The sequence below is a fragment of the Nicotiana tabacum genome, chromosome 15 (assembly GCF_000715075.1).
Source record: "Nicotiana tabacum cultivar K326 chromosome 15, ASM71507v2, whole genome shotgun sequence".
Lineage (NCBI taxonomy): Eukaryota > Viridiplantae > Streptophyta > Magnoliopsida > Solanales > Solanaceae > Nicotiana > Nicotiana tabacum.
The window spans coordinates 20,101,945-20,246,123 of record NC_134094.1 but is presented as its reverse complement, the minus strand read 5'-3'; the positions used below and the strand labels follow the sequence as shown (position 1 = coordinate 20,246,123).

General features: G+C 35.9%; 5 protein-coding genes across 5 annotated transcripts; all 5 read left to right on the top strand.

Moving 5' to 3' along the window:
- The first annotated feature begins 16,961 nt into the window (after positions 1-16,961).
- On the top strand, positions 16,962-40,837 carry LOC107817563 (protein arginine N-methyltransferase 1.5). Its single transcript, XM_016643417.2, has 23 exons — positions 16,962-17,335; positions 23,998-24,115; positions 24,707-24,816; positions 26,458-26,547; positions 26,672-26,737; positions 27,217-27,308; positions 27,449-27,524; positions 27,620-27,706; positions 33,599-33,689; positions 34,309-34,400; positions 34,493-34,528; positions 34,610-34,678; positions 35,628-35,696; positions 35,838-35,891; positions 36,003-36,077; positions 36,779-36,871; positions 36,997-37,100; positions 37,557-37,605; positions 37,718-37,804; positions 38,268-38,373; positions 39,669-39,756; positions 40,023-40,116; positions 40,394-40,837. The coding sequence occupies exons 1-23, from the start codon at positions 17,198-17,200 to the stop codon at positions 40,475-40,477; spliced, it is 1,968 nt and encodes a 655-aa protein (XP_016498903.1). The 5' UTR covers positions 16,962-17,197; the 3' UTR covers positions 40,478-40,837.
- Positions 40,838-77,353: 36,516 nt separating this feature from the next.
- LOC107817575 (putative lipid-binding protein AIR1B) lies at positions 77,354-78,187 on the top strand. Its single transcript, XM_016643427.2, has one exon. It carries the CDS (start codon positions 77,422-77,424, stop codon positions 77,836-77,838), a length of 417 nt encoding a protein of 138 aa, XP_016498913.1. The 5' UTR covers positions 77,354-77,421; the 3' UTR covers positions 77,839-78,187.
- Positions 78,188-96,763: 18,576 nt separating this feature from the next.
- Positions 96,764-113,751, top strand: LOC107761193 (guanine nucleotide-binding protein subunit gamma 2). The gene is made up of 5 exons (XM_016579385.2): positions 96,764-97,092; positions 97,544-97,596; positions 98,386-98,430; positions 113,178-113,293; positions 113,378-113,751. Exons 1-4 carry the CDS (start codon positions 96,979-96,981, stop codon positions 113,257-113,259), a joined length of 294 nt encoding a protein of 97 aa, XP_016434871.1. The 5' UTR covers positions 96,764-96,978; the 3' UTR covers positions 113,260-113,293; positions 113,378-113,751.
- A 1,037-nt stretch (positions 113,752-114,788) lies between these two features.
- On the top strand, positions 114,789-118,979 carry LOC142161675 (uncharacterized protein At4g15970-like). Its single transcript, XM_075230623.1, has 3 exons — positions 114,789-116,541; positions 116,995-117,360; positions 118,382-118,979. The coding sequence occupies exons 1-3, from the start codon at positions 116,044-116,046 to the stop codon at positions 118,952-118,954; spliced, it is 1,437 nt and encodes a 478-aa protein (XP_075086724.1). The 5' UTR covers positions 114,789-116,043; the 3' UTR covers positions 118,955-118,979.
- Positions 118,980-126,196: 7,217 nt separating this feature from the next.
- Positions 126,197-126,598, top strand: LOC142169543 (secreted RxLR effector protein 161-like). Its single transcript, XM_075231414.1, has one exon. The coding sequence runs from the start codon at positions 126,197-126,199 to the stop codon at positions 126,596-126,598; it is 402 nt and encodes a 133-aa protein (XP_075087515.1).
- Positions 126,599-144,179: the final 17,581 nt, after the last annotated feature.

Below are 144,179 nucleotides of genomic sequence, written 5' to 3'. Positions count from 1 at the left end.
TTCATTGCCGCCGTTTTTCGAGTGTCATCGTGTCCCCTTCAGAACCGATGTGGCGTATGTCACGTCTATTTAATGCCTATGACACGTGGCTTCTAACGACTGGCTCTGCAGTTTTTCAGCGCTTTTTAGGGTTTTTCTGCAGCTGCGTCAATCACGAAGTGACGGTTCTATTATGACGCTTCATAATGACCTACTTTTAATGATGGTCATGTATTCTTATAAATACTTTATTCTTTTTTTATCTCTTAAAGTCTTCCTTCTTTAGTGTCCACCATATTACTCTTTCTTTGTATATCTGCATCCATTTTTTCATTATCCCTTTGGAGAATCATGTCTTCTTCTACACCAGACCCTCGTAAGGTTGTGATTGTTGATGGACTTGCTCTTTCTACTGTCCCTACTAGAAGTAGGAGAGGCAGTAGACTTCGTAGTCTTGGCTCGCTATCTAATCGTGGTTCTTTTTCTTAGGGCAGTGCTGCTAACCTTCCTCTTCTAAACCTAGGGCTCCTTTAACCCCTAGATCTTCTTCTAGGAATAAATATTTAAATGAAACAGTGCACGAACCCACAGTTGCAGAGATTGTTCCTCATGATTTTTTTTTTTGTAACTAATCGTGAAACCATAAGGAATCAAGTCTCTTCTATGGCCTCCCTTAATCTTGCTGACCTTTATCCAAGTTTAATCACTATTGGCCTTCTCTCCCTGGTTCGAAGAGAATGTTACTGGAAACCAGATTTTCTAGTTTTAGTTCCTGGTGCCAACCAGAGAATTACTTCATACCAAGCCGGTTTTTTCTTTGTTTACACCTACCATTTTACTTTAGGGTTCAAACCACCTATCGACCTAGTGATCATTGAATTCTATCGCTATTTCAACGTGTGTCTTGGCCAAATTGGTCCCATAGTATGGAGGGCTATTGCATGCCTTTGTTATTTATCAGATTTGGTTTCCATTCCTTTCACTTTTCGGCACTTGCTCCATCTCTACTCCCCTAAACTATTTCGTGAAGGAGTTTTTTCTCTCGTGGCTAGAAGTAAGAGAGTGCTGGTTAGCCCTAAAGACGACTAGGACCGTGGCTGGTATGCTCGTTTTGTTGCCGCTCCCACTAGTGCACTAAGGGGTGAAGAAAACATGCCTTTCCCGGAGAAATGGAACTTTGCACGTAAGCTTTCTTCTTTTCTCTTTTTTTTTTGTCTGCAATAAAAAACTTCATGTGATCATATACCTACTTTTTCAGGAACTATGGAAGTTTTTGATGAAATTTCCAATTTCCGTGCTTGGGTAGATAAGATATTAACTGTTGTGCCTATGGAAAAAAGATCTTGGAAATATCTTTCTCAAAGATTTGGTTGGAAAGTGAAGACGCACAATACTTTTTCCCTTCATTGTTTTTCCTTTTCTCTTCCTTGTTGGTTCAAGGATTTCTTATTCTTCCCCTTTTTTTACTAGGGTTTCCTATTCATGGCATTAGTCCCGCGTATGTTCCATCAACTAGGCTTTCCATGACTCTCGCTCAGGAAAGGATTTTAAGTGCTTCTTCTTCAAAAAGGAAAAACGACGGAGCTCGTGGCTCTGATGGCGAAGAAGAAATAGAGGAGGGTTCTTTGGTTTGAAGGCCACATGTCAGGAGACGTGTGGTTTCTGATGATGAAACTATTCCTTCTCATGACCCTTCACGAAGTTCAATCCCTTTTAGACTCACGGATGAGCTAGAGAGTGCCCCTTTAGTGATTTATGATGAAGATGCTGTTGATCCTCCCCCGGGTTCTATTGATAGATTGTTTGCTCATGGCTTCGAAGTTGATGAAGATTTTGGGCCTATTTCTTAAGAATTACCCATTGCCTCCCTTCCAATCTCAGTTTCCATTAACCCTCATGTGTCCTTACCTGATGTTGCTCCTGCTATTATTCCTGTGGCTGCTTCTCATGCAGAAGTCGAACCTTCTAGCAGCAGGAGGGCAATGAAAAGAGTTATTTTTGAGGTTCTTGAATGTGGGAACTTATTAAGAAAGTCGGTTCAAGCCGATGTGTGGTTGAAACCCTTGCTAGGTCCCGTAGAGAAGTCGAAGTTAGAAAGTCACAGCTCACTGACCTTAATGAATGACATAGTTCACTCTTCCTTGAAGGTACAAGCTTAATTATATTTCCTTTCTCTTCTCTTTCTTATTCATAACTCTTTCTCCTTTTTTGCAGATCAACTTGATTGGCACAAAGCTTATGAAAAGCGTTTATCAGGCGTACCAGCAAGTAATAGATTTCCGCACTGAAGCTAATAACCGGAAAGAACAATTCGAAGGTCTTTAATTGGAAAAGGAAGTTTTGGCGGAAGAGAAGAATACTTTGGAATAACAGATGAGAGTGATCGCCGTTGAATTAGCGGTTGAAAAAGCTTCATCTAGCCAGGTCGGAAAGGATACAGATATACTTGAATCCTCCTTTGCTGAACAACTTTCCAAGGCAACTGAAGAAATAAGGACTTTGAAGGAACTCCTTAATCAAAGAGAGGTTTATGAAGGAGAGTTGGTTCAAACACTTACTCAAGTTCATGAAGATCTTCGCGCCTCTACTGATAAGAGTCGGTTCTTGGAAAGTTCTCTCGCTCCTTTGAAGACAGCTTATGATGCCTCTGAAGTAGAAAAAGAAGAGCTCGGAGCCGAGGCTGACCAGTGGGAAAAGGATTATGAGATTCTAGAGGATAAGCTTTCGTTAGATGTGAGCTGGGCATTCTTAAACACTCGCCTCGAGACTATAGTTAAAGCCAACCATGAGGGTTTTGACCTTAATGTTGAGATTGCTAAGGCTAAATAAGCGATTGAGAAAACTCAACAATGTTAAAGCTTTTCCTCACATGAAGACGAAGGTCCCGAAGGTGTTGGAAATAGACTTGTTCCTGGTAGGGCTGATGTTCAAGCCTCTTCTTCTCAAGTTAATCCTTCTTCTTCCGTTAATGATGCTCCCATTGATGATGCTCCTTATATTTTTCCTGTTTTTTTTGTTAACTTTTATTTTGTTGCTTTACTCTTAACTTAACAACTTTTTGGAAGGTTATTTTTTGGCTACCCCTGTCTTCTTTTGGGGTTTAATGACAAACTAACACCTCTGTTTTCCCAAGGTTATATATATATATATATCGGCTACTTTTATCGTTTATTCTGCTCTTTGATATTTGAGCTTGTTCCTTGGATTTAAAAATGCTTTAACAGTCCGTGACTTTAATAAATACGGATTTTCGTAAAAGATGGCCCTTTTATGTTAATGACACTGGCGAAGATGACGTCTCATCTTCATATCGGTGTAAATATATAAAAGACGAAGTAGACATGAAAAAAGAAATACTTTGAGAAAGTTTTATGCTTTGAACTTTCAAATGAATTTCGTACATTATGTTCATCAAAGCTTTTCCTCACGTGAAGACGAAGGTCCCAAAGGTGATGGAAATGGACTTATTCCTGGTGGTGCTGATGTTCAAGCCTCTTCTACTCAAGTTAATCCTTCTTCTCCCATTAATGATGCTCTCATGGATGATGCTCCTTGGATTTTTCCTCCTTTTTTGTTAACTTTTATTTTGTTGCTTTGCTCTTAACTTAACAACTTTTTGGAAGGTTGTTTTTTGGTTACCCCTGTCTTCTTTTGGGGTTTAATGACAAACTAATACCTCTGTTTTTCCCAAGGCTTAATATATAAATATGTTTCGGTTACTATATCAACCACTTTTACTATTTATTCTGCTCTTTAATATTTGAGCTTATTCCTTGTATTTAAAAATGCTTTAACAATCCGTGACTTTAATAAACACGAATTTTCATAAAAAATGGCCCTTTTATGTTAACGACACTGATGAAGATGACGTCTTATCTTCATATCGGTGTAAATATATGAAAGACGAAGTAGGCATGAAAAAATAAATACTTTGAGGAAGTTTTATGCTTTAGACTTTCAATTGTATTTCGTACATCATTTTCATAAGTATTCATACAACACTTTCATAACTGCTTTCTTTGTAGCAAATTTTGAGATACAAAACCGGGTCTATTATCTCGTGACTAATTTTTGGCCTTAACCTAAAACTCGTAGGAACATGGAACATATCTCGTATCCTTTTCGCGAGTTTACACCTTTCAAAGGTTTTTTCAAGGTTTTTAATTTAAGCTTTTTGCTCCTTTCTATATGCATAGTCCCCCAGTGTTAGAGCTTTGAAGTATGAAATCTCGAACTCTGGATTACTCCTTCTTTTTGGTCCATTCTCTGAAAAGGAAAATACAAACGAGACTCGGAGATATATGTTTAGATGATGACTGCATAACCCTTTTTTTCATCAGAAAGGTTGCAACCTAGACCTGGAATAATTTAGTATTCCGCGTGTCTTTCGGGTCTAATATCATCATTTGGTACGAGTTAGCTTTTTGACTATCATCTAAAATTGTTAGTAAAATTCAAAAGAACAAAATAAAATCTTAGCTGAGTGATACCTGCACATAGGTACTTTCTTCGTCTAAAAGTAAAATACTTCTTCATATGAACATCATTCCAATTTGATGGTAGTACCTTGCCATCCATGGTTTCCAACTCATATTCTCCTTTTTCCAGCGATGCCTCGAACCCTATAAGGGACTTCCCTATTCGGACTTAATTTTCCCGCATTAGTCGCTTTTGTTGATTGAAACACCTTTTTGAGGACGAAGTCCCCAATCTTGAAATATCTCAGATTAGCTTTCCTGTTGTAATATCGCTCAATCATCTACTTCTGAGCTGCCATCCTTATCAATGCTGCTTCTCTCCTTTCCTTACGTTGGAACAACAGATGAGAGTGATCATCGCTGAATTAGCGGTTGAAAAGCTTCATCTAGCCAGGTCGGAAAGGATACGGATATACTTGAATCCTCCTTTGATGAATAACTTTCCAAGGCAACTGAAGAAATAAGGAGTTTGAAGGAACTCCTTAATCAAAGAGAGGTTTATGTAGGAGAGTTGGTTCAAACACTTGCTCAAGTTCATGAAGATCTTCGCGACTCTACTGATAAGATTCAGTTCTTGGAAAGTTCTCTCGCTCCTTTAAAGATAGCTTATGATGCCTCTGAAGCAGAAAAAGAAGAGTTGGGAGCCAAGATTGACTAGTGGGAAAAGGATTATGAGATTCTAGAGGATAAGCTTTCGTTGGATGTGAGCTGGGCATTCTTAAACACTCGCCTCGAGACTATAGTTGAAGCCAACCAGGAGGGTTTTGACCTTAATGTTGAGATTGCTAAGGCTAAATAAGCGATTGAGAAAACTCAGCAATGTTAAAGCTTTTTCTCACCTGAAGACGAAGGTCCCGAAGGTGATGGAAATGGACTTGTTCCTGGTGGGGCTGATGTTCAAGCCTCTTCTTCTCAAATTAATCCTTCTTCTCCCGTTAATGATGCTCCTTATATTTTTTCTGCTTTTTTGTTAACTTTTATTTTGTTGCTTTACTCTTAACTTAATAACTTTTTGGAACGTTATTTTTTGGCTACCCCTGTCTTCTTTTGGGGTTTAATGACAAACTAATACCTCTATTTTCCCAGGGTTTTATATATATCTACTTTTATCATTTATTCTGCTCTTTGATATTTGAGCTTATTCCTTGCATTTAAAAATGCTTTAACAGTCCGTGACTTTAATAAACATGAATTTTCATAAAAGAGGGCCTTTTTATGTTAACGACACTGACAAAGATGACGTCTCATCTTCATATCGGTGTAAATATATAAAAGACGAAGTAGACATGAAAAAAGAAATGCTTTGAGAAAGTTTTATGCTTTGAACTTTCAAATGAATTTCGTACATTATGTTCATCAAAGCTTTTCCTCAAGTGAAGACGAAGGTCCCGAAGGTGATGGAAATGGACTTATTCCTGGTGGTGCTGATGTTCAAGCCTCTTCTACTCAAGTTAATCCTTCTTCTCCCGTTAATGATGCTCCTATGGATGATGCTCTTTAGATTTTTCCTCCATTTTTGTTAACTTTTATTTTGCTGCTTTGCTCTTAACTTAACAACTTTTTGGAAGGTTATTTTTTGGTTACCCCTGTCTTCTTTTGGGGTTTAATGACAAATTAATACCTCTGTTTTCCCAAAGGATATGAAGATGACGTCCCATCTTCATATCGGTATAAATATATGAAAGACAAAGTAGACATGAAAAAATAAATACTTTGAGGAAGTTTTATGCTTTGAACTTTCAAATAAATTTCGTATATCATTTTCATAATTATTTATACAACACTTTCATAACTGCTTTCTTTGTAGCAGATTTTGAGATAAAAAACCGGGTCTATTATCCCGTGACTAATTTTTGGCCTTAACCTAAAACTTGTAGGAACATGGAACGTATCTCGTATCCTTTTCGCGAGTTTACACCTTTCAAAGGTTTTTTCAAGGTTTTTAATTTAAGCTTTTTGCTCCTTTCTATATGCATAGTCCCCCAGTGTTAGAGCTTTGAAGTATGAAATCTCGAACTCTGGATTACTCCTTCTTTTTGGTCCATTCTCTGAAAAGGAAAATACAAACGAGACTCGGAGATATACGTTTAGATGATGACTGCATAACCCCTTTTTCCATCAGAAAGGTTGCAACCTAGGCCGGGAATAATTTAGTATTCCGCGTGTCTTTCAGGTCTAATATCATCATTTGGTACGGGTTAGCTTTTTTCCTGTCATCTAAAATTATTAGTAAAATTCAAAAGAACAAAATAAAATCATAGATGAGTGATACCTGCACATGGGTACTTTCTTCATCTAAAAGTACAATACTTTTTCATATGAACAGCATTTCAGTTTAATGGTAGTACCTTGCCATCCATGGTTTCCAACTTATATTCTCCTTTTCGAGTGATGCCTTGAACCCTATAAGGGCCTTCCCAATTCAGACTTAATTTTCCCGCATTAGTCGCTTTTGTTGATTGAAATACCTTTTTGAGGACGAAGTCCCCAATCTTGAAATATCTCAGATTAGCTTTCCTATTGTAATATCGCTCAATCATCTGCTTTTGAACCGTCATCCTTATCAACGTTGCTTCTCTCCTTTCCTCCAGTAAACCCAAATTCGTTTGCATCTCTTCTTCATTTAACTCCTCAGTAGCATGTGTATATCTCGTATTTGGTTCACCTATTTCTAGTGGGATTAAGACTTCAGTGTCATAGACAAGTGAAAATAGAGTCTCACCTGTGCTTGTTTTTGATGTCGTTCGATAAGCCCACAATACCCCTAGTAATACTTCTGGCCATTTGCCTTTTGATTCTTCTAGTCTCTTCTTTAAGTTATTAATAATAACTTTGTTTGTTTACTCAACTTGCTCATTGGCTACAGGATGGTTAGGTGCAGTTGTAATCCTTGTAATCTGCCAACTCTGAAAGAATTATGTGATTTTCATGCTTATGAACTGTGGGTCATTGTCACACACGATTTCTTTTGGAACTTCGAACCGACAAATAATGTTTCGCCAAATAAAGTCCCTGACCTCCTTTCCCCGCACTTGTTTACAAGCTCCTGCTTCTACTAATTTTGAAAAATAATCTGTTAAAACTAATATAAACCGTACCTTTTCTTTAGCTTGAGATAACGGACCTACGATATCCATGCCCCATTTCATGAAAGACCATGGCGAAATAACTGAATGTAACACTTCTGTTGGGTGATGGATGTTATTGGCATATCATTGACACTTATCGCACTTGGCTACAAAGTTTTATGCCTCTTCTTCCATTTTTGGCCAATAATATCCTGCTCTTATTAGTGTTTTTACCAACACTCTTCCCCTAGCGTGATTGCCGCATTGCCCCTCATGTACTTCCCTCATCACATATTCTATTTGTGAAGGTCCGAGACACCATGCTAAATGCCCACCGAACATCTTTCGGTATAAGTTTCCACGTATTAAGCAATACTAGGCGGCTTTTTGGCGTAGTAACTGAGACTTTTTCTTGTCTTTGGGTAAAATTTCGTACTGCAAAAAGTTAACAAATTCGTTTCTCCAATCCCAAGTTAGATTATAATATTTATCTCGTTCTTGTCTTGGTCGAGTGCCGAATAAAATAAATGTATTACAATTGCATTTCTTGCATTCTCCTCCCTGGGTATTTGTACGGCCTTCCATGACTGAAATTGTCTGACTAATTCCCGTACCTTTTTCAGATATTGTTGCATTTGTGCCTCTCTTGCTATGTAAGTCCCCTGCATCTGATTAACCACTAGTTGCGAATCACTTTTGACTACAATCTGTTCTATACCAAGTTTACATGCTAGTTCCAAACCTGCAATCAGAGCTTCGTACTCCGTTTCATTATTAGTGATAGGATAACATTTTATTGCTTGTCTTATCATTTCTCCTGAAGGCGGAATTAGTACGATACCTAAATCCGCTCCTATAACATTCGAGGAACCATCGGTAAATAAAATCCAAGTCCCCGGATTAGATCCGGTAAATACTTGTAGTACCTTTTCTGCTTCAGGAACTAAATTCGTGCTGAAATCTACTACAAAGTCTGCTAAAACCTGCGATTTTATTGCAGTTTTGGGTTGATATATGATATCATACTCACTGAGTTCTATTGCCCACTTAGCTAACCTACCAGATAGTTCTTGTTTATGCAATATATTCCTTAGAGGAAAAGCAGTTATTACAAACATAGGATGACATTGAAAATAAGGTCTCAATTTTCTAGATGTCATAATTAATGCTAAAGTAAGTTTTTCTAAGTTTTTCTACTAAAAATGCTTTGAGAAAGTTTTATGCTTTGAACTTTCAAATGAATTTCGTACATTATGTTCATCAAAGCTTCCTCAAGTGAAGACGAAGGTCCCGAAGGTGATGGAAATGGACTTATTCCTGGTGGTGCTGATGTTCAAGCCTCTTCTACTCAAGTTAATCCTTCTTCTCCCGTTAATGATGCTCCTATGGATGATGCTCTTTAGATTTTTCCTCCATTTTTGTTAACTTTTATTTTGTTGCTTTGCTCTTAACTTAACAACTTTTTGGAAGGTTATTTTTTGGTTACCCCTGTCTTCTTTTGGGGTTTAATGACAAATTAATACCTCTGTTTTCCCAAAGGATATGAAGATGACGTCCCATCTTCATATCGGTATAAATATATGAAAGACAAAGTAGACATGAAAAAATAAATACTTTGAGGAAGTTTTATGCTTTGAACTTTCAAATAAATTTCGTATATCATTTTCATAATTATTTATACAACACTTTCATAACTGCTTTCTTTGTAGCAGATTTTGAGATAAAAAACCGGGTCTATTATCCCGTGACTAATTTTTGGCCTTAACCTAAAACTTGTAGGAACATGGAACGTATCTCGTATCCTTTTCGCGAGTTTACACCTTTCAAAGGTTTTTTCAAGGTTTTTAATTTAAGCTTTTTGCTCCTTTCTATATGCATAGTCCCCCAGTGTTAGAGCTTTGAAGTATGAAATCTCGAACTCTGGATTACTCCTTCTTTTTGGTCCATTCTCTGAAAAGGAAAATACAAACGAGACTCGGAGATATACGTTTAGATGATGACTGCATAACCCCTTTTTCCATCAGAAAGGTTGCAACCTAGGCCGGGAATAATTTAGTATTCCGCGTGTCTTTCAGGTCTAATATCATCATTTGGTACGGGTTAGCTTTTTTCCTGTCATCTAAAATTATTAGTAAAATTCAAAAGAACAAAATAAAATCATAGATGAGTGATACCTGCACATGGGTACTTTCTTCATCTAAAAGTACAATACTTTTTCATATGAACAGCATTTCAGTTTAATGGTAGTACCTTGCCATCCATGGTTTCCAACTTATATTCTCCTTTTCGAGTGATGCCTTGAACCCTATAAGGGCCTTCCCAATTCAGACTTAATTTTCCCGCATTAGTCGCTTTTGTTGATTGAAATACCTTTTTGAGGACGAAGTCCCCAATCTTGAAATATCTCAGATTAGCTTTCCTATTGTAATATCGCTCAATCATCTGCTTTTGAACCGTCATCCTTATCAACGTTGCTTCTCTCCTTTCCTCCAGTAAATCCAAATTCGTTTGCATCTCTTCTTCATTTAACTCCTCAGTAGCATGTGTATATCTCGTATTTGGTTCACCTATTTCTAGTGGGATTAAGACTTCAGTGTCATAGACAAGTGAAAATAGAGTCTCACCTGTGCTTGTTTTTGATGTCGTTCGATAAGCCCACAATACCCCTAGTAATACTTCTGGCCATTTGCCTTTTGATTCTTCTAGTCTCTTCTTTAAGTTATTAATAATAACTTTGTTTGTTTACTCAACTTGCTCATTGGCTACAGGATGGTTAGGTGCAGTTGTAATCCTTGTAATCTGCCAACTCTGAAAGAATTATGTGATTTTCATGCTTATGAACTGTGGGTCATTGTCACACACGATTTCTTTTGGAACTTCGAACCGACAAATAATGTTTCGCCAAATAAAGTCCCTGACCTCCTTTCCCCGCACTTGTTTACAAGCTCCTGCTTCTACTAATTTTGAAAAATAATCTGTTAAAACTAATATAAACCGTACCTTTTCTTTAGCTTGAGATAACGGACCTACGATATCCATGCCCCATTTCATGAAAGACCATGGCGAAATAACTGAATGTAACACTTCTGTTGGGTGATGGATGTTATTGGCATATCATTGACACTTATCGCACTTGGCTACAAAGTTTTATGCCTCTTCTTCCATTTTTGGCCAATAATATCCTGCTCTTATTAGTGTTTTTACCAACACTCTTCCCCTAGCGTGATTGCCGCATTGCCCCTCATGTACTTCCCTCATCACATATTCTATTTGTGAAGGTCCGAGACACCATGCTAAATGCCCACCGAACATCTTTCGGTATAAGTTTCCACGTATTAAGCAATACTGGGCGGCTTTTTGGCGTAGTAACTGAGACTTTTTCTTGTCTTTGGGTAAAATTTCGTACTGCAAAAAGTTAACAAATTCGTTTCTCCAATCCCAAGTTAGATTATAATATTTATCTCGTTCTTGTCTTGGTCGAGTGCCGAATAAAATAAATGTATTACAATTGCATTTCTTGCATTCTCCTCCCTGGGTATTTGTACGGCCTTCCATGACTGAAATTGTCTGACTAATTCCCGTACCTTTTTCAGATATTGTTGCATTTGTGCCTCTCTTGCTATGTAAGTCCCCTGCATCTGATTAACCACTAGTTGCGAATCACTTTTGACTACAATCTGTTCTATACCAAGTTTACATGCTAGTTCCAAACCTGCAATCAGAGCTTCGTACTCCGTTTCATTATTAGTGATAGGATAATATTTTATTGCTTGTCTTATCATTTCTCCTGAAGGCGGAATTAGTACGATACCTAAATCCGCTCCTATAACATTCGAGGAACCATCGGTAAATAAAATCCAAGTCCCCGGATTAGATCCGGTAAATACTTGTAGTACCTTTTCTGCTTCAGGAACTAAATTCGTGCTGAAATCTACTACAAAGTCTGCTAAAACCTGCGATTTTATTGCAGTTTTGGGTTGATATATGATATCATACTCACTGAGTTCTATTGACCACTTAGCTAACCTACCAGATAGTTCTTGTTTATGCAATATATTCCTTAGAGGAAAAGCAGTTATTACAAACATAGGATGACATTGAAAATAAGGTCTCAATTTTCTAGATGTCATAATTAATGCTAAAGTAAGTTTTTCTAAGTGAGAATATCGAGTCTCAGCATCTAACAAAGATTTACTAACATAATAAATTGAAGATTGTTTACCTTTATCTTCTCGTACCAACTCCGCGCTTACCGCTAGTTCTGATACGGCAAGCTAAATAAGCAGCCTTTCTTCGTCTTTTGGTTTGGCTAGTAGGGGCGGGTTTCACAAATATGATTTTAGTCGTTGAGGGCTTGTTGGTATTTGTCAGTCCACTCAAATTGGTTTTGCTTTCTCAATACTGAAAAGAATTTAAAACTCTTTTCTGATGATTTTGAAATAAATCTCCCCAAAGCTGTTATTCTTCTTGTTAATCTCTGCACTTATTTTTTGCTTGTGAGTACATCTGACATTTCCTCAATAGCTTTGATTTGCGTAGGATTCACTTCAATACCCCAGTTAGAAATAACAAAACTTAAAAACTTACTTGAAGCTATACCAAAAGCACACTTTTTTGGATTTAGCTTCATATTATATGTGCGGAGAATTTTGAAAGTGCATGACAAGTGTTGAAAACGATCCTCCGCTTGTGCTGACTTGACTAACATATCATCAATATATACTTCCACAGTCTTTCCCAGATGTTCTTGGAACATCTTAGTCACCAATCTTTGGTACGTAGCTCCGACATTTTTTAGACCAAATGACATGACTTTGTAGCAGTAAGTCCCCATGTCCGTGATAAATGAAGTTTATTCTTCATCTAGAGGATCTATCTTTATTTTATTATAATCTGAATATGCATCTAAAAAACTTAACAGCTCATGACCTGCGGTAGAATCAATTAGTTGATCTATATGCGACAAAGGAAACGAATATTTTGGACAAACTTTATTTAGATCAGTATAATCTACGCTAACTCGCCATTTTCCATTCTTTTTTGGAACTACTACAGTATTAGCTAACCAGTCTGGGTACTTTACCTCTCGTATTGACCCAATTTTTAAAAGCTTTTGTACCTCATCCTGGATCGCTTGATTTTTGAAGGATCATTGCTTCCTTTTCTTCTGCTTGACTAGTGGGTATGATGGGTCCTCATTCAATTTATGGGTCATCACCTCTGGTGGTATACCTATCATATCTGAATGAGACCAAGCAAAGTAATCTTTGTTAGCTTTTAAAAATTCAATTAACTTACCTTTCATTTCTGGGCTCAGATTTGCTCCGATGTAAACTTTTCTGTCTGGCCAGTGTTTAAATAGCATTATAGCTTCGTGTTTTTCAGTAGTTGTCTTGATGTTTTCATTTTCTTATGGCTCTTGAATAACATCGGGTCTTGAATCTACATCTGTCTGTCTTGAAATGCCTTCAGTTGAGGTTTGTATTACTATATCCTCAACTGAATTATGTAGTTGTTATTTCTCATTCGCAACATCATTCGTTGTGCTTGTAATCACCATTGAATTGATATTTTTAGAAGCTTATTGATCTCTACGGATTTGTCGGATCCCCCATTGTGAAGGAAATTTAATAACTTGATGCAATGTGGACGGTACAACATCCATATCGTGAATCCATGGTCTTCCTATAATCATATTATAAGCCATGTATGCATCTATCACCTGGAACTTTGTATCCTTGATAACTCCCTTTGCAAACATGATAAGCATTATTTCCCCTTTTGTGATAACGCTTGAATTATCAAATCCAGACAAAGATCGTGCCTTTGGTATCACCTTGTCACTAGCTTGAATTTCATTCACCACCCTTAGTAGAATGATATTTACAGAGCTACCTGGATCAATCAAAACTCATTTAACGTTAGTATCGTGTACAAGTAAAGATATTACCAGCACATCATTATGAGGAATTATCAAGTTGCCCGCATCTTCATCATCAAATGTTATACTATCTTCATCCAAAACTTGGCGAACTCGCTTTCCATGAGTGACCATGACTTTTGACATCTTTTTTGCAGCTGTATATGCCACACCATTGACCTCATCTCCACTGGTTATCACATTGAGTGTTCTTTTTGGAGACAGGGGTTTCAAAGGCTCTTGTCTATTCTTCATATATGATTGTCTACCTTTCTTGCTGAACATGTCAGTTAAATAACCCTGCTTCAACAAATGCTCAACTTTTCCCTGTAATAACCTACAATATATTGTTCTATGGCCATGATCATTGTGAAATTCACACCGAAAATTTGGATTTTTTTGCTCGGGTTTGATCTTATTTCTTTAGGCCACCGCACCTTATCTCCCATACCTCTTAAAACAGCTACTAACTCGGAGGTACTGACATTAAAACTATAATCTCCAATCCTCGCACATGTATTGGAGTCACTGCCTCGCGCATCCCGTTCCTTTTTGAATCTAGATGATGAACCCGCATCTTTTTGCCTTGATCTGGATTTAGATCGTAAGTTTTCTTGTTTAGACCGTGAATCTCGCCCTGCAAGTCCCATGTACGGTTCGTACCTGTTTTTTCCGGACCTTTTTTCGGATTCTGAACGTCTCAATCCTGGTCTTTCGTCAACCCTTGGCTGTGAAACCGTATCTTCTTCTATCTGTAGCTTTGTGTTGTACATGTTGTACATATCATTCCACGTTGTTGCTGGAAACTCTCGCAAACTTTCCTTCAATCTCCTTGTGACTTCTGAACTTTTCTCATTTAGATTGTTTGCAAATGCCATAGCTGCCCAGTTGTCAGGTACTTGTGGTAGTATCATCTTCTCCCGTTGGAATCTATCACAAATTCTCTGAGTAATTATGTATTCCCTTGTTTTACCTTAAAGATGTGTTCCATCCCATTTTCAACCTTCTGAGCTCCCGAATGTGTTTTTATGAATGAATCTGTAAGCTCAACAAAAGAATCAATAGAGTTTTCAGGTAAAAGAGAATACAACGTTAATGCTCATTTTGTGAGTGTTTCACCAATTTTTTTTAACCAAAACTGATTCAATTTCCTGCTTGGTTAAATCATTGCCCTTTACGCCAATTGTGAACGCAATTACGTGATCTCGATGGTCAGTTGTTCCATCATATTTTGGAATATCAGGCATTTTAAACTTTTTAGGAATTGGCAAAGGAGCTACATTTGGCTTCCAAAGCTGTTGTGAATATTTATCAAGATCTACTTCTTTAATCACGGGTGGTACACCAGGTATTTGTTCTATGTGATCATTCTGCTCTTTCAGCTATTTCTGCAAAGTTAGTACCAAAATTTGTAAATCAGAGTTATTTGGTGTACCTGACCTCCCATCACGAGATTCATTGGGAATTCCTACACTACCATAATTGTCGAGTCCCGAGCGCGGGTTTTCTAAAGTTGCCGTATTGACTGGTGGAGGAGTTTGTGGTACATTAGGCAACCCCCTAACAAAGGCTTGAATAACACTATTCATATGTTCTGCAATCAATTGTTTTAAAACGTCTTGTTCGACAGTTTGTTCATCCCCTTGTTGATCGTTAGCGTGTGATGATCCTTCACGGGACTGACGGGGGGATCCTGTTGGAGAGAGGTGTGGTGGTGTTCCCTCTTGTGGGTGCAGTTGGTTATTGTCGTTACCAGTTGACATAGTTTGGTTGTGAGAAAGGAGAATTTGGAAAGTGAAAAGTTTATCAGATTCCCGGTAACGGAACCAATTTGTTTAACCAAAAAATAGAATTTTCAGTCAAACCCTATATTTAGAAGAAAACGGGTTACTGATAACCAAGTTTTACTTCACTTCCTTAATAACTTATTTGGGAAAGTAATAGCGTAAATTAACAAAAAAGAAATAAGGAATGAAACGACGGTTAAATCCCTAAAATCAAGGTGGAAAACTTTGATTAAACAAGAAATTATAGAGTATATTTCAGTAGTGCTTGGAACCCGTCCTTACAAGTAAAAGTCTGTATCCTTATATAGGGGTATACAATCATAATGTTTTCCCCATTTAAAAGGAATTCATTATGAGCATTAATTGTATTAATTTACCGTTATCATTGATAACCATAACTGACATATTTGTAGCTATAAATGCCTTATAACGGCTCTGATTCTCCTTCCTTATTTACTTCCGGCTCATGTATCTTCCCTTCTTTATGACCTTTATTTATTCCTTTCACGCCTCTTCTTTGACAGTTGTTCAGGCCCGATCCTCTCTTCTGTACTATCTCGTGGGTATTTCCCCCGTACCTTCCTTGTATTCTTAATTTCGATAATCAAGCGTGTCACTTGTCACTACGCCATTGTACCACGTGTCATGCTTCGTCAACTCACTAACATTTCACATGTGATATCTTTTTTAATGCTTATTCTCTGATTGTTTACAAATAGCCTATGGATTTCATCCCGTCCTGGTTCATTAACTTTGCTGGATATAAGCTATTCCTAAGAATTCAGGCTAATATATGAAGTTCCAACATGTTAGATTGAAGTAGTTTTGGTTTTTTTGCATTCAGTTTAAGTTTGGTTCTCTTTAATATACCTATAGAATCATTCGCGAATTCAAATATTTATCATGTTCATCTTGTAAGTTCAATTCAGGAGAAATTCTTTCCATGGAAAATGGCTTCAATGGAAATATTTTTGGGAAAGATATCTTCCGGTATTTGGTTGGTTGTGGAAAATATTTTTGAGGAAAAAAATAAATAAGGACTAGTAATAATATTAATAATAATAATAATAATAATAATAATAATAATAATAATAATAATAATAATACTAATAATAATAATAATAATAATAATAATAATAATAATAATAATAATAATAATAATAATAATAATAATTTATTATTATAATATGTATGTAACAAAATATAAGTAAATGAGTTTTGGAGGAGTTCGCCACTTTAGCGTACTTTTTTCATTTTAAGAAAACATTTTCACTTTGACCATATTACGTATGTTAGGCAATGTTGAATTTGTTTCACGTTAACTTGAAAGTGGTACCAAAAACTTTATAATCGGTCTAAACATTTTTTTTAACGAATGAAAGTAACACAATTGGACAATTTATCTTAAATACCTTGATTATGAAAAGACAAAACGTTTTGAATACATATTTTTACATGTAATCTTCTAATTACTATGTCAAACCTTAACATGTTACACATACATCCATGTAATTTTGTAGTTCTGGTGAGATTTTTTTTTTTTTTTTTTTTTTTTTTTTGTAGTTTTCTCGAAGCAATCAACAGTCAACTCCTCTAACTTATATATCTAATTTTACGAACGAGCCAAACACAAACAAAAAATAAATTATGTATTATTAATTCATCTATAACTAATTTATGTATAACTCGTTTTCGTACCAAAAGGACATGTTACATATTACTGTATTACTAATATTAACTTCCTTGTTGACACCAAAAGGAAAAGGTTTGTTTCCCCCTCAACCCGCATTTTGTCCAATCTGGTTTGGATTTCCCGAAATGATCCGACCCGATTAGATTCAGAACCCTAGTCACCTCCGCATATATAGGCTAAAACCCTCGCAAAACCCCGCCCTTCGCCCTTCATTTAGTACGAGACACTCTCAGTTTCACACTTGAGCTCTTCTAGCTCGGCCTCCTTCAAAAATGCCGCTTGGGGAAAGGCAAGGAGACGAGAAAAATGACGCCAAGTACTGTGGAGTCGAGACGGATTTCAGCGATGACATGCCTCAACTTCTGTCTCTCAACATTCATGGCGGCTTCGACTTCGTTGTTGCACCATTGGTTAGTAATCCGTAAATTCTAAACCCTAAATCCCAAACATGCTTTTAGAAGTCTTAATTTTTCTATTTTGATCATCAAAAAACAGCATAACCGAGAATGTTTGAAACTCGGTGATTTTAAGCCTGCCCCAATGTCATTCCCCAGAAAATAATGAAACTTTATTGATTAAAAATTGTCAAGTATGAATAAAAAGAAATAATAAAGTCTTTTAAGATTAATTGTAACTTTGGACAATCTCCTTTTAGCGCAGCTAAGCGCGCACTCTTTCACTTGGTATAAAATAGCGTCTAAAAACTTTTCCAATTATCATGTAGGGAATTAATATTTAACTTTCAGCTTAATTCTAATTTATGAGGAAACCATTTTCCATCTTCCTGGATAATAAAAAAGTCAAATCAAATTTCATTTTTTTGAGATTATAAAATAAATGTTTTATGCAGAAAACTGATGTTATGTTACCTTTTCTAAGCTACTTAACTTTTTCATGTATTCCAAAAAAGATTGGTTACATTTAGAAACGTGTTCCACTTAAAGCTCCAGGGTTATAACACGAATGGAACATTTACCGAGAATTTTTAACCCATTAATTTTTCTTTAATTTTTTTGACTTAATTAAGTTGTTAAAAGGTTTATTCTTAAGTTTGGAGAGTTGTATGTATAAGTAATAAAACATTGATATTACTGACTCTTTTCTTTTTAGCCGGACTAGGACATTGTTCAATATGTTTGATTTAATTTGGAAAATGTGATTAACGGTGACCAATTAGCCAGTCACATATGGGCCGTAATACCCTATTTTGTTATGTGTGAATGGTCAGTATGTCACCAACAGTAACATGAATGGTGTTTCCTAGCCCATTCTTGGTGAATTTTGATCTTCTATCACTTTCGCTCGGGCTGTTGACATTACATTTTTCATTTCAAAATTCAAATATGATGACTTGGTTTGCTAGCTGAATAATGCGCGACATGATGTGTGATTTTGAGAAATGGAAGAATTTAATGATTGTAATTTGCTAAGTTTATGATAAGGATTTCTGTCATATTTGTAAGAGTAATTTGACGAATAGCCTAGTGTAAAGCAGCTTCCAGTTCCATTATTTGGATTGGTGATTCAAGTCATCAATGCAACAAAGTGCAAAAAGATCACTATTGACTCCTTGACATGGGATTTAAGAGGTGCATGGTTTAGCTGAAAAATAAAATTTGGGGGTTTGACAGGGTAAATTTAGTTGCTGTCATTAACCATTGATGCCAAACCGTTGTCCATCATTTTACTTGCTATGTGGCACTGTAGCAACAGATGATTCACATTCTCCCAATTGCTTGCACATAGATAGCAACTGACATATGTTATCCATTTTTCTATGAATTTTCAGCTATATTATAGTCCATTGCTATTGACCAAGTGAAAGTAAACCTTCCATGCAGCTCTAGGTTCCATATTATTATAGGAACATATGTCTTTTCTTCTCAGTAGTGTGCGGTATCGAGAAAAGTCCTGTCCCCGTCCACACCAATTAAAGGCATACTTGTATTTTGCAACAATTATGCTTTTCCGCAAACATACTCACACTTGCATATTTTTACATTTCACTTACATAAGAATAGATGAGCTTGGATGGAGTGGAGATCTATTTAGCCAATCACAACTTAATTAAGTTGTTAAAAGGTTTATTCTTAAGTTTGGAGAGTTGTATGTATAAGTAATAAAACATTGATATTACTGACTCTTTTCTTTTTAGCCGGACTAGGACATTGTTCAATATGTTTGATTTAATTTGGAAAATGTGATTAACGGTGACCAATTAGCCAGTCACATATGGGCCGTAATACCCTATTTTGTTATGTGTGAATGGTCAGTATGTCACCAACAGTAACATGAATGGTGTTTCCTAGCCCATTCTTGGTGAATTTTGATCTTCTGTCACTTTCGCTCGGGCTGTTGACATTACATTTTTCATTTCAAAATTCAAATATGATGACTTGGTTTGCTAGCTGAATAATGCGCGACATGATGTGTGATTTTGAGAAATGGAAGAATTTAATGATTGTAATTTGCTAAGTTTATGATAAGGATTTCTGTCATATTTGTAAGAGTAATTTGACGAATAGCCTAGTGTAAAGCAGCTTCCAGTTCCATTATTCGGATTGGTGATTCAAGTCATCAATGCAACAAAGTGCAAAAAGATCACTATTGACTCCTTGACATGGGATTTAAGAGGTGCATGGTTTAGCTGAAAAATAAAATTTGGGGGTTTGACAGGGTAAATTTAGTTGCTGTCATTAACCATTGATGCCAAACCGTTGTCCATCATATTACTTGCTATGTGGCACTGTAGCAACAGATGATTCACATTCTCCCAATTGCTTGCACATAGATAGCAACTGACATATGTTATCCATTTTTCTATGAATTTTCAGCTATATTATAGTCCATTGCTATTGACCAAGTGAAAGTAAACCTTCCATGCAGCTCTAGGTTCCATATTATTATAGGAACATATGTCTTTTCTTCTCAGTAGTGTGCGGTATCGAGAAAAGTCCTGTCCCCGTCCACACCAATTAAAGGCATACTTGTATTTTGCAACAATTATGCTTTTCCGCAAACATACTCACATTTGCATATTTTTACATTTCACTTACATAAGAATAGATGAGCTTGGATGGAGTGGAGATCTATTTAGCCAATCAGAACTTGCTAGGGATTGAGGTGTCGTAGTAGTTGTTGTACACACCTAAGAATAGTTTAGTTACCTTGGTCTCGATTGAATAAAAGTGTTGCCACCTTGTTCCATAACAAAAGATGATGCTTTTTTTACCTGATTCATCCTTTCCCACAAAGAAAATTCTTTATCAGTCTCTCTAGCTTTTTTGACCAATAAATGAATTTGGAATAAGGAGAAATATATGTAGGGACGTTGTACAAAGTGGAGTTATGATGATATTCTTGTCTCCCTCGGATAATGAGCCCGTTTGGATTGGCTTAAAAAAGTGGCTTTTAAGCACACGTGCTTAAAAGCACATTTTTAGTGCTGGAGCTTGTTTTCTAAATAAGTTGTTATGCGTTTGGATAAAAGTGCTGAAGTTGAAAAAAAGTTGTTGAAGTGTTTGGTAAACAAGTGCAAATAAGCACTTTTTCTGTTAAAATGACCGAAATATCCTTAAAGCTGTTAACACTGAAAATAAGCTTATTACTACAACATCCTTAATGTAAAATTAACTCAAATACAGACTAGTTTATGTCTTAATTAGCTCTAAATTAAATTAATTAGATAAGATTATTTTTAATAAATATAATCTGAATGCCAATAGAATTGTAACATGCTTTTGCTCTGAATATTCAACTACTAAATAAAATTATTTGTTTCTAGAGTGAAATGAAAAAAATATAATATAAGTATAAATTAATGCCAATAAAACTAATGCCTCAGTCTTTGCATCGTTTCTTTTTTCCTCGGCAAGTTCTCACATTTGTCTAATGTCAGGTAATTAAGGGTCTTATTAATTACTTATCACGGAAAAATTAAAGCTACTTATTTATTATAACAATGTGAAGAAAGATACATGCAACGTCAAAATGGAAGATGGGAAAAAATGACGTTATGACTTTACTAAGAGTATTTTGTAATTTATAAAAAAAGGAGGGATAATTAGGTCAAACATAAAAAGCTTTTAAGCCAACAAGCAATAAGTTGGTCATCCCCAACTTGTGGCTTTTGGCTTAATTCAGCTTAAAAGTACTTAGCGTAAAAGCTCTTTTAAGGTTTGCCAAACACTCAAACAAGGTAAAATGTGCTTTTAAGCTGGTTTGACCAGCTTTTAAGCCAATCCAAACACCCTCAATGTTTGGTTTATCAAGATCGAGCACTGTACACGGAGATAGAATAATGGACCAATTTTCTCTACCTCGCTTTGAAACCATTGTAGCTGAATAAGTACACAAGGAGATTCTAGTCCACGTTGTGATAAGCATCTTTAGAGGTTGTTTTGTTACTAGGATTATAAAAATAATCCTGATATAAAATGTGAAATTGTGTTATCTTGCATGGCTGAATTTTGGCTTACGGTATAAGCAATACTGGAATCATTTTTACCTCAATTCTGTTGTTATTTTATATAGGATTCGATATGGGATTCTAATATCACGATTAACAATCCTTGAATAAAACACCTAAAAAACTAAAAAATTAAAAGGCTAACTTAGAATCATTTTATCATGGGTTTTACTTAAATCGAGATTATTTACTATGAAGGCTAATAACTATATCCGTTAAATTGTTCGACCACTTCATTTGAAATTTTAAAATATTAGAAAGAACACACTTTTATTTACTTAATTATGTCTTCAACACAGTTCCTCATGTGTGGGCTTAATTCATTTTATGGGTCAATTACATGGAAATTCTTTGTGGCAGAGAGATTCGATCGGAGCAGCTCTGCCTACTCTAATATTATGTTGAGTTAAGCAAGTAGAGGGAGTACACTTTCATTCACTTAATTATATCTTCTTATGGGAGTACACTTTCATTCACTTAATTATATCTTCAATAATATTTATTTTTTAATTCAGATGAGGAGAATATATGCTTTTGTAAGCTGAATTAATTATTTTATTTGTTATTATGGTTTCACGTAAGCGTGATCAAATGCGAAGAGTGTAGAAAGGTGTCAAGGTCTTTTGGAAAGTTTAAGTGAAAATCCGCAATTAAGGCATTGGCTTTAGTAATGGTCATTGGACTTAATTGACATGATCTTTACTTCACATATTTCCTTTAGTTACAATTTTTCAATTCATTTCTCAAAATAATTATGGTCTAGAATTTTTTTACAATAGTGGTATTCGGGCCAGCTTGTATTGTCTACCATTATAGTTACTTTTTCTTGTGTTACATATATATTTTTATATTTCCTTCATTAGCAAATATGTGAAGTAAAGATCATGTAACTGCACCGGCCATAAGGCACTTGTTCTAGTGCTCTATGCATGCACTCCACATAACCTTGATATCATCGAGCGTCAAGCTTAAAATCGCCTTAAATGGGCTGTAACTACACTGGTCTAGTAGTGTCATGGTATCTTATCTTTTTGGTGGGGGTTTAAGAATTTTGGGTGGCTTGTTGGCCCATTATATATGTTCATGATATTATCTTTCATTGTTGGATGTTCATGATCCATATGTTACAAAGTACACATCTAAGTAATTCCTTTCTCTTCTTTAGTTAACATGTTTGGATAATGACTTCATGAGAAACATAGATCCACATTCTATGTTGTATAGAAAACTTCAACAATTGCAAGATTTGACTTGATTTAAGGGGTCATCTAGTTCTTCTATTCTTGGTATTAGGCATGTTGGGGGGCTTTTTTTTGGGGGGGGGGGGGTAAAGTGGATATGATTAGTTTCTTTTTTGTTGTGAAGATAAAGTGGACACGATAAGTGTCGAATTGTGTTGGAATTTTGTTTCATGGGGTTACTCTCTAGGTAATTTAGTCAAGTAGAAACTCTATTTTACTCCTGCACTGTACCTATCCCACAATTTTTGTGATGTAATTTTTCACTAATACTAAGATGATAATGAGCTTATTGAAATATTGTGGTATAGGAAGGTCAGGCAATCTTTTCCTATCAATCATTTGCCTGGAAGCAATGGAATCATCTATTGAAATCTCATTGATGAAGGCACAAAGAGGGTGGGAAAAGATAGGATACTTTTTGAAGAGGGCTGAAAAAATAGAATAATTTCTGATAGCCATCTAGTGATTGAAAGTGTTAAAAAAAGGACGGAGTACATTGAAATTCACATGGAAGGAAGTTATCTCGAAGGACTTGCAATTTCTGGGTATGCATGCATATTTAGCTAAAATTAGGGCATAATAATGGAAGAAAAGGATCTATATAGGCAATACATATTGGTGGAGAATATGTCTTAGACATTAACACGTTAAATGTAGGTCCTATATTTTTAGGAGTGGCTTTGCCTTTAAGAGATTTTATACATTTAGAAAATATACAAAACTTAAAAGTATTTTTTATTTGTATTTGCATAATATTGGCATGAGATGAGTTTCAATGGAGAAACATGATCAGTGAGAATTTATATAGCCGACTCCAACTTGTTTGGAGTTGAGGCATAGTTGTTGCAGCCATCTGTAAATAAAAACTTGAGTAATTAATTGGTACTTTCCGCTCTCTGTGCAAGTGGTGATAGGTAGATGGTCTAGAGTTAGAAAGGTCTAGCAAAGACAGATTGTAGCACAAACATTGAGAAAGACATTGAGCTTTAGAGAATTTAGTGAAAGAAGATGGCGTGTTTTCTTAGTGAGAGATGGCATGTAATGACCACAAAATTTTATTATTATTGTTATTGTTATTACTATTTTTTGTATAGTCTCTGTAGCCATAATCTAATAAAAAGCATCATTACATTTAAAAAGAAGATGCTCTTTGAAGTTTGTATTAGGTGTGCTTGCTAAAGATATGCGTTCTCTTGTTTTTCACGATAAGTATGTCACTCGTTATAGTGTCTTATACTAGAGCATACTATCTTTGCTTGGAGTGCTAATTGTAAGGGATGCCTTAGTCTTCAGAATGGAAATAACTCTATAAATTTCATCTTAATCAATATAGCATTATTTAATCCTTAATTTTGTGATGCAGATGGATCCTGCTTATAGGCCTAGCTTACTGGAGAGTAGCAATGGTGGATCTGGGGTGCTTCCATTTGCGGGGTCAGACTTGGTGCTAAGCCCTTCCCAGTGGAGTAGTCATGTTGTTGGTAGAGCTTCTTTCTCTTCATTCTTAAGATTTAGTTAATATTTGTTGGTCTAAGTATTGTATATTATTCTGCACGGTGAGTGTCTTCCTTATCCTCCTCAGCAATTTGAAACTCTTTGTGGAATCCTCATTTGTTAGTCTCTTACTGTCTGATTAACACATTTACTGTTGTTTTTTCTTTTTGGTGATAACTGTTGATGCATTTATTGTTGTTTTTTTGTTGCGCTGCAAAAAAAGGAATACACAAGTTTATTCTCTTTGGATGTTCTCCTCAGTATATTAGACGCAGACTTGGTGGTTTTTCTCTATTGTGGATGTGATAGTCAAAATGGATCATCACATGGATCCTGAGCAGATAGGTGGAAAGAATCCATTTTTATTTTGGGATGCTAATATTGTTTATCATTCAGAGGAATTATAATGTAATATCCACGATTGACTTTTCATTGTTAAACAAATTGTTTGTTAATTGTCGTTTTGATAGTCCGTATCATGAAATCTATTCATGAAGGTTCTAATAGTGATTGATATATTAATGGATCATTCTCCACATCATCTCAATTTTGTTATTTTTCTGGCACATGCGATCTAGGTAAAATTAGCTCATGGCTTGACTTGGATTCTGAAGATGAGATGCTTCGGAGGGATTCTGAGATTGCTCTCAAACAAGAAATAGCTTGGGCTTCTCACCTTTCACTGCAGGTGAGACTGTTGCAATGTTCTATGTTGTGGTTTGCAAATGTGTTCCTTTCTCATTACTTTTATCATCTCCAGATTTTTATTGTTTCTTGCAGTTTAGTTTTTATATATGCTTCTCTGGTTCTGTCTTTCTCCCCCTACAGTAAACAGGGTTGGCACCCACTTGATCCCCAATTCAATACAAGTCCTGTGTGTTTATCCAACATACAAAAGTATGCTTCATTCACATAAAAGTGTATCGACATGAACAAGAGTATCGGTTAAATTTCTAATGACTTGTTTGTCTCCATCAGACTCTTCTTTACCACCTTTAAATTTCAACGGTTTGACCACAAGCACCATGTTGACTTGACATGACAATGGACCAGTGGTGTGAATATGCTATGCGGTTTGTGTTGGATTTTGTCAAATCTGATTGGAGACTTTTACTTTGAGACATAGATGCAGAGATGAAGGACAACAAGCAAGAACCTCATGCTACTGTTACTCTTCATTTTTGTCTGCCTATTACTTGTTCTTTTCCTATATGTGATAGCTAGAATGTCGGTGAGGTAACTTAGGCTGAAAACGAGCATGTTAACCAATGGATTTGAAATAGATTTTTAACATTTTGTGTGTGTGTGTGTACATATATAGAGAGAGAGGGAGAGAGTGAGTGAGTGTGTTTTTGCTGGGTTAAAATCCTAGTAGAGAAAATAAGCAGAAGGTGATTTCTTCCCATCTGCCTAAGCCGTTGGTGGATAGAGTTACCAAGCACCTGGTGGAAAGTAGCACATACCAGGTGTGGAGTAGTCGAGGTATGCGCAAGCTGACCTGGGCATCACCCTTATAAAAAAGAGAGTTTTTGGTGATTGGTGATCTTAGCCAATAGTTCTTTTACCTTCCTGGTGTTTCTTCTTGGCATTTATTCCCCAACTTTGGGGCTTTTGTAATCTTGTGCTGAAGTTAGGACAAGCCCAAGATATTCTGAGTCGTTCGCCAGTTTTCTTTCTTATATATCAGTATGTTCAAGGCTTAATTCATTATATAAACTGCATATAGTGTAAGGGTTCTTGATAAGATCAGACGTATTTAGTTCCTTAAGCTTCCTATATTAGAGACTGTGGAACATAAGTGGATTTAGTTATTCTACTTTATCAACTGTTCCACTTCTTCACCTTATTGTTTGCGCATTTGCTTTGGTTAGGCGCTAGATTTTCCTCGGGCTGACAACTGCTAAAGATAACTTGAATTCTAGCAATAGTCTATTTGTGAAGGCTCACCAAGTGGTGTGGTCTAACGGTGGATGAAGCTAGAATAAAGACAACGCTGGACCAGTGTTCTGAATACCAGCGTTGGTGGATAGAATTACCGAGTAACTGGTTTAGGTACCTGATGGAATAGTTGAGGCACATAAGTTGATTTGTAATCACCATTATGGGAAAAACTGTCTAGCCGTGTAGACTTCATTGGGTTAGCAATTTTTGCATGCCCCTCCATGTTTGCCTCCATCAAAGAATGTGGAGAAAGGGGGGGGGTTGCTTTGATTGTGTAACTGCAGTTAGCAGTTACTTTTCTTTTTGCGCTCTCCAGTGTGTGCAACTTTTATTTGCTTGAGTTAAGCGACACTTGTGTTTATTGCTCATGAACCTTCTGTTCCTGCAGGCATGTCTTCTTCCTGCACCCAAGGGAGTGACCTGTGCTAATTATGCTAGATGTGTGAATCAAATTCTACAAAATCTAAGCAATATGCAGGTGTCAATCTTGTCTTTGTTATGGTTATTTATTTTTCCTCCATTTTTGTTCAACATTAAAAACATGCTCCTGCATTGTATATTTTTTGTTTCATATTCTCGTTCTGATGTTTTGTGGCTTGAAGTTGTGGCTAAGGATTCCATTGGAGAAATCTGATGATGACGATGGAAATAGAAGTCCTAACTCTATGGTGAGTAATTGCTGCATGACTGCTTAGTGAAGATCTATAACTTTATATTCCCCTAGCTGTCAGACTTGTCTGTTGAATATTCGGTACCAATGGAAGATAGTATAACAATCGTCATGATTATAATTGTCAATTTGGTGGCCTTTTTTATGCTACACTTAGTTCCTTCTGGCCAAGCCATTGACCATGATGATTCATTTCCTTTACTCAAATAAACTTTCTGATAAGGAAGTGATTCTGGTTTTCTTTTTGCTGGTACCGGGGTTGCTGGTAGAAGTGAATGGCCTGCTTATCACTTTCTATTTTCTGCGTTTAGTCTTAAGTCTAGTTGTTAATTATTGGACCTGATAAATCTCCCGAAAGCTTCTCTCCCTAATTTTCTATAGTTATGTTGTCTGAGCTATGGCATACCGCTTTAATTTTAATAGATACGTTCAAAATTAGTGCTTTAGTTTGATGATGGATTTCTTTATGCCAAGCAGGGTGAAGAACATAGAGATTCGTGGGAAATGTGGAACTCGTTTCGTACTCTCGGTGAACATCATAGTCAGCTCTCAGTTGCACTCGATGTTCTGTATGTATATAAATTTGTGAAGTGTTATTATTTTAAATTTAATGGATTCTAGGTGATAAACTTTGAGGAGAATTCTTTAAATTGACATTCTTTGATGTGATTATGTCAGAATACTTACATGCAGTTTACTTGCTGCGTAGATGCTCATTACCCTCTGCAAATTCACTTGCGCGGTGGTTCGGGGAGCCTGTTAGAGCTGCCATAATGAATTCCAATGTAAGAAATTGAAGGGGTTGACCCTTTTTGTCCAATGTAGTGCTTGATACTCCTTTTGTTCTAAATAAGTAAATGTTACTGTGCTGATTTGCCAGACTTTTCTCACCAATGCCCGTGGCTTCCCTTGTCTGTCAAAACGCCACCAAAATCTATTGACTGGGTTTTTCAACCACTCAATTCAGGTAGCACGTTCTCGTCCTCATCTCTATTTTGTGGAGTTTGCCATTAACAATAGAGTTCAATGCATGTCTGAAAATTTGGGGTAAAAGAGTGGTGACAGATTCATGGGAGCAGTCTTTGTTTTTTGATCATTTGCTGGTAAAGGCCACTAATCTAAACTGTTCTTTCAATTGTAGAGAAAATGCTTCTGTCTCACTCTATATTTTTCTGCTGAGCTCTATGTTTTTTTGCTGATACAGTAGTAGAAGATAGCCGTAGGTAGATCCATTTTAGTTTTACAAATTCTTATTGTTTGCTTAACACCGTGTTACAAACTCAGCCATATGTACATATTCTATACGAGTGTTTGGAACAGATCCACAACACAAGAAGGTAACTAACCTTAAAAACTAACTTGGCCACGATAACTGGCTCCTCAACCCTGAAGAAAGGTCCAAGGAAAAATGTTTGGCTGACAAAATGATTCAGCATGAGAAGTTAGCCACGTTTGACAAATAATTCTGGGAAATGCAGTTGCTTAGGTGATTCGTCTTTGCCATATGTTTTAAATTCTGTGATCCATTCACTAGGATTCCCGCCGAAACTGGATAAGTATAATATTTGCTGCAACACGTGGAAGAGGAGATATGGTCCTTACCAAAATGTGATATAGACACAGATGGGAAACTCCTTGGGGAGTGTTTGATTTCACCAGTGTTGTGAAGAGCGTGAAGCGAGGAAAAGCGACAACCCTCATTTTGCGAGAAGCGAAGCCCTCGCTTTTTTGAAGTGAAGCGGAATTTAAAAAAAAAAAATCTAAAATAAATACTGCATAGACAACACATGTAATTGTAAGCAAATGTTCAATACTTCAATTAAAAAACTAAAGAGTAGCATCAATTAAAGCACAAAATGAGCATCCTATTCTTCTACAAGATTGTCATATTCTTGTATTCCACTATCATTATTATATTGCTCGTATCTTCTTCAACTTCTTCTTCTTCATCAACTAGGGACAAAGTAGCTGCCTCTTTTCCCTTCCTCTGTGAACTTGAAGTTGAGGTACTCCCCCTCAAACCATAAATCCTCTCCCCAATTCCACGCGCCTCCGCAACATCACCCCAAGTGAAATCAAAAGTATCCTCAAATACTTATACATCTGCATGAACTTCCGGGACTCCAGTTATCCATTCATTAGCATCATCGATGTTGTCCAAACTAATTGGATCAATTACATTGCGAGCGTTGTAACGACGCCTCAATGTTCTATTGTACTTAATGAAGACTAGATCATCGAGACGCTTCGAGGTTAGTTTGTTCCTCTTTTTGGTATAAATCTGCAAATAATGAGTAATTGGTAAGATTAAGACAATTGAGATATAATTTAATTATCTCAATATACTAAATGTTTCTTCTTAGTTCTTACATGCTCAAACACGCTCCAATTCCTTTTATACCCGGATGAGCTACATGTTAGACTTAGAACGTTGATGGCAAACTTTTGTAAATATGGGGTGGAATGGCCATATTGCTTCCACCATTCAATTGTAGAAGTAGAACAAATTTTCAAAACATAATATTGATAAAGAAATAACTTATTAACTATAAAACAACATATAAGCACTCGCTCACCTGGTGACTTCGTCTTTCTTTGTCTAATTGCCATGTTCTTTCCAAAAAGTTGCTCAGCATTCCTATAAATACTAAATTGCTCTGTTATTTTATCTAGCATGGATTCTTCAGGTATCAACTTCTCAATACATTCATAGTATCCATTCCACAAAGGTTCATCTCCTAGAATCCTCTCTTCATTGTCATAAAACAGTTCCGGGTTCAAAACAAGTCCAGCTGCATGCAAAGGGCTATGAAGCTTACTATCCCACCTTTTATCTATGATCTCAAAGACTCTTTTGTATTTTCTTTTATCACTAAAAGAGGCTTGAATAACCTCCTTTGCCCTATCAATTGCTTCGTACAGGTAGCCCATTGGTGGCCGTTGCCCCCATCCACCAAACGAAGCACTTTAACTAAAGGACCACCAATCTTCAATGCATGAACCACATTGTTCCAGAATGAAGGAGAAAGTATAATATCTGCAGATTCTCTCCCTCGAGCTTCCCTTCCATAGACACTGTTAGTGTACTCATCTGAAACAAACAACTTCTTCAAATTGCTTTTTTGCTCATACATCCTATGCAAAGTCAAGAAAGCAGTAGCAAATCTTGTCTTTGCAGGTTTCACCAAGCTTCTTTGTTTAGTGAATCTCTTCATCATATTCAATAACAAAGGCATTTGAACAATATAGGAATGCACTCTAATTATCTGATTAAAGACTGAACTGAAGGGTCTTTCCTTGAAAATGTCACCGAAGATCAAATTAATGGAATGTGCTGCACACAGAGTCCAATAAATATGCGGGTACCCAGCAGGCATCAAATCACTAGCTTCAACATTTTCACTGGCATCGTCCGTGACAACTTAGAACAACATTTTCTGCTCCAATAGAGTCTATTGTACTCTTGAACAAGGAGTACATTTTGGTTGAATCAGTCGAAGAGTCGCTTGCATCAACGGACTCAAGAAACATGCTTCCCTTAGGAGAATTCACCAAGATATTGATGATCTTTTTTCCATTTCTTGCCGTCCCCTTATCCATCATAACGGAACAACCAAACTTGTTCCATTGTACTTTGTACTCCTTCACGATTTTGTTCACCTCTTCCATCTCTTTTTTTAGTTATGAACCTCTATCTTCATAATAAGTTGGAGGCTTCATTCCTGGACCATATTGGCCTACGGCCTCAATAAAAGCGGAAAAGTGTCAGTATAATTAACACAATTAAAAGGAAGACCTGCATCATACATCCACCACTTTTTCCTCCCTTATCTCCAGATTTTTGCGGGAAGTAACAATCCATAGGACCTTTGGTCTTGCCGGTAGATCCACAACTAGAAGACATTGTTTGCATCCATACGAGGAAGCATCATCATTTTCTTCTATTTCATCATCGTCATCATCAAGATTATACAGTTCTTGTTCATGAATCATTTGAGTGTCTTTAACTCTTTTTTTTTTGAAGGAATGCTTTGAATTCTTCCTTCACATGCGACGGAACTTTAGGACAATATGCGACATTTGGATCACCACCGATTAGATGCGCTTTTTGACGATAGATTCCCCCATTTGAAATCTTATCACAAAAAAAGACATCTAATGGCCATCTTGTTGGTATCGCTAACTCTTTTAGAGTAAGCCAGGCCGTGTCTTTCCTATCTTCTTTTGGCGCCATTAAAAGAACAACTACATAACACATAAGTAAGGCAATAAGAACTAAGAATAAAGGATATAAAAAATTAGAGGAATTCTCTGTTAAAAATTGGAAAAATTGGGCAGTAATTTTTTGGAAAACATTCGCCGGCATTTCGCCGCTTTTTGGACGTTTAGAAAGAAAAAGAAAAAGAAGAAGAAGAAGAATGAAAATCAGAAGTTTAGAACATACCTGTTGATGCCTTGAAGCCTTGAACTTGAAGAAGAGGAAGAAGAACAACCCTAGTTGATGCTTTGAGATTCTTTCAGAAATAGAAGTAGATGAAGAAGAAGAAGTCCGCACCAATGTTTAATCCAAAAAACTCGTTTTTAATAAAATAGGGTTGGGTATTTTAAAACAGAGAAGCGGACGCTTCTTCGCTTCGCTTCGCTTTCCCCGCTTCTCGCTTTTTACAGAGAAGCGGTCGCTTTTACTGACCTGAGTCGCTTCACCTTGCTGAAGTGCTGCCCTTCACGCTTCGCCTCGCTTCTCGCTTAAAGCGAGGAAGATGGAGTTTTTTTAAACACTGGATTTCACTGTCTCGTTTCATCTGGAAAGCAACTAAAGGTAAGAGTCAATCTTGGTGTAGGCTCAAAATGGTGGTAAATGCATGGACCACTTGCTGGTGACTCATTTCTGGGGGAGGATATGCTAGATGACGAAAGCTAGGTAGCCTGGGCATATGAATAGCCAGTTACAAGCAGGATCTTGAAAGAGAAATGGTGCATTGCCTGGTAGAAGGAAATTGCTTGTAGGGTATGAAGGAGAAATAAAAATGCAGAACAGCCTATTAGACACTTGTACTTATTGCGCTTTGTCATCCCGGTCCCTTTACTCGATAGAGTTTCATCTAAACACTTCTACCTGATCAAAATGAGAGTCTCAAATCTTTCTGACGCTGTGTGTCTCTATCGCGCTATGTCAGAATCCACATCAGATAAAATATGTCAGATCATTTTTTATTTAGATAGAAAACCTAAAATAACTTTGACTTACCATTTTTCTCTTTGGACTTTTTTATTTATTTTTCTTTTCTTCCCCACCATGACTTTCTTCTTACTGTTCTGCATTGTTATGGCCGAAAATTTTCTCCGGCCACCATGAAACTCCTTCCTTCCCTTCCTTTTCTATTCCATAATCTATTCCTCTATCCTATTTTCTCAAAAGCTCCCTCTAAACAGATCTGAAATCATATTTTAGGCAGGAAACATATCTCAAATAAAGATAAAACGTATGCGATTTTTTTAATCTCTTTTTTGCCTTCACTCTCACCCAAAACCCTATAAAACCTACCAAAACAATATAAATCTTCATTTTCTTCTTCAGAAACTCATCGAAGTTAATTGGTCGAAAAATATTTCACGGTGGCAAATCATTAGTGAAGAGCCTCATTCTTGGTGGTGGATGACAGTTAAAAATGGAGGATGACGAAGGGGAGGAGGCCAAATGGGGATTTAAAAGTGAATTAATAAAACATTTTAATGTTGGTAATTTTGTTTAATATCAAAGCCTAATAAAAGGGAAGGGGGCAGAAAAAGGGGTTGGGCGGAAAGGAATGGGAAGAAGAAGATAGGAAGAGGGGAACAAGGGTGTTGGAAGGGGTTATGACGGGAAAGCATAGGCGGGATTTTTTAAATCTTTTTTCATTTATTTTTATTATTATTTTTTCTATGATTTTTCTAATAATTTTAATCAAAATAATTGACGCACACACATTTAAGAGCGTGTAACCATGCAATTATCTGACTCAACAAAGCAAATGCCAACTAAGCTCGGTCAACTGTCAGAGGGGATTAGGAAATAGGTTTTGATAAACTAGAAGTGTTTAGATGAAACTCCGCAGAATATAAGGATCGGAATGACAAACCTGAACAAGCATAGGAGTCTACTAGGCCACTCTGCCAAATAAAAATGATAAGTGGAGTGTTAGAGGAGCTTTATTTACTTGATAAAAGATGGACTGTGTGAGGAGTTGAACGGAATTGGGATTCTTTGAAACTGAAGAGCAAGTGGGACTGAAGGGGAATGGGTTGTTTGAAACCGAAGACAAAGTGGAAGCTAGTACTTACACTACCACCGTTTTATTTATCACAATTTCTTGTGTGATGTACGCTTATTCCAGTTTTGGCCATTTTTAGTAACTCATTACCTAAATTATATACATCTCTTGTGGTTCGAGCTAATACATTGGTAGGTTTGTTCAGCTTGGTCCTGACCTATTTTCAAAATTTTGCCTACAAATGAGTAACTGAAGTTTTTGCTCGAGTAACATGCATATGTTTCTAGCGACTTGATGGATATGTAAAGTTTCTCAGATGGTTTTGTAGTAATTCATCTGTTTAGCAGGGATTTCAATATTTTCATTAGAATGAATGAAGCTTATATATTTTCCTTTAATATGTTTAGACTTCCAATTTGAGTACAGCTGCTTCATCCCATCTAGCCATTTGCTAGCAAGTTGAGAATACTTGTCATATCCACTAATTTCATATGCCGAGTTATCTGCATTCGACTCTTCTACTAACTAATTATCTTGTTGGATAATCATGTGATGTTCATCATTTTGAGATCTTACCATGAACTTTCTCTTGTAAATATCTCCTGCAGATAGTGATTTCTGGACAACAAATGCAGAATCTCCCCACGGAAACTTCCGGGTCAAATCACAATAGTAATAATCCAAGTGAAGGTGTTGATGGTATGACATTGAACCGTATTTGAGATTAATTTTGATAAATTAGAAAGTTCCAATGATGTATTTTAATCTGCCTTAGTTTCACTCCAATCTTTTGTTATGTCCTACTCACCGTTTTGATTGTGTTGTCAAGCTAACGTGCAACCAAGATGATCTGTATCCTCTCCATATTCCATGTATGAGAAACACCAATTCACCTCCATCTCCTTTAATTTATTAATATAGCATGCACTGCGAAACAAGACTATCTCTTTGACGCCTTGTGCCACATCATATTTCCTCCACATCATATTTCCTCACCTCCCTGTTGTCTCCTTCTCTTAACTCAATATAATAAGATATCATCATAAAGGATTTCGTTCCTATCTATTTCAAACCATGTCCCCCTTACCCCCATCAGGCAGATTTCTTCAGTCTTGCCCTATTTGCGTCTTGGTGGCCCTAGGAAGTTTATCTCCTTCATGAACCGCTTGTTATCCCTCATAAAACAATCGACCACCATAGCCTCTTTCTCAATCGCCAGCGCATACACCTTTGGAAATGCAAGCATTAGGTTCTCTATTCCTTTATGTGCAGTCTTATTGTTAGCAAGAATGCTTTAGTTTGTATTAGCATTGTTCAGGCATGCAGCGACATCCGCTAAGGTCATACCTGGACTACATTGCTTATTTGTACCAAAGGATGGATCCACTTCCTGAACAAGAACGCTTTGAGGTACTGTATCTCCTGGGCATTGGGGGTGTTAGTGACCGGGTGGCTCTTTTCTATTAAGTTTAAATGACACTCAAGAGTTTTTTCTTTTTCAGCTTGGCTATAGAGATTACTTACAGTCTCCCCTACAGGTAGGTTCGCTTTCTTCTCTATCTTCATAATTTTCTTCTATATGGTAGTTGAATTTCTTTTTATTGATTTCCTTCCTTCAGCCTCTTATGGACAATTTGGAGGCGCAAACTTATGAAACATTCGAGAAAGATACGATCAAATACATACAGGTATGGTCAAGCTTATTGTCAATTATAGCAACAAAGCTCAAACTAAACTTAGTCAGGGGCTTGTTGGTTGTTGCTATAGGTTAGAATGTTCTGAAGTACTAAGCAGTGTGTCTTTTATAGAAAGATTAAAACTGGCATACTTTTGCAATGTTCATTTCTGTTTGAAAGAAAAATGCCCATTATAATTTAATCTATTAGCATCTATTGTTGTTTTTGGGAGAAACAAGAGGCTGCCTTGTTAAGGAGGTGTACAGATAATGATAACATGGTGTTAGCACTTTGGTTTTGAGTCTTCACCACTTGAATAGCAAGAGATCTGACTCTTTCATTGTGCTTGTGTTTATTCCTTAGCCTTTTCCCAAATATTTTCGTTTGAAGTCGTTTGAGGAATCTCAAAATTTATCCAAATGTAGACTGCAATTCAAATAGTTGTGCAAGTTGGGTTGGAATTGATCTGATAATGAACAAACTCCATCTAATCTGTACCTTATACTCCCACTAAAGCAAGGATTATTTAAATTCGCTACCCTAATAATTCTATATTTTGCATTTTGACACATTTAAAGATGGTTGCCCTTTCTCTTAACTTGCATCCTTATCCTGTAGAAGCCAAAGTGCACAATAAAATTTTCCGCATACGAGGAAATCGTATGAGCAAAATAAATGTTTTGTCTCATTCATATATAGTTGAAAACTATAGCTCCTGATTGCTTTGCTTTTCATGTTTTCATCATCCTTAGGTATGGATATACGCTCACACATTACACATTATTATCTCTCTTTCACTTATTCCTTTACCTAGTCCTTTTAATTATTTGCAAATTGCAACTGGCTTTCCCTGCATAATGATGGGGGAGGTCAGTGGTTAATTGGTAAATGTTGAGCGTTAAGTGTATTCTTTACTAGTAAAGTTGTGTTCCCTGATCACTGTTGACTCCTATTCTGGCAGTATCAAAGAGCGGTTGCGAAAGCTTTAGTAGACAGGGTTCCAGATGAAAATGCATCTACAATCACTACTGTAAGGGTTTTGTCTTGAGAATTATCTATCTTGCTTTAGATGTTAACTTATTCTCATTTAAACAGCTCGAGACTTCATCTTGAGTTTAATTTTAGTGGCATACCTCAACTTTAATCTGATTTCTTTAAATGCTCGTTGCAGGTGTTGATGGTTGTTGGAGCTGGACGTGGACCTCTCGTCAGAGCTTCGTTGCAGGTTTAAATCTCTTCCTGTAGAGAATGTCAAATCAAGAAAAAAATGGAAGACAGACAATTGACTTTTGCCAATATATCATCTTATTTTTTCTGTTTACCTTGTCACTAACAGGCTGCTGAAGAAACTGGACGCAAGTTGAGAGTTTATGCTGTCGAGAAAAATCCAAATGCAATTGTCACCCTACATGTAATCATTCATTGTTGTCTTTTTAAATTTAGCTTCGTGAACTTTTGATGCGTGGCTATTGTTGCTATTCCTTTTCTTTTTAAGTCTAGAATGTGTTTAGTTCCCATAAACTTCAGTAGCTATTCTTAGATATCCGCTGAAATAAGAAAACATCGAAATAGCTGGATTTTGAAAGGCTGTTTAGATTCTAATTTGACTTATATATAAATTATCCGAGGATAATGGAAGAAATGTTGAAGTAATATGCAGAAAAATTATCAATACATCAGATCAAAATATGAAAGTCAAATAGTTTAATGAATTTGAATTCTTCAGTGCTGTGAAAGTTGAATAAAAATGGAATGGTGTTAAACATTTTGAGACGTTCCAAAATGTAAAGAGTGCAATATAAAGCTGGATGTATGGATGCTAAGAGACATATTACATATACCTGATATGTGTAAAGGGGGAAAATCATAATTCGAAGATTAGCAAAACTCTGAATCCTTTGTTCCATGCATTTGAAATCACTTATAGATTCTGGATCTTTATTGACTTCAAATTTGATGGAAGATCCAAATCGTTAGTTGATGTTTTCATTCTCTTTACATAAACCCCTTTGTTGGAAAATTTGGGAGCTAACTGACTTCGCTTTTACTTTTACTGTTTTAGCTGACTCATTAATGTTTATTATCTTGGCGTGCGCTATTTATTTGAGACAGAGCTTACTAAAGATTGAGGGCTGGGAAAAAATTGTCACCATAGTTTCAAGTGACATGCGCTGCTGGGATGCTCCGGAGAAAGCTGACATTTTGGTATTAAACCGAGTCTTCAGATCAAGAAACAATTCATTTTCTTCATAAGATATAATGTTTGTTCTTTCATTTGCAAATTGTCATTTTAATTCCTCACTCATCATTTTTTTTTAAACTTAATACAGGTTAGTGAATTGCTTGGGTCATTTGGTGACAATGAGCTGTCACCTGAGTGTCTTGACGGTGCTCAGAGATTCCTTAAGGAAGACGGAATTTCAATTCCATCATCGTACGTATTCAAATACTGTATATGGTCATTTGTTTTTTATGTTGAAGGTATACACTAGTTAAACACGATCCACATATCTGATAATATTACACTGCTCTCTGGCAGTGAAGATCGTATATGAATAGGGTTAGTGCCTGCACTTTTGCGAGCATCTGCAGTAGAAATGTACTAATTAGTTCACATGTCTGATAATATTAGACTTCCATGATTCCATTACAAATTTGGGGAGGTACAGCGATTCCATGAGGAACACTAAATTGCCTTTTAGTGACATAAACACCTATATTGGAAATGTCTCCTTGAGAAATGATGTTTTTCTCACTGTTTCCTGTAGTTTCAATCTGTTATATCTTCTTAACTGCAAATTTTGCAATCGATTTAGAAGTGGAATATGTTCGTCTAAACTTAAAATTTTTACTAATCTGCCATGATATTAAATTTCTTTGCTTATTTCAGGTATACAAGTTTTTTCCAGCCTGTGACTGCTTCAAAATTATACAACGACGTAAGCCCTCATTTTTTGATACTATATATATGGGGTTTAGTGACCTCCCTTTTATGTTTGCATGTTCACTTTATCTTTTTTAGCTTTTATATGATTGATTCAATTATCACAGATCAAATCTCACAAAGATCTTGTGCACTTCGAAACTGCTTATGTTGTCAAGCTCCATCGTATAGCGAGACTTACTTCTCCTCAACCAGTAAGTTCCTTTACGTCATGAAGCATCCTGATTTAAAGTTTACAGTTTTTCCACTAATGAGATCAGCAAATAAATTTACACTGTTGAAAAGGCTAAACACTGCAAAATGTCCAAAGATACTCATAAGAGTTGCTTAAACTGCTGACTCATGGGAAAAAAGAATCACAAGGTTATCTTTGTAAATTTTCTCCCTTCAAAATGTTGCAACTGGTTTCAGGAAAAAACAGAAAAGCTTAGCACAGAAACATAATGAAATTCGTACCACTCCATGTGTTTCACGAACAGTAAAGTGAGTAACGTGAGCCAGACATAACACTCCTTCTTCTCCACAAGAGCAAGGAAGAAAAGAACGATAAATTAACAATGCACGAAAAAGGAAAATGTTATGACTTTATGAGTACTAATTATTTTGAGATGCGCATCCCATTTCCAACATCTTTTTTGTTATTCTATGTTTTGTTAGGTCTTTACATTCAATCATCCAGAGCACTCAACTACGAAAAGCAATCATCGGTATAAGCAGCTACGATTTGAGATACCCACTGACACTGGATCAGCCCTGGTTCATGGTATTTGTCATACTCATATACTAATTTCTTGTGCTTTACTTTGTAGTTAAATACCATAAATATGAAGAATGATGTTTGTAGTTATAGTCAGCTACAGATTCAGAAATTTGTGATAAAGGGTGACAAAGAAGATGGGTATCTAAACACTCTCCTCATCGTGAAATTGTTGCTGGATAATATAGTCCAAATGATGCCTTAGTATTTAGTGAAGGATGGTGTAAAGGTAGATGCACTAAAGAAAATGGTGACATTTTAGAGATGCTCATTGAACCCAGTCTAACATTAATCCAGAACAAATTTGTGTCCCTATGTTACCACTTTCATTATTGACTCGAACTGTTGAACCATAAGTTTATTAGTCTTTATTCACTGGGCTATTGGTTAAACCTTTTGGTCAGAGCATATGATATATATTGTCTTGGATGAATTGCTGGGCAGGTCTGTGTTTCACCTCTGGTTGTGTTTCCTGGTTCTGCCCATATAATAATTCCATCCGTGCAACTGTTTTCTATTTATTCAACACTTTCCAATTGACATTTTGACCTGGCCCCAATAAAACCTCTTTTAAGAAATTATAAGCATTGATTTTATGCTAAATAAAATATAAAGTATATCTTAGAACAAATTATAGTAACTTTAGGAAAAACCAAAGTTGATGAATACGTAGTGAACTTGAAATCATTTTTATTCATTTGGTTTGGATAAGCATGAATGTGCGATGACATCTAGCAATTAAATGGTCTTTTTGGGCTCCTGATCCAAACAGATCCATTTCCTTCATCTAAATAGAGCCAAATGGATTTAGTAAGAATTTATTGCCATCTGAAAATAGCTTGGGGTTGAGGCATAATGGTTTTGGCAAGTGGGAGCTGGTTTCACCGGTGCCTTGTTCAAAAGGAATATGTGCTACTGCTCAATTGTTTCCCTGTCTGTTTTTTCTTTTAAGCGAGGAGAAGTCATTCATCCTTCTGCGAGTTACTTCATATTGTATTGATGCCAATGGTAATCTGTCGAGGATCATACAGAAAACAAAAGGTTTCTCTTACTGTTAATGCAATTCATTAATGCTCTCAAGTCTATCCGTCTAGTTTATTTGTCCAGCATTGGCGGAATTCATCTTATTTCCATGAGCAAAGGGAGTTATGAGTTAGGAATACATAGTTTCTTTCATCTTTTGTACTGATTTGGTGTTAGATTGTTGGTTTTATCAATGCTTGGTTTACTAAAGCTCTATACAAGAATGTTTTCTGTTTACTCCTTCCTGACTTCTCATTGATTTCGCCTGTAAATAACAGGATTTGCAGGCTACTTTGATGCTGTACTTTACAAGGACGTTCATCTTGGTATTGAACCATCAACAGCAACACCAAACATGTTCAGCTGGTATGCTATTTCTTTATTCTGTCTACTTTTCTCTTGGGTCTTGTAGAGGCATTTGACCTATCTTCTTTGAGTTACTTAATCTTGGTGTAGATATAGTGTTGATCTCTTTTTTATAGCACTTTGTTTTGGTGAAGCCGAACTAATTACCCACTAAATCATTAGGAGACCTCAATCAAAAGTGATATTTGTGTATTCAAACACCATCTCTATAACTATGTCTTGGTGGTGGATTAAAAAGTGACCAGCTTCTTACTCATTCTTATCAGGTTCCCTATATTTTTCCCATTGCGGACGCCTATCATTGCTCAACCTGGTGTTCCTCTAGAAGTTCATATTTGGCGTTGTTGTGGTACTTCAAAGGTAATTATTTCCAAACATGTTTGTGTATGATCCCATCTGTATCAGCTAGAGTAATGATTTTGATCATAAAAACATGAAGTGATTTGGATTAAACTCCGGATTGAAGTGCAAATTCCCTTGTGAATGAAAAAACACTAAATCAGTGTCCTCAATAATCTGAATCTCCATACTCAAGAACCCAGATAGTGAAATTACTTGAAGGGCATATTTTGCTCCTAACCTCATTGTGAGTTTGTCGAATGCCAGTCTCTAAATTTTTTTGCTTAATGAAATATAGGTTTGGTACGAGTGGTGCGTGACTTCTCCCAGTTCATCTCCTATACACAACTGCAATGGTCGCTCATATTGGGTTGGCTTGTAAGATTTTTCTTCAGTGTTGTCTGGGCTTTCTAGACAGCATGGCGTGATATTGAATTTCAAATGAATTACAAGTTGTTAAAACTGTCATAATCATGCCTCCAAATGGCTGATCTTTCGCGTAAGTTGTGGAAATGCCAACTGGTGCTGAGCATCCAATTGATTGTCTGTGCTCTTCATGGTCCCTTTAAATTTTGTTCATTTGAAATTTTGTAGAGTTAGGTACAGAAAAACAATGTAGTCAATAATCTTTTTCGTTGTATTTTGGGTTGTGTGCTATATGTGATCTTTCTCGTGTAAAATCCGATAGTTGCTCTAACACGTATAAGATGCCCAGTGATGGTATTATTGTTTTTTCCCTGAATCACTGAGCATGTTCGTCGTATTTGTATGAATGTATTTCTTAACCGATTTCTTATTTTACTTGGGGTATTATCACTTTTAGTCTGCGCCAGAAACTATTTACATTTGGTAGCTGAAAAAGTATATATAAAATATATATAATTTTTGTATATAATATACAAAATATATATATACATACAAAAAATATATGAAAAAAATACATTTTTTGCTATTATTTTGACAGTGGTTATACAATGTTTTTCCTAACTTTCACTATTCTATTTAAGGAGGGATGATTACACAATTAATTGGTTCTTAATGTTATGCATGTGTATCTTTGTGAAGCTTTGAATATGGAATATGATTTACGGGTCCAGATAGACTATATCATAAAGTGTTTGTTTAAGTATTCAAAAGAAAAAATGAAGCTTTGGTACCGGAGGTGTGTTTGCAATGTGGTAGAGCTTTTTAGTCAGCTCCCTTGGGGATAGTTGATAAGACTTCTTGATGCTATCATTGGTGGGGTGAAACTACACATAATAATGATATACACTCTTTTTGAGCTTTAGCATTCCATTCGGTGGTTTGAGACTTTCAATAGCTTCATATTATGTATTGTGACTTGCGTGCATGGTTGGTTTCGATTTTTGAGCGGTTCAAGATTGATTTTGAAGGATTTTGCACAAGCGTGCCCGTTATTTTATATATATATGTCACGATCTGGAATTTTCACCTTCGGGACCGTGATGACGCCTAATATTTCACTTGCTAGGCAAGCCAACGTTAGATATATTATTATCCATTTTTAAAAAATTTCTAATTAAATGAGGTAATAAACTAATAAGTGACGAAATCCAAATACAAAATCCCGGAATTGGTGTCACGAATACATGAGTGACTAGAATACTACAGATAAAGGTATGAAATAAACATAGCTGTCTAAATCAAGGGGTCTTCAGGGCTGCGGATCCGAGCAAGTTTACTGAACGCCACTAGGACCAATTCTGCTATCTGCACAAGAAGTGCAGAGTGTAGTATGAGTACAACCGACCCTATGTACTCCATAAGTACCGAGCCTAACCTCGACAAAGTAGTGACGAGGCTAAGGCGGGTCACTTACATTAACCTGTACACAATAATAATAATAATAATAATAATAGCAGAAAAGACAGGAATGGAAGTAAAGTAGTTAATTCATAACAACGAACTCATATCCAACTAACCGAGAGTCGAGAATAACCAGTCATATAAGCTTTTCTAGATTACCGAGGCCAATCCAATAGTCACAAACAAATATAATTTTTAATCAATCTGTTGCGGCATGCAACTCGATATCACAATATCAACTTTAAACAATCTGTTGCAGCGCGCAACCTGATCCCACCATATCATCATCTGTCAATATCATGATCCGTCCTTATTCCGCCATTTCAATTCATTACCTTTCAATTTTCGTTGCGGCGTACAACTCGCTCCCTAGACAATTTCAATCAACAATAGCAATTCAACAACCAAGATTTACAAGAAGTTCTACATCAAGAGAACAAATGTACGAGCAATGGAAAATAATATGATAATCGAAGAATCTCGAACAACTCGAATGTGTCAACTTTACCAACTTAACGATATCTACTAGTTAACAACTCATACAAATGAAACTTCATTATTGAAGGCAACAAATGATACGAAATTACAAGACAAACAAGGAATAAGACAATCCAGATATGCAAGAAAAGCAAATAGAGACAAGTAGCAAATAATCATGGAATCATAGAAGGAAAGGACAATTTAATATAAGGAACACTAAATAGTAGGTAGCAAATATGGCATAGAAGTCAAATGAGTATATAGCAATCAAGGCATGAAATAAGATATACTATGAAGCAACAAAAATAGGGAAACAAGTAATGTAACGACACATATACACTCGTCACCTCGCATATACGCTGTTTCACACAACATGCCCTACCCTCAAATCAAGGTTAGACCCAATACTTATCTCGCTCCGCAATAAACTCAAAGCTCAACCACGACCTTGCCTTTTGAACAAGCCGCCAAACAAACCAAATCTAGCAAATTATTGACCTAATGATTCAAGATAAGCTTTAGAAACTACCCACGAATGAATAAGGTTCCATTTAGATCATTTTTGAAAAAAGTCAACAAAAGTCAACCCCGGTCAAGCTTGGTCAAAATTGAGATTCGCATCAAAACCTGATTACCCATTCACCCCCGAGCCCGGTTATGTAATTTATTTCGAAATCCGACCTCAATTCGAGGTCTAAATCCCAATTTAATAAAAATTCCTAATTCCACCCAAATCCTTAATTTCTACCATGAAATTCCTAAATTTGATGTTGAAATCTCATGAAATGTAATGGGTAATTGAAAAGAAATAGATTAAAGTCACTTACCAATGTATTTAGGAAGAAAAATCTCTTGGAAAATCACCTCTAGGGTGTCTAGGGTTGAGAAAATGTGAGAAATGAGCTAAGTTCCCGGATGCCGCAATTGCGAAAAAAGATCGCAAATGCAAACCCTGTCTCAGAGCTACAGAAGTCGCAAATGCGACATTTGGTTCGCAACTGTGAACACCCACTATCGCAAATGCGGACAAATCCTTCATAAATGCGAATGTTACCCAGGAACACATTGAGTCGCAAATGCGACTATGTCTTCGCAAAAATGACTACTGTTCATTCGCAATTGCGAACATTTTCCTCGTAAAGACGAAACCACCCAGTCCATCCCATGCTCGCAAATGCGAATACTTGTTCGCAAAAGCGAGACCTCGCAACTGCGAGATCTGCAGATCACAACAGCAACAGTGAAGGCATCAGTTATTCTCCAAAGTCCAATATCAATCCGTTGCCTATCTGAAACTCACACGAACCCTCGGTCTCCAAACCAAACATGAACACAAGTGTAATAACATCATACGAACTTGCTCGCACAATCAAACCACCAAAATAACATCTAAATCTACGAATCAATCCTCAAAACAAATGAACTTTCAAAGCGAAACTCAAGAACACTAGAATCACGTTTAAGTGTCCGAATCATGTCAAATCAATTCCGAATTGAACCAAATTTTGAAGACAAGTTTCAAATAGCACTACAAAACTATTTGAAGTTTTAACATCAAAATTCGAATCCGTTAGCTAAGAAGTCAACTATGGTCAAACTTAGTAATTCTTCAACTTTCTAAAAATAATGCTAGTTTTCAACAAAATGAGTCAAAATAAGTTAGGGACTTTCGAATTCAATTCCGGACATACGCCCAAGTCCCAAATTATGATACGGACCCACCGGGACCGTCAAAATACCGATCCGGGTATGTTTATACAAAATATTGACCGTAGTCACCTCAAGTCATTTGAAGACAAAAATTATTATTATTTTTAAATTTTCACATAAAAAGTTTCCGGAATAGACACGGACTACGCACACAAATCGATACACACTAAACGGAGCTAATAACGGCCTCGGAACACAAAAATAAAGGCTAAAACTCAAAATAACCTATCGAGTCATCACATTCTCCACCTCTAAAATAAACGTTCGTCCTCGAACAGACATAAAAAAGTGCATGGACTGGTGAAAAGGTATGGGTATCTACTCCGCATGTCGGACTCAGACTTCCACGTGGATGCCTCGACCAGCTAACTTCTCCACTGCACTCGAATTGAAGGATAACTCTTAGATCTCAACTTCTGAACTTGCGGGGGTAGAATGGCCACTGGCTCCGCCTCATAAGTCAAATCCTTGTCCAATTGGACTGAGCTGAAATCCAATACATGGGATGAATCACCGTAATACTTCCAAAGCATAGAGACATGGAACACCGGATGAACTGCTGATAAACTAGGTGGAAATGCAAGCTTGTAGGCCACCTCACCCACTCTATCAAGAATTTCAAAAAGGTCCGATATTCCTAGGGCTCAACTTGCCCTTCTTTCCAAACCTCATCACACCTTTTATGGGTGAAACTCGGAGTATAGCCCTCTCTCCAACATGAATCATCTTGATGTTTCTCAAGGCATCCTGCTCCAAATCGGTACCCAACAACAGAGCCTCTCCCGGCTCAAACCAACCAACTGGCGAATGACATCGCCTCCCATATAGTTCCTTGTAGGGAGCCATCTGAATACTCGACTGATAGCTGCTGTATGTAGGCAAACTCCACAAGCAGCAAGAATTGATCCTAAGAACCCCCGAAATCTATAACGCAAGCGCGAAATATATCCTCTAATACCTGAATGGTGCGCTCGGACTATCCGTCCATCTGGGGGTGAAATGTTATACTTAACTCAACCCGTGTGCCTAAATCACGCTGTACGATCCTTCAGAAGTGTGAGGTGAACTGCGTACCTCGATCAGAAATGATGGACACGGGCACACCGTGAAGACAGACGATCTAGCGGATATATATCTCAGCTAACCACTCTGAAGAATAGGTAAATGCCACTAGAATGAAATGTGCCGACTTGGTCAATCTGTCCAAAATGACCCATACTGCGTCAAACTTCTCCTGAGTCCGTAAAAGCCCAACAACGAAATCCATGGTAATACGCTCCCACTTCCAATTAGGAATCTCAAGCCTCTGAAGCAAACCACTAGGCCTCTGATGCTCACACTTTACTTGCTGACAATTCAGACACCGAGCTACATATGCAACAATATCCTTCTTCATCCTTCTCTATCAGTAGTGCTGCCGCAAGTCCTGATATATCTTGGCGGCACCCGGATGAATGGATACCGGGAACTGTGGGCCTCCTTAAGAATCAACTCACGAAGCCCATCCACATTGGGCACACAAATCCGACCTTGCATCTGTAACACCCCATCATTTATAATAGTAACCTGATTGGCACCACCGTGCCATATTGTGTCCTTAAGGACAAGCAAATGGGGGTCGTCATACTGTCACGACCCAAAATCCTAACTTATCGTGATGGCGCCTAACATGGTACTAGGCAAGCCGATTTCTCACGAATATTTTCAAACACTTTTTAAAAAATAAATTTAAAGCAATTTTAATAGTAAAAGTTCTCATAACCGGGATCGAAAACCCAAAACATAATGCAGAATTCCCAAATATCGGGGTGTCACAGAGGACATGGGCATCTATACATCATAAGTCTGGAAAACACGGTCTATAATAGTCTGAGTCCAAATACAGTAATTAAGAAGAAAAGGAAGGAGAGACAAGGTCTGCGAAATACCGGCACCTACCTCGAAATCTCCGGATAATCAACTGTGCGAAGTAATCAACACCCAATATGTACGGGAACACCTAGATCTGCACACGAAGTGCAGGGTGTAGTATGAGTACAACCAACTCAGCAAGTAACAATACTAAATAAAGAACTGAAAGTAGTGACGAGCTTCACATCTGAGTCCAATTATAGTAATTTCTAACATAACAAGGTAGGCATGCTTTCAAGTTCAACATTTAATGCTAAAACAGTAATTTCATGTGAAGTTCAACTGAAACGTAAGATAATATCTCTCAAAAATTTTCAAAACAGTAGTATAAGACAGCTGAAGTGCAAAAATAATGAAATTCAATTGCATCCTCTCAGGACCAGAGTCACTCGGCCATTCTATTCACTCAGCACTCGCACTCAGTAGGTACCTGCGCTCACTAGGGGTGTGTACAGACTCCGGAGGGACTCCTTCAGCCCAAGCGCTATAATCCGCACGGACAACTCAAGTGCTGCACAGATAACTCATGTGCTATAGTATCAATATCTGGATCCGCACGGATAACTCACGTGCTGCACGAACAAATAACGTGCTATAGTATAATATCTGGATCTGCACGCACAACTCATGTACTATACTATAATATATGGATCCGTACGGACAACTCACGTGCTGTATGGACAACTCACGTGTTATAGTATAATATCTCACAATCAGGCCCTCGGCCTCACTCAGTCATAAATCTCCCAGTTTCTCGGGCTCTCAATAATCATGAAAATCAGCCCAAACAACAATGATATGATACATCAATAATGAGCAATATAGACTGAGATAAAATAAATAAGTAAATTATGACTGAGTACAAAACAACAATTTAGTAGATAGTGCAACATGTACACGACCTCTGTGGGTCCCTACAATGCCAACACATATAAAAACATAATTTGTGGTGCGATTTTTCTACTACATGGAGGTACAGATAACAACAGATTATTCAACTACATAGTTCCATGAAATTTGACCAAGTCACAATTCCTACGGTGCACGCACACACGCCCGTCACCTAGTATGTGCGTCACCTCAAAAATCGATCACATAACACATAATCCGGGGTTTCATACCATCAAGACCAGATTTAGAACTGTTACTTACCTCAAACCGAGAAATTCTTTATTCTGCTATGCCTTTGCCTCTCGAATCGGTCTCCAAACGCCTCGAATCTAGTCACAAATAATTTGATTTAGTCAATACAAATTATAGGAATTGATTCCATATGTAAATATTAATTTTCCAACAAAATCCGAAATTGCACCCAAAAATTACATGTGGGGCTCACGTCTCGGAACCCAACAAAAGTTACAAAATATGAACGCCCGTTCAACCACGAGTCCGACCATATAAATTTTACCAAATTCCGACATCAACTCGACCTCCGAATCATCAAATTTTATTTCCAAATCCCTAGCTCCAAATTCTCGATTTGCACCTCTAAAACACGTAATCTAGTCGGATTATTCGATGATAATTCAATATTATGGAGTAAAAATGATCACAAGTGACTTATCTCAAGTTTTTCGTGCATTATCGCTCAAAAATCGCCTCAACCTGTGTTGGAAATGTCAAAAATGACAAAAATCCCGGACTCCTCTGTTTTTAGTATTCTGTCGAGGCCATTTATTTCCCCCAACTCCGCATTTGCGCTCAAAATCCCGCACCTGCGGCCACGCAGGTGCGGAAAACTCTTCGCATATGCGACCTTCGTCCTCCCCATCCTTGGCCGCTTCTGCGATGGCCCTTGCACACCTGCGGTGTCGCACTTGCGAGCCAATTTTTGCAGGTGCGATTACATTAGATGGCAGCAGGTTTCCAATTTTGTTCTAAGTCCGAATTTGATCCGTTAACCATCCGAAACTCACCCGAGGCCCCCGGGACCTCAACCAAATATACCAATAAGTCCTAAACATCATACGAACTTAGTCAAAGTCTCAAGTCACATCAAACAACACTAAAATCACAAATTACACCCCAATTCAAGCTTAACGAAACTAACGAATTCCAACTTCTACATTCGATGCCAAAACCTACCAATTCAATTACGATTGACTTCAAATTTTGCACACAAGTCATAAATAGTATAACAGAGCGATGACATTTTTAGAACTGGATTCCGACTCCGAGATCAAAAAGTTAACTCCTCGGTCAAACTTCCAAACTTAAATTTCTATTTTTTCGACATTCCAAGCCTAATTTAGCTACGGGCTTCCAAATAATTTTTCGGACACGCTCCTAAGTCCAAAATCACCATACAGAGTTGTTGGAATGATCAAAACTCTATTCCGGGGTCATTTATACATAAGTCGATATCCGATCGCTATTTTAACTTAAGCTTTAAACCTTGGAACTAAGTGTTCCAATTCATTCCAAAACCTCACAGGAACCAAACCAATTACCCCGCCAAGTCACATAACAACAGTAAAGCATAAATTGAGCAGTAAATGGAGAGAACAGGGTTGTAATACTCAAAACGACTGGCGGGATCGTTACACATACTAACACTCTCTGATGCGCTCATAAAAAGAAGACCAAGAGACCGTGCAAGCTAGAACACGACTGGGATCCGAAACATCTAACCTCACGAGCTGATTGGCCAAGGCCTGAACATATGATGCTAGCGGTCTCTCACCAACTAGAATATACGCAATGCTACCCATACTAACAAATTTTCTACTCAAAGCATCGACCACTACATTGGCCTTCCCGGGATGATACAAAATGGTGATATCTTATTCTTTCAACAACTCCAACCACCTTCGATGCCTCAAGTTGAGATCTTTTTGCTAGAACAGATACTGAAGACTCCGATGATCTCTGAACACCTAATATGACACGCTGTAGAGGTAATTCCTCAAAATCTTTAATGCATGAACAATGGTTGTCAACTCCAAATCATGAACAAGGTAATTCTTCTCGTGAACCTTCAACTGCCGCGACGCGTGTAGAATCACCCTGCCATCCTGCATAAACATTGTACCGAGCCCAACACGTGATGCACCACAATATACCATGTAGGATCCTGAACCTGTGGGTAATACCAACACCGGAGTTGTAGTCAAGGCAGTATTGAGTTTCTCAAAGCTCAGCTCACACTCATCTGACCACCTGAATGGAGCACCCTTATGGGTTAATCTAGTAAATGGGATTGCTATGGATAAAAACCCCTCCACGAACTAATAACCCGCCAAACCCAGGAAGCTCTGAATCTCTGTAGCTAAAGTAGGTCTAGGCTAGTTCTAAAATGCCTCAATCTTCTTAGGTTCCACTTTAATGCCCACGGCCGATACAACATGCCCCAAAAGGGCGACCGAGTCTAACCAAAACTCACACTTTGAACACTTGGCATATAACTGACTATCTATCAGAGTCTGAAGTACAACTCTAAGATGCTTCTCATGCTCCTCTCGACTGCGGGAGTAGATCAAGATATCATCAAAGAATACGATCACAAAAGAATCCATGTAGGGCTTGAATACCCGATTCATTAAATCCATGAATGCTGCTGGGGCATTTGTCAACCCAAATGACATCACTAGGAACTCTTAATGCCCATACCGAGTCCGAAAAGTTGTCTTAGGGACATCCGATGCCCTAATCTTCAATTGATGGTAGCCAGACCTCAAATCAATCTTCAAAAACACCTTGGCACCCCGAAGCTGATCAAATAAGTCATCAATCCTCGACAACATATACTTGTTCTTGATAGTGATTTTGTTCAACTGCCGATAGTCTATACACATCCTCATCGAGCCATCCTTCTTCTTCACGAACAACACGGGCGCACCCCAAAGTGAGACACTGGGTCTAATAAATCCCTTAACAAGCAAATCTTATAACTGGTCCTTCAGTTCCTTCAACTCAGGTGGTGCCATACAGTATGGTGGAATAGAAATGGGCTGAGTGCCCAGAGCTAAATCAATACAAAAGTGTCATGACCCGAAATTCCCACCTTCGGGACCGTGATGGCGCATAACATTTCACTTGCTAGGCAAGCCAACGTTAGAATACTATTAATTTAAAACTATTTTAAATTAATTAATAACAAAGAAACAAATGCGGAAATAAAGTCTGAAATCAAGTGAATAATCCATAATAATAGCAATGTCTAAATACCATCCCAGAATTGGTGTCACAAGTGCACGAGCTACTAGAATAATACAAATAAAGGCCTGGATAAAAATAAAGTTGTCTGAAAGAAACACACAACTATGAGAAAGTGGAAGGGGACTTCAGAACTGCGAACGCCATGCAGCTATACCTCAAGTCTCATGCGAATAGGTGAATCCGAGAAAGTCTACTGTGCGCTGCTAGGATCAACTCCGGTATCTGCACAAGGAGTGCAGAGTGTAGTATGAGTACAACCGACCCCATGTACTCTATAAGTGCCGAGCCTAACCTCGACGAAGTAGTGACGAGGCTAAGACATGTCGCTTACATTAACCTGTACACATAAATAATAATAATAACAGGAATAGAAGTAATATCAGTAAATCATATAAAAAATTGAAGTCAATTTAGTAGTCATAATCCCTGAATTTATTTCCGTGGCGGCACACAACCCGCTCCAATAATATAAACTTAAAAATAAATTCGTTGCGGCGTGCAACCCGCTTCAACAATATAAACTTAAAAATAAATCAGTTGCGGCGTGCAACCTAATCCAACAATATAATCTTTCAATTAAATTCAGTTGCAGCGTGCAACCCGTTCCAACAATAGAGACTTAAAAATAAATCTGTTGCGGCGTGCAACCCGCTCCAACAATATAAATAAACAACTTTTAAATGTAAAAATACTCCAATAAATACCACATTTAATAAGAAATTATTAGGCAACAAAGCATACAATTATTATGATTTATTTAGGAAACAAGTAATGACAAGTAGCAATTAATTATGGAAATTAAGGATGAAATAGGCATTTTAATAATTAGTATGCGAAATGTCAAGTAGCAATTAAGTCACATAAATCAAATAAGCATGTAGCAATTATAACATGGATTCAAGGCATGATATTGAGCAAGGAATATGAGAGAAACAATTAATATACTAATTAATTCATGATTTAAAACGATTTATGATTTTTCAAGTAATTATGCAAATAATTAACTTGACGACGTATAGGCACTCGTCATCTCGCCTATACGTCATTACACATGAAATTCTATTAACAATTAATTTAAGGGTTCTATTCCCTCAAGTCAAGGTTAACCACGACACTTACCTCGCTTTGCAACCAGATTCAAGATTCCAATAAATATTTGCCTCGCGAATTAGTGTACGAAAGCTTTAAATCTATTCACAAACAATTCAATATACTCAATACAAACCGTAGGAATTAATTCCATATGAAATTACTAATTTTTTGGATTAAACTCCAAAATTTATCTTAAAAATCGACAGTGGGACCCACGTCTCGAATCCCGAAAAACTCACGAAATCCGAACACCAGTTCCGATACGAGTTCAACCATACAAACATTATCGAATTCCGATATCGGTTTGCCTTTCAAATCCTCAATTAAAGTCTTTGAAGATTTCTAGTTGGATTTGAAATTGAAGGATTGGGGAAAGAAATTCTTACCTCTTTGAAGCTCTAGCAACCCTTTAATGCGATTTCAAGGTTTGATTCAAGGTAGAGTAGTGAAATCCTTAGCCCTTCCTTTCCTCTCTCTAGAATCGTTCTCCCCTCTCTCTAAAACACCAGAAAATACCCAAAATATGAAACCTAAACGAGTTAAATGAAATGAGGGTCGGGTTATAAAAACTCTTCAAATTTCGGACCGGGCTACAGACTAGGCTAGGCACGCTCTGTAGCGAGCTACAGACCAGGCTTCGCGAGCTCTGTAGTGAAATAAATACCAGGCTTCGCGAGCTCTATAGCAAGCTAAATACCAGGCTTCGCGAGGGATATAGCACGGTCTAGCGCGCTACAGACCTGGCTTCGCGAGGTCGAAATGATTCAACTCCCTAACGCACTGTTCAACCCAATAAGTCCGAAAATACAATACATTAGCCTACCTTGGTACCACGAAACCTTAAATTTATTGGCGAAAGTTTACGGGGCATTACATTCTCTCCTGCTTAGGATCATTCATCCTCGAATGAGAATTAGAGTCCTCCACAAACACATCACATAACTTATCTCTTCTTTTACCCATTTCAATTTCCCGAATTTTTACTAACTTCCAAAATTTCCAAAAATTTTGCCAGAGTTTCCTTTGTAACTGGGCCTATCCACCTGCCCGAGAATCCTAGAAACCAATCCTAACAACACATACATAATCCAATCAACGTAACACAACATGAAAACAATACTAACAGTGGCATCATAAGCAATATATTACTAGAAAAGGAACGCCATTAACATCAACTATTCAGGTTATACGTAACTCATAGCAAGTAAGTTCTCAACATCTTCATAGAACACATAAATGAACATTTAAATTAAAGATGACATTTTTGGGTCATCACATTGTCCACCTCTAAAACAAATATTCGTCCTCGAACGAAATTAGAAAAGTACCTAAGTTGGTGAAGAGGCATGGATATTTACTCCGCATGTCCGACTCGGACTCCCAGGTAGATGCTTCTACCGGCTGACCTCTCCATTACACCCGAACTGAAGGATAACTCTTAGACCTCAGCTGTCGAACCCGCCGGGCTAGAATATCAACCGGCTCCTCTTAATAAGTCAAATCTCTGTCCAATTGGACTGAGCTGAAATCTAATACATGGGATGGATCACCATGATAATTTCGGAGCATAGACACATGGAACACCGGATGAACTGCTGATAAACTAGGTGGTAGTGCAAGCATGTAGGCTACTTCACCCACCCTTTCAAGAATTTCAAAGGGCCCAATATACCTAGGGCTGAACTTGCCCTTCTTTCTGAATCTCATTACACCTTTCATAGGTAAAACTCGGAGCAATACTCTTTCTCCAACCATGAATGCAATGTCACGAACTTCACGGCCGTCATAACTCTTTTGCCTAGACTGAGCTGTGCGATATCGATTATGAATAATCTTGACCTTATCCAAGGCATCCTGTACCAAATCGGTACCCAACAATCGAGCCTCTCCCGGTTCAAACCAGCCAACTGGCGAACGACATCGCCTCCCGTATAATGCTTCATATGGAGCCATACGAATGCTCGACTGGTAGCTATTATTATAGGCAAACTCCACAAGTGGAAAGAACTGATCCCAAGAACGTCCAAAGTCTATAACACAAGCGCGAAACATATCTTCCAATATCTGAATAGTGCATTTTGGCTGTCAGTTTGTCTGTGGATGAAATGATGTACTCAAATCAACCCTCGTGCCTAACTCACGCTGTACAGCCCTCCGGAAGTGCGAGGTGAACTGTGTACCTCAATCAGAAATGATAGACACGGGAACACCGTGAAGGCGGACAATCTCGCGGATGTAAATCTCCGCTAACCGCTTTGAAGAATAGGTAACTGCTACTGGAATGAAATGTGTTGACTTGGTCAACCTGTCCATAATGACCCATACTGCGTCAAACTTTCTCTGAGTTCGTGGGAGTCCAACAATAAAATCCATAGTGATACGCTCCCACTTCCACTCAGGAATTTCTAACTTCTGAAGCAAACCACCAGGTCTCTGATGCTCGTACTTAACTTGCTGACAATTCAGACACCGAGCTACATATGCAACTATATCCTTTTTCATTCTACTCTACCAATAATGTTGCCATAAATCTTGATACATTTTTGGCGGCACCCAGATGAATAGAATACCGGGAACTGTGGGCCTCTTCAAGAATTAATTCACGAAGCCCATCCACATTAGGAACACAAATACGACCCTGCATCGCAGAACTCCATTATCTCCCACATCAACCTGTTTGGCACCATCGTGCTGCACCGTGTCCCCTAAGGACAAGCAAATGAGGATCGTCATACTGTCGCTCTCTGATGCGCTCATATAAAGAAGACCGAGCGACTGTGTAGGCTAGAACCCAACTGGGTTCTGAAACATCTAACCTCATGAATTGATTGGCCAAAGTCTGAACATCTTCAACTAACGACCTCTCACCAACCGGAATATACGCAAGGCTACCCATACTCACAACCTTTCTACTCAAAGCATCGGCCACCACATTGGCCTTTCCGGGGTGATACAAAATGGTGATATCATAGTCCTTCAATAGCTCCAACTATCTTCTCTGCCTCAAATTGTGATCTTTTTGTTTGAACAAATACTAAAGGCTACGATGATCAGTAAATACCTCACACGAGATACAGTGTCACGACCCAAAATTTAACTAGTAGTGATGGTACCTAACCCATCCTGTTAGGTAAGCCAATTACCAACTATACAATTTCAATAATAACTATTAAAGCAATTTAAGTGAATAAAGGTCTTAATCTTGTACAATCCCCAATAACCGGTAGTACATATCATGAGCTTCTAAGAATAGAGTACACAAAGCGGAAATGAAATAAATACATAGTCTGTTTGAATAATACATAAGCAGAGCTTTTATAAATCTAAGGCTACCTTGAACAAGAGGCAGCTACAACAGGAACGTAGGTACATCTTCAAGTCCCGCAACCATCAAGCACAGCATCAACAACAGCCAACATCTGCACGCAATGTGCAGAAGTGTAGTATCGGTACAACCGACCCCATGTACTGAGTAAGTAACAAACCTAGTCGTAGGTTGAAAGTAGTGACAAGCTTCTATCAAGGTCGGGTCCATAACCAATAGTCCACAACAGTCCATAATAAAATAAAGCAAATAATACCAGAAGTAACTCAGAGATAAAATGCTCAGCCAAATCATGATTTCAAAAATAATAGTTCTTCCTTTCAAATACATCAGTGAAAATCCAAATCGTTTGCTGGAGTTGCCAAAAATATGAATAGTTTTAAAACAATAAATTTCTCCTAAAATCTTGTCAATAATAAATAAGATGTTTCATTTTCCTTCCGGGTAACCCGTGTAAAAACAAATGCATCACTATGCCCATCTGTAAAAAATGTGTGAAAAATCATGAATAATGTGATGCAGTACAACACGAGGAAATACATCTCTATGCCTGTATGTCATGTGTGCATGCCAATGCGATGCAACTCAATGATAAAATCATAAACAACCCCTCGGGTAGAACATCACTCATATACAGCCCCCGGGCAAACCTCACAGTCACTCGTGCCACTCGGGCATACCTCACAATCACTATTGCCACTCGGGCATAACTCACTATCACTCTTGCCACTCGGGCATACCTCACAATCACTCATGCCTCCCAGTCACTCAGCACTCGGCACTCGCAATCAGTAGGTACCTACGCTCACTGGGGGTGTATACAGACTCCAGAGGGGATCCTTTAGCCCAAGCGCTATAATCTGCATAGACAACTCACGTGTTGCACGGACAACTCACGTGCTATAATAATAAAGTATGTTGTAGGCGGCAACGTGCATCCCGATCCCATAAATATGCAACATGCTGCGGCGTGCAGCCCGATCCCATAAATATCCTCTCAAATCAGGCCCTCGGCCTCACTCAATCATCAATCTCTCCAATCTCTCGGGCTGACAATGTCATGAAAAATAACCCAAAATGATTATTTATATGCATCAAAATAGAGTCATAAAACTGAGTTATGATATGCAATGAAATGAATATGACTGAGTATGAATTTTCAATTTAACACAATAATTCACAGCAATATGACCTCTGTGGGTCCCAATAATACTGGCACATAGCCTCAACATGATTTTTAATATGCTTTTCAGCTCAATTTCTTTAACACATAAAACCTCATGGAAAATGCCAAGATTATTTAACTATAAAATTTCACAAAAATAATTATGTCATAATTTCTATAATGCACGCCCACACGCCCGTCACCTAGCATGTGCATCACCTCCCAACAATTCACAAAATACATATATTCAGGATTTATACCCTCAACTCCAAGATTAGAAGAGTTACTTACCTCGAACAAGCCGAATCCAAATGTCGAGCAAGCTAAACAATGCTCCAAAAATCTCATTACGCACGTATCAACTCCCGAACGGCTCGAATCTAGTAACAATTAATTTGATTCATTCCACACAATTAATAGGAATTAATTCCATATCAAAATGCTAATATTATCCATAAAAATCCGAAATTACGCCCCAAAAATCACCCGTGGGGCCCACGTCTCGAAATCTGACTAAACTCACAAAATACGACAACCCATAAAATTACAAGTTCTACCATACTAATTTCACTCAAATTCGACTCCAAATCGGCATTCAAACTTAAAATATTCATTTTGTGATATTATAGAAATTTTCTTCTATTTCTCTTGAAGATTCAATAATCTTACACCAAAAATGAAGATTAATTCATGGAATATAATCACAAGGGAGTTAAGAACACTTACCCCAAGTTGTGTGGAAAATTTCCTCTCCAAAATCGCCCAAACCGTGCTCCAAAATCCGAAAATGAGAAAAATTCTCAGAACCCTCGTTTTAAACATTGTCCAGGCATTTCCGCACATGCGGTGCCTGGGCTCGCACCTGCGCATCCGCATTTGCGGAACAAATTGCGCGCCTGCGGACAATGCCAAACTCTCAAAACCTCGCATCTGCGGCACCCTTCTCGCATCTGCGGGCTCGCAGATGCGCAAACCCTTCGCACCTGCGTTCGCCCCAGGCCAAGCCCAGTCCGCATCTGAGCCAACACCTTCGCACCTGCGGCCTCGCAGATGCGGCAAATTCCTCGCACCTGCGAGCACTGCCCAGTCCCACTCTTGTCTGCTTCTGCGACTGATCTCGCACACATGCGGCTTCACACCTGCGATCAAAAGTTTCGCAGGTGCGATCACACCAGTAGGCAGCAGTTCCAGAAATATTTCCAGTTGAATTTGATCCGTTAACCATCCGAATCTCACCCGAGCCACTCGGGACCCTGTCCAAATACACCAACAAGTCCTAAAACACACCACGAACCTACTCGAGGTCTCAAATCACCTCAAACAACCTCAAAAATATGAATTACATACGGATTCAAGCCTAATAAATTTTGAAATTTCCAAATTCTACAAACGATGCCGAAACCTATCAAATCACGTCCGATTGATTTCAAATTTTGCACACAAGTCACATTTCACATTACAGACCTATTCAAATTTACAGAATTGGGTTCCGACCATGATATCAAAAAGTCAACCCCCAGTCAAACTTTTCAAAAATTTAACTTTCGACATTTCAAGCCAAATTCCACAACATACTTCTAAATAATTTTCCGTACACGCTCCTAAGTCCAAAATTACCATACAGAGCTATTGGAATCATCAAAACTCCATTTCGGGGTTGTTTACACAAAAGTCGACATCCGGTCACTATTTTAACTTAAGCTTTAAACCTTAGAACTAAGTGTTCCAATTCATTCCAAAACCTCACCGGACCCGAACCATTTACCCCGGCAATTCACACAATAATTGTAAAGTACAATTTGAGCAGTAAAGGGGAAAGCAAGGTTGTAATACTCAAAACGACCGGCCGGATCGTTACACACAGTAAAGGTAATGCCTCCAAATCTTCAGCGCATGAACAATGGCTGCCAATTCTAAGTCATGAACAAGATAATTCTTCTCGTGAACTTTCAACTGTCATGACGCATATGCAATCACCATGCCATCTTGCATCAATACTGCACCAAACCTAACACGAGATGCATCATAATACACCGTATAAGATCCTGAACCTGTGGGTAATACCAACACTAGCGCTGTAGTCAACGCAGTCTTGAGCTTCTGAAAGCTCAACTCACACTCGTCTGACCATCTGAATGGGACACCCTTCTGGGTCAATCTGGTCTTAATAGTTGTTCATAATCAATTACAGAATCGTCAATTAACTTCATGTTAACAAAAATCTCATTTCAAACCTTCACAATACTGATAACGAGATTCGAGACATAAAGATCTCATAATTATTTACCCGAATTAACGAGTCACATTTAATGCCACCTGGACGGGCACCTATCTCGTAGGTTAAAACTCAATAATTATAACACGAATTTGGCAAGTATGCATAGATAATTTCATACAAGAATTTTTAAATAAGCCTAACAAGAATGACTCCCTATTATTACTATAGTACAAATTTAATTTCACAAGGGAGAACTTAAACACAAGAATTTTCCTCACAAGGATCTCGTCCTTATATAACTTTCGCCGTAGCTTGTAGCCCTGTTTAAACATATCAATTTATATTAAAATGCGAAGATCTCGGCCTCAATTCTGAATCACAAGCTAACGCAATCATTCAAACCCTATGCGCCACGTATTATAGAGAGTCCGGGAAACAAACTCTTTCAAAAGCGTTTCTGAGAACTGAGCTAAGTGGGCGGTGTTGCATTGGCTGGTCTGCCCTCTTCATAGGCTTGCCACGAACACCTGTGGAGAATTATCTCACCCAAGGCCAATTTCTTCTTTTGTTATGCTGACTCAACACTGTTGAGCTGACCCATTTCTTAATATACTCTTCGATTCTTCTTTGGGGTAATCCTTAGCCCTATTTATACACAACGATGACAAAAGTAGAGCTCCATATAGAAAAATCCTAGCACGAACCACATAGTCCAAAATCTTGTCAACCACTGTACTTCCTCCGAAGCACCCCAAAATCCGCAACCATGACGTCCACGCTGAGTAGACTTTCTGTAAATTTAAAGTTGTTTCTCTAACTCCTTTGGTACTGAAGTATAGGATTATTAAGTAGGCGGACATACCACAAGTCCCAACCTTATCCTCTACAAAATCTCAGGCCTTAAACATGTGGGGAACCTTTCAGTACCATATATATATATATATTTCAGGCCAAAACCGATATAACACATGACCCCGCAATCCATCCATTGATAATGGACTCCCCTACTCGGCGCGAAGTCATAGTCCACCACGTCTGATGATCCATAATATTAACCTTCACAGCTCGTATAAATAAACCAGATGCCAAGGTCCGTTGCACCCCCCACGTGATTCACTGGGTGATCTCTCAATACGTCTACATCTTGAGTCGGAACCACACTTTGAGGCAATGTTTGAGCATCTTTGGCTCCCTCGTAGTCCATCTACGGCATCACGAACCGTCGACGCACAATTGATAGTGAGTGCGAAATGTCATACACGAGTGGATACAAAAGAATATGAGATATATGTTTAAAGCTAAATCAATGTCGCACGATAAGGAATGAAAGAAGTGGAATTATTCCTAAACTCTGTAGCCTTTGAAAGATAAGTACAGACGTCTCCGTATCGATCCTTCATACTCTACTAAGCTTGCTCGTGACTCGTGAGACCTATATAACCTAGTGCTCTGATAATAAATGCCACGACCCGAAATTTCCACCTTTGGGACCGTGATGGCGCCTAACATTTCACTTGCTAGGCAAACCAATGTTAGAATAATATTAGCCATTTTAAACTATTTTAAATTAATTAATAACAAAGAAACAAATGCGGAAATAAAATCTGAAATCAAGTGAATAATCCATAATAATAGCGATGTCTAAATACCATCCCGGAACTAATGTCACAAGTGCACGAGCTACTAGAATAATACAAATAAAGGTCTGAATGAAAATAAAGTTGTCTGAAGGAAATACACAGTTATGATAAAGTGGAAGGGGACTTCAGAACTACGAATGCCATGCAGCTATACCTCAAGTCTCCTGCGAATATCTGAATCCGAGCAAGTCTACTATGCGCCACTAGGATCAACTCCGGTATCTGCACAAGGAGTATAGAGTGTAGTATGAGTACAGCCGACCCCATATACTCTGTAAGTGCCGAGCCTAACCTCGACGAAGTAGTAACGAGGCTAAGGCAGGTCGCTTACATTAAATTGTATGCATTAATAATAATAACAGGAATAGAAGTAAGACCGGTAAATCATATCAAAAATCGAAGTCAATTTAGTAGTCATAATCCCTCAATTTATTTTCGTTGCGACGTGCAACCCGCTCCAACAATATAAACTTAAAATAAAATCCGTTGCGGCGTGCAACCCGATCCAACAATATAATCTTTCAATTAAATTCAGTTGCGGCATGCAACCCGCTCCAACAATATAGATTTAAAAATAAATCTGTTGCGGCATACAACCCGCTCCAACAATATAATTAAACAACTCTTAAATCAAATAATTAGTATGCGAAATGTCAAGTAGCAATTAAGTCACATAAATCAAATAAGCATGTAGCAATTATAACATGGATTCAAGGCATGATATTGAGCAAGGAATATGAGAGAAACAATTAATATAATAATTAATTCATGATTTAAAATGATTTATGATTTTTCAAGTAATTATGCAAACAATTAACTTGACGACGTATAGGCACTCGTCATCTCGCCTATACGTCATTACACATGAAATTCTATTAACAATTAATTTAAGGGTTCTATTCCCTCAAGTCAAGGTTAACCACTACACTTACCTCGCTTTGCAACCAGATTCAAGATTCCAATAAATATTTGCCTCGCGAATTAGTGTCCGAAAGCTTCAAATCTATTCACAAACAATTCAATATACTCAATACAAATCGTAGGAATTAATACCATATGAAATTACTAATATTTTGGATTAAACTCCAAAATTTATCTTAAAAAGCGATGGTGGGACCCACGTCTCGAATCCCGAAAAACTCACGAAATCCGAACACCCATTCCGATACGAGTTCAACCATACAAACATTATCGAATTCCGACATCGGATTGCCTTTCAAATCCTCAATTAAAGTCTTTGAAGATTTCTACCATTTTCAACTCAATCTTTACCTATTTGAACTCAATAATCTTCCCACAAATCTTATTGGTACAAGCATGTATAACTAATACTCTCACATCCAAGAATCACCTTACTAATTACCTATTTCTAGCAATTGGGAAAATAAATTCTTACCTCTTTGAAGCTCTAGCAACACTTTGATGCGATTTCAAGGTTTGATTCAAGGTAGAGTAGTGAAATCCTTAGTCCTTCCTTTCCTCTCTCTAGAATCACTCTCTCCTCTCTCTAAAACACCAGAAAATACCCAAAATATGAACCCCAAACGAGTTAAATAAAATGTGGGTCGGGTTATAAGAACTCTCCAAATTCCGGACTGGGCTACAGACCAGGCTAGGCACGCTCTGCAGCGAGCTACCGACCAGGCTTCGCGAGCTCTGTAGCGAGATAAATACAGGATTCACGAGCTCTATAGTGAGTTAAATACCAGGCTTCGCGAGGGATATAGTACGGTCTAGCGTGCTAAAGACCTGGCTTCGCGAGGGTTATAGCACGATATAGCGCGCTACAGACCTGGCTTCGCGAGGTCGAAATAATTCAACTCCCCAATGCATTGTTCAACCCAATACGTCCGAAAATACAATACATTAGCCTACCTTGGCACCACGAAACCTTAAATTTCTTGGCGAAAGTTTACGGGACATTACAAGAAGTCAATATCCTTGTCAGAGGTCATCCCTGGCAGATCTGCGGGAAATACCTCTAGAAACTCACGCACAACAAGTATCGAATCGATGGAAGGAACCTCCACGCTAGAATCACGAACATAGGCCAAATATGCTAGACATCCCTTCTCGACCATATGTCGAGCCTTCACATAAGAGATAACCCTTCTCGACCATATACAGAGGATTTTGCACAAACAATGCCTGTTATTTTATGTATATATATTTTTATTGTTATATTATTTATTTTTAAATGTGCAACCGTCACCGGGCGAGGGATGAGTCCGGCCCAGCCCTAAGCATGTATATGCATCTCCCAACAATCCTAACACCTCTACACCCAAGGGTGTGAGTTTATGGTATATGAAGTGGATGGAGAATCACGAGATCTAAGGTATAAATTTCGGTAGAGGAAAAAACACTAGGTTTTCATATGTCCAAGCTTTCATAGACCGGGTTAGTTAATATATATGCTGGTGGAAGATAACAAGTAACCCCCTAGAATTAATCAAGGTGCACACAAGTTGGTCGGACATCATGATTATTAAAAAAAATAAAATAATCCTAACACATCCATCCTCTGTCCAATTCTCTTTTCTCTCTCTCTCTCTCTCTCTCTCTCTCTCTCTCTCTCTCTCTCTCTCTCTCTCTCTCTCTTTTATTTTCTGATTTAATCAATAAAATTGTCATCCCAACATGGCATGTCAATTTTGATCAAGAATTTAAGTTTGTAGTAGAGCCGTCAATATGGGCTTGGCCCGTTGGGTCAGCCCAGCCCAACCCATGATTTAGTATGGCTGGGTTAGAATTTTTAGAGATCATTTAAAAACGAGGCTTTTAAGCCCGGCCCGAGTAAACCTATGATCCGTGAGGCTTGACTTAGGCTGGGCTAGGCCGGCCCGTGGGCCTAATAAAAATATTTATAAAATATAAAAAGTATATGAGAATGTAGCATCAGAATCAACATTTAGCATTGGTGGGCGTGTTCTTACCAAGTGCAGAAGTTGCATTCATCATGAAAATGTCCAAACACTTGTTACTACTCAAAATTGGCTGCATGACTTTTCCCAAACTCAAACTGGTAATATTTTTTTTATGTGAATTTGAATATTATTAGTTTTTAAAATTTAATTATTCTTAATATTTAACTAATTAATATTGCATATGTAGATGAATGTGAAGATGTTAAGACAACCTTGTCACAAGCGGATTCAAATGTGTTTGATGAAGATGATGTGTTGGATATCCCATAAGTATCATGGACGTTCTCTTGAATAGTTTGTTTTGAGTTTTGACTTTTAGTGAATGAAATATAGTCTTGTCTTTTACTTGTTTTGGTGTTTATTGTAATATATTGAAAAAGTATAACAAAATATTAAGTTTTGCAAAAAATTTCCAACAAGATATTTTTTCACTTTTTAATATTTATCTTTTTTTTAGGTTAGTACTTAAAGAAAAAATGTAAAATTATATCTTAGAAAATGATGGGCCGGTCCGTGGGGGCATGCTGCCGACATAGGGCTGGGGTGGCTGACCATTACAAGGCCCATCAAAATAGTGGACTTGCCTAGCCCAACCCGTCAATTGCTAAAGCCCACGTGAATTGGGTTGGGCTAACCCCGACCCGACCCATATTGAAAGCTCTAGTTTGTGGTGAAATAGCACTGGTTAGCCAGTTTTCGGACTGGTAATTAAAAAATAGCCAACGTTTGTAAAGTCATTGAAAAATTGTCATTATTTTGCTGCAACACGGAAAGTTCCAGCATAATATACTGGAGATTGGTGTACGTGTGTATGAACTTCGAGCATATTATGCTGGTAATATGCTGGAACTCCAACATACGGAAAGTTTCAGCATAATATACTGGAGATTGGAGCACCTGTGTATGAACTTTCAGCATATTATGCTGGACCAGTATACTATACTGGAACTCCAGTATATTATACTGGAATATTTTTCGGATTTTGAATAGTATTTTCGTTCAAATTTATTTTTACATAAAAAATGACTAAATTTTAATTATTTTTAAAACTGTAACTATTTTTTAATTACCACTCGTAAATCTGATTATTTTTGAATTTCTTCCCTAATTTGTAGTCCCGAAAGTTGCATTATATTATCCTACTGACCTGACTAGTTAGCGCGCGCGCTCTCTCTCTCTCAACACTCTGGCTCAAGTTTTGTTCGCGTTAGGTGCTTAGCAAGTTGCATAATATACCTCTTTCTCAATTAATGTAGCACTAGCTGACTTGATATGGAGTTTAAAAAAGAAAGAATTTTTTTTAGATTTTATGAATTTATATAAATATTTGTTTGAATATAAAATTTTATTATAAATAAAATAAAAAATTTAAAATTAAATTATTTTAAATATAAAAATATGTCATTCAACTAGAAAGCGCGTCAAGTAAAATGTAAGGAAATAATAAAAGGACATCTTTTGAGCCTTCTCAGAGGTTGAGAACCAAAGACGTAAAAGAGACAAACTGACATTAATTATCACGATAATGGCTGCAGATCTGTCTTCCTGAGTTCGCCGCCATATGTGCTCCCTAGAAATCTATGATCATCTATGGACATGTTAAAAAACGCTATAATTTTGCGGTGTCTTTGTTCTTTTGTAATAATTGTAATTGCGGGATAAGTATATCAAAAGATTTATATATATATATATATATATATATATATATATATATATATATATATATATATATATATCATGGGAACCGGAGTCTGCATATTGCATGTGAACCAACATGGCATACCCTCGGTACCGTGTACGTAATCTTTTAGAAATCCAGTCAGACCTCTCTATAATAACATCTATATATAACAACACTTCAATATAAAAGTCAAGATTTTTTCGGAACCAATTTTCATATTATGTTATAATATATATTCTCTATAATAGCACTTTGCTATAATATTCAAAAATATTCGGAACAAACGAGGCTGTTATAGAGAAGTTTGACTGTATATTTTTAAACGTTCATATATATATATATATATACATGGCTTTTTCAAATATTATCTCATCTCTCTATTCATTTTTATATTTTGCCCTAATTTTTTAAAAATAATTACGCCATCCTTCCTAATCTGTTTGGTATAATTTAGGTCGACACATAACTTTATAAATTTATTTTTGAAACATATCATTATGTTATTGTTCATAAACTATCAAAACTACCCTTCTGATGATCTGCCGCAAATTATCATATCAAAGATCTTATAGATATATCGTATTAAGGGTAAAATAAAAATATAAATATTTTATATAAAAACAAAATGTGTTAGTTTCTTCGGACAGATAAAAAGGTAACGTGTGCAAACAAATTGAAAAATAGAGAGTATTTATATTTAGATAATTAACCGATAATAGGTCTATAAAAAAGTAGATAAACATGGATCAAGAACGTAGAATAGTGGGAATAGTGAAAGAGTGAAGTGCGAGAAATAACGAGAGACATTCAAAATTAGTACATTCTATCATTTCTATTTCTTTTTGTGGCAAGTTAGTTGTTGATTAGAACTTAGAAGAGCATTAATTGTTTTTTCACATATTTTAGCTCAGATTTTATTTCCTGAACACTTCCCCAAAAAATTATCCAAAAAGATAAAATCCCACAGAAAGTGACTGCATTGCAGAAGATAAAATCTTGGCTTATATATTCTGGCATCCATTTGCTAGGCATTGAATTAGTTTGCAGATAATCGGACATTTTCCTTTTTAGTTAGATTTGAACTATAAAAAAAATAAGAGAATGAAGGTAAAGAAGGAATAATTTCAAATGAAACTAAAATTTTATTCCATATGCTTGACGGCTATATAACAGTTGCATAGTTACCGACAATGGTTATTGCGGAGTGGTAAGCACTTTTGGAATTTTAAGTTTGTATAGTTTAAAGAGGGTGAATGAGAAATGGAGAGAAAATGAAATATTTGAGTTTTTCTCCTTGGCAAAGGGACATTGTCCCATATTGAAAGAAGAAAAGGCTTTTGATAGATATATATATAATTGCTCTTCTTCTAGCTCTTAAAGAGTTAAGAAGAAGGCAAGCCTCGCGCCGTCGTCGCTCGCTTCAGATTCAGATTCGGATTTGGTCAAAGATCGATTGATTGATTAATCTTTTTGGACAAAATTCCTTTCAATTATTTAATTAATTAATTAACGAAAAATTTAATCCGGAATAACCCGCGACCCAGTCCGATCATGCCCGTTTTCTTTCCCGGATTATTTTAAATTCATTTTTCCGTAATATTTCAAACAACCCTGTTCCAACAGCCATGGCCGTTTCTGAAAGGTTGCAAACCTTTTCAGAAACAATGCCAGCAACTCTATAAATAGAGTTTGAATCCCAAAATCTTTCCTTACGAAATTTTCTCAGCTTCTTCTTCCTCTTCTTCTGCACAAAAAATCTAATGTGTTTTACAGCCTTCGAGTGGCTCGCTGTTCACCGGCGTTTTGGTACCAACACTCCGGTGAATTAAATCGTTCTATCCTGGGAGGATATATTCCAGCACCTCCGGTACTTGAGGGGAATAATTTTCTTAAGGACACACTGTGTATTTAGTGGGCTCGATTTATTCCTATACTGTTTTTTCCAGAATTTATTTCGTTAAACAAGTATTACTAACTTTCTGTTTTGTTTATATATTTCAGAAAGTTTAATTGTTTATTACAGCAATACAGATTAATAACAATCTTAAGGAAATTATTTTATTATATTATGTACTTTGTTTGTGGAGATTAAAACTTGTGTGGTTTTCTACTCCTTCTGAATTTTACTATTCTGATTTGAAGATATAAAAAACTTCATCAGAATATTGAAATTCATAAAACGATTTGAAGAACATAAAAACTTCATCGTTTTCTGTGAAACAGTATATAAAAAACTTCGGTTTTATTTATTATACATACTATTTTTTTTGTTAATAACAGTATTGTTTACTGTTCTGGTTTTGCCATTAATTGAATTCTTCTGTTGTTTACAGTGAGAAATGGCAATTGATAACAGAAATTCTTCTGCGACTGTTGCGGCAATGACGATAGCCTCGCCAAGCCGGACTGTTGTTCCACCGGCAGAGAAATCGGAGAAATTTTTCGGAGCCAACTTCAAAGGATGGCAGCAAAGGGTGTTCTTCTAGCTTACCACACTTGGTATGCAGAAATTCACTAGTGAAGAACCTCCAGTGCCTGCTGCGGACATGCCGGACAACGAAAAATTCATGATTGTTGAGGCGTGGAAGCACACAGATTTTCTTTGCAAAGGCTATATCTTAAGCGCTTTAGAGGATGACTTGTACAATGTGTACAATGTGATGAATACTTCGAAAGAATTATGGGACGCACTTGAGAAAAAGTACAAGACTGAAGATGCATGCTTGAAGAAGTTCGTGGTTGCCAAGTTTCTAGACTATAAAATGATAGACAACAAAACTGTTAAAACCCAAGTTCAGGAGCTTCAACTTATTTTTCATGACCTTATTGTTGAAGGTATGGTCGTGAATGAAGCATTTCAAGTGGCTGCAATGATTGAAAAATTGCCTCCTCCGTGGAGAGATTTCAAGAACTATCTTAAGCACAAGCGCAAAGAAATGAAGTTGGAAGATCTTGTGATTCGTCTCAATATTGAGGAAGACAACAAAACAGCCGAGAAGAAGTCTCGTGGAAATTCAACGATCATGGGAGCTAATATCGTTGAGGAGACTACTCCAAAAAGTAAGAAGAGAAAGAGGTCTTCTGGACAGACTAAGAAGCAGAACAAAATGAAATTTAAGGGCAGCTGCTACAATTGTGAAAAAATCGGTCACAAAGCCCCTGATTGTCGTCTCCCAAAAAATTATAAGAAGAAGGGACAAGCCAACATAGTGGAGAAGAATGATGACATTGATGATCTGTGTGCAATGCTTTCGGAATGCAACCTAGTTGGAAATTCGAAGGAGTGGTGGATTGACTCTGGAGCCACTCGACATGTTTGTGCTATCAAGGAAGCATTTGCGACTTACTCTACTGCTGGTCCCGAAGAAGAGCTTTCCATGGAAAATACTGCAACAACCAAGATTGAAGGTTATGGGAAGATATTCCTGAAGATGACTTCCGGCAAGGTGTTAACGCTCAACAACGTTCTTCATGTTCCTACTATTAGGAAGAATTTAGTTTCTACTTCTTTACTTGTTAAGAATGGATTCAAATGTGTATTTGTTTCTCATAAAGTTGTTGTAAGCAAGAATGAAATGTATGTTGGAAAGGGCTACCTCACAGAGGGCTTCTTCAAACTAAATGTAATGGTTGTTGACAGTATGAATAAAATTTCAGCTTCTTCTTATTTATTGGAGTCAAATGATTTATGGCATATTCGTTTAGGACATGTCAATTACAAAACCTTGCGGAAGTTAATTAATTTAGAAGTATTGCCTAAATTCGAGTGTAATAAATCAAAATATCAAATATGTGTTGAGTCTAAGTTTGTAAAACATCCTTATAAGTCTATTGAAAGGAATTCAAATCCTTTAGACTTAATTCATACTGACATTTGTGATATGAAGTCGACACCATCACGAGGTGGGAAAAAGTATTTTATTACTTTTATTGACAATTGCATTCGATATTGTTATGTTTATTTGCTTAATAGTAAGGATGAAGCAATTGAAGCATTTAAGCAATACAAGAATAAAGTAGAGAATCAATTGAATAAAAAGATCAAAATGATTAGAAGTGATAGGGGTGGAGAATATGAATTTCCGTTTGCAGAAATATGTTCGGAATATGAAATTATCCATCAAAATACTGCACCTTACACACCTCAATCCAATGGAATTGCGGAAAGAAAAAATCGGACATTAAAAGAAATGATGAATTCTTTATTAATAAGTTCCGGATTACCGCAGAGTTTGTGGGGTGAAGCTATCCTTACAGCTAACCGAATACTCAACAGAGTACCCCACAGCAAAACACAATCTATTCCATATGAAAAATGAAAAGGAAGAAAACCCAACTTGAAATATTTCAAAGTGTGGGGGTGTCTAGCAAAGGTACAAGTTCCTTTACCTAAAAGGGTTAAAATCGGACCAAAAACTGTTGATTGCATTTTCATTGGATATGCTACAAATAGTACAACATGTCAGTTTTTGGTTCATAAATCCGATATTCCTGAAATTCACATTAATACGGTAATGGAATCAGATAATGCTAAATTGTTTGAAAGCATCTATCCGTATAAAACTGAATGTGAATTGTTAAGTGAAAGACCTAAACGACCTCGGGAAGAACAAAAGGAAAATACTCCAAGTATAGAAGATCCAAGGCGTAGCAAACGTCAAAGAACATCTACTTCCTTTGGACCAGATTTTGTGACATTCTTGCTTGAAAATGAGCCTCAAACTTTTAAAGCAGCTATGTCATCTTCTGATTCAGCGTTTTGGAAAGAGGCAATCAATAGTGAGATTCAATCAATTTTGGATAACCATACATGGGAATTGATAGATCTTCCTCCGGAAAATAAGCCTTTAGGTTCGAAATGGATCTTTAAACGGAAAGTAAAAGCTGATAGCACTATTGACAAATATAAGACAAGACTTGTTGTCAAAGGTTATAGACAAAAGGAAGACCTTGATTACTTCAACACTTACTCACCAGTAACGAGGATAACATCTATTAGGGTGTTAGTGGCACTACGGCCGTGTATGGTCTTGAAATCCATCAAATGGATGTTAAAACAACTTTCTTTAATGGAGAATTAGAGGAAGAGATTTACATGGAATAACCTGAGGAGTTTGTGGTAACTGGTAAAGAAAAAAAAGTGTGCAAACTTGTTAAGTCGCTTTATGGACTTAAACAAGCACCCAAACAATGGCATGCCAAATTTGACCAAACAATGTTAGCAAGTGGGTTTAAAATCAACGAGTGCGACAAATGTGTTTACATTAAAAACACTCCAGGTCATGAAGTCATTGTTTGTTTATATGTTGATGGCATGTTGATAATGAGCAAAAACATGGCAGATATAAATGCTACTAAGCACATGTTGGCTAGCAAATTCGATATGAAATACTTAGGAGTTACTGATGTGATCTTAGGAATCAGAATTCACAAGACTCCACAAGGTGTAGCATTATCACAGTCCCACTACATTAAAAAGGTACTTGACAAGTTCAAATATTTGGATTTCAAAATTGCCAAGACTCCAATTGACGTGAGTTATGCACTTCAAAAGAATGAAGGTGAAAGTGACTCACAACTGGATTATGCAAGAGTATTGGGAAGTTTGATGTATATCATGAATTGTACGCGACCAGATATAACATGTGCTATTAGTAAACTGAGTCGGTTTATAAGTAATCACAATCACATACATTGGATGGCAATGAAATGAGTTTTGGGGTATCTCAAATATACCCAAAATTACGCTTTGCATTATAACAAATATCCCTCCGTGATCGAGGGATATAGTGATGCAAATTAGATCACTGGATCATCTGAAGTTAAATCTACGAGTGGATATATTTTCACAATTGGGGGTGGAGCAGTGTCTTGGAAATCATCCAAACAAACATGCATCGCCCATTCTACAATGGAATCTAAATTCATAGCTTTAGATAAGGCCGGTGAAGAAGTTGAATGGCTCCAGAATTTCTTGGAAGATATTCCATTTTGGCCCAAACCTTTGGCACCTATTTATATACATTGTGATAGTCAAGCGGCAATAGGCAGGGCAAGGAGCGTTATGTATAACGAAAAATCTCGTCATATACGACGGAGACACAATACCGTTAGACAACTACTCTCTAGTGGTGTTATCACAATTGACTACGTAAAGTCAAGAGATAACGTGTCAGATCCACTTACAAAAGGCCTATTTAGAGAGGCAGTTGAAAGATCATCAAAGGGAATTGGGTTAAGGTCTAGGACAAGTCATCATGGCGATAACTCTACCTAGCAGACTGGAGATCCCACGAACTAGGTTCAAAGAGATCTAACAAAGTTATGAATGACGGTTCAACATTGTCAAATAACTCAACCCATTCTCGTGATGAAGACAATATTCAGAATCGAGGTAAAGCATTAAGGCTTTTTGATGAGTCAACAAAGCTTAAAGGTTTTTAATGATTTGCTAAGTCTGGAAGGATATGATCAGATAGTGTGTCTATAGGATTACACGTTTAGAAATCACCTATGTGAGTGTGAAGTGTAAGCCGCTTCAAGGGGAATGAAAGTAAAGGCCCATTCTCTAAGCACTCATGAAACCAGGCGGTGTTCATGGCTGAAACGAACACAACCGTGAGAACCATAGATGGTTAAGGATTGATTGTGTGACTTATGTTGTCTAGGTATACAACAAAGCTCGACGGTTCAAAGATATCAAATCTACCGATTGACCGAGTATATCCGATATAAGTTCACTACGGAAAGTTCAAAGGGAAACCTACTTATCCAGATGCAATTAATTCTTGCATGTAAAACACACACGCGTTTGTGCATTCCTTTATTTTATAGTCATTCCCCATTCATGTGGGGGTTGTTGGGATTTTAAGCTTGTGTAGCTTAAAGAGGGTGAATGAGAAATGGAGGAAAAATAAAATATTTGAGTTTCCCTCCTTGGCAAAGGGACATTGTCCCATATTGGAAGAAGAAAAGGCTTTTGATGGGTATATACATAATTGCTCTTCTTCTAGCTCTTAAAGAGTTAAGAAGAAGGCAAGCCTCGCGCCGTCGCTCGCTCGCTCGGCTTGGCTTCGGATTCGGATTTGGTCAAAGATCGATCGATTGATTAATCTTTTTGGACAAAATTTCTTTCAATTATTTAATTAATTAATTAACAAAAAATTCAATCCGGAATAACCCGCGATCCGGTCCGGTCAGGCCCGTTTTCTTTCCCGAATTATTTTAAATTTATTTTCCCGTAATATTTCAAACAACCTTGTTCCAACAGCCATGGCTGTTTCTGAAAGGTTGCAAACATTTTCAGAAACAATACCAGCAACTCTATAAATAGAGTTTGAATCCCAGAATCTTTCCTTACGAAATTTTCTGAGCTTCTTCTTCTTCTTCTGCACAAAAAATCCAGTGTGTTTTACAGCCTTCAAGTGGCTCGCTGTTCACCGGCGTTTTGGTACCAACACTCCGGTGAGTTAAATCGTTCTATCTTGGGAGGATATATTCCAGCACCTCCGGTACTTGAGGGGAATAATTTTCTTAAGGATACACTGTGTATTCAGTGAACTCGATTTATTCCTATACTGTTTTTTCCAGAATTTATTTCGTTAAACAAGTATTACTAACTTTCTATTTTGTTTATATATTTTAGAAAGTTTAATTGTTTATTACAGCAATACAGATTAATAACAAGTACTCCTTCATTCTTAACCCGAGGTCTCGGGTTCAAGTATGGATATAAAGTCGCTTTTGTTAGGGAGCATTTTACTCCTCAATATGGTATTTATCGGCGCGAATCCGAATTTAGTCGAGCCCCAAGCGAGTGAAAAAAAAAACAGTTGCATGTTTGTCACTTCCCCCTCTGTTTGTTATGGAAGCATTAGTAGCAGATAAATTAGGAACTATTTTTGCTAGACAATTATTAACAACTTGTTTGGATTGTTGTTACATATCGTTTCATAATATATCGTATTGTATTGTTTAATAAATATAATATTTGAATAGATTGTATCATTTGTCGTCGTTTCATGATGTCACACACCAACAATATGAACAATAAACTTGCAATATTATTAAGAAAAGATAGGATATATACAAAGTAGAATTATTATATAAAACAGTAGGATAAAGAAAAAAATATTATAATTTAATAATAAGGAAGGGCAAGATGAGAGAAAATAACAATATCACCACACTAAATACATCGTTCCATAAAGTGACACTTTTCGTCGTTACGTAACGATGGATTTAATGCCACGATACAATAAAATTTTCAGTATAATGTTTTTTAAACCGTGAGAACTTGTGAATACTTTTGCAGCAGCTCACAGGTCACCTGCCGAAATTACACTATTTGTCGTCTATACTAGCGATAAGTACTATTATAATACAAAATTGTGGTACTTTTTCGAACTTTAACATAACTGTATTAAATACTAGTTCGTGTTACGAATATATTATATTATGAATGTTCATTTAATATTCTATTTTAAATAAGTTTTTCGAAGAAACTTATCCATATGGGATTTTGTCGTAAATATGTTTATCTATTTAGTACTCTATTAGAAATAAGCCTTTTGAAAAAGTTTATTCTTTCGGTACTCCGTTATGAATAAATATTATTTCCGGTAGAAGATTATATCTATAACTGGTACAATGAGCGTATCCTTTCGATACTCCGTTATGGATAAATATTACCCCCGGTAGAAGATTATCTATATCTGGTACAATAGCAGCTCACAAGCAGCTTGCAGTAGCAGCTTACACAACAGTTTCCTTTTTCTATAAACAAAGGAGATTTCAGTTTATTATGTACATTGATTTGAAATTGAATAATATATCAGTTTCTCTCTATACTTGTTTTTTCTTTACAGTCTTTATTTTATAACAGTTCGAACTTACAGATTTTATTTATAGTGAAAGCGAATTATGTGTAACTATTAAGGCTCGAATTATTGGTCGTTGAGAGTCCTTACAAAATGAATGAATTTCCATGTTTTTATAGACTAAATATTCTTCTTAACGTAGAGGAACCTCACTACTAAACCCTATCCGTTTTGGTATTATGAAAAGCGTCTTTTTCCAATACATATAATAGTATTTTATAGGTTTTCATTACGGTTTAGGGTTAGACTAGCTAATGAACCGATTTATTAACTAACACCCCTTATAGTTGCTAGACCCAAAAACTATATGTTTTTTAACAGTAAATTTTGCCAACAAAGTTATGTGGGGTGGCAAATATCCTAATATTTTTAATCAGAAGTATAAGATTTGAATCCAAGAAATGAAGTCATTATTATATGAAGTACTTTATCTTCCAAAGTGAAATTTTTTATCTTTCAAAGTGGAATTTTTCGACATAAATCAAAATTAATCAGGATTTAGGGCGGATATCAAACATCCGTATAGGAAACCCAAAAACGAAAATTTATACTCTCTATATTTCAAATTAGATGAGGTACTTTCCATTTTAGTTTGTTCCAAAATAAATGACACATTTCTAAATTTGAAAATAATTCAACTTTAAACTCTTTATTTTACCCATTTTACCTTCAATGAGAAGCTTTTATAACCACACAAATGTCATGGCCCCACTAATCTTTTACCCCTTAAACTTTTAAGACCACAAATTTCAAAAGTCTTCTTCTTCTTTCTTAAACTTCGTATCGAGTCAAACTATCTCATATAAATTGAACGGAGGGAGTAGTCAAAATTTGATCAATACACCACTAGGTCCAACTACTCTTCAAATAAGATAAAAGGCAAAACCATAAAAGAGAAAGTACACTAACTGTATCTCTATTCTCTTGAAATGTTCACATCTTTCACTGTGCGGTAAAGGGATGCTATGTCACAATAGCACTGAATATAATTGGTCCTATGTTGTTATGAATCATATGTTCTTTTCCTTGTATAGGTCCTACATTAATATTATCAAGGAATTGGGACAGATTAAACAAGATAAACTAATAAGTGTTAGGGCGGTTGGAAAAGACCGGACTACAATGGTCTATTATAAGTTAATTAGTGAAAATGATAAAAAAAAATATTATTTATATTTATGAGTACTTAATTTATTAGCATTAATATTTCAAGAACATAAAGAGATCACTTTATCCACCATATTTTTCATCTCGCTTGACTAGGAAAAGGACAAGAAAATAAGACGAATTATTCAAAAAGAATTTATCATATATTTTAGCTACCGTGCGTATCAAGTTTAGTAATCTTAATTTGAGTTATCAACCTTGCATTGATATAATTTCTAATTAATGGTCAATAAAAAATATTGTTTTGTTGTGAACCAATTAAATCCCTCGTTGATTGTTAAGAGTATTTGTAATAGGTTTATAGGTTTGAGTCGATTCTCCCAACTAATATGTCAGTCTTTTGAGTCAAATTCTCATATTTGTTTTAATTGTTAAATATCATAAAGAAAAATATTTTTCATGAAAACTTACTCCTTCATACCAAAAGGCACTTTTAGTTCCAAATAAGATTTTGAGATTGAATTTCTAATACAATTTGATTTAGGTAATAAAATTAAGATGAGGGGAAATGCCTTAAATGGTCAACTAGAGAGATTTTTTTGTAGACTTGGAAAGAGAAGTTTCATACTATCAATTTGTTTTACCTAGGTCCAGAGGCTATATTAGCTAGTGTTGTGCATTATTTGAGTCAACCCGAAAATTTAAACCAATCCGTATTATTTGGATTGGTTTGAATTGTATTTTAGCTCTTTGGATCGAAGTTCAGATATTTAATTTAATTATTTTGGATATCGGATCGGATACGGTTTGGTCCAATTTACATCCAAACCAATCCGAAACCCGAAATTTATATTTTACATGTAAAGTAAGGGTGCTCTTTTAAAAATTCTAAGGTTTCTTTGTTATTTCTCTCATTGTTTTTGCCTTTTCTTTCCTTTCAATATTAAAAGTAAAAGATATAGAAATAAATGAGTTTTGCTATTGAAAATGGTAGGAGATAGTATATTAAAATTATTTATTTTATCATCTTAATAAGGCGTACAATCTGAACCGAAATTCGAAATATTTTCTGATTCAGACATCAAAATCTGATCCGATCCGAGTTTAATTTGGTTCGGATTCAGATTGCAATTTACAAAATTCGAAATTATAATCTGAAAGATGCTAAATTCTATTCGATCCATGAACATACCTAATAGTATTAGCTATGAGTTTTGTCCTTAAGTAATCATTGTTCTATCTTGTGGGGCGCTAAGGGAAGGAAAATAAGTGGTTGGGGTGCGAATGGAAAAAAAAAAAAAAACACTACCACATAACTATTTACATCAAACATTCTACTTTATTATGATTAAGCAATATATGGAAGCGAAACTTTACTTTAGTTAATCATAATTAAGTGAAAAATAAATATATAAAAAATACTTGTTATATTTTTATTAGTTTAATATAAGCATTTGGTGTAAATAATTTTTTTCAGAAGTAAAGAGAGGGTAAAGAAAAAAAGGATAGAAGATAGGACCAACTTATACAAATATCTTATCACCCAGGATTGTGGTGAGATGAATATGATCTCTTCACTTTTAACCAACGGTCTCAGGTTCGAGCTCCGAAAATGAAAAAAATCTTGATAGGAACCATTTTCCTTCCTTACGCGACTCAAATTTTCAAATACGAATATCAGACACATGGCGTAAAAGTTATGTGCTGAATCATAATGGTGCGCACATGAGATCATGTGTAAAACGTAGGAAGTTCAACGAGTTACTTTCAGATTGAACATAAATTCCATTTCTCACGAATAGAAAGAAGAATTGAATTATAACTAAAAGAATCATCTTTTAGGTACAATCCAAAAAGAAACGAATCACTGCTGATCGAATAAAAAGATATTTTCTTGCAAAGGAGGACCCTCAATTACCAATATAAGGTAGACAACGAACAATTTTTTGTGTACTATATAAATAGCCCACTAGTTTTCTAGAATTCTATGTATTATAATTAATTAATTAGCTGGAGAAAAAAAAGGCACCACTGTTCTTGAATCTGATTATTAACAGACCAAGAAATTCAGAACCCAACTTGTGTATTCTTAGCTTTAACACAAACCTCCAAATTCTTGGCTGTGTTTTTTGCATAGAGTCAAAGATCATTACATAATGGCACATGGGTGCATAAAATTTCTCCATCTTGTGTATATATATGCATGTTAGCACCAAAGTGATCCAGATATCTCGATCGGGTTCGAGCTCCGAATATGGAGTTGCTTCTTTTAGGAAGTTTTATCCTCAATATTGGACTTTATACGAATCCGGACGTAGTTAAATTCTAATAATACAGTTACTGAACCAAAAAAGTAGAAAGAATTCTACCTTTGATTAATTTTTCAGTATAATAGTTATAGTGCCTCAATCTCAAACAAGTTGGGAAGACTATAATTTTCATTGTTCGTATCATTCCATTTTTGCCCCTTTTAATTACTCAGTAATGGTTTAGTTTTGATTTTGGTCTTTCTCTTCACTCTTAAAACACTTGAAATTGATCCACTGGTAAAAACAATTAAAATAATTAGCCTTGTTGCTAGCGGAATTAGTAAAATTGTAAAAGATGATCATAATAATCTCAGTAACTTAATTTGATGCATTATCTTTCGAACCCTCGGAAAACAAGTGCGGGATTTAAACTTAATACATTGAACGTTTAAGGTTTTAACTATTCAATCTACTTGCACTTTTAAAAATATGATTTTAAAATTTAAAATTTATTAAAATTTTAGTAATTTTTAAATATTTATACATTTGTAATACATACATAGATAACATACATAGATACATATATCACCGCTGAGAGGTGTGTGGTAGGATGATTAGAATCTCTATATTTTATAGATTTCGAATTTGAACTCTAAGAATAGAGAACTAACCTTTTGATAGGGAGCAATTTACCTTCCTTAGTGTCCTTACCAAGCGCAAATCCAATTAATTGAATTAGTGAATTTTAAATACCTAACGATTAAACTAATGAAAAAAAAACCAAAATCAAAAACGCCAGCAGTGCAAGGACTGAGACTGGAAAAAAAATTGCTGAATAAACTATGGTATAAATCTACTATTTCAACACTATAAATACCTCCATGCATTCACTACCTTGTACTCATCACTTCACCAAGAAAACTACTTCTTAAAATCAATTTTTTTTTAATTAAAAAAATGGCTTCCAACAAGGTTTTCTCTACTCTTGCTCTTTTCCTTACCTTTAACCTAATTTTCTTCACATTTGTTTCTGGTTGTGGAACTTGTCCTAAACCAAAACCACCCCCAAAACCAAAGCCTTCTTGTCCTCCACCTCCATATGTTCCAAAAAAGGAAACTTGCCCAATTGATACACTAAAATTAGGTGTTTGTGCTAATGTTCTTGGATTGGTTAATGTTGTTGTTGGTTCACCACCTGTGAAACCTTGTTGTAGTCTTATTTCAGGACTTGCTGATGTTGAAGCTGCTCTTTGTCTTTGTACTGCTATTAAGGCTAATGTTTTAGGCATTAATCTTAATGTACCTATCTCATTGAGTTTGCTTCTTAATGTTTGCTCCAAAAATGTCCCTTCTGGCTTCCAATGTCCTAATTAATTGAAATAAAGGACAGTGCAGTGCACAAAGTATTCTGTGCTCACTCACGATTCGGAAAAAGTTAAAATTCAAAGTTTATCTCATTGTTTGTATTTTCTTGGAGGGATTTCTATTTTTCATATTTACCTTTTTCTTTTATTTGTTTTTTTTGGGTGGGGCTTACCATTGAGATGAAATTTGTGGGTTGTGCTCAAGTATTGTTAAGTGTCTTATTTACCAGTCGAAGTTGTTTATTGTTGAGATTGGAAAAAGAAATTCCAGTTTTTATTCAGCATATCATATTGTTTTCAATGTGTAATTTGAGTTGAAAAGTTTTTTATTTTCTTCAATAAATAGTGGCTTTTATTAAGTGGCACTTAATAGTTCAGTTGGTTTGTTTCTTGTATTTTAGATTCTTGGCCTCATTTCTTCCTTAACGTTATATCATATTCCACAGTAAAATATTCCAGCGGTTTCGATTTTTCTTTTGCAAATAAATATTCCTTATACATATCCGTTGATTAAATCAATCCAATATATACAAGATAGATGTTTTAATATACATATTTACAATTAAATCATGAATAAATAATGTGTTTTCTTTTCAACTTTTAATTGCTAAGTTAAACTGTTTGATTAGATTAAACACTAATTACGAGTAAGTATTTACTCAAATATTCTGGTGCATAACATAATCGGATTGTTTGCATTCATTATATCCTAATTCCTAGGAGCAATTTAGAAGAATAAATATATGTTTATTATTATAAAATTAACCATGCACTAACAATTGAATGTATGCTTATGCATAGCCATATAGTATGAGAAGGCTCCATTTTGGATTTGTATAATTTGTTCGAATTTTGAGGATACGTAAAGAAGCTATGTTTCGTAGGAGGAAGATAAACTCAAATGAACCTCAATGAATAACTGTTTTTGGATCTATGTTTGGTTGATTTAATTATCTTAGCTTTATTATGTCAATTAAATTAGGTGGTCGGCTATTTGGGTTAATTCTTCAAACTAATAACTCACAATAAAAGTGGTGGACTTTTTCTTCCTCTAACAAGATGTCTTGAATTTGAGTCCTAGAAATAATTATTTTTTGTAAAAGGAGCTTCTCTCTTTAATGAGTCTTATGCAACGCGAATCTGAATTAATCGGGACCCTAAAGTGAATATCGAACACTGGGTGGAAAAAAACAAACTACGGATAATGACTCATATCTTAGTTTGCAATTAAATTCTCTAAGTCAGCTAAGAGGACCACAGCAGTTGGGGAGATCTCAACTCTCGTCGCTCTTGTTTCTATCAGAGTTGTGCAAGTTTTGAATAGCATGAGATTATTTTGTGATCATATTAGTTCTATTACTATTAACCCACATTTAGTTTGATGTTTTTTTTTTGCATATATATATATATATATATATATATATATATATATATATATAGCTAAATTTTAAGTCAAGATTATTTCTCTTAATGCAGCCAACCATGTGCAAATGCGACCCAAATGGAATAAAGTAGATACAACTTTGTCTCCCTCCATGCCCTATATATAGCTGCAAGAATTTTGCTACCACATGGTATGATCCTTTATCCTTGTATAATTTTAATAGATAGAAGCTAAAGTGTTAGTGATAAGACTACTATTTACTCGTAAAATGGTATAGTTAAATTTATAACGTGGTTTATAGACAAGTAAATCTATTTGACCCAAAAATAATAAATAAACAAGAACGAAAATAAGATTAACGAATGAAATTAAAGGACATAATAAGCCCGACTAAAGACTTAACCTTTCAAATGACAAGGGTGAATGCAATGTTCAAATATTAAAATTAAGCGTAATATCATAATAGATTATAGCTTTTCATGTCCCGAATGTTTCATGTCCCGCAATAGATGTTAATCCTCCCGGTTAACAGCAACTATATAAGGGTTCAATTCTTCTCGGTCAACAAAAGGCTCCAGTTTTAGTCAAATAACTAATAATGGAAATATGAAAAGCCCGTCTGAAATGTAGTTCACCGGTTCCATCACCATTCAAAAACCTTTTAATCACTTTCCACAACTTTTCGATAATGTGCTTCTACTTCCATTCGTTCCTCTTTATGAAGTGATGATAGATAAATTACGATTTACATACATCAAACTCCGGTATTATATATGGGTAGAACCGAGCTCTATGTTTGATTGAGGCATTTGGAACAATAGGTCAAGGCTCGGCACCTACGTAAGAGATCGAAGTTACAGATGTAACTGAGCTCGATATCGAGGATCGAAGTTCGAACAAAATCATCAGATTTGTCCTCGAGTTTATCGGGGGCACGACCGACCCCGCTTCTGATTAACGACCTCGAAGAAAAGCTTTGCCAACTCACACGACAAGTATCCATGATTTTCGCATTGACCAATCATTATGACGGAAATTACGGGATTAAGTCAAAAGGGGAGCCAACGGTCTACATAATGTCCTATAAAATAATGTCTTAAAGGTTTAATCTCCCTATATATATAAAGGGGATGGAGTAATTCATTGGACATATTGTAACATACTTAAGAGAACAAGATACTATTTTTTTCAGTTTTGTTCATATTATTCTCGCTTCAATAATATCACATCTAAATTCGAAGGAAATTAACCTTGGGAGGCTTAAGTTGTTCAATCTGCATGGTTTGTATTTATTTTTTTTACTTATTGTGAGCACCTAATTTTTGACTATATTTGAATTTTTATGACCTTATACTATGTAAATATTTTTAAAAATTTAATATATATTTTATTTTTAGCTTTGTTATATTTTTTATATAGGGTAAGAATTATAAATAATTTAAAAGGTCAAATTATTACTATTAGTATTATTTTTATTTTTTATCTTTATTTTTAAATAAAATAAATTTAAACGAAAACCGAAAAAATTAAAAACAATAATTTTCGAATGGAGTAAAATAATAGGAAAATTAAAAGTAAGGAATAAAAAAGTAAAAGTAAAAGAATGTGAAAATTTAAAAAATTAAAAATAAAAGAATTTGGAATTAAAAAATAAAAGTAAAGGTAGCTGAAATTGTTTTTAAAAAAAAGTAAAAGTAATTAGAAATTAAAAAAAGAAAAGTAAAATAAGTGGAAAATTAAAAAATGAAAAGTAAAATAAGTGGAGAATAAAATAAGAAAAGTAAAAAAAAGTGGAAATTTAAATATTATAAAAGTAAAAAATAGGAAATTAAAAAATAAAAGTAAAGGAAAGTGGGGAATTATATATTTTTTTTAAAAAGAATAATGGGAAGTGGGAATTCTTTTTAATTAAAAATAATAAAATAATAAAAACAAATCTGAAAAAAATCCGATTTTTTTTTCTATAAATAGAAGAGAAATGTGGGGAGGGAGAAGGAGGAGAAAAAAAAAAGAGAGAGGAGGGAATTGAGAGAATTTTGTTTTCTTCTTCTATGCTAAGGAAATTTCTACTCATGTCATTCTTTCTTCGTCTCTTCTTTTCGAAAACTCTAGCTATTTATCAACCAAAATCCAACAAAAATACTTCTTAACATCCCTTTTTACACGCCAAAAAGTGAAGTCAATAGTCGAGGTCGAGGATTCCGTTGGAGCTCCGTTCACTTGCTTTGATATTTTTCTTCGCTTATGCTTGTTCGACGGTCGTCTGAGTTACTGTACATGTTCTTGGAAACTCATTTAATTGAAAATTTTGCATTTAAAGTTTATTCTTTCCTCTATTCTTTTAATCTTATTTCATGTGATTTTATTTATTTGCCTTTAAACTTTATAAATAATAATGTAAATTAGTCCTTAAATGCTATATACTTAATCATGTTTCTGAAAATAAAGTATTCAAACTTGCTTTAAAGTTGGGAAGATTTGGACCCTAATGAGTTTGGGCTTCAATTGTTGGGTTGTAGGGTATTGGTATATGATGGTTTATTTATTCAAATATTTAAAATCATACACTTCTTCCACAAGTAATTCCATAATTCATGACCTTCACAATAATCTCAAACTTAGGAAAGAAACAAATTATGAATGCGCTAGAATGCTTTAGGCGTACTCATAATTAATTAAATCATCGTGATTATGTATACATTTGCGTGACATAATTACGATTTCCAAAACTAAAATCAAGGTATTCGTTCGCGCAACTTTGAACGAAACAACCTTAAATATAATAAAAATGCTATTAATTGCGTGCACATACACATGACATGATTTTGGCACAATAAACAAAAAGGATTCACACACGTGATTCGTTTCAAAGATAATTCCATATTTTAATATAAAAGCGGACAAATAAAACATGGAAACCAACAAATTATAGTTTATCTAAAATTAATTCAAGCCAAGTTGTAGTCAAAAAAGCGACCGTGCTAGAACCACGGAACTCGGAGAATGACTTACACCTTCTCCCCGATCAATAGAATTTCTTACCCGGACTTTATTTTCGCAAACCAATAATAATAGAGTCAAATTTTTCTTTGACTAGGGATTCAAATAAAAGGTGACTTGGAACCCCCAAAAAATCAATTCCAAGTGGCGAATCTGTAAATAAAATAATTCCTATTCAAATTTGTCACTTTAATTGGAAAAACTCTTTAACCCATAATAATCCATAACACATATATCTTTTGGGGGGGTATAAAAGGGATGTGACAGCTCTGGCGACTCTGCTGGAGAAAATAACTCAGAACTTCTGGTTCAGAGTTCAGAATTCGAGCTTGTAATGTGATCTATACTTGGCTTTCTTGATTGTTGATATTACTGTGTTTGTGGGCCTAATGTGCAAATTTTTGCACATTTACCGCTTTGATATTATTTGAACTATATAAACCGCCTTCTTACGCCTCCCTTCTGAGTCTTCTGAATTTATGGTGCACACGTGCGCGTGGCCCACTATTCTGTTAGAGGTCATACCAAATAGAACGAGGATGGATCAGTAACTAGGCTGGGTAGACTTTCGTACTCCCGGTACGTTGCCCCCACCTTGGCTCGAGCTGTCTGCTTGGGTAAGCCAGATCTAAAACACCCACCCCCGAATTTTAAACCTAGAATAACATAGCCTCATGCCGGATCCCTAGTTTCATCACGTGTATTTGACTTTGGGGACTCAACACAGGGGTTGGGCACGTATAGGACAGGTGTACCCAAAAATAAAAGACCATCATGATGCATCCTACGTGTTATTTGTGCATTTTGTTTGATCTGATTTGCATATTGACCGGCTGCTCGAATAAATACAAAAAATTAAGAAAAAGCAGAAGTGAGAAGTAGGAGAGAGAAAATTCATCCGGTTTCCAAAAATTTCAGTATTTGAAAAATCTAGAAACTCTGCTGAAGTTTTGAAAAAAAAAATGAGAAAAAGAAAAGTCATTTCAAAATGAGTCAAAATATTATGGTTTCCTTGTTGTGTCAAAACCTACCGAACTACGCGGATCTGATTCTGACCAGATGTGAGATACGTTGGCAAACCTCATCGGTTCCGACCCCAATTTTTTTTAAAAAAATCAAAAATATTTTCCCTTTCCTTAATTCCTTCTTAGAATTCTTTCCTTATAAAATCCAAAAAAAATATTTTCCTTCTTTTCTAAATCTTTAATTCTAAAAAATAAAAACAAAAAAACATTCAAATCAAAATCCAAATTATTTTCTTTCTTCTTTAGAATTCCTTCTTTAAAAAAATTCAAAAATTCTATAATAAAACAAAACTCAAAAATAATAATATTTAAAAGTCTTTATATAAAAAAAATGGGTTAGTCTATTCCCGATCTTCCCTAAACTACGTAATGATCTGATTCATGCGGCGTCATGATACGTAGGCAATCCTCATCGGATTCGATCATATCCATAAACAAATTGAGTAAAAAAATAAATCGAAAAAAAAAGGAAAAAAAAATTTAAGTGAAAAAGAAAGAAAAAAGTGACAAAAGAAAAATAATAGAGAAAAACAAAGAGTGAAAAACAACAAAAAGAGAAAGAAAAAGAAATCAAGATATGAAAAATAAAAATAAAATATATATATATATATATAAAAAAGCCTCCCCATAAGGAATCAGTTCACCCATGTTGGTGAATCATACTTGAGTTTGTTCCAAAAGCTAGTCAGGATAGGTCTACTGCAGTCAGTAGCCCCGAACCGGCCAAACTCTGAGTCCCCCTCGCACCGGGCTAATGATAGATGTGAATACTACTCTGGAGCAGTGGGACATGAAACGGAAGATTGTTGGACTCTTAAGAGAGCGGTGGAAGACCTCATCGAGGTCAAGACAATAATGCTTAAAGATGAAGAGGCCCCTAATATGATGAACAATCTTCTTCCTACTCACACCAATAGGCCAGTAGTCGAAATGATATGTGAAGATGATGAATTTGATCCGGCACTGAAGGTCATTACAGCCATTGCCGAGACAGAAGAAAAGCCAAAAAAACGGTCGCCAAGCCTGAAAGTCCCCCATCAGACGGGAGTCTCGGTAGCCAATCTTGCTATCCTTTCTGTGTTCGGATTATCTCAGGGTGTGATCCAGATATTTTACTTTATTGTCTTACTTTCCAATGTAAACCCTTCTATCTTTAAAATTCAAAAAAAAATAAAATTAATATTTCGTTGTCCATGAATGTCTCTTTTCTTATTCTCTTTTCAGTTCTGTTAATACAGATTTTAATGACATGACATGACATGCTTGCGGACTTCATGCCCAGATCCTAAAATGTTGTCAGACTTTGAAATAACGATTCAAGAGTCAGAATGCAATGAAGATAAGTTTAAGGAAATAAATCAAAGAATCGGAACAACTAAGGGAAATTGGCTCCAGATTGGAAAGGTCCATACATTGTAACAAGAGTACTACCAAAAGAGAGCGTTGTACCTGGGAAACATCGAAGGAAATATCCCTGAAACAACTGTCAATGCAAGTACAGTCAAAAGATACTATGCTTGATCCTCTATGTAGCATTAATGTTTTCTAATTGGGATGACGAAGGCTTTCATTCTCGCTATCCAAACATTATCAACCCTTTGCTAACCCTTTTGAGCCGGTTCTCTTTTCTTTGATTACCCTCTTTGGAACTTGGAAGTTATTATTGAAAAAGAAAATGAATGAAAATGTAAAAAAAAAAAAAGAAAAAAAAAGGAGAGAAAACAAGACAAAACAGAAGAAAAACAAAATAAAAACAAAAAAAAAATAGTTACCTTGAACTACGTTCGACTTGATTCCGAAAGGATACGTAGGCAGCCTCTCTCTGGGGTTTAGGCACAGCAAAATAAAAATCCACATTTCCAAAAAAAAAAAAAACTGAAACTAGGGCAGATGTTACAATGGTTCGGCGATGGTTTCGCCTTAAAGGTTCCAAAGTTGTAATTCAATCCAAATCCTTTTTACCATAATCTTTTTCAAGTCTTTCCGATCAATCAACGAGAATGTTTAAAATTGAATGATACAGTCACTTGGATCTGGTGCAACCAAAATGAGAGAAATAAAATGAGAGAGTCTTTTTGGTGAAAACCCTCATGGACACCGTAAGGTGATGGTAAGCATAGAAATTAAAATGAGAGAGTCTTGTTAGTGAAAACTCGCAAAGAGCACTATAAGGCGATGGTGAGGAGAGAGAGGTCAACTGGTGAAAACCCACAAAGGGCGCCACTGATCGAAAAGAGGATCCTCACTACCATTGGCATCGACACAATCCTAGGCAAGGTTTCTCGATTTCGAGGCAAAAGTTGTGATGAATTTCTAAGGGTCGGACGATTTACACAGATCAGGTATCCAGTCCAAAAGGTATGTCATGTTCATTGAAGTCCGCATGTACTTCAGATAAGTCCTTTCCTTTCCCCGAAAGGGATACCTCTTGTCTATATTCATTGTCCATTCCATTGTTTGTTATACTTTGAATCCATTTAGGTCTAACTTTGTTCCAAAAACTAAGGCAAAGAAGGGATGGCAAGAATGATTTACAAGGCTCTCATTGATACAAGCTAATATACAAAAAAGGCACCGAGACTTGGCAGGGGCATCAAGTCGACCCCGACTGGCCATGGCGGCCGATGCTTAGAAATCAAAAACTCTTGTAAGGAGGAAATCAAATTGAAAGTGCCTACAAGGCAAAATGAAGTTGAATAGGTTAAGTACCAAGTGGCTAACCGTTTTGGCAAAGTTTGAAAAGCCAAAGGTTCCCCAATGCTCTGAAATTAAAAGTTTTGGAGGAAAGAAGTCGAAAGTGAAATGCCACAAAGGCAAAATAAAGTTGAAAAGGTTAAGTCCCATGCGACCAACCGTCATGTAAAAGTTTAAAAAGTCAAAGGCTCTCCGGGGCCATAAATGCAAGTGGTATTCACGAAACATCTAGTGGCAGGTTGAAATCATCATCAAAAGAAGATGGACACAAAGCCAAGTTGCCAAATACATCAAGGCCACAAACTGAACCAATACTTTTAAAACTCACAATTTTTCTTTATTTTGAAGCAGGAACAAAGCAGTGCAGAATGGCGATTCCTAAAGGACTAATGTCACCAAAGGTAAGTTTACTCAAAATCTCCACTTTCCTTTATTTTTAGCATGCATCACTACTGCTCATACCTCTCATTCTCGTAACTTAACCTAGATAGAACCTTTTCGCCTAGGGGATCCAGCTCATAGTTCCGGGTAGAAGTACTCTTCGCCCGGGCTATGTTTTACGTAGCTTAACCCAGGTAGAACCTTTTCGCCTAGGGGGATCCAGCTCATAGTTTCCGGGTAGAAGTACTCTTCGCCCAGGCTATTTTTTATAGCTTAACCCAGGTAGAACCTTTTCGCCTAGGGGGATCCAACTCATAGTTTCGGGTAGAAGTACTCTTCGCCCAAGCTGTTTTTCGTAGCTTAACCCAGGTAGAACCTTTTCGCCTAGGGGGATCCAACTTATAGTTCTAGGTAGAGGTGCCCTTCGCTCAAGTTGTTTTATGCAGCTTAACCCATGTAGAACTTTTTCGCCTACGGGGATCTAGCTTAAAGTTCCGGGTAGAAGTACTCTTCACCCAGGATATTTTACGTAGCTTAACCCAGGTAGAACCTTTTTGCCTAGGGGGATCTAGCTCATAGTTCCAGGTAGAAGTACTCTTCTCCTAGGCTATTTTTCATAGCTTAACCTAGGTAGAACCTTTTCTCCTAGGGGGATCCAGCCCATAGTTTTCGGGTAGAAGTACTCTTCGCCCAGGCTTATTTTTCGTAGCTTAACCCAGGTAGAACCTTTTTTCCTAGGGGATCCAGCTCATAGTTTCGGGTAGAAGTACTCTTCGCCTAGGCTTGTTTTTCGTAGCTTAACCCAGGTAGAACATTTTCGCCTAGGGGGATCCAGCTCATAGTTCCGGGTAGAAGTACTCTTCGCTCAGGTTGTTTTACATAGCTTAACCCAGGTAGAAACTTTTCGCCTAGGGGGATCCAACTCATAGTTTCCAGGTAGAAGTACTCTTCGGCCAGGCTTGTTTTTCGTAGCTTAACCCAGGTAGAACCTTTTCGCCTAGGGGGATCCAACTTATAGTTCCGGGTAGAAGTACTCTTTGTCCAGGCTGTTTTTCGTAGCTTAACCTAGGTAGAACCTTTTCGCCGAGGGGGATCCAGCTCATAGTTCCGGGTAGAAGTACTCTTCGCTCAGGTTGTTTTACGTAGCTTAACCCAAGTAGAAAATTTTCGCCTAGAGGGATCCAGCTCATATTCCGGGTAGAATTACTCTTCGCCCAGGCTCTCTTTTCGCAGTTTAACCCCGGTAGAACCTTTTCGCCCATGGAATTCATTTTTATTTCAGTAATACAGGGCACCAACCCCTGGTTACATTTCTTTTCTGTAATACAGGGTGTCTTCCCCTGGTTACATTTTCTTTCAGTAATACAAGATGTCATCCCATGATTATATTCTTTTTAGTAATACATGCTACCAACCCCTGATTACATTCTTTTTCCGTAATATAGGGTACCAACCCCTGGTTAAATTTTCTTACCAGTATCAGGGTACACCAATCCCTAGTTGCTTTTCTAACATAGGGTCTCCACTCCCTAGTTTCTTTTATTTTAGACATAGGGTCTCCATTCCCTAATCTTTTTTTTCTTTTTCTCTTCGGGGTACACCATTCCCGACCTTTTATTGCTTTCAATAAAGAAGTAATTTATAATTTTGTTACAATAACTCACAAAGTTTTCCTAGTACAAACTGGAGTAGAAAAATTTTGTTCGTTTGTTTGTTTTGGTGTCTAAGTAGGTTTTACCTCGAGGCACAAGATTCGAGATGACCAAAAGAAGAAATCTCACTTTAGAATAAAAGAAAAGAAAAAAATAGGTAAATCCAAAATGCAAAAGGAGTTGAAAAGATTTGGAATGCTCAAGACACGACTGAAGCCACGAGCATTGGAGTCCCGTTTTGATTAAAAGAAGCTATAGAACAATGAACTGGCACCTACAGCTAGCGAGCAACAAGGTTTAGATCACAGTCTGCATGAAGAACCAGTCAAGACTCAAGATCAAGTTTCAAAAGACTCATAGATAGGAATCGTGTAACTCATAACTGATAAGCTTGTTTAGTTTGTTTTTTATAAGAGCAGGACCGCGGACCGGAGCCTCGACGGAATCTCACTCGACTCCTAAACTCATCATTCCACCATTCTCCTTGAACTACACGTGACCTGATTCCCCTATAACCCAGGATATGTAGGCTGTCCAAAACCAGGACTCGATTGTACCCTATCTTTTATTTCTTTTTCCTTTTGAATAACGATTTGGTCAAATATTAGTCACATGACTCACCTAGTCTTTGTCAGAAAACTCTTCATGTTTCCAAGCAAAGAGGGGCAGTTGTGAGTACCTAATTTTTGACTATATTTGAATTTTTATCACCTTATACTATGTAAATATTTTTATAAAATTTAATATATATATATATATATATATATATATATATATATATATATATATATATATATATATATATATATATATATATATATATATATATTAGCTTTGTTACATTTTTTTAATATAAGGTAAGAATTAAAAATAATTTAAAAGGTCAAATTATTACTATTAGTATTATTTTTATTTTTTATCTTTATTTTAAAATAAAATAAATTTAAACAAAAACCAAAAAAAATTAAAAAACATAATTTTCGGATGGGAATAAAATAATAGGAAAATTAAAAGTAAGGAAAAAAAAAAGTAAAAGTAAAAGAATGTGAAAATTTTAAAAATAAAAAGTAAAAGAATTTGGAATTAAAAAAATAAAAGTAAAGATATCTGATTTTAAAAAAAAGTAAAAGTAAGTAGAAATTAAAAAAAAAAGAGTAAAAAAAGTGAGAAATTAAAAAAAAAAATTAAATAAGTGGGGAATAGCTATTCATCAACCAAAACTCAACAAAAATACTTCATAATATCCCTTTTTACACGCCAAAAAGTGCAGTCAATAGTCTAGGTCGAGGATTCCGTTGGAGCTCCGTTCACTTGCTTTGATATTTTTCTTCGCTTATGCTTGTTCGACGTTCGTCTGAGTTACTGTACATGTTCTTGGAAACTCATTTAATTGAAAATTTTGCATTTAAGGTTTATTCTTTCCTCTATTCTTTTAATCTTATTTCATGTGGTTTTATTTATTTGCCTTTAAACTTTATAAATAATAATGTAAATTAGTCCTTAAATGTTATATACTTAATCATGTTTCTGAAAATAAGGTATTCAAACTTGCTTTAAAGTTGGGAAGATTTGGACCCTAATGAGTTTGGGCTTCAATTGTTGGGTTGTAGGGTATTGGTATATGATGGTTTATTTATTCAAATATTTAAAATCATACAGTTCTTCCACAAGTAATTCCATAATTCATGACCTTCACAATAATCTCAAACTTAGGAAAGAAACAAATCATGAATGCGCTAGAATGCTTTAGGCGTACTCATAATTAATTGAATCATCGTGATTATGTATATGTTCGCGTGACATAATTACGATTTTCAAAACTAAAATCAAGGTATTCGTTCGCGCAACTTTGGACGAAACAACCTTAAATATAATAAAAATGCTATTAATTGCGTGCACATACACGTGACATGATTTTGGCACAATAAACAAAAAGGATTCACACACATGATTCGTTTCAAAGATAATTCCATATTTTAATATAAAAGCGGACAGATAAAACATGAAAACCAATAAATTACAGTTTATCTAAAATTAATTCAAGCCAAGTTGTAGTCAATAAAACGACCGTGCTAGAACCATGGGACTCGGGGAATGCCTTACACCTTCTCCCTGGTCAACAGAATTCCTTACCCGGACTTTTATTTTCGCAGACCAATAATAATAGAGTCAAACTTTTCTTTGACTAGGGATTCAAATAAAAGGTGACTTGGAATACCCAAAAAATCAATTTCAAGTGGCGACTCTGTAAATAAAATAATCCCTATTCAAACTTGTCACTTTAATTGGAAAAACTCTTTAACCCACAACAATCCATAACACATACGGAGTATATCTTTTGGGGGTATAAAAGGGGTGTGACACTTATTTTTTCATATTAAATCTGATTTCTCACTTTGTATCAAATTAAATCACATATCCTTAAAACTGTGTATAAATTCAATTGTTATTCGATTTTTGGGATAAACGTGTCTCTCAATTTCTCAATATATATTCAAGGTAAGAGCTGCTTCTTTTCTCGTATCTTACTCTTTTTCTTTCCAAAAAGAACGCCTCTTATATATGAGTACAAGCAACAAATTTAATTGCCAAAATATTAGCAAAAATCCAGTATAACTTATGAGTTATATGTAAAAAAAAATTGAAAAAAAACATGAAAAGAAATTTATTTTTTATTTCCTCTAATAGAAGTAGTGCCTTTATTTTGGGGATAGAGCAGTATTTGTTCTTCAATTTTTTGGTTCTTCCGTAAATTTGAATTTTGTATAGTGTACTTTCCGCATGATTATATCTGGAAAGAAAATACAAATAGCAATATTACAATAAAAAAAAAGATATATAGAATTTAATTTGGTTGAGTGCTTTTACGCTTTTTTCTATTTAGTTTCTCTTCACTTAAAATGTTGCATTCTCATTTTGCCCTCCGATCTTTGTTATTGATTAATTTCTTCATTGTTATAGCTAACAATTTTTTTTTTTTTTTTTTTTTTGCAGTTCAACTCTTGACGGACCTAAGACCGACATCTATATTAGTATTATTTATTTTTTAAAGTTTTAGAGAATTTATTACCCCTCGAAAATAAAATTGATAGTTGAACTGAATAGTTCGGGTCGATCAAGATCAGCTTCCAATAATTTCAAAAAGTACAATTAGGCATTTTATCAGTATGAAAAATATAGTTATTTTGGGCGGTGGTTGTGCGGTAAGTGTGAGTAAATCTGACTCTAAGTTGCATAGAAGATTTATCTTTTCTACATTCTGAGGTCTTGGGTTCGAGTCCCTGGGTATGAAGTCATCTTTATTAGGAAGCGTTTTACCCCTCAATATGGGATTTTCCGGTACGAATCCGAATTTAGTCAGGCCCCAATATGGATATCGGACACCGGGTGGGAAACCAAACAAGAAAAAGATGTATCTTTTACTTATTTTTTTTTAATTATTCCTAAACGTGGATGTAATGTATATTGAAGTCAAATTAATAACTCTGAGTGAACAAGAAAAGAAAAAATCAAATTAGTAAAGTATAGGTCAGGTTGCATGAATTTTTCTTCCTTCCTTTCTAAAAAATATCAAAAATATCCTTTTGACAATTAATGATGATGTTATTTATGCCGGCGCGAAGCGCAGACAGTTTAACTAGTTGCATATAGACGAGACACTAGATATATAATTAATAGAATGGAAAAGGGCCAAAATATCCATATCGTTTGGTAAATAATTTAAAATTATCTTTCATACCCACTTTTTGGTTCGTAAATACATGCAGTTATTTTCTGGCTTAAAAATACCCTATGACAAACGATTGACTAGATGAGACTTAAATTTGAAACGTGTCATCTTATAATTGGTTCACATAAATATCTAATTAATACCCAACTAATGACCCGCACCACCCAATTGGAACTGACCCATAATTACTTTTTCATCATAGCTAATTGGCTAAAATTAAAAATATAATTCTAGAACCCTACGGGTAAAATTACCTCCCATCAATCACTAAGGATAGAGAGACTAAACTTGAACAAAATATAATTGTATATTTGTTTTTGGTATTTCGAAAATAGTCTTCAAGAAAGATGCTATCGAAAATATAAGTCATTTTCTAGGTTTGGAATGACGAAAAATAATATTTTTCAAGAAAGTTAGTCATTTTTTGGTGTTTGGTAACGAGAATTCTTTTTTCACCCAGGGGGGAGAAAAATGACTTTCTCACTTGGATTCATATCACTATTTCAAGTTATTTCCATCCAATCTTTAGACTTTCTTAGGAGTATTGATTTTTTTTGTTTTTGTTTTGTTAAACAGTCAAAATTTTCATTTAACCAAGTATAGTATATACCATATACGGTCCGCTAGCTCAGTTGGACTTTAGAGCTAGTCCAATAACAAAATTAACAAACACTTTTTATCCACTGCATCTCCTCTACTTACTATCTCTACAACTAAGTAGGGTAGTTGCTCAATCTTTCTAACTCCTTGTATATTTGGATTCATTTTTCCCTCGTAGGTGCAACTCCAGTACAATATTCTTTATCTTCTAAGAGCTTGATGTCATATTTCCTTGAAATCTTAGTTGGTTCCTCTCTTGGAGATAGTCAGAGACAGATTCAATATTTGAGGTTTATGGGTTCTTATCGTAAATTCAAATTAATATGCAATAATAATTGAGTTCACAGTTAAATATATATAAATATTTAATAATTTATTTTAATATAAATACAAGATTTACGCAAGAGTTATTGAGTTTCTGAGAACCCGTATTTAATGCTCTAGGTTCGCCGCGTTGGTAGTCCATAGCTGCAAAGAGGAAGCCTAGCATGTGAGCTCGAACTACGAGGTAGGGATTTAATTTTTAGTGGTCAAGAACTTCATCCAAACACTATCTGATTTTCTAACATTATAATCAATCTTTAACAATCTTTTCTGAAAAGTATTTTCACCATCCAACCAAACATTAGTAAAATATTCTCCAGAGAAGTTGGAATATATTTCGGAAAATGTTGTCTGTGGTACCAAATTAGTAAATCGGTTAGTACTAGTTGGTTTTAGAGACGATATGAAGCTAGAGTTGAGATAATTATGAAAAAAAATATATCTTCTCTACATAAGCGAAATAAATCATTTTCTCCCTTCTACTGAAAAGCATTTCCCTTGGATTTTTTCTTACAAAAATCAAAGAGCGGATAATAATACATGAGGAGTACATATGCAATTTGCTCATTTATTACCAAGACCTTATCAAATTACCGTCCATGAATTCCATGACAATTTCTGTTATGGCCTCCAAAATGAATCTAGTGGAAACTTGAATTGGGTCGGTTGAAATCGGAAGATAAATGGATTTTGACAAAGTTAGTCGCTCGGTAAAAACTATAAACAATCGTCTAGCCCACAACTGCATATTACAACTTGTAGCCAAAAATAAATAAATTATGTTAACTAGCATATCTGTGCCGCCCTCCCTCCCTAGCTAGTCGCCAAAGTCCAAATTTTGGTGATGGATCGCCACTTCTCTAGCATTCATTTATTGATTCTCCTTCTTGCACTATGCAATTTCTTCTATCGGATTATCGTGTCCGTTGGAAAGTTTCGATTGTACTTTTTTTTTTTTTTTTGTGAAATTGAAGAAATCATGAGTTTCGCAAAAAGAGAGTACGAGTTTCTGAAGGAGATCGGAATTGGCCCTAAAAATCTAGGTTGTTTTGTCAATGACACCTGGAAAGCTAGTGGCTACGTTATCTCCACTGTTAATCCCCCCAACAATCAAGTTCTTAATTTTTAACGATTTTAAGTTTTTTTTTAATATTTAAATTGTACTACCGATTAATTTAAAGCTATTTTTGTGGATAAGATTATTGCTAAAGTTGTAGAAGCTTCTGCCCAAGATTATGAGGAAGGCATGCAAGCTTGCTCGAAAGCAACAAAGATAATATGGTTTAAAATTCACCTGCTAAAGTAATATGTATGATCTTGATGAGGGAGGTTTTATTCTTCTTAGTTTCTGCCGCCAGAAAGGATCCTAGAAATCCTTTTCCTTGTAACCTCTTTCTTTTATGTGTATTATTAAGGAACAATTGTAGTTTGGCTTAGAACAAATATCTGGTATACAGTTTTAAATAATTTAATTTCAGGCCCACCATTAGTATATATTTATATGGATATTTATGTATTTCTTTTGGTGAAAATAGATTTAAATATTGGTATATTACAAAATATATAGAAAATAGACTGTCACTATACAAAAATTATATAAAATAGACTGTCACTATACAATTTATATACAATAGATTATCACTTTACAAAATAGATTGTCATTATACAAAAAATATACTAAATAGACTGTTACTATACAAGATTTATACAAAATAGATTGTCACTATACAAAAAATATACTAAATAGACTGTCACCATACAATTTATATACAAATAGACTGTCACTATACAAAATATATAAAAAAATAGACTGTCATTATACAAAATATATACTAAATAGACTGTCACTATATAAAAAATATACAAAATAAACTGTCACTATACAAAAAATATACAAAATAGATATTTCAGGCTATTAGATATAATATGTTTGGACCGGAGGGACATTTCATGTCAATAGGAAAAAATATGGGCTATTAAAATTTTGAGGGGTTATAGGGGGTAATTTGCCCAAAACTTATATAGTATACCCGCTCCAAAATATAATAGCTGATAACATATACTTATATATATTAATATATACTATATATATTTCATATATAGTTTTTATATATTTGGCCAACAAATGTAATTATTTTTGGCCGACTCGTCAAATCTGTCACTTAAATGGGCTTGTTCTACTAACGATTTTGGGCCTTCGATTCAGTTATGCCTGGTAAATAATGCCTGATTTACAGAAATGTCCCTTTTTTAGGTCACCGTTAGATTTTATCTCTATTTTAAGAAATCGTGCAAATATAGCCCTTATGAAATTATTTTTTTGGCCAATGTTGGACTAAGGTATCATATTTGCGTGAAAATAGTATGGGCTAGCCAGTTTTCAGACTGATAATTGAAAATAACCAGCGTTTACAAAGTCATTAAAAAATAGCAACTATTTTGCTACAACATGAAAAATTCCAGCATAATATACTGGAGATTGGTGCAGCTGTGTATGAACTTCCAGCATATTATGCTGGAACTCTAGCACACGGAAAGTTCCAGCACAATATACTGGAGATTGGAGCACCTGTGTATGAACTTCCAGCATATTATGCTGGAAGTTCACATATAAAAAATTCGAACTCTAGTATATTATTCTGGAATATTTTTCGGATTTTGAACAGTGTTTTCGTTCAGTTTTATCCATGAAAAGTGGCTAAATTTCGATTACTTTTAAAAATATGACTATTTTTGAATTACCACTTGTAAATCTGGCTATTTATTAATTTTACCTCGTATTTGCTCATACAATTTTCAGGCTGCTCAAAAAATATTAAACTGTTGTGGCGAAATAAAAAATAGCCATTTACAACAAATATTTTAAGCCTACACAGTATTGTTGCGAGAGTTCCCTTTTTTGAATTAATATAGGCTTTTTTTTTTTCCTAAGAAATATTTGATTTTTCTAGTCTGGCGTAAAAGATGAATTTAGATGATGAATTAGCGTGTCAAAAAAGAGAGATGATGAACGAAATGGGACATGAAAATCTTCATTCTTGACTGAGTTAGCAGCATGATTAAATAAATAGTATAACAAAAAAAGAGACATTCGTAGATGTAATAACAGAAAACAAAAAATCATTACATAAAAATTCATAAAGTAGTCTTCTAAATAAAATAAACACGTGATGGCCATATGAAAAATTCTCGATGCGCATATATTCTGAGGTAAACTAAGACAATTTAATACTCCTTTCCGTTTTAATTTGTGTACTGTAAAACATTTTTAAACTGTTACAAAAGAAATTCAGAGTATATACTTTTATATTTACAAATAATTTAATGTTAACCTTCTTATTTTATTCTTAATGAGATTATTTATAGTCGCAAAAATGTTTATGACTTTGTTTTAAATCACAAATTTTAAAAACTTCATTATTTCTTTCTTGAAATCTGTGCCTAATTAAAGATGAAACAAAACTTTAAAGAATATATTTATTCATACTGGTAAAATAAACAGTCAAGGTCGTGTAGTTATTGGAAAATTTTAAATTTGAATTTCGAAAATTTTCTTAAAAAGAGAGAAGTTAAAAAAGTATAAAAGAAAACTACTTGCTAAATGCTATTACCAACTTTGGTGGCCACCTTTCTTTGACACATTAACTTTTGGGGCCAATTTCCATATTCACATGACCCCTCGAGTGGTGCTCTCCTCCTCACCTAATCCACTTCCCAACTTGATTTCACTTTTTCTTCATATGTTATGAGCTTCTTTCTAATGTAAAAGACCACACTATTAGAGCTTAAATAGTTTCCTACTTAAAAAAAATAAGCTTAGTTTTCTTATTTTATAATATTCGAAGTCTGAGAATAATAAAAAATTATTCGTAAAAAATATTTTACTTTTTTAATAGATCTACCTGAGTGAACCGAACAACTCAGCAGGAGGCGAGAAGGGTTCTTACTTCGTCCCACATAGTGTATTACTACCAACGCTATAAGGCAATATCTAACTATATAAGCTCGAGAGATAAAAGTATGAAATTTCGATTGTATAGAGAATACATGCAATATTGATGACCAAAAATATTCTCGCGTAAGTCCCCAAAAAAACAAAGCCATCAATAGTTAAATCAAATAAAAAAGATTGTATTGATAGTGGGAGATACAATATAAAATTTCTCCTTCCAACTCTTCTCAAATCTCAACTCCTCCACCAACCTTTTTGACCATAGTTTATTCCTCCACTTTTGATCTGCTTTCACACAACCCCAACCTTGACTACTCATTATTGGTTTCTCATCTCTTATAAAAAAACAAATACAACCCCCAATACCCAAGAAAACAAAAAACAGAAGTTCTTTCTCCTTCTTCATCTATGGCTGACACAATTATAAAACCTATTTCAAGAACAACTGTTAATTTTGTTATGGGGAAACATCGTATGGCTGCTGCCATTTCTTCTCTCGATCAGCAAATTCACTTTATTCAGGTCTTCATTTCTTTAATATTTTCCTTTATAATTAATAGAAATGGCATGATTTTCGTCTTGATGAAATATAGAACAAGATTATCTTTTTACTAAGTCGGGAAGATAAACCAAATCATAGTCAGTGTTTATTATTTGATTGAGCACGATAAAAATTTTGGTTCATAAGCTCATACCCTTTTAGAAATATCATTTCTTCTTCTTTTTTAATGTATTTAAATTATATATATTGATTGGTTAAAGATGTTTTACATTGTAATTTAATTTGTAATAGTAGATTAGTTAACACTTTCATCGGGTTATTGATTAATGTTGATCATAATACCTTTTTTAATTATTTTACTAAGTTACTTGATTGAGCTTTATACGCTGATCAAAGTATAGAATTTAAACTCTATTATTATTATTGTTGTTGTTTGAATTTGAAGTTAGGTGTTGTAAATTTATATTGCAGGAAGAATTGGAGCAGCTTGAATCATATGGAGAGGCCTCCATAGTCTGCAAAGAGTAAGTTTTTAGATTATTCATTTCTTCACCCCTTTCTTTTCCTATATTAACAATCTCAAGGAGTTTTTCTTTCCTTTATGGAATTATTTTCCAAAATTTCAGTTACATCCCCTGTATTTTAGTATCAAACACTTACACCCTATATACAACGAAAGTCCTATACTTATACCCCCTATGATGTAGATTCTAAGTATATTAAAATATAAAGTATAATTATTGAAATATAAATTAAAATTATAAATAAAATAATTGTATGTATTTTTATTAAAATCTTTATCCGAACTTTTGATTAAAAAAGAGAATAAACATTCTTTGTAATACATATCTTTTGAAGCTTTTAAATAGAAATTGATGCAAATTACTTAATAAGTTGACGGTTGACAAAATATTTTTATCTTTCGAAACTCTTAAATATAATGATATTCTTCCTAGTTTTCTAAAAATATTTAAACCTAATATATAATAAAAATCCTACACAAATGATATTCTTTTTATTTATAATTTCAACTTGTTTTCAATAACTATATTCCAATATTCTTAGTTAGGATATACCTCATAGGAGGTGCAAGAGTAGAATTTTTATAGTATAGCTGGTGTAATTGTTTGATTTTAAAATACAGGAAGTGTATCCAAAATTAAGTCATATTGTAATTAACCCTTTTAATATATAAGTGATTATCATATACTTGGAGTGTTTAAAATAAAATACCCTATCTTAAGTTTCTTATTTCAAAATTATAAGAAAAAATCTGAAGTTGAGTCTGCTTATTTTATTTTATTTTATTGCAGATTTCTTTCAATCGTAGAATCCAAACCAGATGCTCTGCTTCCAGTGTAAGAATTATCACAAATTTACACTTCTTATGAGTGTTATGTTTTCTATTTCAGCTGCCTCCATAAGCAAATATAACACTATTTTCTTATTGACCATTTTCCAAATTAATGACATATTTTATAAATTTGAGAACGATTTAAATTTAAGCTTCTCATTTTGTCTTAATAAGAAGTTATTACTCATATTTTTGATACGTTTAATATCACAAGTTTCAAATCTTATAGCTACACAAATTTTATAATATATTTAGGATTTTCAAAAAAATATTTTTTTTTTTCCTAAACTCCAAAGTCATGCTAGGGCACATAAATTACAAAGGAGGGATAAAAACTAAAAGAAATTCCATGGGTCTCCATAGTGTCTCGTCAATTGAGCCAACTGCCCTAATCACTGATTTTATAGCTTTTAGCGTTTTGTTAGTTCTTCATTTGGCAATTTCTTAAATTATATTCTGTAAAATATGTTTAGTTTTTTGTTAATAAAATAGATTCCAAAAAAAATAATTTAGATAAAGTTGAAATAAGAACAACGAAATGTAAACCCCCAGTTTTAAATTCTATTTTTCCAAGAGTGGAATATTAGTGCTACAACCTCCCACAATAATTTTTTTCTTTCAATCGGAGTGTCAGTAGGCATCGTTCATATGGATAATGAACCCGTCATTCTATTCTTTTTTGCTTAAATATTAAACTTTATCGGGATTATTAACAAGAGTTATAATGGAGTGGTAAATATTCTCTTTCAACAGTCTCGAGTTCGATTACTAGGTATAAAATTTCCTTTGTTATGGAGCATTTTACCTCAAATGTGGGACTTTCCAACACGAATTCGAATTTAATCGGGTCTCAATATGAGTACCAGACATAAAAGGAATAGACTTTGCCGTGACTCCTTCCAAGAAATAACATTGGTATCTTTGTGTCATTTTTTCATTTTGTTTTTTGGTTTACCACGCAGTGTCCGATACCCGTCTTGGAGCCCGATTATATTTAGATTCGCGCCGTGTAGGGCCCCTTTCAGGGGAAAACACTACCTACTAAAGATTTTTTCACACTCGGGACTCGAATCCGAGACCTCTGGTTAAGGGAAGAGCAACCCCATCCGTTGCACCACATCCTTTGATGGTTCTTTGTGTCATTTCACCTAGAAATTTAGACATTTCAACCGTAATGGTATTCCTCTTTTGGGCTCCACGGAGTTTGAAAACATGGTGGACGGAAAACAAGAGCTTATAGGCTGCTTGACAGCTTCTCCGGGAGCAAAAGTAATTTTTTCAAAAGTATTTTTTTTTTCAAAGTTAAAGTATTTGGCTAAGCTTTTAGAAGAAAAAATTCTTTTGAGTAGAAGCGGAAGCAGTTTTGAAGTAACATAAAAAAATAGTTTCTTTGCAAAATCACTTTTTTGAAAAGCACTTTTGAAAAAAATGCACTTAGAATACTTTTTAAAAGCTTGGCTAAACATTGCTGCTCAAAAATACTTTTCAAATTAATTAATCAAATACATAAACTATTTTTCACCAAGTATTTCTGAAAAAAAATCACTTTTGAGAAAAAATACTTCTCAAAATAAGCTAATTTTAGAAACTTGACAAAATAAGCTATTAGATTAGATATGACCTTTTAAAAAGAAACTAAGGTTTCTTTATGATTAAGGAAAAACATAAAAAATTTGTTTTGAACAACAACATCAATTGCTTCGAGATGAAAATTCCTCGTTTCTCTTGTTTAGTTTTGCAAATGAAAAGAAGAAAGACATAGATAGCACAGAGATTTTCAAAATTCTACTTTATTTTTGAAGCTTGACTTAAATATCTCTAATTTTTACATAAAATAGTATGCCATCATCAGAAAGTTATGTGACACAACTAATAAAAGGGACTAGTAGTCTCAAGGGCTTTGGTCTGGAGTTAAAAGTACAATATGTGATGTGTGAATTAGACGCACGTCGCAAGTTCGTTTCACCTGAAATTAAAAATCTGATAGGGAAGTTACACACACACACACACACACACACATATATATATATATATATATATATATATATATATATATATATATATATATATATATATATGTGTGTGTGTGTGTGTGAGAATTATTGTATGTAGTGTATTTTTACAAGTGAAAGGGACCCGAAGCGAAACTCCTAAAAGATTAGAGGAAAAATAAAAGAGAAGTAAAGACAAGAAGTGTGTGACGATAATATAATTAAACCTACAAAAGATACATTTAGAGTGCAATAATTAAATTAGGCAGCAGAGCCGACTATATAAATAAAATACAATAAAATAAATTAGGTGGCTTAGCCAATCATAAAGCAAGAGCAACATAAATATAAACTTGATTGTTATTCAAACTAAAAATTGATATTACAAGTCAAGAACTTATAATAGTATGCTAGAGGGAATAAGCTCTAACCAATCCTAGAAAGAGGGAGAAAATTCTTTCTCAAGTAGTAGTGTAACGTAGTGTGTTTTACAAGTGATAGGGGGGCTATTTATAGCCAAAAACTAAAACAAGATAGTGTTTTCTAGTGTCATAGATGAAGGCATTAGGAGTAAGTGCTTGTTGAAGTCAGTTGTGATGTCAATATGTTGTCACGCTGATGTAGTCCCTGATTATTTTTTATCAGAAAATTATATCGGGTCTTCTTTTGATGATGATGATTTTTTAGACGAAGATGCTTGACATTGTTGACCTAAAATTTGTGTCTTGATTTGGTGGAGAATTATTTCTATTTTTCGGATAAAATCATGTTCGCTGCTAGAACTAATTAGTTATGCTGCAGCAATAGATTTCTGCTGTAAAATTAAAATTTGGGCAACATCTATTATGTCTAGATATTGTGAATTAGCCAAAAACCACTTGTCTATTGTTGGGACATATGCTTGAGACGGATCCCAATTTTTATACCTCCTTCAGTGGCCTTGGAGGGCTAACCACGGTAGTCCTTTGTGTCCTTCTGGTTTGTGAAAGAAAATCTTCTGGGAGTAGATCCACGGGATATGAAAAATGAAATAATTAGAGGAGTATGGGTATATGTTTCTCATTAAAAAACCTGTGGCAAGAATAGTCATATCCTTCTTTTACTAGCAAAGGAAAAATTTCAACCTTATGACCATAAGCAGGCAACCACTGATGCATAAACCACTAAAGAAATTCAGAGGTTAATTATTTACCGCAGATGATTACCATGAATGATTTTTAAGTTGGTTTTGGAAGGTAAAAGCATTCATCCATACTGCCTGGTAGTCATAGTAATTATAAAATTATTGATCAAAAGGTTGAGAAAGCTTTTTGTATTTATCTGGATGTATTCCCTATTCTTTTGGTGAGATTATTTTGTTAATCCACACCGCAGTGTATGTGATATATGATTGGGTCTGCTTATCTTTGTGGGATTTAAATAAGCAGGATCTGGTGTATGTGAGAAAAAACTCATAGTATTTTTTAGTATAGTTGGGAGATTTTTGTATAAAGTTGGCTGAAGGGCTAAGTATTTGCTTAGTTACCTCTTGGGGATTGGAATTCCATAATTCTTGTTCAATTTGAATAAGTGGGTAGATACTTTCATTCTTAATGTAAGTGGGTTCCTCGGAGAAGTAGCATTTGCTTGAAGAAATAGGTTGTGGCATTGGTGAAGTGCCCGATTGGGTGCCAAATGCACCGTGCTTGTGTATTGTGGGATGTTGGATAGACATCCAGTGCGTGCAATGAGGCTTTTAGTCTCCATTGATTTTTGTGTGGTGCTTTTAGCAACCATAGGATGTGAGGAGGCTGTGTGGATTTGGGTCGCTACGAGGTTGGAAGAATATGCATGGCTTTGTTCTGCCACATTGGAACAATAATTTTAATACAATTGATACTGATCTCTCAGTTATTTTCTAAAAAGGTCAGGCATGGTCATTTGATCTTTGAATCCTATGAGTTGTCGCTAATGCATGAATTCTTCATCCGATCAAGGAGAAGACATGGTCTATGCTAGTTAAGTTTTAGCTTGTTGAGATTCTTCTTCCTCAACTACGTCTCCCCATTTCTTTGTACTGAAAATTGAAATGGGCTCTGAATTTTTTAAAATAAGCTTGGGGAACTCCGTTCTTGGCGTAGTCTGATGATTTTCTGTATTTGGGCTGGCTTGGTCTAACTGTGTCTTTTGAGGGTTGCTTGGAGACACAAATTTTAGGTCAACAATGTCAAGCATCTTCGTCTAAAAAATCATCATCATCAAAAGAAGACCCGATATAATTTTCTGATAAAAAATAATCAGGGACTACATCAGCGTGACAACATATTGACATCACAACTGACTTCAACAAGCACTTACTCCTAATGCCTTCATCTATGACACTAGAAAACACTATCTTGTTTTAGTTTTTGGCTATAAATAGCCCCCTATCACTTGTAAAACACACACCTTACACTACCACTTGAGAAAGAATTCTCTCCCTCTCTCTAGAATTGGTTAGAGCTTTTTTAGTGAGCATCAAATATCCATACTCCTTTAATTTCCCACTGATTTCACATTCCGTGGATCTACTCCCAGAAGTTTTCCTTCCACAAACCAGAAGGACACAAAGGACTACCGTGGCTAGCCCTCTAACGCCACTGAAAGTGATACAAAAATTGGAATTCATCTGAAGCATATGTCCCAACAGTAAACAAGTAGTTTTTGGCTAATCCACAATATCTAGGCATAAAGGATGCTGCCCAAATTTCAATTTTATAGCAGAGATCTATTGCACCTAGCCAGTTCTAGCAGATGTCACGACCCAAACCGATAGGTCGCGACGGACACCCGGTACCTTACTCAATCGAGTACCAACGTAACGTATCTTTCGTATCATTCTATCATAGGTAAATGAACCGGAGTAAAGCATGAGGGAATACAAACTTATACATATGACATACTAGCCTATAAGACCAAAATTACACTGAACATAGGCCGATAAGGCCGTACAATCTTTCACGTACACGACATATGTCTACAAGCCTCTAAGGATACATAATTATCATAAAGGTCGGGACAGAGCCCCGCCATACCAATCAACATGTCCTAATCATACTGACCAATAGTAACTCCGGAGCAAATGGAGCGCACCAGCATCTTCCGCTGAGCTGATACCCTACTTGGAGGACTTTCGACCTGTCTATCGGGACCTGCGGGCATGAAACGCAGCGTCCCCATGCAAAAGGGACGTCAGTACAAATAATGTACCGAGTATGTAAGGAATGAAAATCAATAAACAATAGACATGAGAAAAATATGGAGTAAAAGACTCGACATGCATGTCTGAATAACTCTGTAAATTATTAATATTTATAATGTCATGCATATGCATATAAATGTCATACCATATTTAGGTATATGCGTTCATAACGTCATCAAGCCCCTGAGGGCATCCCATCATATCATCTCGGCCACTGTGGGCAAAATCATCAACGTATACCAGTTGATCAGGTGGTGGTGCGTATATAACGCCATAACCTTTTTCTATATCCCATATACATATATTATATGTGTATATAATGCCATCTAGTCATGGGTCAATGTACATGTATAAATACATAAGAAATACGTTAATAAGATTTCTCGGAATATCATAAAATCATATGTCTTTCGGATAAACTTTATCAAATATGTATTTTTTCTGAGACCCATGAACAGAAGATATAATAATAATTTACATGAGGAATCAAGAATATAGACACCCCTAGTACTTCTATGAATATAGTTATTTATGAAAATTGTGCGTTTACTCGTTTCGTTTGTATCGTATGGATCATGCCAAAAGAAAGAAGAGATAGCCTTAACATACCTGAGCCGATTCTCTTAACAATTCCTCTAACACCCATCTTTTGTGATAAAACACGTAACGACGGATCGAATTAGGGAAAAATCTGTATGATATTCTTGAGAAAGATTGTACCGTGCTCTTTTAGAATTTGCAATTCACGCTTTATCCCATTGGCATGGAATCAACAAACAACGTCATTTATGTTGTAGCAAAAATTCAACAGTTTTTATGTAACCCCACCTCTAGAATACAACTTTGTAATATCAAATCATGACCAGAGCATCAACAACTGCAATCTTACGACATGTATATAGTGAAACAAGTATTCCTCAATGCATATTTGTCCCATTTTAATTACTTGTAGCATTCACCAAAAACATTCAAGAGGAAACTTAATAATTGAATTTTGAGGAAAATCTCTCATGAATTCCTCCCTGGATTCTTGATCTTAGTTATTAAGAAAATGAAACACCTTACTAGTGTAGGAAAGTTCTTAGTGGGTGTGACCCACTTATTAGATGACTAATCCACCTAATCCCCTAAATGTGACACCTGTGTAAGAAATTAAGAGTCACTAAATGGAAATAGGGGTGCTGCCACGTTTGGGGGAGGGGCTCCTTAATCTCATCAAAATATCTTAATTAATTATTAATCACACACTAAAATCAATAATTATCCAATTATTCACATAATGAGAATTATCCTAAATTATTTAAAATACTACTCACTTTTAACATACCTCATACACCTTACTATCATAGTCATGTGGTACCTTGTATGTCAATAGTCCATAAATACCGGGTATTATAGCTCGTACCGTATTTTATCCCATATTTTTTTTAAACTCCGACGGAACTCATTTTCTTCGATTCGCTTACCCTCTCATTTACGAATTTACTTATCACTTATTTGAAATAGCGTAATACTTATAATCTCAAATAATCTCATTCCCGAGCTTGCGTCGATTAGCTTACGATGAAACTTTAACATACAAAAATGCAGGATGTAACATCATTCCCCCATTTGGAACATTCGTCCTCGAATGTTAACTGATGCACTTATCATTTTCATAACTTATGTATTCCGAATACTTTTAGTACTCTCCTTGCCATCTAGGCAACTGTTCTGTGAAATTCCAAAGGCTAGGGTATTCCCCCTTTTAGGCCTCTTTCTCACACCATGACTTGTGGTCGGAATCCTTCTAATCTCATAACTGTTGCTACCTTCTATCATGCAGCATGTTATTCTTCTCTCCTTTTTCCTCCAGTTTTTAACCAATCTTTAGGCCTCACTTTGTAATATATACAGAACTTGACAAGATGTCGCTCTGGCATCTATAGGTGTACTAAAGTTCTTCGCTCGGTACTCTATCGAACTTACGAATATTACTATATCTTATTTCATAAACCTGGTTATCCATCCGTATGACTTTACTGCATCTAGGTAGATCATACTATACCATAACTCTTACTTTGATTTATCGTTGCTGATGTCTGCTACCAAATTCCAGCTTACTCTCGTTGCTTATCCTATATGTATAAGTCTAAGTCCTTTAATACTTCCTCATTACTGTTCATCTTAAGAATGACAACCTAATCTCATCTCATACTTTGTAACTTTTAACCATCCATTGTTGATTCACCTCAATATTGATCTACAACCTACCACTGATAACTTGAAACTTCTTACGTAATACCTTGCCACTAGGGCTTATGTTGCATCGAGGAACATCTGGAGTAGTTTTCATAACCGTATTTCATAGCATCCCAATGTGATTCACCTTACACGGGTAATTTAATCATGTACAATTCATGAAATCCTCTTTTTTTCTTCAAATCATTACCTAATCGAAGGCCCAAACATCATCCTTTATCTATCACAATTACACCCTTATTCTACTACTAGGGCAGCATTCCATCGCTTCTAAATGCTATTAGTCTTAGACTCCTTTGAGTTCATTCAGGCTATACTGAACTTTCTATAACTTAGAGAAACCATCAGCTCTCTTATTTTTATGAGCTTAATCCCGAGGATTTATCCATTCTGGTCACCTTCTCACTCGCCTTTTCTCATCCTTACTAGAGTTTTCTTAAAACTTTTTTGCTCTACCATAGTTTAGCTTACGGCCTACACATATCTATTAATACTGCTCGCAACCTTCCTTCAACTTGCTTGCACCATAGATTTCCTTATATTATTCTGAAACATCAAGCGAGATATCACATCATCTCAAACTCTTCTTTACTCTCTTAACTAGGCCTCTCGGTACCTAGAAACCATAGGCTGGAAGGTATGCCACTGACGACGCTGCTATCATTCCTGGATACTGAATCCCAACGCTTCTAGCCTTCTATCTGAAGTATGGACTATTCACAACCTTCCTTTACCTTACCTGCCTTAAAATCTCGCATCACATCTTTTATCTCTTTCATAACCTTTCTTCCACATAGGTATAATTCACATCCACAACTTGAAGCTCTATTATAATACTTGCACCTTTGGTGCATACACAATCCGGTGAGAGCTTCATACTGACTTCTTATGAGGCTGGTACTCTTCTGACTGGCTTTATCGTAGAGCCGTTATAGAATATGGCTATTGTACTATCTCTCTTGTACCTCTAATATTTAAGAGTGATCCTGCATTGTTCTCAATCGCGAGGTCTATAATTTTATGGGTCCAATAATCAGACTGCTGATTTACTTAGTTGGTGTAACTCTTTAGTTTCCTCTTCCCTCTGATCAACCTTTATGTAGGCTTAAGCTACCTTCCGATCTGCGGCTCATGGTATGAGTTATTACTTTAGCCTTTCATAGACGCTATGGAATATCCGTGATACCATCATCTAACAATTCAATCCCTTGTCTATGACCTGGATTCAATTCTTTCTTTTAACTTATACCAGAGTCTTCTACAGCTGTATGATTGTCAACATACATGCTGCATGGATAATACTCCGAAATCTTGAGTGCGTTCATAATGTAACTAACTCTGGATCATTGATTGAATAATTCCTTTCGTTCCATCTCAGCTTTCTTTAAACGTAAGCAATTACTTTTTCTGGTCTTTCTACCCCCTTGTTGCGTGCATACTTAGCTTATATTAGTTCCCATGCATATCGGAATTTTGTGCAATTCATATAGTCTTGAATATTACTTTTGGTTTCATTTCCCGCTCATTAACCACGCTAGGTGCCACTTCCTTATGGAGTGCATACAATATTGTTGTGAGACTGTTGTTACAAGACCATTTCCTCTTTTGGTCATTGTGCTTAGGTTGAAGCCTTCTTCCTTATTTCCTCAGCTAGTCTTTCGTTGTAGTATTTAGGGAGACCTTCTGGCTCTTGTAAAGTTACAAGCTTATCACATCGTATACTTGACGAAATTTTTGATGTTCTTCCCCGCCTATAATTATCCGTAGTTACTTATTTCCACGTCCTTGTGCTTGTAGGATTGCTTCTGAATTAATATTTTGATTGTCTTCCCAGTGGCATTCTTTTTTATTTACCTTTAACTACCCAAACTCCTATATGAATATATCTCAAGGATCACGATGTCATATCTGCGAGACTGAATTCCCCATGTTGGAGTTCACTATTTTCGTCTTGCACAATCTGTTGATTTTTCTGTGTCCTCTTGTTTAGCCATAACTAGGTTCTTCATGAATCAACTACTAACTACTCGTTGGCCCATTCTCATATCAATATTTCGCATAATCTTTCTTGGGTTATTTTCTTTGTCTTAACTTACGTCTCGCACTGGTTCCTTATCTATCAATAACATCTCAGGTATGAACCCTCACTTCCTCTCCTTGACATCGTGCTTGCATAATGTTCTGGAACCATAACATATCTGTAGGATTTGAATGAGTGTAATCTCATCCCTTTCTCCTTTTTATCGTATTCTTCCTTTAACATTCCATAGTTACTAGAACCATTTAATTCTGATTTAATGTCACATCACACCATATTCCCCCCTTTAGGGGAGCACTAAGATTTAGTGCTACGATGATCTACGTATAGATATTTTACCTTCTCATCGTTGGCATCTTTTCACATCATCGATGATCCTTACTCGCCTTGCGGTAATCCTTCTGTACCAAAGATAATGAAATTCCCCACTCGCGAGGGTGACACTTACTGTAACTGGCACATACAGTCCCTTAAGCTTAACTTTACTCACCCTGCTTGCTTTAGGGAAGCGTCTTTCTGAATGACCTTTAAAGGGTATTCTTCTGTCGTCGATTCTATTATCGCTGGGACGCAATCTCTGAAATTCTCATAATGCCGACTATTACTCAGTCCCCAGTTCATGTTTAGTTTATCTTGTTCATCAGTCCATGCTGATTTCTTATTACTGTGGGGTTTAATTTTTTTCCTTTTAGTAATCACGTTGGAGTCACGAACTTATTTCTCGAAATGAGGATATGACTTTATGGCCTATACTCTTTTGTTGTCTCAAGGCCTGTCACCTCTCATCCTTTCCTTCACTTGACTATTGACTCTATAATACTGTCATCTTTTTGATCTACCGTTGTCCCATGTATCACATCTTACTCATAATGCTTCCTCATCTCTCTTCTTATTTCCCTGCTAATATTTCTACCTATCACTTTCTTTTGAAGACTTCAACAAGACATTCTTTTGCTTTTAGCTCCCCTTGCTTTATTAATTGGCTCTTCGGGTTGCCTAACATTCTCGCTCTACTAGGGACGAGAGCCATACTAAGGTAATATTTATCCCTTCAAGGCTTCCAGTGCCTATCTTTATAGTACTCAGATCTAGCTGTACTATTTTAGAGTGCACCATCTGGGTGTTCCACAAGGGGATCTATTAGCACATTTGCAATAATCTTCGAAAATGTCATCTAACGCAAATAATCCATCCACCATTTTGGATCACTCTAACCCCAGCCGGATCCTGATATCCGTCCTCCTCTTATACTACTTTTGTTAGCCCCCATAGGGCATAAATAATATAGGTGTGGATAATTGTACATACCTCTGTTATTGTTGAAGGTAACTCAAAAGGCTTATATTCCTCTGCCTGATTTGTAAATACTGATAATCTTCATTAACTGGGCGCCTCGTACCCTTCTTCATCTTGCTTCTTTTACTTGTTGAATCATGTACCTTCTGATTCTCTCGTTGCTTTTTTACCATATGGGTGGATAGACATTCTTGCCTTAAGGATCCTTATCAAGAACCTTACACATTGTTTTGTACATACATGATCTGCTGAAGACCTCACATTTACTCATTATAAGCATGATGCAAAATTCGAGTTCCTCTGACTCAACTCTTCCACAGCTATATCTCTTACCAACCGTCTTTTTGGATGTAGGCATCGTCGTATTATGAATAAGATAGAGTTTAGGAAATTGAGTTCTTACAACTGAGCTCTACCACACGATCTAGAGTAAGAAGAAAGAGTGACAGTCCTAAATGCCCTGTAGCCTCATGCTTATAAGTGTGGTGCACAACACACCCATAAACAAGACTCTACTAGACACGACTTGTAGACTCCCTAGGACAGAACTGCTCTGATATCACTTTTGTCACGACCCAAATCGATGGGCTGCGACGGGCACCCGGTACCTTACTCAACTGAGTACCAACGTAATGTATCTTTCGTATCATTCTATCATACGTAAATGAACCAGAGTAAAGTATGAGGGAATACAAACTTATACATATGACATACTGGCCTATAAGACCAAAATTACACTGAACATAGGCCGATAAGGCCGTACAATCTTTCACGTACACGACATATGTCTACAAGCCTCTAAGGATATATAATTGTCATAAAGGTCGGGACAGAGCCCCGCCATACCAATCAATACATGTCCTAATCATACTGACCAATAGCAACTCCGGAGCAAATAGAGCACACCAACATCTTCCGCTGAGCTGATAGCCTACTTGGAGGACTCTCGACCTGTTTATCGGGATCTGCGGGCATGAAATACAGCGTTCCCAAGCAAAATGGATGTCAGTACAAATAATGTACCGAGTATGTAAGGAATGAAAATCAGTAAATAATAGATATGAGAAAAACATGGAGTAAAAGACTTGACATGTATGTCTGAATAACTCTGTAAATCATTAATATTTACAATGTCATGCATATGCGTATAAATATCATACCATGTTTAGGTATATGCGTTCATAACATTATCAAGCCTCTGAGGGCATCCCATCATATCATCTCGGCCACTGCGGGTAAAATCATCAACGTATACCAGCTGATCATGTGGTGGTGCGTATATAATGCTATAACCCTTTCCCATATCCCATATACATATAATATACGCGTATATAACGCCATCTGGTCATGGGTCAATGTACATGTAAAAATGCATAAGAAATACGTTAATAAGACCTGTCTATCGGGACCTGCGGGCATGAAACACAACATCCCCAGGCAAAAGGGACGTCAGTACAAATAATGTACCGAGTATGTAAGGAATGAAAATCAGTAAACAATAGACATGAGAAAAACATGGAGTAAAAGACTCGACATGTACGTCTAAATAACTCTATGAATCATTAATATTTACAATGTCATGCATATGCGTATAAATATCATACCATGCATAGGTATATGCGTACATAACATCATCAAGCCTCTGAGGGCATCCCATCATATCATCTCAGCCACTGTGGGCAAAATCATCAACGTATACCAGCTGATCAGGTGGTGGTGCGTATATAACGCCATAACCTTTTCCCATATCCCATATACATATAATATACGCGTATACAATGCCATCTGGTCATGGGTCAATGTACATGTATAAATGCATAAGAAATACGTTAATAAGATTTCTCGAAATATCATAAAATCAATATGCCTTTTGGATAAATTTTATCAAATACGTATTTTTCTGAGACCCATGAACAGAATATAGACACCCATAGTACTTCTATGAATAGAGTCATTTATGAAAATTGTGCGTTTACTCGTTTCGTTTGTATCGTATGGATCATGCCAAAAGAAAGAAGGGATAACCTTAACATACTTGAGCCGATTCTCTTAACAATTCCTCTAACACCCGTCTTTTGTGATAAAACACGTAACGTCAGATCGAATTAGGGAAAAATCCGTATGATACTTTTGAGAAAGATTATACCGTGCTCTTTTAGAATTCGCAATTCACGCTTTATCCCATTGGCATGAAATCAACAAACAATGTCATTTATGTTGTAGCAAAAATTCAACAGTTTTCATGTAACCCCACCTCCAGAATACAACTTTGCAATATCAAATCATGACCAGAGCATCAACAACTGCAATCTTACGACATGTATATAGTGAAACAAGTATTCCTCAATGCATATTTGTCCCATTTTAATTACTTGTAGCATTCACCAAAAACATTCAAGAGGAAACTTAATAATTGAATTTTGAGGAAAATCTCTCATGAATTCCTCCCTGGATTCTTGATCTTAGTTATTAAGAAAATGAAACACCTTACTAGTGTAGGAAAGTTCATAGTGGGCGATGACCCACTTATTTGATGACTAATCCACCTAATCCCCTAAATGTGACACATGTGTAAGAAATTAAGAGTCATTAAATGGAACTAAGGGTGTTGCCACGTTTTGGGGAGGGGCTCCTTAATCTCATCAAAATATCTTAATCAATTGTTAATCATCCACTAAAATCAATGATTACCTAATTATTCACATAATGAGAATTATTCCAAATTACATAAAATACTACTCACTTTTAACATACCTCATACACCTTACTATCATAGTCATGTGGTACCTTGTATGTCAATAGTCCATAAATACCAGGTATTATAGCTCAGACCGTATTTTATCCCAAATTGTCAAACTCCAACGGAACTCATTTTGTTCGATTCGCTTACTCTCTCATTCACGAATTTACTTATCACTTATTTGAAATAACGTAATACTTATAATCTTAAATAATCTCATTTCCGAACTTGCGTCGATTAGTTTACGACTAAACTTTAACATACGAAAATGCGGGATGTAACAACAGCAAAGTTGATTTTATCCACCAAATGAAAAATATTCTCCACCAAATCAAGACACAAAATCCCGTTCAGCAATGTCAAGCATATTCGTCCGAAAAATGATAAGAAGATAGAAGACCCCGATATAATTTTATTAGAAAATAATCAGGGATTACATCAGCATGACAACATATTGACATCATCCATGACATCAACAATCACTTAATCTTAATGACATCATCAATGACATTAGGAAACATTATCTTGTTTTAGTTTTTGGCTATAAATAGCCTCCTTGTCACTTGTAAAAATACACTACACTATCACTCGAGAAAGAATTCTCTCCCTCTGTCTAGAATTGGTTAGAGCTTACTCTCTCTAGCATATTATTACAAGTTTTTGACTTGTAATATCAATTTTTTAATTTGAATAATAATCAAGTTTATATTATATTTATATTTATATTATTCTTGCATTATGGTTGGTTAAGGAACTTAATTTATTTTATTGTATTTTATTTATTTGGTCGGCTCTACCGCCTAGTTTAATTATTGCACTGTAATTGTATTTTCTGCATGTTTAATTATATTATCGTCATTTGCTTCCTGTCCTTACTTCTCTTTTATTTCCGCCCTAATCTTTTAGAGGTTTCGCTTCCGGTCCCCTTGTGTGTGTGTGTATGCCAGTTAATTTCTTAAGAAATATATATTTTAGCCGCTCCAAAAGATAATAGATTTTGTAATATGTGTATTATATACAAAAAGTATACATATTTTATATATTTTTTGGCTAATGAATGTAATTAGTTCAATCGACCGGTCAATTTTGTATTTTGTACTTATTTTTTTGGTAGGCAATTATTTAAGTTAAAAATTTCTTAATCTGATATTTAAGTGAAGATAAGTAGTGTTGAAATTTCAAACCGTCCAAACAAAATAAAGTGAATGTTGGTTTGCTTTTGCAGGACAAAAGGCCCATCAGATGTTAAGTGGGATAGATGGTTTAAAGGAGCCAATGGGTCAAGACGTAACAAACGATGGATCTGAATTCCCTTTTTCACCAAATCACCAAAGAAATTAAGTAAAACATCTGAATTTTCCTTTTTATATACATACAATCAGATATTTTTATTTGTATATTTGCTTTTTACAATGTTGTATTCAGGTGTAATGTTAAAAGGAAAAGGGAGAAAAGAGCCACCCCAAGGTAGGGCCGTTCAAAATCGAACTAAAACTGTAACCGAACTGAACCGATGGCTTATTGACTTATTGGTATCGGATTATCGGGGTAATAAATGGTGAACGGATTCTGAACCGATGGCTTATTGACTTATTGGTATCGGATTATCAGGGTAATGAATGGTGAACGGATTGAGATTTCATAATTAACGGCTTAATGGTTTGGGGACAGATTACTCAATTTTCTTGTCGGGTAAATCGTTAACCCGTTAATTTTTTTTATATTTACACTTTTACCCCTATGTATATAAAGTACTATTGAAACTATAAATGGCTAAATCCCTAATTTCTATTTTCTAATTCTCAATTATCTGCAAGCACTAAAGGCAGAGAAGTCGTCAGTCTCGTCTCTCTCTTGAACTGAAAACTGAAAAGTCGAAAAATCGAAATCTCAATGATTAATACATGTATGTCTGTATGAGTAGTCTTGATGGTACTAAAAATTTGGTTAATAAGTGTATGACAGTATGAGTAGTTTTGAAGACTTTTCAATTAAAAGATACCGTTTAGTTAGATCTTAGATGGTATTAAAAATTTGATATTGATTTGAAACTGTTTGGTATTGATTGAATGATTGTTCAAAAAATTCCTATTTGGTTTAGCCGATAACCGCTCGATAACCGCCCAATAATTGTTAATCAGATACCAATCCGCCGGTTGTCTTATTGGATGGTAGCGAATTACTACATTTATAATCCGATGACCGTTAGGCCGAACCGTCAAGCGTAATTATCCGTCCGATCCTACCCCAAAGGTCAAGATTATTCAAATTGATCCTTACAAATATTATACCAAAGTGCTAGTTGACCACCCCATAACTTAGAACGGTCGGCTTGTTTGGACGCTAGAACGGGGTAAATCGTGCCCATTCTGTAGTTGGGCACGATTAGGAAAATAAAAAGAAATGAAAAACCGAAACTCTTTTGATGAATAAAAATGAAAACAATATGAGTTGAAGAAGACCAATACTATCTTTCTCCAAACCAAACTCGCAAAAATAGAAACGACAAGAGAAAACACGAGAAATCGAAAGTTAATATCTTTCGTGTATATTATCAATTGTCCTAGTTTAAGTGTCACATTTTATTTTTCGAAGATCAATTAAACTAATCTCTTGATTAACACCATGCTAAATTTATTAAATTTCAAATTTAAAATTAGACACTACAACAGTTCAATATAGTACTGAAGCATTTGGCTTCGACGACGACTTTACGGCTTTTCCATTCACAACGGCTCCATAAAACAATATTTTGCATCATTATTACCTAAAAATAATTACAAATAACTGTTCACAAAATAAACTACATAATAATATAAAAATAAGACAAATTACATACTATTATAGACTAAAATGCTTTTATATATTAGAAATTTCTAAAAGCCATCAAAAGTTAAATTCTCTATACTCATAGTTTCTCTACGAAACTTATTAAGGTTTGAAAAGTGTGAGAAGAAATACATGAGAGACATGCTATCTTTTTCTTTTACAAGTTTGGAAACATTATCGTGCACCAATAAGGGTTATGATGAAGTAGTAAATACTCATTTATCTTTAATCAAAGGTCTTAAATTCGAACCCTAGGTATGAAATCGTCTTTGTTAGGAAATATTTTACCCCTCGAAACTTCCTGGCACAGATTCAAATTTAATTGAACCTCAGTACTAATTCTTGATTATGAATTATATATAATTTTTAATGCACTAATCCCTTTTCACATTGACTTAATTGGACTATGACTAGGTTGAGCATTCTGGTAGTACTGTTGACAATGAAATTTGTGGGTAAAGTAAGATAACTTTGCTACGTTTACAAGATAAGCTATGAGTGTCAAAGACATAACAAAATTAATAAAAGTATTCGTTCAGTATAAGTTTTTACTTCAACACTTACATGTGCTACAGGGATTCCTTAACGCTATTGAAAGCCACAATGCTTTATTGCATTTGAATATAATAGATAATCTTGCCAAAATTCTTTCATTGAAATTACCAAATTCACATTGGATACAATTCTTTTACTAATCAACAAAGTCTTCCCTTCCTTTTATTTTTATTTGATGGGGTGGGGCAGGTGCGGAGCTAGCCTTACCGTTGAGGGTTCGACCGAACTCAGTTGCTTTAGTCCAAATTCCGTATTTGTCTTAAGAAATTCATTAGATATGTACAAATTATTATTTAGAACACAATAGCTTAACAAGAATAGAATTGCGAACCACAAACTTTAAATCCTCTAAAGGGGTAGTGCTTCTTCTCTTTGTACATACTTTGATATATTTATGTAAATAGCTACTTAAAATTGCTACTTATCTTTTTCTGGGAAGGAGTATATCTGCGTTCTACGCATACATCAAAGTAATGAATGTATGACATATACACCGAGTACGAATAAAAATTTTCGCAAACTCTAAGTATCTTTGCCCAACTAGGCTAGCTAAATTGAGTGGCAAAAAAACACTAATTTTGAAGAGATTATAGAGGGTAGTTTTGCTTGAGGATACATTAAAGTTGAATGTTTATTTTAGTATCATAATCATAATTTAAATAGAAGGGCATGGCTCTTAGTATACACAAGAACTGAATTTGACAAAAATGGTGGATTTTAAAGGAGTAAGAAACAACAAAGGCCATGACCAACGGTTGTTGGAGGCCGCCACCACCAAATCAGGCGGCCTCCAGTTACCGCCCTTCCATCACCAACGGTTGTTGGAGGCTGCCACCACCAAATCTGGTGGCCTCCACTTACCGCCCTTCCACTACCAACAGTTGTTGGAGGCCGCCACCACCAAATCTGGCGGCCTCCAATTTCCGCCCTTCCACCACCAACACCAACGGTTATTGGAGACCTCCACCACCAAATCTGGCGGCCTCCAATTACCGCCCTTCCACCACCACCATTACCATTACCACCAACAACTCTTCTCTTGTAAAGTTATCAAGATTTTCATCTTATTATTTACAATTTCTACTTATTGCCTTGTTCTTTATTGTCACTCTAATACATACCCTTTAGAATCCTTTCCAAATTCTTACAACTCCTTTTCTTCATTTTCTCAAGATTTCAGGCAAGGAAATATTCTACCTTCAACAGTGAGTTATCTATTACTCTTTTTCTATTTCATAATGCACTTTGTTTCTAGAAAATAAAAAAAGTTACTTATTACAATAAATTAATTACATTGACAGTGTAAATGTTATTTGCAATGATCCTTTTATTTGTATTATTTGGAATTCTCAAGGAAGAAAGAAACTAGTATGCTATTCGTAGGTAAAACAGTAAAAGACGTCTGTGTTAAACAATTACTATGAACTTATTATTTCCTCTTCATTTTCAATTGAATTTAAGTTATATACATATTGACATTAAATAGAATATTTACGCTATCAATGTAATTTAACCTGTTATAATAAGTATACTTACCATTGTTTGAGGTCTTATTGAATAAAATTGTAATTCCTTTTAAATGACCCTATCGTTTATATTCATTTAACAACTTAAATTCTTTCTAAGTATTACCTAATTAATTTCGTGGACATTTTCAGAGCAAGAAGCAAAGTAAATTAAAACAAGTGTTAAAAGAGGCAGCCATGGCAGACAAAACAGTGATCATAACAACTCTAAATGCAGCATGGACAGCTCCAAATTCCATTTTTGATCTTTTTTTGGAGAGCTTTAGAATTGGAAACAATACAAATTCTCTATTGAATCATGTATTAGTTGTAGCTTTGGATCAAACTGCGTATTCTCGTTGTTTGGAGATTCACTCACATTGCTATGCATTAATCACAAATGGAGTTGATTTCTCTGGGGAAGCACATTTTATGAGTGATGATTATTTGAAGATGATGTGGAGGAGAATCGATTTTCTTCGTATTGTTCTCGAGATGGGATATAACTTCATTTTCACGGTAAGCTTTCTTTTGTCATTTCCTTTTACTAACGGTGGTGTCCGAGCCGAGTATCTATTGGAAACAGTCTCTCTATCTTCATATGATAGGAAAAAGACTGCGTACGCTCTACCCTCTCCATACCTCACTTGTGAAATTACACTGAGTTTGTTATTGTTGTTATTGTTGTTGAACGATGGTGTCCAAGGATAAATACTATCCGCCAGCGATCAGATATTTATACCGAACCAAGAAATTTCACTTTAAAAGTTAAAAATTAAGCAAGAATAGTTATAATTTAACCATAACTAAATGAAGAATATTTGCATGGAAGACTATCTCCCACCATGTCTTTTTATTTCTGCTAGAATTTGAATTCTGATTTTTTATGGTTTCACCCTACTTTATTTACCTCTAAATCACATCCTTAAGTGCAATCTTCTTATGATGTAAACCACCAATCATCTTTATTGAAAAAATAAAAGAAAGCTCTCTCTTTTATAATACATTTTTCATTGGTCTTTTCTCTAAAGTTAAACTGCTTTTATAATTTTTCAAATGATGCCATTTGCAATTGCTATATATGTTTTTCTGAATTATTTCTTAAATTTTCAAAGATCGGTTTATTTATTTTTGTTTTCTGTTCTTATGATACTCAATTTTCGCATTGGGCTGACTAATTTCGGATTCGTGTTAGAAAATTTTATATTGGGGCTAAAGCGTCCCATAACAAAGGCGACTCAGTTAAAACTTGAACCCGAAACTTCTGATAAAGGATGAATGAATAAATACTTTTCATTCTACCACAACCCTTATTATTAAAAAGTAAAACATTCTTGCTCGACCATTAAGATAAAGAAATGGAGACCAGTGGACTAATGAGTAATGAACCAATTAGTAACAAATTTTGAGACCTTAGGTGGTTTTACTTTTTTACTTATTTTCATATCATAGTGTGACTTCTTTCTAGTTACATCTTTATGATTTTACAATTTGTGACCATTTTATTTAATAATTTCTTTTTAATTTTTGTGTTTTTTAGGATGCAGATATATTATGGTTTCGAAGACCATTTGCACATTTTTATTCACATGCCGATTTTCAAATTGCTTGTGATCATTATGTCCACAACTCATTCAATCTGAAGAACGCGCCAAACGGAGGGTTCAAATATGTGAAATCTAATAATCAAACGATCCAATTTTACAAATTTTGGTATGACTCAAGGAAGATTTATCCAGAAAAACACGATCAAGACGTGCTCAACATAATCAAATTTCATCCATTTCTCAAGAAAATTAAACTGAAAATAATGTTTTTGGACACAGCTTATTTTGGAGGATTTTGTGAACCTAGCAAAGATGTTAATTTAGTGTGCACAATGTATGCAAATTGTTGTGTAGGTCTTGGTAACAAAATACATGACCTAAAAATGGCCATTAATGATTGGAAAAATTATATGGCTTTGCCAAGTGGTGAAACGATTTCAAAAAGACATACTTGGACTGTTCCAAGAATATGTGGGCTAAAATTCATAAAGAACCACTTTTCTTCACATGTAATTGAAAAACAGTCACTGGATCGAGTTTCAAATTCTACAAATAAAACTTCATAACAATCTCGTGAAATTTTACTTGTGGAATTTAAAATTTCGTAACAATGATTATATTTTAGTTACAAGACCAAAAGGTGATTAGCCCTCGTTATTATTATGAATATGTGGGTCAAGATAATCATTTTCTTTTAAACATTAGCCGTTTTTTATGTTTTTCTACCTTTTTTTTTCCTTTACTACTCATGAATGAGGTTATAATAATTCAAAATTAATCTTGTGTACACAATGCGTGCAAATTGTTGTATAGGTCTTGGTAATAAAATACATGACCTAAAAATGGCCCTTGATGATTGGAAATATTATATGGCTTTGCCAAGTGATGAAAGGAAGTCAAAAATATATACTTGGACTGTTCCAAGAATATGTGGATAAATTAAGATGATCATTTGAATGAACAACCTTTTTCTTGTAAACATTTCCTTTTTTTTTTTTTTTTTTGGGCCAGTCTCTAAATCCGTTTTTTTCTTTACTATTGAAAGTGTTTATAATAATGCGAAATTAAATACCTCTCTAGACTCTATAGTCTTTGATCTACTTCGAAACGGCATTTATCTTCTCTACATGATTACTCCTCGAGTTTTATATTTTTAAATTTCTTACCGTAGATATTTAATGTTATCTATGATTACCACCAAGGGTTATGGTGGGGCGTATAGAATTTATTTATTTTAATTTAAAGGTTTCGAGTTCGAGTCTTGGATATAATTTTTTTTTTATAGAAAGTATTTTTATCTTTAATCGACCTTACGCGGTGCGATGAAGAAGAAAAGAATTCGGCAAAATACAAAATTGGCCGGTCGGCCAAAACTAATTACATTCGCTAGCTAAAAAGTATACAAAATATATATATAATACACATATATACAAAATAAATATACATTTTATCAGCTATTAATTGTGAGACCGATTAAAAATATACATTTCTCTTGTAAATATGGTCAACAGGAACTTACTACTAAATGAACATATTGATTCTCATGTCAGGGACAAGGTAATCTGAAAATTAAGTTGCAATTGCAGTTGTTTTGTTTCTTTCGGTTATACTACATTATGTTGGTTTCCTTGCATCCTTAGCATAAAAAATCAGGACTCGTTTGATACAAAGGATAATGAATAATTAATTTCAAGATTAAATTTGAGATGAGTTTATTTCATATTTGATTGGGATAAAATCGTGGTATAACTAATTCCGGGATTGGAGTATTTTTTTATTCCTATGGGAGAGTGTGATAACTAATTCCAGAATAATTAATCATGAGATAACTTATTTTCCAACCAAACGAACTTTCAAGGTATAAACAACTCTAGCTTTCTTTAGCTCCGCTAAGTTCAACTGAAATAGAGCTCAATTGATCTCACTTTTTGTGATGCTAAATTGGACAAGAGTGAGTTGCTCTAGTGGTTAGCGCCCTCCACTTCCAACCAACAAGTTGTGAGTTCGAGTCACCCCAAGAGTAAGGTGGGGAGTTCTTGGAGGGAGGGAGCCGAAGGTCTATCGGAAATAGCATCTCTATTCCATGGTAGGGGTAAGGTCTGCGTACACACTACCTTCCCCATACCCCACTAGTGGGATTATACTGGGTTCCGAGTTTGCTTTTTCGGCCGAGCTCGTTGCACGAGGCTTACCTAGTGCAGTTTACTTTTCCAATGTAATTTGCGAGCTGTTGCACTGGAGCAGGGTTTACCCAGACGTACCCAAAGGTAACGGCAGCAGGTTCCCTAGTTTAGAAAGAAAAAAAAGGTGGATTTCTTGTCAAGGAATACCATCATCCAACAATCACTTCAATTTGAATTTTTGCCTATGTTACAACTAATTCCAAATTTCTATGCGATACCCTCTGCGTACTGTCTTAGATTGTATATCACAAACATATAAGAAAGAAAAAGGAAAAGAACCAAAAAAAAAAATCTATGTTAATTTATCCTCACATTCAGGACATAAGTATTAGCCATTCCTTCACTTATACTAGGCTTTCGAAATATATGTGATCTGTCTACAACACTCACTAGTTCTTGCTGGCTAATATACATTTAACACTTGTCAACATATATCTTTTGCCTTTTTAGCAGGTTTTGAGATAATTCTATGTGAGGATGACATTGTCACTTGTGCTCCATGAAGAAGGGAAGATTAGAACGTGAATTGAGAGGCTAAAATGCCGAAGAATTGTATACATCATGTTGTTTTGTAAAATTGAGAGGCTAAACTGACATAAATTTGTAGCTACAAGGTCGGCAGAGTTATCAGATACATGTGATGTCAGATTGATTAGTCGAGGTTCGTCCAAGCTAGCTCGAATACTACTGTTCTAAAAGATGCCAAAGAATTGTATAACTTGAGGCTAAACTGACATAAATTTGTAGCTACAAGGTCCGCGAATGGGAACGTACGAAGAACGAGGAGGCATTCTTTATAGACAAGAGCCCTGAGAAATTTCACAATAACTGAAGAGATAATGGGACATTCTACCTTTATAAGGCTATATAGATTTGGAAGGCATTGAACTTTGACATTTATAATGCTGATAAAATAATATTGAAATTTTTTGTGAGATATGTTATCGTCTGAGACAACCACGTTCTCCAAGTTACTTGTTGAATATTGAAGTTTTGATGAATGATGGAGAAGAATGCAAAGGCTAAGAAAATTCTTATCTGTGGACTTGGTCCTGATAAGTACAATAGAATTTATATGCGCTCTAATGCAAAGCAGATATGGGATGCTCTCCAAACTGCTCATGAAGGAACAAACCAAGTAAAGAGATCAAGGATTGAGCTACTCATGAGAAACTATGAGCTTTTCTTCATGAAGGAGTCTGAGCCCATCCGGGATATGATGACTAGGTTCACTATCATAACCAATGAACTTAAATCACTTGAAAAGGTGTTTACCTCAGAAGAGTTGGTTAGAAAAGTTCTAAGAATCCTTCCAGCTTCATGGGAATCAAAAGTCACTGCAATCAAGGAAGCCAAGGAATTGGACAAAATCTCACTTGATGAGTTGGTTGAAAACTTAAAAACTCATCAAATGAGAAAGATGGAACTGCGCAAGAAAGAACAGAGGATAAGGCCTTGGTTCTTAAAGCGTCAGAGGATGATGAATCTCACTATGATGATCCTGATCTAGCGATGTTTGCCAAGTTCAAGAGGTTCATGAAGAATTCCAAAAGTGCATCTAAGAGAGACACCAGTAATAAGACCAAGCAGATCGCCAAAGCTAACTATGATAGGTGCTACAAGTATGGCAAGCTAGATCACATGGCCAAGGACTGTCTAATGTGGAAAATTAGGCGGAGAAAAGAACGAGTTGAAAAAGAGAAACGGGAGAAGATAAGAGAAAATGGTTCCAACAAAGGAAAAGTCCTAGGCAAAGGATTTACTGAATCAATGAAGCAGGCATTCTTGGTAGCATATGAGGACAGCGGCAGTGATCAAGAGGAATAAAAGGAGGATGGGGCTATAAGTCTCTATGCTGTGATTGACGAACCCCAAGCTGTGAAGACAGAACCCCTAGTATAGCTTGGAATGCACATTGGAAGACCTTCTTTATTTGATGAACACCACTATGATGAATGGAAGCTACATATGGAAATATTTTTTCAGGATACTGACTTTGACCTATGGGTAATTGTCAGTCATGGACCAACACTTCCAACCAAATTGAACAGTGAAGGTAATAGGTACAACAAAAGAGAAGAGGAATACGATGAGAAAGATCGTCAGCTAGTTCAGAAAAATACTAAAGCAAAGGACTTGCTCTACAAGAGCCTGTCTAGAAACACTCTCCTTAGAGTGTCCTCTTGCATCTCTGCTCATGATATATGGATGACCTTGGAAATTGACTTTGGAAATTAAAACATTGAAGTGGCTTTGATGGCGATTGAAGAATCTAAAACAGAGGAAGAAGTGATAGAAATGATGGCCATGAGTGACTCAAAAACTGAAGAAGAAGCAAACTAGGTAAGTATATCTGGCTTGAAAGAGAATATTCAAGCTATGTAAAAAAAAAACAACAACTGATGGCCATAATTATAACCTTAATGAATAAAATGGATAAAATGAGTACTGAAAATGATCAGCTAATAAGCAACATTTCTTGTGTCAAACTTGATATTAAAGAACTCGAGTCTAACAAAGCTAGTTTAGAGAAATAGGCCAAAGACTTTAAGAATCAGGTTCTTGATATTACTTCTGAGAATGAGAAGTCTCTTGATGTATATGGCAAAGGAAAAAGAGTGATCTGCAGTATAAGCTTGAAATGGAATTAAAAATTATTAATGATAGTCTTTGTGATACTGAATGTAGAAATAAAGTCCTGCATGAAAACCTAGAAAAGGCTAATTATGAACTCTTTAGACTAAGCAAATGACATAGATATTCTGATGCTTTGAATTGGCTGAATGAAAAATGTAGCTCTAACAAATCTGGAATTGGCTACAGAAAATCTGTCCCTAAGTTTGACCCAAAGTATGTAGGAATTTTTGATAATTACATGTGCACTCATTGTGGAAGAGTAGGATACTTTAGAGACACTTGTCCTGCCTTAATTCATGCTTAGTTTAGAAAAACCTTTGGTATTGCTAAAAATGTGAAGAAGAAAGAGGAGCCAAAGGTTAATCCCCATGTCCATACTAAGTGGATTAAGGTTAACAAGAAAATGACTTCTAATCCTCTCCCCTTCTGGGCAAGAAGGGATCCGATTCATTCTTTTTCTAACAAAAAGGGACCCAAGCTTGTCTGGATTCCCAAAACTAACACGTGAATTTTGGTGCATGCTAAGGTGAGAGTAAACAATCAGGATTGATATCTAGACAGTGGATGCTCAAGACATATGACTGGAGAAAAGAAAAACTTCCTCTCATTGACAGCCTTCTAAGGAGAGAGTGTGTCATTTGAAAATGGGAAAAAGGGCCAGATAACAGGTATTGGCAAGGTTGGCAAGTCACTCCCTCATGCTATAGAAGATGTGTATTATGTGGTAGGTCTTAAACACAATCTTCTTAGCATCTCTCAAACGTGCGACAAAGGAAATGAGGTAAAATTCAATTTCAAAATTTGCATTGTCACTAAGCTTGATACTAATGAAATTGTGTTAAAGGGTAAGAGACATAACAATGTCTACAAGATATCGATTATGTCACTTTCCCAGAGTGAGCAAACATGCTTGAGTGTAGTGGAAGATGATCCACTACTATGACATAGAAGACTGGGACATGCCAGTCTCTCTCAACTCAACAAGTTGGCAGCAAAGGACTTGGTCCTTAGGCTACCTAAAGTTGAGTTTACTCTGACAAGGTATATGATGCATGTGTTAAAGGGAAACATGTTAGGTCATCCTTTAAATATAAGAAGTTTGTAAGTTCTTCTAAACCTCTGGAACTTTTTCACATGGACCCATGTGGAGCAATGAGAATAAGGAGCAAAGAAGGTAAGAGGTATGTGCTTGTGATTATTGATGACTTCTCCAGGTATACTTGGACTTTGTTTTTGGGATCCAGAGATGAAACCTTTGATGTTTTCTGTGTATTTGTAAGAAGGATTCAACAAAAGCTAAGATGTAATGTTTTAAGTATAAGAACTGACCATGGAACTGAATTTGAAAATTCAAAATTCCTTGAGTTATGTGGCTCACATGGCATTGACCATAATTTCCCTGCACCTAGAACTCCACAACAAAATGGGGTTGTATAAAGAAAGAATAGATCCTTAGAAGACATGGGGAGGACCATGTTGATTTCCAGTGGACTGCCTAAGAATTTCTAGGCTGAGGCAATCAATATTGCTTGCTACCTGCTTAATAGATGCATGGTCAAACCCATTCTTGAGAAAACTCCCTATGAGTTACTTAGAGGAAGAAAACCCAATATCATTCACCTGAGAGCCTCTGGGTTCAAATGTTTTATGCATAATAATGGGAGAGAAGCTCTAGGTAATTTTGATGATAGAAGTTTTGAGGGAATTTTCTTGGGTTACTCTCCACATAGTAAGGCCTATAAGGTTTTTAATAAAAGAACTATATGTGTGGAAGAAAATATTCATGTTATGTTTGATGAATCTAACAATTTGGCTGAGAAAGGTTTGCAGGATGAAGATTATGATGTAGGATTCACTAGTGATGGAGGTACAAAGGAATCTGATGAAGATGGATCTGAAAAACACAAGGAAATTGACAGTGATCATGAGGAACAAGAAGAAGGAAGAACTGCTCTAACTGTTGACCAGACTAATGAAGCCACACCTACTGAACATGCTCCTTTGGGTCACTCCTCGGGTGAATCTTCTCTGGGTATACAGATCAGACCATGGAAGCATCAAAGCTCACATCCTCTTGAGAATATCATCTTTGATGCAAATGCAGGGGTGCAAACCAAATATTCTCTAAGAAATCTATGTGCACTCATAGTATTCCTCTCACAAGTTGTACCTAAGACCATCAAAGAAGCTCTAAAGGATCCAGACTGGATCATAGCCATGCAAGAGGAGCTAAATAAGCTTGAGAGAAGCAAGGTCTGGAACCTGGTGCAGAAACCCAAGAACAGAATTGTCATAGGTACCAGATGGGTGTTCAGAAACGAGTTGGATGAACAAGGAAATATCACAAGGAACAAAGCCAAACTGGTGGTTCAGGGAGGGCATTGACTATGATGAGATATTTGCACCTGTAGCTATAATGGAGGCTATAATAATACTGATAGCCTTTGCTGCCCACATGGAGTTCACTTTATACCAAGTGGATGTAAAGAGTGCCTTTTTGAATGGTTACCTGAAGGAGAAGTGTTTGTCAAACAACCTCCTGGATTTGAAAGTGAAGAATTTTCTGAATATGTGTTCAAACTGGATAAAGCTCTTTATGGACTGAAACAAGCTCCAAGAGCTTGGTATGAAAGGCTCTCAAAATTTTTCTTAGCCAACAACTTTGTAAAAGGAAAGGTGGACAACGCTTTATTTCTAAGAAGCAGAGGGAAGAATATTCTAATTGTGCAAGTGTATGTGGATGGCATTATCTTTGGGGCCACCAATAAAGTAATGTGCACGGAATTTGCTGAGATGATGGGAAATGAGTATGATGGGTGAATTGAACTTCTTTCTGGGGCTACAAATCAAGCAAACAGAATGGAACCATGATACATCAGCAAAAATATATCAAAGAGTTACTGAGGAAATTCAACATGGACTCCTCCAAGTCTATTGATACCCCCATTGCTATTGCAACAAAGCTGGACCTTGATGAAGAAGGGAAAAATGTATAACAGAAGCTATATAGAGGAATTATTGGGTCAATACCTCACAGCAAGCAGGCCTGATATTGTGTTTAATGTGGGACTATGTGTAAGACTTCAGGCAAATCCCAAGGAATCTCACTTGAAGGCTATCAAAAGGATAATAAGATATCTCAAGGGGACCTATGACCTCTGTCTATGGTATCCCAGAGGGTACAACTTTGATTTAGCTGGTTATGCTGATGTTGACTATGCAGGTTTTCATGTTGACAGAAAAATCACTTTAGGAACAACTCATTTTCTAGAATCTTGTCTGATGTCTTGGGGAACCAAGAAGAAAAACTCAGTGGCCTTATCTACAGGTGAGGCTGAATATGTGGCAGCAGGATCCTGTTGTGCTAAGTTATTATGGATAAGACAATAGGTAAAGGACTATGATATATTTGTTGATTGTGTTCCCATTTTCTGTGATAACACCAGTGCCATAAACATTGCTAAATATTCATGTCAGCACAAGAGAACCAAGCACATTGACATTAGACATCACTTTCTCAGAGACAATGTTGAAAACGGGAATATCTCAATTAACTTTTGTAAAACTGAAAATCAAATTGCTGATATTTTTACTAAAGCTCCGAGTAGGGATCACTTTGAAAGGAATAGACTAGAACTAGGTCTAATCAACTTCTCCCACTAAGTTGACTCCCGGTGATTGGTTAGAAAAGGCATAATAAGACGTAGATAATTAATTACAATATGTTTGATTCACCTTTGTGCTTGTATTAAGCTCACACACTTGCTTAGAAAATTTGGCTGATAACTGTGTTGCATGATACTAATATGAAGTGCTGAAGCTTTATTGCAGATACTAATATGAAGTTTCTAAGGAGTTGGTTCTTTGACTCAGGTATGTGCCATATTGTCTTAAGTCACTGAGACTTTATATTCTAAAATTACTTTTATACTTATACTTTTAATTCCATTGGCATCACTTCTAATCGTCTTCTAGTCAAAGAGTAAAGGGAAATCCTTGTGCAATTACAGATCAATTACTCATAAAAACCTTACAGTCAAAGTAACCGTTATAAGAATCCTGTTAGAACTCAAATTCGGTCACCTTCTCTCTTCCAGTCAAATCAGGAGTAACGCCTTTAAAAGGCTCTTATGATCAACTTCTCTAACCCTATTGTTTCTCTCAAACCCTAAGCAAGAATCGAAAGCAATTATCAAGAACTAATCCTCTCTTTCTCTTCTTCGAGTCTCTCACCTGATCACTATGCCTAAAGCCAGTCAAACACCGTCTAAAGCTAAATCATCAACCAAGGCTGAAGCAAAACCTAAAATATTGAAGCCCAAATCGAAGAAAAATGCCAAGCCTTCAAGAGAACCCACACTCATACTTGTTCTTTCTCCCTCGATATCCTCCACTATACCTGCCTTATCCTCCCTTGTTCCTACTGTCCATGCTGTTCCTATCATTCCCACTTCAAAAATAACTACCCATGCACCTGAGCAGCCTGCAAAAAATATCTCTAAGTCAACAAAGGTCAAAGCAACTCCAAGAAAATCTATCAAGAAAGTGCCTGAAGCTGCTACGCATGGTGACACTGTAGCCAAGGGATCTGTGAGTCAGGGGGAATCAATGTCAGTCACTACTGATCAGGTACCACATCTTACTTTCAAGTTAGATATTTCAGTGTCTGCTATAGATATTTAACCCCTAGATACTCTCCCACCCACGAGTGAGAAGCCACCAGTGGGGAAATTCCCTGTAGAAAAGAGTGTAGGGGATCTGGGAAAAGAGATAGATCCAACGGATATGGAGCATGTGGTTGAGGGGGAAGGACGTAAAAAAAACCCGTGCAAAAGGAGGCTTCTGATGGCTTTGATTTTAGTTGGACTGAGGATGAGGAAGATGATGAAGGTGAAAAAGAAGAAGAAGTTATGAACAGTCAAGAGGAACATGATGCTCAAAACATAGCCAATGAAGAAAAAAAAAAGTGAGAATGAGGGAGTATCTGGAGATGAGAAGGAAAGTGATACATAGGATAAGACAGGTGAACAAGCTAATGATTCTGCAGAAGAAGAAAATCAGAGTGAAGAAGAGGAGGATTCTGAAAGTGAGGAGGAGGATCAAGAAAAGGTAAGTGAGAGTGAAAGAGGTGATGACGAGAGTAAAGAAGAAGAGGGGAATGTGAGTGAGGAGTCTGAAGGTTCCATGACAATTGGAAACACTGTCATAGCCCCTTTAGAAGAAATTGGTGAAGAAACAAGGGCTCAAGAACCTGGGTCTCTGTTAACTTCTTTCACTGGAGATGAAGAAGTTAGCAGTGATAAAGATGATATGCCACTATCTGAGGTAGGGAAGAAGTCAAGAAGGACCACTGTGAAAGCTACAAAGTCAACAGTTTCAACAAGGAAATGAGTGGTTCCTCCTGCTAGAACTCTTCTCACAAGGAGTAAAACAAAGGCTGTTGATGCACAAATCATTAAGGAGTCCAGAAGTGCAAAGAAGCCAAAGAAGAAGGTTTCAATTGTGGAACCTATTGTTGAGGTGGATGGAGAAGATGAATCTGACTCTGCCTTGCCAAAGTCACCAAACCCTATACCTCTTCTGCAAGTGCCAGTAGGGGTAATACAAGAAAGAATGTGCCAGCTGAAGTTGATCGACTCACAGAGTTTACAGAAAAGTGCTAAATGGGAAGATTCTTGCGAACACTGATGATAAGAGGATGGCTCAACTGGTTAAGAAACTTAAGCTACAGGGGTGGAAGCACATGTTTGTTAAAGCTTTCCCACCAGTATGTGTTCATGCTGTGGTGGAGTTCTAAACAAATTTCACATTTGATGGGAAGGTAGTCAAGAGTAAGGTAGGGGGCTTTGACATGGAGTTTGATGCTGAGGATCTGGGGCTGCTTCTGAATATCCCTTCTTTGGGATTTGACAATTACTTGAACAAGAAGTGGACAGCCATAGACAATGATGTTGACACTGGCATTGTGGTCACTAGGAAGTTCTCCCAAAAGTTTGAACTAGATGATCCTTTGAAAGTGTACAAGACTGATATGACTCCCTTTCACAAGCTGCCGTTTCATTTTTTCAACTCCTGCATTCTTCAGAGGTCTGAGAGAAGACATGAAACTACTCTACTAGACATGGATGTGATGGAACTGCTTGACACTGATCGACCTATCAATATTCCTAGCCTGATAATTCAGCACATGGCACGAGCTAAAGATACTTCCAAACCAAAACATGCTATGCCATATGATTTCATGTTGACGAAGTTATTTGATAAGCTCAACCTTGCCTTACCTGAGCTTAAGTTTGGAAACCACAATGATATTTTGGATGTTGTTACCCTCAAGCAGTGTGGCTATGAGGAGATTAAGGCTAGAGGACCCACAGGACCTGCCATCATTTCTGGGAGCAGTAGGGTTGCAGAATTCAGCAAGAGGTTGGAGTTGGCTGTAGAAGAGAATGCCAAGCTTCTTGAAGACAATAATGAGATGAGAAAGGAAACAAAGCAACTCAGGGAAGAGCTCAGAAGAGACAGGGAGGCCCATGCTCAACAGATTGCTACCCTTGTGAAAGCTTTGACCCCCTCTGCTTCTCACCCTTGAACCTGTTACTTCCTAGTATCCTTAGTGTAAATGCCTAATTTTGGTTCTTTTCTTTTTCTTTTTCTATGTTTATTATGTATGTATGTATGTATGTATGTATGTATGTATGTATGTATGTATGTATGTATGTATAGGTCTAAGGTCTGATTATAGTTTAATTAAAAAATGAATAAAAGGTTGGGATAAGATGCATTTCAAAATGAAATGGGCCAAAAAATCAGACCAAATCAGTGGCCCAAAGGCACTAACCCAGTCCGGATTAGGCCAACTAGGGTGATGAGCTAAACGGCGTAGTTTCATGGTGAAACTACGCCGTTTTGCCTAATGAATCAGAGATCTAATGTCAACCATTGATTATCCTTTGATCCAAAGGCCCTTATCTATGCCCCACACTAGATATTTAAAGTCTAAAATCCCCCAAAATTGCCCCATTTACCTTATTACTCTCTCCCTTTCTTCTCCCCTCCTCTCTCTCTCCCTTTCTTTGCCCTGCCTTACCCCGCTGCCGGAAATCACCCACGGTGGTAGACGACCTCCAATCGACCCCATTTTTTCACCATCCCCTTGTCTCTTCCTCCTCTTTCCATATCTTTAACCCGAATCCTCAAATTCCCTCTCAAACTCCACAAATCCAGCCAAATCTGAAACCCCAGCCACCCAAATTTTCCTTTTTTCTTTCTCAAATTAGTGACAAATACCACCACCCGACCACACAAATCTTACCTAAACATATCTCAAGGATATCTACACGTTCCCTCCAGATTTCACCCCTAAAAGCACTACCACTGCGGCCAGCCGCCCTCACTGTCGCGACCACCACTGCCCGCTGCCTCTGCCACCGCCTGCTTCTTCGTCTTTTATTTTTTGACCCAAAGGCACTTGTTTCCTTTTGGCAAGACGCCGAAATATATTGGTTTAGCGTCTGCCAAAAAGAAACATGTCCCTCAGGGACGGAAAGCCACTACTTACCATCCTTGGCATCATCTCGTTGCTCGATTCGACGTCGGATGTCCCAGAGCTTGGTATAAACCTCGAACCCTTATCCTTTCCTCTTAAGTTTTTATTTTTCTGTTTCTGTGTCATTTGTTTGTAGTTTTGTTTTAGATTAAATTCTGTTTATATTGTTTTTGTTTAATGTTCATGTTTTAGTCTAACTTCTGATTTTTGCCGTTGTTCAAGTTAATCGATTTTGATGGAATATGTCACTGTTAAGTGTTAATACATGTTTTGCCTAATCGTCATGTTTCGTTTCCGTCTCTGATCATTAGTCTTGGTAGTCGCTTTAACTGAAATCTTAAATCTATCATTCCATGCTTCTTTAATTTTTGATTTCGATAGTTCTTAGAATTAAACTTAGGCTCCGATAATCAATGATTCAGTTTGCTTATGTTAGTATAGTTGGAGTTTGGTGATGATTCTTAGTCACTCGTTAGGCTTGAATCACCTACTGGATTGTAGTTTCGAGTTGTTTTCTTATGATGTCATGTTTTAGTTTGAGTTAATAGTTTGTGCGTTTAAAGATAAATTGTTGATTCCTACTAGTTTGTGTGTTTAAAGATTCGAATTACTAGTTGTTTAAACTAGAATGAATCTGATTTCTCTTTGTGGACTAGATAACTTTGAATCTTGGTTTGAGAGATTGAGAGGAAAGAAAAGAAAGGGAGAATGCTTGAGTTAGGGTACCTGTTTGGTTGTTTTTACTGTTCAGAGACTTTGGAGTACAAAACTTAAAAGTGAGTGTTTGGTGACAAATACAATACTTTTTGACTTCTTTTGAACTAAAAGTCTGTCTTTGAATATTTAGAGCAGACTTTTGGTGAAAATACTATCTTTTGGACAGATTTTGAACCAAAAAGTCTTGTCTTTTAAATAGTTCGAGCAGACTTTTGTTGAAAAATCTGTCCAAGTGACAGATTTTCAATCATGAATGTCTTTCTTCTTCTCCTATAAAAGACAGACACACTCTATCACTTGGAAAAAAAAATCTTTTACACACTAAAAAAGAAACAAAAAAAATAACTTGAGAGAAATCAGCTAAACAACAAGTAGTAAGCTGAAAATTTCTGGGCTTTGTGAGTGTTTCTTAGAGTGCAAAATTTGTGAGAAATAGAGGTGTTCCTGCTAATTTCTAGAGCAACTTAGTACTAGTTTTCAAGTATTGTACTGCTGGTATTTTCTGGGTTGTTTCTCGGGTCACAATTTGTTGATTTGTCGCTGTTTCCCCTGCTGTTCCTACTGCTTCTGTTGCTGAATTTCTGCTACTGTTACTGCTGCATTTCTGCTTTTCAGGTAACCTTCTAAACATTTGTAATGCAGGTTCTTGTTCTTTCATAGCAGATGATGAAAAGTTGGGCATGTTTGATAGTTTTGACTAAATTTTCTTAAAGGATTCGCTGAATGTTTGAGTGCTAAACATGCATATTTGTAATCAGTTTCTTTGTTGTAGTTAAATAGTTTAGTTTATTTTGTAGTGTGCAGATCCATCTATCCATATTCCTTGTCGTTAGTTTGAACTATTCGGATCTGGTATATAGTCTAAAAGAACAAGAGGATGCATCCTTTACTGGGCTGCAATAGGAGTTTTGTTAAGTTTTTTTTCCATTTATAAAAGCTATGTGCTTTAGTCCTTGTTATGTTTGTATACTTCTGGAAGGTGGGTATGGAAAGGTGGCCATTTTGTTTTTGTCAAAATTACAATCTCATTAATAGAATAAGTTTAATCCGTATGGATATCATGTGTACTTTGGTATAGTTTGTAAGATAGTTTTCTTTTAAGAATTTGCCTTTAGTTTATCAAGCATTGTCAGTAAGTTTGTCATGGCCCATTCGTTGAGATGAGTTTCTTAGTTATTGGACTTTCTTAGTTTTATTTTTCCATGTGTCAGTAGTAAAGCTTATTATCAAATTCGGTTAGTCCCGTGGTTAGGTTGAATTACAAAATGTTTGTTTGGCTGAGCTAACACGAAAATCAAGGTTGTAAATTAATATGGGCCGAATGATTAGCTGTTTGGCCGAACATAAATGACATGGTAGCTAGCCCTATATATATATATATAATGGCCCATTTCCTGTAAATAATTTCAGCCGGCCCATTTTCTTATAATGAATTCCAGTAGTCCAACAGTTCTAAAATCCCTAAGCTGGCCCATTTCTCCTTTAACAAGATGTTGGCCCATTGCTTTAAAATAGGTAGAATCGGTCCAACATTTATTTGCATAATTTTCCCAACATTAAGGCATAAATAAAAATGGCAAGGTCGTGAGGATACGCTTTGTTTCAATTTTTTCAATTAATTAAAACTTTGTTATTTAGTTAACTTCGAGTAGGCTCCAATTTTAGGTGCGACACACGAACTAAGGTCGGGGGTACTCGTCTTGGTTAGTGTAAGTTAGGGTCGGGGATACTCGTCTTAGTTTGAGATTAATAAAGTCATCAACAATAAAAGTGGATAGATAAAACATAAAAACCAATAAATCACAGTTTATCCTGAAATAATATAAGCCAAATATAGTCAATAAAGCGACCGTGCTAGGACTACGGGACTCGGGGAATGCCTTACACCTTCTCTCCGGTCAACAGAATTCCTTACCCGGACTTTATTTTCGCAGACCAATAATAATAGAGTCAAACCTTCCTTTGACTAGGGATTCAAATAAAAGGCGACTTGGAACACCTAAAAACTCAATTTCAAGTGGCGACTCTGTAAATAAAATAATCCCTACTCAAGTTTGTCACTTAATTGAAAAAACTCTTTAACTTACAACAATCCATAAAACACATCTTTTGGGGGTAGAAAAGGGGTGTGACATTTAGTTTTTGTTTATGCTATTCTAGTGATGCCTTATCTTTTGTTCCTTTTGTCTTAGTCTGAGTAGTTTGCAGTATGCTTAGTTTATTTTGTTGTAATGATGAAGACAAGGCCATGTGCTTCTTTTGGCACTACTTAATATCTCCTATTGCTCTGCTTTACTGCGTTGTACTTTATTGGATCATCAGCCTAGTTTATTTGCCCTTTCTTATGCTTGTGTTGTCGCCTGTTTGGCCTTGAATATTACATTATCTGTTCTTAGTGTCTAACATTTTCTTGTGTGTGTTTTCGATGATTCCAAAAGGGGAAAGATAAGTTTGGAAGTTACTGTGAACATACATGTCTGTCAATAGTGCTTGTTGTGATTATTTAGTTCTTGGAGGTGATTATCTGGTTCTGATGTGCACAAAATTTGTCATCATCAAAAAGAGAAAATTTGTTGAATATTGAAATTTTTGATGATTAATAAAGTATGACTAAATATTCAAAGAACCAGGTCCTCAACGTAGCTGTTTAACTGTTCTGAAGAATCTGTTCCTCAGGAGAAAGAACCAGCTCCTCCTGAGTGATACTTGTACGTTTGTACAAGACAATAACTTTATCTCAAAGGTACCCAGATCCGATTTTGGTGGACGATGGCTACTATAAGTGATAAGGGTCGTTGCCCAGAGAATATGGATAATTTAGTCAGAGACTAAAGTCCTAAAGCGTGTGGAATTCTTGGAACAGTAGAAGTCCTATCAAAGAGGAAGTTGACTTTGTATAGGACTCCTAGAAGACCTCAAGTCGTGTTTAAATAGGATTGACTTTGGACTTCTAAATCATCCTTTTGCACTTCAACTAAAGAATCATAAGTTATTTACTTGCGTTGAGTACTTGCATTGTATTCTCTCCAGGTCAGTCTAGTGACTGTATTTTAGGTAATTGAGTTGTAATCAAGTGTCATAAACAATCAGTGAGTTAGAGTGTGCATTTCGTTTTACAAGTTGGGGTAACTTGTGAATCAAATAGGAGTAGTAGGAGTACTGGAAAGTATTTAATTACAGTCATGTAATTGATACATTTTGACTAAGTGTTTTAATGGAGTTGGAGCTGAAAATCTTACGTGGTAGGTCGTGATTTTTACATCTTTTGAGACGGGTGATTTTTCACATAAAAATCGTTGTGTTCATTTTATTGCTTATTTATTTTACGCTTAAGGAATACGGTAAAGAACCAAGTTTTTTAGTAATTTATACGGGCACTCAAACTAACATTGCTCAATATTTTTTTCTTCCCTTAATTGGTAACTAGTCTTTACTTGTCGTATTGATGATTAAGTTTTGCCAACACAAAAAATTACTTCTAGAACAAAATGATAACTATATTAGATATTAGACATGTTTCATTGCAACTAGGCAATTAGAAGTAAAGAGACGAGAAAAGTGAAGAGAGTCGAAGGCAGTATTAGGTGATCTTTACTCCAAAGCTAAGATAGTGATCATATACTTTTATGGTTGAGATATAAGAATCTTTTTGTATTATTGCTCATTCACGTCGACATTGTATTATCACTATTTTGTCCACTTTGCCTTAATAGACGTCACGGATTTTGTCATCTTGAATTTCAACTTAAAAGACATCTCAACAGTTGAATTTTTGAACATGCAATTTTATGGCCCAAATGATTTTGTAGAAATGACATCGGATAGCCGATTTGAGTTTGAAATTTCAAATATGAAGGTCTCAAGTTTGATTCAGAAGTGGCTGAACTTTGTAAACTTGCGCTATTGTTTAAGTGGCGGTCCTAAAAACAGCAAATTGATTTGTGCACTTCACCTATTTGCTTAAGGCAAGTTTCACAGTGAATTTAACCGCCAGCGACACTAGCGGTCTGTGTTACTACATTTGGTTCGGCTTTTAATTTTGCAGTTGATAATAATAATAATAATAATAATAATAATAATAATAATAATAATAATAATAATAATGACTACTCGTTCAGAATATAGTTTGTATTCTATAATTAAGTTTTATGGGTTCAACCTGTAAAACTTTTACCATTGAACCCATTCTATTTTAAAGTTATGAGTTCATATTGCTATATATTATAATATTATTAAATTTTTACACATAAATTTTATTGGGATTTTAAGCTTGTGTAGCTTAAAGAGGGTGAATGAGAAATGAAGGAAAAATAAAATATTTGAGTTTTCCTTGGCAAAGGGACATTGTCCCATATCGGAGGAAGAAAAGGCTTTTGATGGGTATATATATAATTGCTCTTCTTCTAGCTCTTAAAGAGTTAAGAAGAAGGCAAGCCTCGCGCCGTCGTCGTCGCTCGCTCGGCTTCGGCTTCCCGGTTCGGTCAGGCCCGTTTTCTTTCCCGAATTATTTTAAATACATTTTCCCGCAATATTTCAAACAACCCTGTTCCAACAGCCATGGCTGTTTCTGAAAGGTTGCAAACCTTTTCAGAAACAATGCCAGCAACTCTATAAATAGAGTTTGAATCCCAGAATCTTTCCTTACGAAATTTTCTGAGCTTCTTCTTCTTCTTCTTCTGCACAAAAAAAAAATCCAGTGTATTTTATAGCCTTCGAGTGGCTCGCTGTTCACCGGCGTTTTGGTACCAACACTCCGGTGAGTTAAATCTTTCTATCCTGGGAGGATATATTCTAGCACCTCGGGTACTTGAGGGGAATAATTTCCTTAAGCACACACTGTATATTCAGTAGGCTCGATTTATTCCTATACTATTTTTTCCAGAATCTATTTAGTTAAACAAATATTACTAACTTTCTGTTTTTGTTTTTCCAGAAAGTTTAATTGTTTATTACAGCAATACAGAATTATAACAAATTTATGCTCCGCGCCAAAAGTACCGGGTTAAATCCGATACCAATGCCTTGCATCCGCCTCTGATAATATATGCTATTATTGGGGAATCGCTCTCTAGTGTTATGCATTGATTCTTTTTTGGTTTCTTGTATGAATCTTGATGTACTTTCTTTGTTGGATTATTCCAAAGCCTTCTCTTAAGTGACGTCTCTAAATGCGATTAAATATATTCTCTGTCAATTATATCTCAATTTAATTTCTTCAACCTTTTAACATGATTTGCACATTCTTTCCAAATGATATTTTTCCTTTTATAGTTTGGCTAAGTTTTCGCCCATAAAAAGTAGTGTTCCTTTAATTTGTCACATTTTGTTTGACTTGTTTTTCCCTTAGTTAAAATAAAGTAATAATTTAATCATATTTTTATTTATCTGTTAGTCAAGTCAATCAACATGGAATTAATCTGAAAAACAAGATGTCTAATAGCCCGTTTGGCTAAGATGGAAAATTCAGCTTATTATGAGAAATATTTTTTTTTAAAAAAGTATTTTTTTAAAAAGTATTTTTGGTGAGAAACATTTTGTGTTTGACTATTTAATTTAAAAAGTACTTCTAAGCAGCAATTAGTGTTTGACCAAGCTTTTAAAAAGTGTTTCTAAGTGTATTTTTCTCAAAAGTGCTTCTAAGTGTATTTTTTTCAAAAGTGCTTCTCAAAAAAGTGGTTCTCGGAAGAAGCTACTTTTTTTTGCTTATCGGAAGAAGCTACTTTTTTCTGCTTCTCCAAAACTGCTTCTGTTTCTCCTCAAAAATATTTTTTTTCTCCTAAAAGCTTGGTCAAACACTTCAAATTTGGAAAAAAGAAAAAAAAAATGCTTTTGAACTTGGAGAAGCTTGCCTTTCATGCGAGTCGGAACTTACCCGACAAGGAATTTCGCTACCTTAGGACCATTATAGTTACGGCCGCTGTTCACCGGGGCTTCGGTCACTGGCTCCCCCTTCTCATCAATGGACTCCTGGCGTATACGAATGAGTGTGATTCGTTTGAAAAATTCCTACCTCTTTATCTATCTCTGAGATGTTTGAATTTTTCAAAACTCCATGGACATGCAGAAGAGAAATGCTATCCCCACTCGGACCAAGACAAAGCTTTTTTGGTCAAGCTTCTAAAATCACCTTATTTTGAGAAGTGCTTTTCTTAGAAGTACTTTTCAAAAAAGTACTTTGGTGGGAGCAGTTTGTGTTTGGCTAATTAATTTAAAAAGCACTTTTAAACAGTAATTAGTATTTGGCCAAACTTTTGAAAACTCCTTCTAAGTGTATTGTTCTCAAAAGTGCTTCTCAAAAAAGTTTTTTTTGGAGAGAAGCTACTTTTTTTTACTTCTCAAAGACTGCTTCTGCTTCTCCTCAAAGTACTTTTTTTCCTTCTAAAAGCTTGAACAAACACCTCAATTTTTGGCCAAAAGTACTTTTGGCCAAAAAAGTACTTTTGGCCCAAAAAACAAAGCTTGGCCAAACAGGCTATAACTCTCATAAACTAATCATTTTACTTATAGCTAAAATTGCAAAAAGAAAAGAAGAAACAACAAGTTAACAACAACCTACAAACTAGGATTTGAGAAGGATTGTGTGTATGCAGATCTTATTCTTATCTTGTGAGGATAGAAATGCTGTTTTACATAAATTCTCGGCTCAAAAAAACGAAAAAAAAATCAAAATAACAAAAAGGTTATAACAACAAACGAAAATAAATAAAATAATACGGTAAAAGAAATCTCCAAAAAAAATATATACTGTTATAAATATATTATATTATGAATATTCATTTAGTACTCTGTTGTAAATAAAGTGGTCCAAGGTAAAGGAGACTGGTGGTGGAATAAAGTGGTCCAAGGTAAAGTGGAAGCGAAGAAGGCGGCGTACCTGAAGTTAGTGGGGAGCATAGGTGAGGAGGAGAGGCGAGCGTGCATGGAGAGGTATAATGCAGCTAGGAAGGAGGCTAAATTGGCGATCACGGAGGCTAAGACTGCGGCTTATGATCGTATGTACGAGGAACTGGGGAAAAAAGGTGGGGAGAAGAAGTTATTCCGGCTGGCCAAGTTGAGAGAGAGGAAGGCTCGGGATTTGGACCAAGTGAGATGCATCAAGGATGAAGATGGTAGAGTATTAATGGAAGATGCCCAGATTAAGAGGAGATGTCAGACTTACTTTTATAAACTTCTGAATTAAGAAGGGGATCGAGATATTGTGCTAGGCGAATTGGAGCATTCCGAGAGTCACCGTGACTTTGGGTACTGCAGGCGTATCGAGGTTGAGGAGGTCGTGGAAGCTATGCGTAAGATGAGTAGGGGTAGAGCGACCGGGCCAGACGAGATTCCGGTGGAATTTTGGAAGTGTCCGGGGAGAGCGGGTTTGGAGTGGTTGACTAGGTTGTTTAATGTTATTTTTAAGGCGAAGAGGATGCCGAATGAGTGGAGGTGGAGTATGGTGGTTCCATTGTATAAGAACAAAGGTGATATCTAGAGTTGTAACAATTATAGGGTATCAAATTACTGAGTCATACCATGAAAGTGTGGGAGAGGGTGGTTGAAGCGAGGGTGAGGATGGCAATGTTTGTATCCGACAACCAGTTCGGGCTCATGCCGGGTCGTTCGACTACAGAAGCTATACACCTTGTTAGAAGGTTGGTGGAACTGTACAGGGAGAGGAAAAAGGATCTGCATATGGTGTTTATTGACCTAGAGAAAGCGTATGACAAAGTTCCTAGAGAAGTTCTTTGGAGATGCCTACAGGCAAAAGGTGTGTCGGTTCCATATATTATGGCGATTAAGGATATATATGATGGGGCTAAGACTCGGGTTAGGACAGTGGGAGGCGACTCTGAGCATTTTATGGTTGTAATGGGGTTACACCAAGATTCTGCGCTCAGTCCGTTCTTATTCGCCCTGGTGATGGACGCATTAACATACCATATTCAAGGGGAGGTGCCATGGTACATGCTATTCACCGATGACATAGTTCTGATTGATGAGTCGCGAGCTGGTGTTAACGAGAGGCTGGAGGTTTGGAGACATGCTCTTGAGTCTAAGGGTTTCAAGCTGAGCAGGACGAATACGGAATACCTGGAGTGTAAGTTCAGCGCTGAGCTAGGGGAAGTGGGCGTGGATGTGAGGCTTGATTCGCAGGTCATCCCGAGTAGAGGCAGCTTCAAGTACCTTGGTTCAGTTATCCACGGGGGAGGGGAGATCGACGAGGATGTCACATGCCGTATTGGGGTAGGATGGATGAAGTGGAGGTTAGCATCTACAGTCCTGTGTGATAAGAGAGTGCCACTGATACTCAAAGGTAAGTTCTATAAAGTGGTGGTTAGACCGGCCATGATGTATGGGGCTGAGTGTTAGCCCGTTAAGAACTCACATATCCAGAAGATGAAAGTAGCAGAAATGAGGATATTGCGGTGGATGTGCGGGCACACTAGGATAGATAAGATTAGGAATGGTGATATTCAGGAGAAGGTGCACGTGGCTCCCATTGATGATAAGATGGGGGAAGCGAGGCTTAGATGGTTCGGACATGTTCAGAGGAGAAGCCAGATGCTCCGGTACGGACATGTTCAGAGGAGTAACTGGTTGTGGAGGGCACACGAAGAGGTAGAGGGCGGCCTAAGAAGTATTAGGGAGAGGTGATCAGGCAGGATATGGCGAGGCTCTAGATTTCCGAGGACATGACACTTGATAGGAAGATGTGGAGGTCGAGTATTAGGATTGTAGGTTAGGAGGTAGTTGAGTCTGCCTTACTTCGTACCATTGTGGGACTAGCCATGTATGATTTTTGTCTAAGATAGCTAGTGGCAATGTTATGTCTTACTATTTTGCTTTTCAGTGCAAGTCCTATTTACTAGCTATCGCTTTTGCTTTGTATCTTTCGTCTGGATTTCATGATGTTCCTATTCTTTTTTATGATTGCTGTGGTGATACTAATATTCTCTCCCTTTGCTTTGCATCTTTCTTCTAGATTTCATGGTGTTCCTATTTTTTCTATGATTGCTGTGATGATACTGATATTGTCTCCTTTTGCCCTTTTGTCTTTTTTTTTTCTTGAGCCGAGGGTCTTTCGGAAACAGCCTCTCTACTCCTTCGGGGTAGAGGTAAGGTCTGCGTACACACTACCCTCCCCAAACCCTATTAGTTGGATTTCACTGGGTTGTTGTTGTTGGTGGTGGTGTTGTTGTACTCCGTTGTAAATAAGCTTCCTGAATAAGCTTATCTATATGAGACTACGCCGTAAATATGTTTATCTATTTAGTACTCTATTGGAAAAATAAGTCTCCTAAAGAAGCTTATCCTTTCAGTACCCCATTATGGATAAACATTACCCCCGGTAGAAGATTATCCATATCTGGTACAATGAGCTTATCCTTTCAGTACCCCCTTATGGATAAACATCACCCATGGTAGAAGATTATCCATATCTTGTACAATAAGCTTATCCTTTCAGTACTCCGCTATGGATAAATATCACCCCTGGTTGAAGATTATCTATATCTGGTACAATGAGCTTATCCTTTCGGTACACCGTTATGGATAAACATCACCCCTGGTAGAAGATTATCTATATCTGGTACAATGAGCTTATCCTTTCAGTACCCGTTATGGATAAACATCACCCTCCGATAGAAGATTATCTATATCTGGTACAATGAGCTTATCCTATCGGTACTCCGTTACGGATAAACATTACCCCGGTAGAAGATTATCTATATCTAATACAGTATCAGCTTACACAGCAACTTGCAGAAGTAGCTTACACAATAACTTGCTTTCTTCTATAAATAGAGGAGATTTCAGTTCATTATGTACATAAGTTTGAAGTTTGAATAATATACCAGTTTCTCTCTATACTTGCCTTTACTTTACAGTCTTTATTTTATAACACGTTATCAGCACGAGACTCTGCCATCTCGAGCAAATACTTGAAAGTATCCGCGGTACGAACTTTCGTTTTCTAAATAATGTCAAATCTTTCTAAACTTGAGTTTGTAGCCCTGGATATATAGGGTAAAAGCTACATGTCTTGGGTGCTTGATGCTGAAATTTATTTTGATGCGATGGGTCTGGAAGACACCATCAAGGACAAAAATCAAGCATCAAATCAAGACCGTGCCAAAGCAATGAATTTCCTACGCCATAACCTTGATGAAGGCTTGAAAATGGAATATCTCACTATTAAAGATCCAGTCATACCGTGAAATAATTTGAAAGATAGATATGACCACATAAAAATGGTCGTTCTTCCATAGGCACGTTATGATTGGACTCATCTAAGGCTACAAGATTTTAAATATATCAGTGAGTATAATTCTGCCATGTTCAGAATTATTTCCCAATTGAAATTATGTGGTGATAATATTACTAATCATGATATGTTGGAGAAAACTTTCACTACTTTTCATGCCTTGAATATGCTCCTGCAGCAGCAATATCAAGATATGGGATTCAAAAAGTATTCTGAACTTATCTCACATCTTCTTGTAGCCGAGCAACATAATGAGCTATTAATGAAAAATCATGAAAGCCGACCTATCGGTTCTTGTCTATTCCCTAAAGTGAATGAGACGAACTTCCACCAAGCTAAGCGTGGAAGAGGATGTGGCCCTAGTCGTGGTCATGGTCGTGGTCGGGGAAAAAACTCTAATCATGGTAATAATAATGCACCAAAGAAACCTCCTCACCACTAGCAGTAGAAAAGGAAGGAACAAAAGTATGAAGCGGTGCAAACAGCAAAGGCAGAAAATGCATGCTATAGATGTGGAGGAAAAGGGCACTGGTCATGTACATGTCGTATGCCAAAGCACCTGGTTGAGCTGTATCAAGCCTCCCTGAAGAAGTCAGAAAAATGCTGAAGCAAATTTTATTTCTGAAGATAATTTAGACTTCATGCATTTGGATGTAGCTGATTACTTTACACTCCCGGAAGGAGAAACAAGTCATGTGATCGGTGATGAATATGTAGAAATGTAAATATTTTAATTTTTGTTGTTTGTAGTAGATAGCATGGTTATGTAATTGTTGTACATAAATAAAAGTTATGCTTTGATAATGATGTTTACTATCATATTTATTTTGTTTATGTCATTTTGAAGAAACTTTCTCTCATGATACCAGAAGTGTGTGAGCAATATTTGATAGTACAAAATATATCAACAACTCTTGAAGAGCTAGCTGTTTGTCTAGAAGACACATGACACCAGTAGAGTCCGATAAATATTAGATTGTGGATAATAAACGAAGGCTCTCGAAGAGCTTATATATAAATATGTCATTTATATTATATGATTATGGTCAAAACATATGTTGTAGTAAACCTAAAGTTTACTAATACAAATGGCTATTATATTGAGAATACAAATGATTGGATGATTGAAAATCTCCATATTTCCACAATCGTAGGGGTAAAGTAATATGTATGTGAGAAGTGACCCACCTTATTTTTCAATATGTACTATATCATGTATCACAGTAAACCAGAAGTTTACTAATGCAAAATAATCACAGTAAATCTGAAGTTTTACTGAGGCAAAAGTAGCTACAGTAAAGCAGAAATTCGCTAATACAAAAGTAGCCACAATAAATCAGAAGTTTACTAATACAAAAGTTTATGCCATAGTAAACCAGAAGCTTACTAAGAGATAGCACATGCCATGATAAACTTGAAGTTTTCATTTGCCATTTTTAAATGAGCTATTTGAGAATTCAGATAAGCATATACTGAAGAACTAGAAGATTCTTCAAGAATTCTCTTGTGTTGCTTGTTCTCATAATAAATTGATTATACCAGCAAAAGTTGGGACTAAGACCCCTGAATTCTGGAATATATAAAAGGTGAATATGGGCTCATTCACCTATCATGTAAACCACTTATAGATGAATATATGAGATGGTTACATGTGTGTTTATTGTCAACCTGCAGTTTGGCATTTAAAAGTGCTTTGCTCAATTAAGGGCATAATTTTCAGATTATGAAATCAAGATAGTTCATCTTGATGATGCTGGTTTATATCCAAGCTAGTTTAGCATTGAATACCTCCTATTAATGATTAAACTATTGCTTATGAGAACAAAACCTCATGTGTTGGTCTAAGATTTTCTAAATTGCATACAACAACACTTGTATGCATCAGACCAACAAAATTTGACAAGTCATCTCCTCACAATTGGTTTAGGATCAGAAACCAAATATTTTTACTATCTAATAACTTTTGATGTGTGGTATATGATTAATTTCTCTACCACAATGCACAAAGATAGGTTTCCCAAAGTAGATTGGGGATATGTGTTAGTTTTTCTAACATTTGTTGGATGGAATAAACAGCTAGAAAATATGCTATATGAATCGAATTATCACTAATATGATTCTCACTTAGAAAATAATTCAAGTCAAATGCCAGAAGCATTTGCTGATCCAAAATTAAATATCATAATTCAGCTGCAAATGCTCTTATTAAAATTAAAGTCTCTGAAGGATAAATTTTACTGCATGCATGAAGCGTAGTAAACCGATCGGTTCCAAAGGTAACAATCCTTGAAAAATGATAGGAGCAAATGATCAAAATGATCATAATGAGGAGGAAATGAGCTCTAGAAGAGCCCACGACATAACATTTCATGAAACTCCAAAAGAAGTTCAGGTACGTGAAAAATAAAGAAAATGATGAGATCTCAACAAGTTATGTCGCTTAGGAACCGATACAAAATGAT

Excerpts from the sequence above, each read along its gene's own strand:
- LOC107817563 (XM_016643417.2), top strand. The coding sequence starts at position 17,198 with ATGCCGCTTGGGGAAAGGCAAGGAGACGAGAAAAATGACGCCAAGTAC. Across the intron at positions 24,817-26,457 it reads CTTCTCACCTTTCACTGCAG|GCATGTCTTCTTCCTGCACC; the intron begins GTGAGACTGTTG and ends CTGTTCCTGCAG. Across the intron at positions 35,892-36,002 it reads TCGTCAGAGCTTCGTTGCAG|GCTGCTGAAGAAACTGGACG; the intron begins GTTTAAATCTCT and ends TGTCACTAACAG.
- LOC142169543 (XM_075231414.1), top strand. The coding sequence starts at position 126,197 with ATGTATAACAGAAGCTATATAGAGGAATTATTGGGTCAATACCTCACA.
- LOC107817575 (XM_016643427.2), top strand. The coding sequence starts at position 77,422 with ATGGCTTCCAACAAGGTTTTCTCTACTCTTGCTCTTTTCCTTACCTTT.
- LOC107761193 (XM_016579385.2), top strand. The coding sequence starts at position 96,979 with ATGGCTGACACAATTATAAAACCTATTTCAAGAACAACTGTTAATTTT. Across the intron at positions 97,093-97,543 it reads AGCAAATTCACTTTATTCAG|GAAGAATTGGAGCAGCTTGA; the intron begins GTCTTCATTTCT and ends TTTATATTGCAG. Across the intron at positions 98,431-113,177 it reads CCAGATGCTCTGCTTCCAGT|GACAAAAGGCCCATCAGATG; the intron begins GTAAGAATTATC and ends TTGCTTTTGCAG.
- LOC142161675 (XM_075230623.1), top strand. The coding sequence starts at position 116,044 with ATGGTGGATTTTAAAGGAGTAAGAAACAACAAAGGCCATGACCAACGG. Across the intron at positions 116,542-116,994 it reads GAAATATTCTACCTTCAACA|AGCAAGAAGCAAAGTAAATT; the intron begins GTGAGTTATCTA and ends GGACATTTTCAG. Across the intron at positions 117,361-118,381 it reads GATATAACTTCATTTTCACG|GATGCAGATATATTATGGTT; the intron begins GTAAGCTTTCTT and ends TGTGTTTTTTAG.